Source organism: Ambystoma mexicanum, chromosome 12, assembly GCF_040938575.1.
Source record: "Ambystoma mexicanum isolate Mex_15411 chromosome 12, UKY_AmexF1_1, whole genome shotgun sequence".
Lineage (NCBI taxonomy): Eukaryota > Metazoa > Chordata > Amphibia > Caudata > Ambystomatidae > Ambystoma > Ambystoma mexicanum.
In genome coordinates this window covers 288,938,050-289,082,228 of record NC_090936.1, presented here as the reverse complement: position 1 = coordinate 289,082,228, position 144,179 = coordinate 288,938,050, and positions in this window count along the sequence as shown.

The window sequence follows — 144,179 nt, the reverse complement described above, 5'->3', positions numbered from 1 at the left end:
TATATAGTAACATTTTCGTCACATCTGGTACGCCGAAAAGACTACATTTTGGAATATCCTCGGCTGCGAAGGTCTTTCAGAACAAAATCAGGAGAGTAGTCGATGGCCTCGCCGGAACCACCAACATCAGCAGTGACATCCTAGGGTATGGAACCACGACAGAAGAACACCACTAGTGGCTGGCCGCAGTCCTGCGGCGCCTAGAGGAGGCCAGCCTCACATTACATGCAGATAAATGCGAGTTTAACAAACGTGAACTGAATTTTTTGGAAACGTGTTCAACTCAGGAGGTGTATCGCCCGACCCGGCCAAGGATTCCAATAACAAAGAAGCAAAAGCCCCCACATCAGCATCGGAAGTAAGAAGCTTTCATGGGCATGGCATCTTACTGCGCCAGGTTCATCCCCGACCTAGCCACCATTGCAGCACAACTAAGAGAAATTACCAAGAAAGAGAAACAATGAGAATGGTCGCAACAACACCAACATACTTTCCAACGAATCAAAGACTCGCTATCGAGCACTACCCAGATGGCATTCTTCAATTCTGACCGCACCACAGAACTGCTGGTGGATTCCAGCCCCATGGGGTTGGGAGCAGTGCTCACCCAAGTGAACATAGAAGGCTCTGTGTATCCTGTTGCTTTCCCCAGTCGGGATTTAACCAAAACCGAGCAGAACTATATGGCGATACTATGGGGCTGCTGTCACTTCCGGGTATATCTTATAGGACAACCAGAAAAAGTATTCACGGACCATAAACCACGGATACCTTTTTTCAAGGAATCAGCCCCACACACGCCCAGCGTGGCTGGAAGAGTGGAGACTCCAACTACAGCTGTTCAACATCGATGTATCCTACAGAGCTGGGGTGGACAACCCTGCTGACTACCTGTCTCGCCACCCTGACCCGCCACCAAGAAGAAGATGAACAAGCCGTCGAGATAGTGGAACATGTGTGCCACATGATAGCCTTTGAACGTCCATGAGCACTAATGCTGCAGGAAATAACAGAGGAAACAATGACAGATTGAAACTTGCATGAAACAGAGCATCCAGTCAGGCAATTGGGGGAACTATCTGTCCACGGTGCCACACCGCAAAGCAGCAGCTCAGGAGAAGCTAGAGGCGCTATTTGGAATCTGGCATGAACTAACAGTATCAGAAGAAGAGATCTTACTAAAAGGACACTGAATCGTCCTACCAGAAACATTGGAAGAAAGAGCACTAAAGTTAGCGCACAGTGGCCATCAAGGCATCGTGAAGAACCAGGCCTATCTGAAGTCCAGAATCTGGACGCCAACGATACAGAACCGCATAACAGAACTGGTAGAAATCTGCGCAGCATGCCAGTCATCAAGGAGACTAGCAGGCCCCGAACCCTTAACAAGCGCACCCAGGTGCCAAACAAGGTGGGAGTCGTTGAGTGTGGACTTTTGCACTATCACGGGGGAAGGGTACTTATTTGTTCTAATTGACAAATTCAGTAGATACCCAGAGGTGGAGCATGTCAAGCCCACAGATGCCATTTCAGTCATGATATTCTTCGATTACCAATATCTCAGCCCACCCTTGGATGGACCACCACTGTATCCAATTCACTATTCCGAACAGCCCTTTTACCAAAGTGCTCTCATATGCCCCACCAGCTAAAGTCAGAAGTTCTAAAAAACTAACCAGGGTCAACCTCCTCCCTTTTCTTGACATCCCTGAACTTAAACCATCATTTGACAACAACCCCATTTCTCTTTCCAATGGCTATGCCCACATCCTCATTCAGGCCATTGAGTCCATTGCTCCTTTCGGAAGAAAAAAAGGAAAGAAAATCCATGCACACCAACTCCTAGTTCACGGAAGAGCTATCAGCCCTACACACCAACAAACACCGGGCCCTAGCTAAATGGCAATCCACGCCTAACCAATCCACTCTGACAGAATTTAAAGATATCTCATCAACGCACAAAAAAACTATATTTAAAGCTAAATCGGAATCATTCAACCGCAGAATCTCTACAGCCAATTATAAATCAAAGGAAATATTCTCGATCTTTAAAGATCTCATCACCCCTTCCACCAGTCCTGGCGAAATCACCAAAGATGAAGCTTGGTGCTCCAGCATTTGGGCAGTCCTCATTAACAAAGTCAAGCTTCTCCAAGATAAAATCCAATCACAGCGCAAAGCACTACCCAATCAGCACAGTCTGCCTACGCCCATCCCCCCCACTCCTCCTGATACCCCTCTTTTCTCCTTCAGAGACATCATAGAAACGGACGTTGCAGATCTCCTGCAGCACATCAAACCCTCCACATGTAAAGGGGACATCTGCCCATCGGCCATCATCAAAGAGTGCTCCGACGCACTGACCCCTATTATCACTGCATTCATCAATGCTTCCTTCTCCTCAGGAATAGTACCACAAAGCTTAAAAGAGGCTTGGGTCCGCCCACTCATAAAGAAGCCCTTCCTAGATCCCATGTGCCCAAACAACTACCGACCCATTACCACCATCCCCTTCCTCATCAAAATCCTAGATAAAGCTGCACACAACCAAATCCAACACTACCTTGAATCAAATGCTATCTTAGGCAAAAGACAATCACGCTTCCGCAAAGGCCACGGCATAGAAACCGCCCTCCTAGATTTAAAAACCAAATCACCAAAATATTGGACAAGGGCAAACCTGTCCTCCTGCTTCTCTTAGATCTCTCCGCTGCGTTTGATCTTGTTGATCATGACATCTTGATCTCCCATCTCTTCAACGCAGCCCACTTCTCAATAAAGCCACTTCATGGATAACCTCTTTCCTAGAGGGCAGGGCAATGAAGGTCTACTCTGATCAGGCCAATGCAGCTCCCACCACCATCCACTGTGGAGTGCCCCAGGGTTCATGTACTGCACCTACCCTTTACAACTTATTTACAAAGCCACTTTTTGACATGCTGGATTTGCTCGGCACAGCCTACACAAACTATGCCGACGATACCCAAGTTCTCCCCCCACTCACTGCCTCATACGACCAAGACACAGCAGCACTCCTTCAAATTTACACTACCATCCAAACTTGGATGGCAGCCAATGGTCTCTGCTTAAATGGGGACAAAACCGAGATCATCCTCTTAGGTCCCAAGGAAATACTGCCCAAACTCAACCAGAAATATAACAACTTTGCCATCGTCAACACTAACATACCTGTCTCCACCTCAGTAAAGACCCTTGGAGTCTACCTTGACTCAACCCTCTCAATGTCGTGACAGGCTAGCATCATTACTCTGCCTCTGCCCACACCACCAAACTTATAAATGCCATAAAACCTTTTCTAACCACCCAAAATTGCCTCTCTATCGCCCGTGCCACAATAGGAGCAAAACTTGATTACTGTAATGCTCTCCTTACAGGCACCTCAGTTAAAATCTCAATAGGCTCCAAACAGTACAAAACAACGTGCTCCAAGCAGCACTCTGCATCCCCAAAAGAGACCACATCTCCCAGGCAAGGCGAGCCACCCACTGGCTCCCAGTTAAGGAAAGGGTCAACTTTAAGATCCTCACCCTAACGCACAAATGCATCAATCTCTCTGCCCCATCCCACCTATCAGAAACCATCTCCTGAGACATGTTGACACGCCCAAAAAGAAGTCACCTCGCCAACCAACTCCACGTTCCTTCTTTCAAAAGAGCAAACGCTGGGGGCATTGGTTTTCCTCACATAGCACCCAAACTCTGAATGCCCTACCCAATGCACACAGAGCTGAACCCTCCTCATCCACCTTTCGCAAATCCCTCAAAACCACTCTGTTCAACTAGCTCTTCCTCTCCCCCACACAGCATATCTGGTAACTAAGATGACTGCATCCTATGTAACCTCTTAGTGTGCAATGTAAGCACTGACTGCTAATGATAACCACAATGTAACCACCAAGCATTCTTTATCCTCTGTAACCAGCACGTTTATCTGTAGCAGCGCCAAGATGCCTAAGGGCTGCTGCACGCTTTAAAAATGCTAATAATAAATAAATAATAAATAATAACTGCCCTCGAGAAGGTGTTCGCCACGCATAGAATACCAATAAAATTGAAAAGTGACAATGGGCCAACGTTTACCATTCATGAGCTCAAGCACTTTCTCATCAACCTAAACATCAAACGGAAGATCGCCCCATGCTGGCCGCAGGCAAACATTGATGCAGAACGATTCATGGGATCCCTAAACAAAGTCATAAGGATTGCAAAGGACCACCATCAAGCTTCGCTGTTCCCGGCAGTGTATCGGTTCCTCCGAACACACAGACAAACTCCCCACACATCAACAGGAGTAAACCCAGTTGCACTAATGTTTAGGATGCCTGAACTACGGCTACACTCAAGCTGGGCAAACTCCGAACCAGACATACCGCTAATGGAAGAGAGACGAGAAAGACGAAATGAAAAGGAGAGTCAAGCCCGCCACATGTAACACAGAGAACTACAGACGGGTGACACTGTACTAGTAAAAACCAGAGCACCCTTGAAAAAGATGACACTGGCATACAAATCATGCCCACGGACGGTACAGGACTCCAATCACACTATGGTGACCGTCAACCGAGGACAAGAAGTGGTGATGCGGAGCGTATCCCATTTCTGCAAGGTACCAACAACACTGTGGAGAGAACAACCAAACCCTGAAGCACCAGGCGAAGGTCCCCCAGTGGACCCTGATCTACAACCAAGGACGAGCAACAACGTATCCCACCAAGCAGACACATTGCCACCACTCGACCAAGCAGAAAATCCCATCACTGGCCTCAATGCAACAGGACTACCAGAGAGATCACGCACGAGATACAGACTCCGGGAGAAACCACAACCCCCAACCCAGCTACAAGGATACGTCCTACAAGGGATCTACCACCGGAGCCTCGAGGTGAGAAAAGCCTTGATGGCAGAGGAGAAGCGGAGAAGAACCAGCAAGAGACAATAAAAATGTGGTGTTTTAAATATTCCAAGTTTGGGAGGAATGTGGTGTATAGAGAGTGGCCCTGGTCACGTGACATGAGGGGAGTCCCACGCCATGTGACAGGGCGCAAATGAAGAGGGCTTCACCCGGAAGAGCTAAGCCGAGTACACCTCGATACGTGTCAGACGTGTTTCTGGTATACTCCCTGCCGTGTGTGTGTGAGCGCGTGCCCATACAATCCGACCTCCTTGAGTGCACCGGAGGTCGGATAAACAAATATCGCAGTGGTGACTGTGGGGTTCTTTATCCCTTTGCACTGCCTATCTCGCAACATTGTCAGGTTACAGGCGATTTCTATTGTGATACTTGAAACTTGAATTCCATACCTGTCCCCCTATCCCTAACTCTTTCCATCAATGCTCTGTCACTTACGCAGTGGTGCAGCGAGTGCAGTCCACGCTTTTAGGCACAGTGGCAGTGACAGGAGGGATTGTGGTTAGCTGATGGCATTATTGCATATAGGGAGGTCTGTGTGAAACTTGTGATCCCCCAGACCAGGTTTTGTACTGTCTGTCTGCTGACCTGCCTGGAGCAGCTATCCCCCTTATCCTCTAACCCATTAACCCACTTACCCATTCATCACTGGGGGCACTACGTGGGTATATACCCCAGAACTAACTACCAATTTGCCAAATTTCATCAACGAGCAACAATCAACAAGTAACAAGCAATAAGCAACAAGCTACAAGAAAACTATAACACATCTTTTAATCTTTGAAACATGATTTACACATGCACCAACTAACCTACAAGCCTAAGTCAACCTTGTAACTATTAAACCTATTTAACTAGCTGTATTCTACCTGAAAAACCTAATGAGTTCTCGTATGTCAGTAGCAATGATCAAGATCCAGGATCACCAATTTATTCAGAGGAAGAAACAAACACATATTCCACTCCTCGAAGGAAAGATAAACACCCGCAGAAATCTTCATCAGCCTTGAAACAAAACGACAAATCAAACGGTACTCAACCGAAAATATGCCTCATTAAAAATCTTAATCAAAGGAACGCAAACAAATGGTTGACTAGGTCTCAAGTACTGGCCAAACTTCATTTAATCCCACAATTGTGGGTTATACAGTCTGAAGATTTTTCCTTTTGCAACCTCTGAAAGTACCTAATCCTAATGTTACTGCATTACACTGTGAGGTACAGGATACGATCGAACTAATTTGTGCTCATAAATCTAGTCTAGGGGTTTTGGGGTGGACGTAAATAAAGAAGATGAGGATCCATTAATCCCAAGCACAGATAAGACTAGGAAGATCCGTCAGACCTCAATACCTAACCTCCCTACTGGTAAGAAGATACAGCTGAGCGACATTCAGAACACCCTGAAATGGCTGGCTGACTCACTCCCTATGGTTCTTCAGAAGCAATTCACTTCTTCTCTTTTATCTTGGAACACTCAAGGTTTTACTCATGTTCTTACCTCCCAGGGCTCTCTTCCGCTTATTGATACTCAAGATTTTTTTCTACTCCAGGAGACTTGCCTTCCGTCACCACTCCTTATGGACGGTTACTCTATATACCACTGTCTAGCCAAGAAAGGTCCTAGGGGTCGCCCCTATGGTGGACTACTGATTGGAGTGAAGAATACCATCTCCAGTTCTAGGATAGTCACAACCTATGAGGACTGCATCTGTGCAATCGAAGCTGTAGTAGGGATGGGAGCGGCATCGATAAAAGTGCTTATAATCAATGTTTATAACGCCCCTGGTGCTAAACATCGAGAACTAATCCAAGAAGCACTGCACGATTTAATCGGCAAATGGAGAAGGGACACTTGCTCTAACTTCATTATCTTTGCCGGTGATTTGAACTGCTGCATTGCTGGGGACGGAGGAACCGCTAATAATAATCGCTTACACCAATATAGCAGAATGGAGACCGTAAAAGAGGACATCGAGGGCAAAGGCTGGCGATTATTCTTCAAGTGCTGGGACTTGGAAATGATGAATGGTCGAACCCAGGGTGACAGACCAGGCAAGAGTACCTGGCATCAGGGACTGTACCAGAGTACAATCGATTATATTTATACTAGCACTGAAGTGGCGTCTATGGTCATCGATATGGCTGTTACCCAGAGGCCATAGAGTGATCAAAATCCACTCATTTTGACCATAGATGCTATTCTCCCCACCCTTGAGAACACCTACAGTGGAGAATTAACTGTAAACTTTTCAGCAAATTAATCATCTGGTCTGATAATAATATCCTTAAGGCTCTTAGGGTAACTGGCCAGTGGAACTTAGGTTTTGAAACAAAACTTGGTACCATGTCGCCCGAGGAAATCGAAAACTGGATAGTCAATTTCTCGGGCGAGTATGCTATGTCCAGACGCCCTCTGGCGCTGAAGGAAAAGTCCTCTTGTCCCCCATTTGATAAGATAATTCGCAATGTGAAATGTAAACTTAGGGGAGATATACGGAAACTCAGAACCACTAATCATTCTCTGAATGTAATTGCCCTTAACACCAGAAAATTAAAAAACAAATACCACACTTGGCTAAAATTCTATTTAAAAAATCTCAAATTGCGCAATTGGTGTAAAATAGTGAGTGTACTTTGCTCCAGGAATCCCCGTAACATTTGGGCGATCCTAGGTGGAGCAAAGAATAAAGGGAGAACCATAATGTTGAAACCAATAGGTGCCCTGGAATGGGTTTCCTTCCTTGATAATCGCAACGATAACGATGCTAAATCTGAAGAGACATCTGGTTATATCTCCCTCATACCCTCCCCCTTTACAGTCACTATTAATGACTTACTAAGTAACATCAAGAACCTAAAAGCATCTCATGAACCGGGCCCCAACGGGCTCTCTAGCGCAGTCATAAAGAGTAATGCTTTATTTTGGGCGAACCTAATGAAGATACTGTTTGAAAAAGTTATAGCAGACGGTAGAGTTGCGACCACTTGGCAAAGGGCCATTCTGATACCAGTTTTTAAAAAGGGTAACAGACTAGACCCTTCCAATTACCGACCCCTTTCAATGCTTGATAGTACTGGAAAACTGTTTGCCTCCTTTCTATTAAAAATTCTGCAAGCATGGGTGGAAAAAACAGGGATTCTAGACCACTTTCAGAGTGGCTTTAGGCCAGGTTACTCAACAGCACATAACTTGCTAGTCATGGATTCATTTAGGAACAAGGCATTGCTGCCCAATAATCCACCCCTTTATGCTCTCTATGTCGACTTTAGGGCAGCTTTTGACACAGTCAATAGAGCCTTACTGTGGCACAAACTTAAAAATTGGCCCTGCCCTCCTTCTCTTATCTACTATCTAGAGTTATTACACATAAACACCACGGTACAGCTACGTCTAGATAATGCGGGCAATCTAACATGTCCAGTTATACAGCGAAGCGGTGTTAAACAGGGTTGCATTACTGCTCCCCTGCTTTACAACCTCTTTGTCTCAGACATACCCGAATATCTTCGGGGCATATGGAATTGTCCCCCCAAAGTTGGTAAGACTCTGTGTACGGTCTTGACGTAAGCCGATGACGTTGTGATATTTGATCACACGTTCAGCGGACTTCAGAGATCAGCTGCAAGGTTATGGCAGTATGCAGAGGAGAATGAATTGACCATTAATCAAAATAAAACCAAAGTACTCCTGTATACAGCAGGCAAAGTCGCATGCCCCTCTATGTGTGTAGGTATCCTTGAAATTAATTACACACACTCCTACAAATATCTAGTCGTAGAGTTTGACAATAGGGGGAACTACACACTCTGCAACCAGGCAAGAAAGGTAAAAGCAGCCCAATTTACAGCTTTGATATGTAGGTTCACCCAAGAGCAAAGTGGCTATCTTTATCTTTATGGTTATCTGGGGTGCAAGACAACTTTATGTGCAGTGCTTTATTCCTATGGTCACTTATGGCCTCGAATCATTGATTAACATGAATCTAGACTGGCTCCAGCTTCTGGAGGGGAGATTTTGGAGACGTATTTTAGGCCTTCCCCAATGTATTCCTATGGCAATATTGTGACTAGAATTGGGGCTTCTCTCCCTTAAATCTGCAGTACTGCGCAAGAGAGCAGAGTTATACATCAAGATTAAGAATAATCCAACTAATCCCCTACTGAAATGTGTAAAAGATGACATGGGAGATAGTACACAGTCTAAATTGGAGAAAGATATATTGACGCTTAGTGAGGTAAGCGACTGGTCCCCAGGTTGGGGCCAAGATACCCAAAAGATGTTTTCTCATCTCCAGAAGTCTATCGCGCTTTGGGACTGGTAGGAGAATTACTGGCACTTGACTACTTTGAGAAGTCATACTTTTTTTACTTATGTCCTCTATACTTTTAAGAAGAGCCAATTGTACCTCAATCTCTGTCCCTCCCCTGCGTTGAGACGTTTTATTCTGCTGATGCGCATTAATTGTTTACCCACTTTAGCGAACAGACCCTGGGATGATGCGTCTCGAGAATCTATAAGAAATTGCAGAATATGTGGTATTGTATCTAATCTTGAAACCGCAAGGCATGTGTTAACACAGTGCCCTCAATGACTCATTATTACTCCAAGTATCTTGGAATTTAAGTACATAAAATGGACCATGTGGGATCTAATGAGTTTTGGCACTATTGTATCAACACACTTAACTCTAGGCTCCATTTTGCACTGTATAACATCTGGGTTATTGCTGAAAAACAAATGAGCAGTTCTGACTAGTAGGAGGTATTCTACCTCTTTTTGAACCTAATGATCTGATTTAAGATCAGGTAAACCTGGAATATTTCTTCTCCCTTACATATCTCCTGTTTGGGTGATTTGTTGATCAATGTGTTTTCTCTCTATTGGTCAATGCATCCATGATGTATTTGTATTTATACGAGAAAGGTTGATGAATTGATTATTTGACATCTTATCAATTGATGTATTGATTACTAAGTAAGTAATGTAATTGATATTTTGTTCTTTGCTGAGATTATGTGTTAAATGTGTAAAGTTTTAATTTTTTAAAACTGTATCATATTACTATAAATAAATAAATAAATAATTGGGGGTATGGTTTGCGAAGCAAAGGCCCCCAAGCTGCGAAGCGTCCAAGGTCTCCTATCAAACATAGAACTAGACAAAATGTAGCTCTCCATTTTAAGAGAGTCAAAAAAGATGGGCCCATAATGACTCAAAGGAAGGTCACTCAATATTTTGAAGAACCGCCCATAACTTTGCAGACTCTGCAGACCCTGACCCCTATTTTTTCATCTGTAAAAACTGTCAGCGACCAATACTCTATCAACAATCTGAGGGCCCTTATTGTTGCCAATACTGTGACTGTCAACACCTTAGAACACGGTTCACCATCAATTGACAACAACGGCTCCCTCAATATGTGTGAGAACCTAAGACGGAACTCCATGGGCTGCAACTTGGTAAACTCTGTGCCCGTAATGAATACCAAAGCGTCAAGCCCCAATCCGGCGGCATCAATATCAAATCATGGGCTCCCTTACACTGACGATATCACTGTCGATATGGTGACATTCTCTCCAAGGCTCCCCTCGTTCCAGGAAGATGCGCCAATGTTTGCTTCAATGTCAGCCGCACTTAACTTTATCCTGTGCAAAATTGAGGCATTACTTTTGCTCTGTTCAAACATGGCAGTGGACCAGCAATCACTAAAGCTACTGTTGCCAGGGTGGTTAAAGTTATTTTTGTTAACAGCCAAAGTAGTATTCCTGGGCCATGGGGTGACGTAACTGCTGGTACCTGGAGAACAAGCGGAACCGGGTAAGAAACAGACTACTGTCAGTCTGTTAGTATAAGTTTGCAGAGTCATCCCAGGAGAGCAACAGCCTACTAAACTCGGGTGCCTCAGGGGACTCTCTGTGAGTTGCGGCTGTAACAGAGGAAGATGCGACCGAGGCTATATGTGCCGAGCTCTCAATGGCGGCTGGCCTTCACAGTAGGAGACCAAAGTGACGGAAACGTCTGGCCACCAAAACGAGTAATCCTTGTATGACTAAGCAGCAGACACAGGTGGCATCTCTGTGGTAATGACCAGGATAAGGTTGCCCAATCCCTCTCATTGCAGGTCTTCATGCCCAAGTACATAGCAAGTATTTATCACAATGGAGCAGGGGGACGAATCAGTCAGACAGGTGATCCTCCAAGGTCCGCGACCAAAGCATGCTACCTTGCTTGCAGCAAGTCCTCCAAAAAAATTGGCTTTAATTGGATGTCTTGAAGCGAGAATCAGAGTTTGACCAGGCTTCTAATAGCCGACTGTTGCTTTGCCCATGCCAACCCACTTATGCAAAGGGCCTTCTTGCCAACCCATTGGGACCCAACTTTAACTTACAGCCATATGAGGTGCGATTTACAGCTGTATGGGGTGCTATCTATTGCTGCTTGCAAAACCTACAATGAGTTGCAGGTTAACCTCTCGCTATCCAGGTCAGTGGCACTGAAGGAACTTGAACCAAGATCTGATAGCCCATTTTTCAACCGTACTTCTCTACTGTCCATGTGGGGGTCAATACCCCAGTTATCATCTATGTGTAGCAGTGACATAGCTCGTATCAAACTAGCTAAGTGGAACAGTGCCCATAACTGGGCTTTAATCAAGCTTGTTTCACAAGTGTCTGGTGCACTACTGTCTACATGTTCAGGAATTCTGTATCAGTAGCCAGGAGACTCTCAGCAAGGGACTCCATTTTAGGCTTCTTGGTCCTCAACCTGTGTCATTACCAACTTGTTGGGGAAGAGTACGAGAAAATAGCCAGCAAGTAACATCTAGATATCAACAGATCCCGAAACGGATTCAACCTCAACTGGAAGTATCTGACTGACTCAGCGAAGATCTGTGTATTGAGGCAAGCAAACAAGGGTTCAGGCTGCTTTCGTGGAACATTGCAGGGGTGAAGAGGCACCTAGAAGATTCTATGTGGATTGGTTTTATAGGTGGTGTAAGGAAGGCTCATATCCCTTTAACACAATGTTCATAGGATATTAATTTTCGGGTGACTCTCAGTTCACCCCGGATCCCCCTCAGCCGGGCACAGATCCCTTTTAACACACTTAGGGCCTCATTACGAGTTTGGCGGTAGCCATGGAGGTATTAGCTCCATGGCTGCCGCCAAACCGGGCTCCTTTACCGGGTTCCCAGAATGGGGAATTACCGGGCCATTCCGAGTTCAGAGGGCCCGGTAATTCCTCCCTCTGGGAACCCGGGCCCGGACCTTCCCCATTCCCATCTGAGCCCCCATAGGGCTCAATGGGAACGGGAAAGGGAGCTAACAACGGGCCGATTACGGCCGGCCCGTTGTTAGCTCCCTCTTCCCCTCGCGGGAACCAGTAACGAAGCCTGGTTTTACCAGGCGTCCTTACCGGGTCCCGCAAGGGTACCTTGTAATGAGGCGGAATAGTGTTAACGGGCCCGCCACCATTAGCGGAGCCCGTTAACCCATTCCGCCCCACTTGTAATGAGGCCCTTAGTCTCATAAAGCCTTGGCTCTGGCCAATTTCAATTTACTACACGTATAGAAGGCTTTCGAGTGTGCACAGGGTTTGGCTTCACCCACTGCAGGACCACTTCAATTTCACAATTCCGTTTTATAACATTTGTCACCTTTTAGTTGGATACCTAACAGAGACTTTTTGAATGAGCACCCACGTGATGTCGGACAACTCTGCATACGGTATCATATCTTAGCTTCAAAGTTCTGTCACTCGTCAGCTGCTTTATTTGCATCACTTTCTACATACAAGTCATGCACTGTTCTCTTGAAATTCCTTTATTCAATGTTGCTGCCTGTGACCATGGTTTCCACACAGACCGGTCTGGTACAGGTCTCCCCAACTCACCAGCTGTGCTGACTTCACTGGTGCTGCTTTGTTGTAAGAGCCAAGGACAGTACCACAGTGGCAAACACTTCTCCCCACCTTGACTATCAATGCGGGAGAGCCCTGGGTACCTTCAACACACAATGCAGGACATCTCAGCTTTGATTCCAGGTCTTACGTTTTCTATTCTCGAAGGCTCATGAAATATGCACTCATTCAGTGAAAAGGTCAGGGGCATTTCCCTCCTTGCAATCCTCTTTGGTTTTGCCATCTTCCACCTTGTATTGAACTGCCACCTTGGAACTGATGCTTCCCTGTGTGCTTTGCCTTGCTCAGAGTGTGCTTTCATGCTCCACCTTTTATCCGTGTGGGGAAGTGTGATGGAAGTCAGGTGTGTGTAATGATCAGTAATTGCCTGACCTTACCCTGGTAATGGGACAACATGTATATGGCTCGAGTGTTATTGCGTTTTCTCTCCCTGTGAGCTGTCAGTGAGAAAGTGTTTGTGGTGGGAAAGGGGAACGGGGGTGTTGAGTTCCCAGGTATCCTATTCAGTAGGATGGGGTAAATGTGTTACAGGGAACGGGATACCACGCCTCGTCATCCGGTGTCCCACTTCCACTCCCCAAAGACCCCTCATCTAGGTGATCCTCCCGAATTTGGTCCACCCCCAGGAACTGAATCCCAACGCGATGGTCGTATCCTGCCCACCTGGATGACAGATCCCCAGGGACTAGCGGGTGAGACACCTTCAGGTTTCTCACAGTGGTTATAACATAATTACCTTGCAGGAAATTTGGGCCTCGGACCTTGTTATGTTATGTAGCTATCAGTCCTTTTGTGTCCCGGCCACAAAGGGCCTGAAGGGTAGGCTACGGGGAAACCTACTGGTCTGGATCAAGTCTTTCATGGGTTTGGATGTTAAGATTGTGGATACTCAGTCTCCTGATGCCCTTATGCTTTACATCGAATTCAAAGAGACGTTATGCTTAATTAACATTTACAACAGACCCTCAAGTGTGAATGGAATGGCCTGCATAGAAAGCATTGAAAAGGTGTTAGTTGCCAATGAAGTTCAGGGTTACAACACTCTTTCAAAGGGATGGTGGGTGATTTTTACCTTCAACTGGACAACTGACCTGCTTGAAAGTCTGTGCATTGACCAAGATGAAGCCTGCGATATTCCTGACCTGGTGGCACCTTTACCAATATCAGTGTATCCCTTAGCAGCCCAAACGTCTACCATCCTTTATAAGTTTAAACTAAGAGCTTGCAATGGCAGGTTTGCCACTGATCAACCGGCCAAAAAGGGTAGTACCCTAATTGATTATATATGTATCTCGGCATGGGCACGGACAGGTGAGTTTAGAGTCATTGATAGGCCAGAAAATGACCACCACCCTCTAGCCATCCACATAATCTGTGCTACCACAGGGAATGGATAGAAGGCTGCAAGGCAGAGTCCCCATTGCATGGGGTCCACAGACTCCTTTCGTAGATCGTTGAAATGGGCCATGATATGAAGCAGAGAATGTATTCCTCGATTCTAGCCAACATCGAGGCAATCTGTAACTCAGATAATGGGCCTGCCTCCGTCTTGCTGTGCCTGGTGCCAAATTCAAACACACATCCACCAAGAGTGTGGTATGGTTTCATGGTTTATGTAGACCTGAAAAGTGTATTAAAGACCTAATAGGGATTGACATATCAAAGCATTGTCTCTTGAGATACCGTTATAAAAAATTAATCTGCGCTAAGAAGACCAAACACCTAAAAGAGAAATGGAAGTGCCTCCATAGAGCACACCATCTAAGGGACAATGGGCCTCATTCTGAGTCCGGCGGTAACCCTGCTGGTGCTACCAGTGGGTTGCCACCAGACTATGAATGATTTACCGGCACCTGACTTCCCCGTGCCACCGGGGGAGTACAACCCCAGCAGCCCGGAAAGTCAGGCACTGGTACATTGTAATTCCCGTTGTTAACGGTGCCAGTGCTTCCATGATGGTCTGCCTACCGTGGCCGCTGTGCCCGGCAGGGTCCGACCTGTTGGGCACTGCGGCTCCGGCAGGCAGACCTGTAGTATGACTGTCCAGAAACAACATTGCCGGTAAGCTTACCAGCACCATTGTGTCGGGACCGGCATACTTATAACGAAGCCAATTGTCTTGTTTGACAGTGATCATAAGGGGGACCTTCAAGTGGCTTGCAGCAGTGGTGGGGAAATATGGAGGGCACCCTTTTCGAGATCGGTATGCTGCAGACTCTTCTTTAATCTATCCATCACACACACATAGTAGAACAATCTCTAACAACCCGTGCCTCACCCTTCAGGATGTAGAGGACACGATGACTTTCACAAATATGGCAAGGTGGCAGACCCTGATTTAATGCCATTGGATCTCTACAAGGACAAGGCTGTCATCTAGTCCCCTATATTGTGCCGGTTTATTAATGCAGTACTGCTTTTAGGAAAGATCCCAGACTCATGGTGTAGGGCGGTTATCATCCCGGTATACAAGAAGGGCAGTAGGGACATTCTGGCCATTTTTAGACCAATCTCCTTGCTAGATGTGGCTGGGAAATTGTTTGGAAAAACTATTTTGAAAAAGCTCCAATTATGGGTCGAACATAATAGGGTGATTGTTGTCCATCAGGCAGGTTCCAAAAGGGACGTGCACAATGGATCAGAGTCTCATGCTATCCCTCATCTTTCAAAAATACTCTGCCCTACAGAAAAGCTGTCTGTAGGTATTGTTTGTGGACCTTAGGACATGTGGGATGTTTTTACCCATACATCCGAGCCCTACCTCAAAAACTGTGCAGTACTGACATGGAAAACATCATGACGGCCAGACCTTCCCAGAAAATGTACAGGGAAATGCATGAAGAATAGGCTGCCACTCATTTTTGCCGATGTTATGGGCACAGAAGGGCACTGCCTAAAACCACCATTGGACTACCCACACAGTAGCCTGAAACCATTGGGAATGGCAATGCTGATTGCCAAAAGCAACCTAGAATTGTGGGGAATTCATTTTCTTAAATCCCAAAAATGGGTGCATTACCAGTACTCACCACTATCAGAAAGCCGGCGTTTTAAAACAACACCAGACTTTTTTCTTTTTGTGTAAAACTGAATAAATGAATGAAATAAATGAAGGCAGGCCAAAGAAAGACTTACTGAGAGGTGGATACAATCTAAAGTTATATTCTGAAGTGACTTGAAGGTTTATAACAAGACTGGCTGAGTTGTGGATTTCAGCAGTTTAAGTAAATTTGGACTGAAAGACACTAAAAATCTAAATGTATAAAAGAAATGAGTGACCTACTTTTGAGTGTCACATAGGTTGCAATTGTTTAAATGTCATAGTTTTAAACTTAGAATCAGCATTCTAGCTGCATATGTAAAAATGGTCCATTTTATTTGAATGCAGAAAACTGGGTAACTAAAAGTGACATTAGCTGGGGCCTGACTTAAGGAACTGAATTCTGCCCACCAGCTACCCCCGACAGGAGATGAGACTTGCACAACAGCTGTGTTCCCAGGCCTAGCTGCCCTTTTGCTGCTCCCACCAAAAGGGATATGACACTTCCCTGATTGAATTACCTGGGCTCTGCAGGAAATTGAACAAATCCCTGTCCTGACTCAGGCAAATGTTTTATTATGGGGGCCATAAAAAGTGGCTTCCTCCTGGAAGGAAAGGGGAGGAGCACTGCCTGTGAGAGCAAGCTGGCTTGGCAGAACTGGAAAAACCAGAAATTCAACCTTGTGCTGGGGGGAAACCACACCCCTGTAGCCAGAATATGGTTTTAGAAAAAGATGAATAACTCATAGTACGGACTTGTCATAATTATTTAAATGATACCATAATTCTTGTGATTTTTCTGCCCACATTTTTTTTAAGAGGTTTTTAGAACCGGTGGCATGATCTGGGGGCAAACTAGCAGTTAAGAGGGTATTACTTAAAATGTATGCATGTTAAAAGTCTGATACTTCATCAATTAATGCCTGCATGCCTTGCACACATTTGGGTAAAATTGAGTAAGAATCTGATATTGGTAACCTGACCAAAAAGGGAAATATGTTGCCATTTCTCAATGCAAGCTCCCAGGAAGAGCAGATTTGGACAGGGTATACCTCCTGTGATATGTGATGGGTGCATGTAATTTTAAACAAATGTGCACCTGTGCAAATATGTCTTTTGGGTCAAAATATAGATTGTGTGTAATTTGACAGGGGTGGGTTCTCTGTACCATAAACAGACCTCATCATGATGACAGTTCATTTCATTCCCCCAATCAAGGGGAAGAGGAGGAAGTGGCCAATGGCAAGTGGAGAGGGGTAGGGCCTAGGATGCTGCACACACACCCATTTTCAAAACACATAAAAGCAGACAGACAGGACAGATAGGGACATTCAATTCCATTTGCTGCAACGCGCTCTGCCGGACCATACCACATCCAGAGATCCAGACTTCAAATCCATCAATCTCCAGAATCCAGAGAGAGAGCAGAGCTGACCCAGACCACTGTTAGCAGAACCAGAGAGCTGACCCAGATGACTGTGAAGTGCTGAGACCAGACCAGAGTCCAGTCTAAAACCTGACCAGATCCGTGGCGAGGCCCATTCTAATTCAAGAATATAGTGTGAGTACCTAGCAGAACTGTGCAGAAACAATCTCCTAGTTAAAATAATATAATTCAATCTATTTTAATCTGAGTAGAACTGCCTCCTAACTGTCAACTGTCATTTGCAAAGCTGTCACTTGTCACTTTGAATTTTAACATTCCAAATCCGAAAAACTACCTTTATTTAATCGTTCATAACTCCGTAACCGTTTATGCTAGGAACTTGCAGTAACTTTCCTCTGAAAGCTTATAATCTAAGCTTTCCTACAAACCTAGAACCGCATTCCTACCCCCGATACTTTTGCCGCTATCGCGAAAAACACACTCGCGAATTTACCGTGATTTGCAAATTTCTCTACGTGTGAAAACAGCAGTTTCCTTGCTAAAAATTCGTTTGCCTCTTAAGAACCATCCCTGAATCAGTGCTAGAGTGAGCCTGGACTAATATTAACTAGATACCACTCACCCGGAACCTCTGGAGGGAATTAAAGGCATTTTAGCATATTTTTCACTTCATTGCCAGCACATATAAAAGCATTTTGGGCCTGTGTTTCCAACTTCTGTAGTCTAAGCTTGCTGGGGTGAACTGAATTACATTTGATTGCATTTCTGAGAACTGTGTGCTTTCCTTCCATTTCCTTGCATTGCATAAAGGGGGGAGGGGATTGCCAGAGAAAAGTGATTACATTGTTTTGTTGAAATCATATTGAGTATTTTCTGTATTGCATTTTCATTCAACATTACATCCATCTGAGCTTATATAAAGCATTCTCTACCACCTTATTCTTCTGTTCCTATCCACAAGTGTGCTAGTGCCAGACTATCCATTATTGATTACTGCTCAGATTCAGTGTGATATTCAATTATTAATTTATTATAAAGTGTGATATATATATATATTGTTTAAATTATCAAATAAACCTTTAAACTTGCAAAACAGAACTACTTCTTGGCTCAGTGGGGTCAGGGGGATTCTAAGAGAGGGGTGTTATATAGGGGTAGTCATCCAGAACGCATGAACTGGACATAAAGATATATTAATAAGGGTTTCCATTCAGTATCCCAGACTAGGCATTGACTTAGCTGTAGTGTTGAATTGAATCCTCTTACAAATTGGGGGCTCGGGCCGGACGTTTGGGTTAGATCTATCACTTGTGCAGATTAATACAGTGTGCCAGCTGACCAGATACACATATCCGATCGGATCACCACGCTGTGTTACGCTGTAAAGCACTCCTCAAAGGAACGCTCTAAGAAAAAGCTCTGTTTTGCAAAAATAAAATACTAATTTCTGTAAGTCAGGACAGAGACCAATCTCTAGAATGACGACCTTAGTAGACATGAAAATAGCCAGAGAGCACTTCTTACATGAGTTATTTGTGAGAGGTGAGTGGACTCACCAGGACTGCATGGTCTGGTTGCAGGCCATCACGCAACAGGTCACTGAAACAGGGTCAGATAAATGGAGAGATCAGGGTCCCTTACATGTGGCCCTGAGTGAACTATACATGGCTCCTAAAGCTAAGGATGAACAAGACAAGATGGTTAGGATAGCGGCATACCTGTACCTATATATGGGAGGCATGCAGGATAAATGTACTGAAAGCCAAGATCTGGCGAATAAGCGACAGATGGCGTTAGAGAAGGTCCAATCTGACCTGGTCTCTTCTGAGCAGAGGCTGCAGGGGAGCCAGGAGTCAGAAAATGAGAGTAGACAGCACATCATTAAAATAAAGAAGGATATGGACATCCTGCAACAGGAAAAGGCTGACCAGGATACCAGATTTCTGGCCTTGCAGAAGGAGTACCAAGAAGGTTTGGACTCCCAACTGCAGAGCCAGAAAAAGCTGGAGCAACAGTTAGACTTCAATAGGGTATGTGCTGAGCAGGTAGTCACCCTGCAAAGCCACCTAGATAGGGAGAAGGCAGAGAGCAATAAACTGATTCTGAAAGACCTGGATACCCAGGCAGAGTTTGATCAGGAGCGCCAGAAAGCTGGTGCCTTCCAAAGGCAAATGGACGACCTGGCGGCACAGATGCAGGCTCTTAGTCAGGAAAGGGATACCTTAGGCCAGGACGTCTGCCACTTAAAAAGGAAAATGGAAGAAAATCACCTGGCCCACCAGGGACTGGGTGACCTCCAAAAAGAACACCAGGACTTGCTAGAGCACATCAGGAGGGTGGAGGAGGCTCTGGCAAGACAGGAGCAGGCCAATAGGGACACAGCTCAGGAGGTAACCCTCCTGCAGCAAAGACTGGCCCAGTGCTCCAGGACCAATCAGGAAACGCAGAGAGAGAATGAGGCTCTCTGCCAGCACAATGATAGACTCCAACAACAGGTAGTGATGCAGGAGAGACTGATAGAGTCTAGTAAGGCCTTAACTGAGGAACTGAAGGCGCAGGCTCTTGCATTGCAACAGGGAGCAGGGGCGGATAGAGATGAGGTTCGCTGGGAAAGAGAAACTCCTGAGCATAACCCCAGGAGCCCTAGTACCAGAGGCCTTTATTTCTCTCAGTCCCTGGACTCTGCCACCCCCATGTCCCCTGGCGCACATGAGCACCGGGCCACAGGGATGGCAGATTACTATCCAGCCAGAAGCATGGGGCTCATAGGCCAGTACCTCCCAGGAATGGATGGGCGGGCATCCGGGTATGGGCACTCAAGCACAGTGCAATTTAGTGGGGAACCCCAGGAGAGTAGGCCCATTAAGGGCATCCTGAAAACCTCTGCCCAGTTAGGTCAGTGGGGGGGGTACCCATCAAATCCTGGCAGCAAAGAGGAATCTGAAGACTCCTCTGAACGGTACAGGACACAGGAGACCAGGTCCCCACATTCTGCCAGCCATTCCCAGGCTCGCAGAATCCGGGAAAACCTGGAAGATCAGACAGGAACCTCTGGGAGCAGTGCCTCTGAGTCAGAGGACGAATGGACAAGGGTTACCCGAACCAAAAAGGCCAATAAGGCAAAAAGGGCCTTGATTAAGGACCCATTGAAACAGATTAAGGCAATCAGGAGTGTCATCACGCCTTATCATAAGAACGCCAAGTACTCTGTTTGGGAACACTTAGAGCTCTATGAGCAAATGATGGAGACTTTTCATTTGAAGGACAGCCAAAGCTGTATCCAATATGTAAAGTGGACATTCTCCCCGGAATACTCCAGTTTCTTTGCGGGGCTGGAGGACCAAAATCATTTAAGATGGTCCACCTACAAGGCGGCCTTCTTGAAACATTTTTCTACTCATAGAAATCCTCAAGAGGCTCGCAAGGCAGCCTACAATTTACAATGTGGGGAGGATCAGGCCCCACAAGAATGTGTGCAGGAGTTAAAGCGTGCTTTTGCACAGACCACAAGAAGGGTGCGCACGGATAGCAGAGAATTTATTAATACGTTTTTCCATGCCTTGCCCAAATACATAATGACCCAGCTCGTGAGGGATTTTCACGAGAAAAGATCTTTAGACTGGGTCATTGAACAGGCTACCCGGATCTATGAGGTGCAGAAGCCCATAGAAAATAAAAGCAATACCCAGAAAAATCCCAAAACCAACAGCACCCCTGCTGCTGCCAAGGTGGCAGAGGTAAAGGTCACCCCCGTTTTGGATTTGGAGATAGGGGGGCCTAAAAACCTACCTGCAACTAATAATGCTAGGCCCAGAAGGTCCTCGGGCCAGTCACAGACAAGGAGCCAAGGAGGTAGTCCCACAAATGGGGTCCCTCGCTCTCCTGACTATGTAAGTCCCCGTTACAAGGGTAATCGACCCATCCTGGGTTATGTGTGGACTCCTCCAGCCCAAGGGGGGGGATCCAGCCAAGCACCTAACCCAGGGAACTTCCCTCCCAACTTCCCACATGAGGGCAGAAATTCTCCAAATCCTGGGCAGAACTTTTTCCCCAGGTATTCACCCAATTTCCAGCCCCAAAATCCTCCACCCTTCTTTCCCCAATTCCCTGAGCCCAGACAACCGAATCCGGGAGAGGGGAGGCCAAGGGTGGAGGGGTATCCACATCTTCCCAACCAGGGGTACTACCAAAGAAGGGATAGCTACCCTTCCCGGAATCAGCCCAGGTGAGAAAACAGGGCCCCGTATCAGCCTGAGCGGGTTTCCCAGTTAGAGGGCCAGGTTCAAAACATGGCGCGGGATCTGGGTCACATACTGAGGGCTCAGCAGAACCCTCAGATCGGCATGCCGGCGCAGAGCGCACCCAACTCTGGACCTGGTGCTCCAGAACAATGACAGGGGCAGCACCCCGATAACTCACCGGTTCCCAGGGAGGAGGCACAAAGGGAAGGGGGGTGTAAAGCCTTGGAGGAAGCTTCCTTCCTCACTTGTAAACAGACCCTGGAAACCCAGGAACCGGAAACAAAATCTCTTGCCCCTGAAAGTCTGCCTCCTAAGGAGCAGAGGGGGGGTAGGAGAAACAAAAGACCCAAACAGACACAGTTTGAGGAGGAGGTACAGATCTTCCAATTTGAGGGAGAGGGATCCTCAGAAGATCCTGGGAAAAGGATCTTCTCCTTCAGAGATGGGGGAACTCCTCCCAAAGAAAAATGGGTCCCTAGGGATTCCAATCCAGACTGGGGAGATGTGGAGACTGAGCTACCGCTGCCCACCATCTCATCCCAGAACCAACAGCAAGAAAATCCCCTGGTTCAAACCCATCCTGATGACTGCCTCCAAAAAGGGGGGGGGCGGCCCGGAACCGGAGCCAGGGGAACCCACAATGGCTCTGATCTCCAGTTGCCAATTTTTTCTTTCAGATTCCCAAGGCTCTCCACAGAATTCTGCCCAAATCTCTTCGCTAGCAATGTCCAAAACCAGAAAGTTAGCCCACCAGTTGTCCAAACATGTGCATTATCTGTGCCCCCTTGAGGAGAAGGAGGGAAGATATTATGCCCCGGTACAAGTACAGGGGCAGGGTACAATTTCAGCGCTGGTGGACACGGGATCTCAAGCTACCCTTCTGTCCAGAAGGGCCTTTGATGAACTGAATGCAGGAAGGGGAGGGAATTACCAAATTCCTCTCACCTCACTTCCTGGACAACTCCAGAACTTTGACGGGAAGGAAATTCCCGTCGAGGGGACGGCAGATTTGGACATTAAAATTGGGCAACACAAGTTGAAACACCCGGTCATAGTTGTGACTCCAGAGGGCACCCCTTGTTTACTAGGGAATGACCTCCTGAGGAGATTGCGATCCTAGATTGCGTAAACAAGGTCCTCTGGACCCAGACTAGCCGACCAATACAATTAAAACAGAGTGTCAACCATGTTAGTTTAAACGGCACCTGCCACATGGTTGAACAAAAATCTGACCAAGTAGAATTTCACTTCCAGAATAGCCAAATTCCAGACGTGACAGTAATAGCAGTAGGACAACAGACTGGTGAGGGAGGGTCCTCTCTATTTCTGAAAATCAACCTTCCTTCCAGTCTAAAGTGGTACTCCACGCTGGAAGGAAACACTCTGAAATTCTATACTAATCCACAATCAGAAACTCCCACTCCTATAGTCCAGAAAGATGTGAAATCAGCTCAGAGCCTGGCTGATGTTCAGCAAATTGGAGAGCAGTTGTTCATCCCTGTCCAATTAAATGATGGGAAGGACTCTGTTCTCGCTCGAGTGTGTGTGAACAACGGTAAGAGCTTCATCAGCGAAGCCATGTTTCGCCAACTCCCAAAAGATCCAGCCATTCCCACATTCAAACTGATAGACAAATGGGAAATGGACCTGGAAGCACCTAATTCCAAACATCTCCTGCCAAGCAGGTGTATGCTCAAAATCTCCATTGGCAACAAGAGCATAGTCCACAATTGTTGGGTCGTGCGAGACGTTCCTGCCGCCTTTTACTTAGGCAGTGACATTCTCAATCGCTTTGCCATTAGTTTGGACCTAATAAACTTCAAAGCTTGGTCCCGATTAGCGGATAATCCCATGGGCTTTGATGATCCAGAAAAAGCATTTAGGTCAGCTCAATTGCTACCTTATGCAGTTGAAATTCAGATCAAAGAGGAAGTCACCATCCCAGAAAGGACCCCACAATTCTCCCTGGAAGTGAAAGCTAAAAGAGGACAACATTTGAAAAACCCTGATGCTTACATACATCTAAATGCTTCTCTCCAACAGCAAGGGTTGGGGGTAAACCCAACTCCATTAGTCAACATAGAACATGACACCATTCTAATAGAGGTGGATAACAGCGATTTAAAGAGTATTACTCTAGCCGCAGGCACCATTATTGGAATGGCGGTTGATGACCGACATTTTTCCATCGATTTAGGTAATGAACTGTTAGGACCAATCCCCAAGGACTGTTTTGACAGTGACAGTGATGACAATACAACACCAGACAGGATTTTTACCCGGCATGGGGGGAACTTCCTGGTGTACACTTCTTGCCCCTATGGTAAGGAAGATGTGACTTGTGACTTCAGGAGGGATGAGGTGATTTTCCAAGTCCATGAGGGCTGCCTTTCCCACCTGAAGCCCCCAGTCCAAATCAGCACTCTGACCAGGGACGTCTCCACCCAGCTGGAGGAGGCCGCTGAAATAGCCAAACCAGAAGTCTTTCCAGGCTTCAGGCAGATGGTGGAAGAGAGAGTCAACCTAGCTGATGCCTGTGTGACTCTGGAACAAAAGCAAAAGTTGAAACAAGTTTTCTTGGATTTCCAAGATCTCTTTGCGGTAGACTCATATAACTGTGGTCGCACTGACATCCACACAACAACAATCCCCACGGACCCTGGCATGACTCCTGTGTTTGTGAAGCAATATCGCTTGCCTCTCGCATCAATGGAGTCCCTTACTGAAATAATTAAGAACCTTGAGTCCCGGGGAATAATCCGTCCAGTCCACAGCACCTTCAATAATCCGGTGCTGGGAATATTGAAGCCAAACGGCCAGTGGAGACTCTGCGCCGACCTCAGGGAGCTCAACAAACGGGTCCATACTTCCCGATGGCCTCTTCCCTACATTGACCAAGGGCTGGCCCAGATTCAGGGGTCACAGGTATTCACTGCAATAGACCTGACCAATGGATACAGGACCAATACAAGCTGGCTTTTACCTTTGGGGGCCAGCAGTACACATGGACCCGGACTCCCTTCGGATACCTTAACTCCGGTAATGAGTTCAATATTTTCCTACATAAGGCCATGCCCGACCTGGGTGCGAGCGGTAACCTGGCTTATGTAGATGATGTCCTCATCAAAAGCTGAACTGTTGAGGAACACATAGCGGAGATCCGTTATGTTCTGACACAGTTGAGGGCAGCCGGAGCAAAACTTTCCTTTCAGAAAGCACAGTGGTGTAGAACCCGTGTTAATTTCTTGGGGCATGAGATTACTCCTCAGGGTCTCTGTCCCCAGGAAAAGAAAGTGGAAGCACTTCAGAAATTGAAAGACCCCACAACTCTGCGGGAACTAAGGAGCCTCCTTGGACTGACTAATTACAGCAGAAAGTTCATTGAGGGCTATGCAGAGATCACCAGACCACTGATTCATCTCCTGAAGGGGGGGGTCAAGTGGGAATGGGGTCCAGAACAAGCCGAGGCAGTAAAACAACTCAAAAGAAGCCTCTCACAAGCGCCTTGCCTAGCTTACCCTGTCAGAAACAAGGAGTTCTTCCTGGAGACGGGGTTCTCTAATACGTGCTTGACAGCAGTATTATACCAAAAGCATGACAAGGTCAATAAAGTAATCTCCTATGCGAGCAAAACTTTATCCTCTGTGGAGGAAAAATTCAACGATTGTGAGAAGGCACTCTTGGCAACGGTGTGGGCATTGAAGAATTACCGCCCGTTTATCCAGGGGGAACACATCCTAGTGGAAACTCCACACCAGCCTCTGCAATATCTCCAAAGTGACAGAATCCGGGCCGGAAATGTGAGTAATTCCCGAATTACTTCCTGGATTCTGTCAATGCAAGGCTTTCCTGTGGAGGTCAGATATGGCCAAAACAAGAAGAGTCCCCTCGCGCAAGGTCTGGCTGACTTGCATGATTGTGCCAGAGAAAACTGTCTCGAGGACGAAAGTCTAAAAATCAAGGACAACACGGAGGCATACCTTAATTCCCCACACAAAGTCTTTGAAGAGGACAAGTGTGAGGGAATGCCCACTGTCTATGTGGATGGATGCTCTTACCATGTTGACAACAACGGGGAGAAAGAACTGGTGGCCGGCGTAGGGAATGCATGGGTGAATGAGTCCCCAGGACCCTCCGCTGGATACAAAATTGGTCCCCGAAGTAGTCAGGTGGCAGAATTGATGGCTGTGCATCAGGCCATCCTCACTGCTGTCCAGCATCAACTCCGCGAACTGGTCATAATCACAGATTCGGATTATGTACGGAACGGGTTCGTGGAGCACCTGGTTAATTGGAAAACCAGAGGCATGTTATGTGCTAACAACAAACCCTTGAAACATGGGAAGTTGATCTAAAACATTGATGATCTGGTCACCTCGAATGAGATGACCATCTATTGGAAAAAGATCAAGGGTCATTCCAAAGTAGAGGGACCAGACAAAACTGGAAATGACTTAGCTGATCAGCTGGCCAAAACCGGGGCCATCCAAGGGGATCTAATTGAGATTGAGTCCCTGTTGGGGGAAATCCAGGTCACTGCTATCACTAGGTCCCAGACAAATGCTCACAACGACCTTTCAATTGCACAATGGAGTAAGGAGACCCCTGATGCTAATTTGATTACCGCTCAGAAGGGGGATCCAATAATTGGTAAATTTTACCAGCACCTTGAGGACCCTGAGAACTTTCCCCTGACGGATACCGATTACATTGGGAAAGAGGACCTAAGGGTGTTGATGAAATGTCCAAAAATGTTCCGGATCCAAGACGGTTTGCTGGTAAGGAAATCCAAAGCTGGCCACGATCAGTGGGTGGTTCCTACCTCATTCCAAAGCCTGATGTTAAGTCACGCCCATGATGCGGCCACCGCCGGTCATAGGGGGTTTCACACAACATTGGAAATCTTAAGAGAGGTTGCATACTGGCCACACATGGGGCAGGACCTCGACCAATATTTGAAGGGTTGTCTTGTGTGTGCGCAATTTCAGCCATCATCCCTCACGCACCGTGCGCCTCTCCAAAAGAGGGGGATGACACTGCCATGGTCAGATTTACAAATCGACTTTGTAGGCCCCGTGATTCGCTCTGCTAGGGGGAATAAGTACATGTTGACTGTGACATGCTTGTTTACCAAGTGGGTGGAATGTCTCCCAGCCCCAAATTGCAAGGCAGAAACTGCAGCTGCCCTGATGATTAACCACATCTTTTCCCGTTTTGGTCTACCTCAAAGGATTGAGTCAGACAGGGGTAGCCACTTCACCAGTGAAGTAATGACAAAGATGTGGGAGATACTGGGGGTCAAAAGGAAGTTGCATATTGCTTACCGGCCAGCTTCTTCTGGGGCAGTAGAGAGATATAACCGAACCATCGTGAGCATATTAAAAAAGTTTGTGGCAGATTCAGGGCCAAGTTGGGATATCCGATTACCTCTGGTCCTAATGGCCATCAGATCTACCCCTTCATCTGCAACCAAAATGTCACCATTTGAGTTGATGACTGGGCGCAAGATGGTGCTTCCTCAGCATTTGCTCTACAGGACCCAAGAGCAGACACTGATAAATGCCTCCACAACTCATGAGTATGTGGAGAATTTAAGGAAACACCTTCAACATGCTTTTGCTTATGCTCAGCGGAATCTAGAAAGATCAGCTGATAGCATGAAGACCCACTATGACCTGAAGACTTCCAGGAAGGAATATCAGGTGGGGGACCGGGTCTATCTGTACAATTTCCAAAGGAACCAGGCCAAACAGCGGAACTTTTTGCCTACATGGAAGGGACTCTTTGAGATTATAGACAAAATCTCCCCTGTGGCCTACAAGATCCGCATCCCCAAAGGCGGTTTGGCAGAGGGGGAAGACAAGTGGGTCCACATTAACCAGTTGAAGTATTGCCATCCGAGGCACACTCTGCAACAACTGGAGGAATCCTCTGGAATCCTAGAGGGTACTGTCTCAGATTAATTCAGTTCTAACTTAAAATATCCTACATATCGCCTATGAAATTCTGAGTTTCTCAATGTGGGTGTTTTCGTTTTTGAATGCAAAAAGAAATGTGCATGTCCATATGTTTTGACTATAAATTTATATGCCACCCCACTATATCAATGGTGGGGGAGAAATGTCCATGAATAGGTATTGCCGCTCTTCCTTTGTCGTCCTAGGAGAAAGAAAACCGGGAGACGGGCCAAGGAGGACGATCCGGAGACCGGGAGCAGAGACGCGGGGGGCCTAGGGTACCGCCCAATATTCCCATCAGGACCGGCGAGGAGAACCGATCGATCCGACCGGATGGAGGAAAAGATGCTGAACTGTGCCATCTATTGGAAGAAGATGAGGAAACATCCCCGGTCTTGCGAGTCCCATCAGTGAAACAGAATGGCCATCGCAAGAGGGGGGCTTGTGGGATGTTTTTACCCATACATCCAAGCCCTACCTCAAAAACTGTGCAGTACTGACATGGAAAACATCATGACGGCCAGAGCTTCCCAGAAAATGTACAGGGAAATGCATGAAGAATAGGCTGCCACTCATTTTTGCCGATGTTATGGGCACAGAAGGGCACTGCCTAAAACCACCATTGGACTACCCACACAGTAGCCTGAAACCATTGGGAATGGCAATGCTGATTGCCAAAAGCAACCTAGAATTGTGGGCAATTCATTTTCTTAAATCCCAAAAATGGGTGCATTACCAGTACTCACCACTATCAGAAAGCCGGCGTTTTAAAACAACACCAGACTTTTTTCTTTTTGTGTAAAATTGAATAAATGAATGAAATAAATGAAGGCAGGCCAAAGAAAGACTTACTGAGAGGTGGATACAATCTAAAGTTATATTCTGAAGTGACTTGAAGGTTTATAACAAGACTGGCTGAGTTGTGGATTTCAGCAGTTTAAGTAAATTTGGACTGATAGACACTAAAAATCTAAATGTTTAAAAGAAATGAGTGACCTACTTTTGAGTGTCACATAGGTTGCAATTGTTTAAATGTCATAGTTTTAAACTTAGAATCAGCATTCTAGCTGCATATGTAAAAATGGTCCATTTTATTTGAATGCAGAAAACTGGGTAACTAAAAGTGACATTAGCTGGGGCCTGACTTAAGGAACTGAATTCTGCCCACCAGCTACCCCCGACAGGAGATGAGACTTGCACAACAGCTGTGTTCCCAGGCCTAGCTGCCCTTTTGCTGCTCCCACCAAAAGGGATATGACACTTCCCTGATTGAATTACCTGGGCTCTGCAGGAAATTGAACAAATCCCTGTCCTGACTCAGGCAAATGTTTTATTATGGGGGCCATAAAAAGTGGCTTCCTCCTGGAAGGAAAGGGGAGGAGCACTGCCTGTGAGAGCAAGCTGGCTTGGCAGAACTGGAAAAACCAGAAATTCAACCTTGTGCTGGGGGGAAACCACACCCCTGTAGCCAGAATATGGTTTTAGAAAAAGATGAATAACTCATAGTACGGACTTGTCATAATTATTTAAATGATACCATAATTCTTGTGATTTTTCTGCCCACATTTTAAGAGGTTTTTAGAACCGGTGGCATGATCTGGGGGCAAACTAGCAGTTAAGAGGGTATTACTTAAAATGTATGCATGTTAAAAGTCTGATACTTCATCAATTAATGCCTGCATGCCTTGCACACATTTGGGTAAAATTGAGTAAGAATCTGATATTGGTAACCTGACCAAAAAGTGAAATATGTTGCCATTTCTCAATGCAAGCTCCCAGGAAGAGCAGATTTGGACAGGGTATACCTCCTGTGATATGTGATGGGTGCATGTAATTTTAAACAAATGTGCACCTGTGCAAATATGTCTTTTGGGTCAAAATATAGATTGTGTGTAATTTGACAGGGGTGGGTTCTCTGTACCATAAACAGACCTCATCATGATGACACTTCATTTCATTCCCCCAATCAAGGGGAAGAGGAGGAAGTGGCCAATGGCAAGTGGAGAGGGGTAGGGCCTAGGATGCTGCACACACACCCATTTTCAAAACACATAAAATCAGACAGACAGGACAGATAGGGACATTCAATTCCATTTGCTGCAACGCGCTCTGCCGGACCATACCACATCAGAGATCCAGACTTCAAATCCATCAATCTCCAGAATCCAGAGAGAGAGCAGAGCTGACCCAGACCACTGTTAGCAGAACCAGAGAGCTGACCCAGATGACTGTGAAGTGCTGAGACCAGACCAGAGTCCAGTCTAAAACCTGACCAGATCCGTGGCGAGGCCCATTCTAATTCAAGAATATAGTGTGAGTACCTAGCAGAACTGTGCAGAAACAATCTCCTAGTTAAAATAATATAATTCAATCTATTTTAATCTGAGTAGAACTGCCTCCTAACTGTCAACTGTCATTTGCAAAGCTGTCACTTGTCACTTTGAATTTTAACATTCCAAATCCGAAGAACTACCTTTATTTAATCGTTCATAACTCCGTAACCGTTTGTTCTAGGAACTTGCAGTAACTTTCTTCTGAAAGCTTAGAATCTTAGCTTTCCTACGAACCTAGAACCGCATTCCTACCCCCGATACTTTTGCCGCAATCACGAAAAATGCACTCGCGAATTTACCGCGATTTGCAAATTTCTCTACGTGTGAAAACAGCAGTTTCCTTGCTAAAAATTCGTTTGCCTCTTAAGAACCATCCCTGAATCAGTGCTAGAGTGAGCCGGGACTAATATTAACTAGATACCACTCACCCGGAACCTCTAGAGGGAATTAAAAGCATTTTAGCATATTTTTCACTTCATTGCCAGCACATATAAAAGCATTTTGGGCCTGTGTTTCCAACTTCTGTAGTCTAAGCTTGCTGGGGTGAACTGAATTACATTTGATTGCATTTCTGAGAACTGTGTGCTTTCCTTCCATTTCCTTGCATTGCATAAAGGGGGGAGGGGATTGCCAGAGAAAAGTGATTTCATTGTTTTGTTGAAATCATATTGAGTATTTTCTGTATTGCATTTTCATTCAACATTACATCCATCTGAGCTTATATAAAGCATTCTCTACCACCTTATTCTTCTGTTCCTATCCACAAGTGTGCTAGTGCCAGACTATCCATTATTGATTACTGCTCAGATTCAGTGTGATATTCAATTATTAATTTATTATAAAGCGTGATATATATATATATATATTGTTTAAATTATCAAATAAACCTTTAAACTTGCAAAACAGAACTACTTCTTGGCTCAGTGGGGTGAGGGGGATTCCAAGAGAGGGGTGTTATATAGGGGTAGTCATCCAGAACGCATGAACTGGACATAAAGATATATTAATAAGGGTTTCCATTCAGTATCCCAGACTAGGCATTGACTTAGCTGTAGTGTTGAATTGAATCCTCTTACAGACAGCACTAGATTCTGTACTCAGAGAGCAGCTATGGCAGTTGCTGGTGAAACATAAAGTTCCAGAGCATTTGATTAGTATTATATCATGACTCTATTCAAACACTGTGTCCTGTCTATGCTACAATATGCGGTGTGATCAAACATCATTCTTTGAGGTGGCTCTGGGCGTTATGCAGGGATGCACCTTGGGTGCCCTCTTATTTAACCTCTATATACAGGAGATCATTGACAATATATTAGGGGGCGACAGGACTGCCCTTCGCTGTCTACAAACAAATATCCAGCATTATTCAATGCGGATTACGCTGTCCTAATAGCAACGTCGCCGCAGGGTCTGAAGGAATCATTCAATCTTTCTTAGGAAATCTAGGGAGCTGGGTCTCCGAATTGATGCTGCAAAAACCAAGTCGATGGTCATATTTTCATCTTCATATTCATCTTTCCGTGAAATGCAGAAAGAATGTCTCGCTCCAATTAAAGATTGACAATATTCCAAATGAACAAGTTGACAGCTTTGACTACTGCGTCGTGAGATTTCAGGAAAGCACAGAATGGGCCCATCAGATAAATAGGGCTGCCGTTTCACTGAATAAATTAATCGGGCTATTTTAACCTTTTTCATCAGTCATGGGAGTGGTGAAATTTCACCCGCATTAGAACTTTATCAAAGCCAGGTGGTTTCAGCTGCCCTTTATGGTTCAGAGCTATGGGGGTTTGAGAATGTTAAGTCGATCCTCAGAAGGGCAAATAACTTTTTGAAGAAACTGTTATCATTATCACTTAGTGCTCCGATCACATTAGTTCATTTGCAATACGGCACCCTCCCTCTAAGCACTGTTATTATGTTTCGGCCTGTCTCGCTATGGGACAGAGTCTGATAAAAACCAGCTCTGGGACCATGTTGGGACGCAGTTTTACATATCATTTTCCTGAAGGAGCCAGTGGCCCAAAATGGCTCTCCCATTAAAAAAACATATTATTTAGCTTGAACATAGGTGTGTCTTGGAATGACCCTGGAAGCCTTTGTGCATCAAGCTTGAGCCGATTTAAGCCTCTTATAAAACAGAGAGCAAGGGAACTGCTCCTCCTCGAAGCTTCAAAGCTAATGTTGGGCCCAGATTATCTGGATGAGAGACACATCGAGGGTATTAAAGTCTATCTGCACTCTAACGGGGCTCCAGGTTGCGAGTATTTCTCTCCTGATATTATGGTTGTGAGTATTTCTCTCCTGATATTACAACTGTTTACGGGAATGGTAACGCCTCATTGGTTGTCATGCTTTTTGGAATGGTAATATCTAGCTGTTTGTGATAATTGAGGCCTTGTGTTGTTGCAACAACCCTTTTTAGTCTTTTAGCTAAGTTTTTAAACTGGTTCATCTTAAATGTATGATTTGTATGCATTTTATTCATCTTGTAATGCATTGCAACCTGACAACTGTATGTTGAATAAAGGTTTTGGAAATTGCAAAAAGCCGAAACTATTGTCATTAATATACGCACTTCAAATATGGGCCTTGAAAGTGGGTCTATAATGCTTTTTCAATAAGGATGACATTTGAGGAGGGACACACAGTTGTAATCCTACCCATTCGCAGTCCCAAACCAATGTACTCCCTCTGGGTAATCCCACCCATTCCTGCCCATCTCAGAACTCTTTGATTTTGAGTGAGCTCTACCATGGAGGCAGCCATCTTGTATGACTGCTGTCTAAGATGGCTCACTGGAAACAAGCCGGACATTTTTAAATGGTAAATATACGATGCATCTTCAAAATAAAAATATATTATTGTTTAAAATAGCTAAAGTAGACATGCTCATGTGTGCTTCTCTATCTACCTCTTTGTTATTACGTTAATTGTGCGTCCTATGTTCACCGCATAAAAAAGCCCTTTTGAAATTGGTACAATGCTAAAAAAAATGCATGCACTGCGCAGACTTCTCCCTGAGGTTAAATAGTGATTAATTCGCCATTCTACCTGTTGATTTTAAGAGCATAGGCATGTTACGGTATGGAAATGGTGACCTTCCGTCCTCTCTTCTGACGCCTGGTCGGCTACTCTGCATTATACATTACAGCCAGGGGAGTTGCTAGGTCTGGAAAAGACCCGGGGCTAAGCTGATGTCGGAACTGTTGGGACTCGGGGCTAGCTAGTCTTTTGGCTGTAGCTCCTGAGATTCTATCCGGGGCTACAACCAAAAGATCAGGGGCTATCGCCCCCTTAGCGCCCCCCTAGCAACGCACCTGATTACAGCCACTAAAGAACTGATCAAAGACTCTCCGTAGACACGCTGTAAGAAGCTGCCAGGGGTGCGTGCATCTGACATTTTGTCCTCGCTCGGCATTGTGGCCGCTGAGCCGTGCAGGTTAGCTGCAAGCAGTGGAAGCAGAAATCGAGCACTACTAGAGCTTTTGCCTCCTTTAAATAGAATATGATACTATAGCAGCATTGTGTTTTGCCACTGGACGTCGATGTGTGTGCCAGTGGTCGGTTATTCATGTCTCTGTCCATTAAATAGTACACTTTGAGTACACCTTGTTGTCAGTGCCTTATTCTACAGCATAGAAGACATAACACTAGATTGTATGTGCATTCAGTTTGTAAAAGACATCTCTCTAGAGTGCATATTTATGGTTCACAAAAGGGTGCTGTCGTTATTTGTTTGATTTAGTTAGAGGGGCATTGCTAGGCTCTGTATTTTTGTATGGTTTGGAAGATACTAGAGTTATCGCAAATATATGTACGTGCTTGAAAAAAAGAATCCATTTCTGTCGGGGTGTCAAGGAAATGCAACTGACTTGAGTCTATTGCTGATAAGAGGCTCTTTGCTTTCTCTGATTTGCTGGCGACCCCTCTTGTTACTTTTTGCGTAGAGGGTGATCAAGAGGCAGTGCTCGTAATTGGTGCCTTTCTGTGTGAAGAGTGACTTGGAGTGCTAGTCAGTAGGAGGTTCAGTCCAGGAATTGGTTTGCTCCGATCTTCATTAGATGCATTGCTTATGTATTAATGCCCGGATTCACCTCTCGTTGGTAAAAATGACTAGATCTTAGGGTGACTTTGGTCAGTGGCACGATTTGTGTATTTTCTCTCACAGCAAACCGCACCGCAAACCTCTCTCACAGCAAACCGCACAGACTTCACCACACCGTAACAACAAACAACCACGAAATAAATCACAACAACAGCACGCAAGGACTTGCTTCGATCCTATAGCACACCCAAGCTCAGCGCACAGTGAAAACTGAACTGAAGCTGCCAACAGTACACCTCTCACTTTCCTACACCCTCTTCACCCACTAACCCATGCCCCACCCCCACCTTTTTGCTTACAGATCCGCCTGAGAGCCTGGAGACCAATTCCGTTGGTGACGGTGTGCTATATAAATACCTTTAATATTTAACATTTATTTGTATTATTTACTTTGTATTTCATTTTTAACATGCTGAATGTCCCACTTTGATGCCATCTGTGAGGCGGGCTACAAGTGGGTATGTGGAGCAGACTGGCATCCACCAACAGCCAGGTCTTGGATCTTTTCCTGTATTTGATGTGACTGAATTCTTGGGATCGAGACTAGCAGTGAGGCACACAATTAATGGAGGGAGAATATGTTGCCTCTATTCTGTATCATCAGAGTTTTAAATTCGGAGATATTGGGCCTCATTACACGTTGTGCGGTAAGGGTTTACCAACCCTTACCGCCTTACTACGAGGTCCCTTTGCGGGTCCTCCCTTAACGCCTGGTTTTTCCAGGCGTTAAGGACGGGACCCGCAAAGGGACCTTGGTGCTAATTACGGTACCGCAATTTGCGGTACCATAATTAGCCCCTTCACCATTAACACGGAGCCCTATGGGGCTGACTGGCAATGGTGAAGGGGCAATGGTGGATGGCGGAATTAGCGCCCCCACTCACCTTGGAATATGGCGCTAATTCCGCCATCCACCAAGGCGGACCCGGTAAGGGACTGGCGGCAACCATGGCGCTAATAGCGCCAATGGTTTACCGCACAACGTGTAATGAGGCCCGTTGTGTTTGTGGACGGTCCTTTGATGGCTTAGATGCCACGAACTGAACCCACTTTGTAGAGGAGAGGCCATCAAGAGTGTTAAAGGAGGTGGTGACCTACTCCCTGTGACTTGCTTGCATTCACTCGCAGTTCGCAGCATTATGCATGTGCTGATTACTTGAAGACCCAGGCAGCGGGCTGTTTGCATCCCCAGAAACAATGCAGCAGGGACTTTAAAGTTGCCAGAAACTGAATATTTTGGGCTATTAGGTGGTGCTTGTGCCACCTATAAGCCGGGACAGTGGCATTAGAGTACAGCTGGGAGAAATGGCATATGCGTGGGGGAGATCGGGGGGGGGGGCGACAAAGCTTATAGAAGCTGTTTGGTTATTTGCCCACTCATTGTTTCCCACTCAGTTTCTGCCACTTCCCACCCAAAACACTTCCTTATGGAAAATCTTTGAGCTTGCTTTAATCAAGCCCTGCCATAAAGTGCCTGCCAGTGTTTTTTCAAAGCAGTCTCTGAGTGGTAATAATTTGATTGGAGCAGTAAATAACTGGTGCAATAAACATGTTTTAAGCAGTATGCCTTCAGCCACTCTATTTATAAGCTCTGTGTGTCTTTCACTGAAGTACTGTTAAAAACAGTATTGACAAATCCAATAGTTTTGGATTGTGTATAAGTATTGGGCATTTTCCAGGCACTGCTATTATATGCCAGCTACTAGGAAAATGTTGCACCTGCTACTATCAATGGCCAGTTACCACCACTACGGCAGTGCACGGATGCATACACTAAAGCCCAAACTGTTGGCATTTGAAATGCTTGTTTATTATGTCTAGATCTGGTGTCTGCAAATCATATAGTCTATGTTACAATGCATGAGCCAACATCATCTCATGTTTTTCACACCATGTTTAACCAATGACATATTTTTTGAATGGTGCAGAAACTCCAGACGGAAAAAGGTAAAAGATTACATTTCACCCTATTCAAAAAATAGATGAAATAATTTCCTCCAAACCTATTGTGCACAAAGAAAACACAGAGTAAGCAGCCAATGCAGCATATATTATGAACACATAATCATTAAATTAATATTTAAAACTCATGATTGATACAAGGTCCTAATTCACAAAGCTTTTTTTCAGCCATCGGTGGAATGCATGAAAAAAAGATGTAGTAGATACACAAAGTGAGTCTGATTTTCCCTCACTCCTCCATGTGCATTCGGCTTAATGTGGGCGGGTGTGTTCCTGCAGTACTTTGTGCATCCCATATTCCTGAAAGGATGCACACATGGAGGCAAGGGAAGGGTCAGGGATTGTCCTGCGTGTGAGGTGAATGCATAATGCAAAGGAGGGTCATTTTGGATCCTTCTGTGCATTGCATGCAACGCGGGAAAGCAGCCGCACGAGTCACTGCTATAGCAAATGGAAATATACACCATTGCCAGAGGTAGCAATGCATTGAATTACATGTCATGATTCAACATGACAAGATCTTAAGTGCTAGGCTATTATGCAAGTCTATGCAAAACGAACAGGCATCCTCGCCCTTCGCACTGAAGAGGTTAAGGGTCATCATGCTGAATTGTTATTCTGATACTACTGTGGATACTGGAGCAAATCAATATATTTAATCATGGACTGATGAAACCTGGGTGGGTCAATATATGCAGTGTTTGTGCTGTCCCCTGATCCCTGCATTTCATCTGACCTTTGTGAATAAGGTGGAAAGTGCATTTTCAAGATTCAAGAATATGAAAATGGTCCATCATGTAAGCTTTTCTGAGATGCCAAATACTTTGGTAATCCATCGTGATCGAAATCTTTGGATTTTCAAGGCAAGGTGTATTCAATGGCAAATCGCAAACTTGTATAATACCCAAATAGATATAATACAATATTTACAAAATAACACAACTAACCTTGTGTGTTAAATAAAAAATGATAAATACATAGCAACTTTATTGGGAATATTTTTTCCAATGTTCTGAACATTCATTTTTTATTTATGGTGTTCTTTTACAATAAGTACCCATTAGTTAACAAATACAGCATACAGCAATACAGTTAAAAGTACAAGGGTGGAGGACAAATAAATAAGGGGATTGTGGAATGCACTTTACTGGACGCCACGTGCATTGCACAAGCCCCTTATTTCTCTTTCCTCTTATGAATTCAAAGAAAAATCTCAAGAAAATATGACCAGATTTCATCAACAAATGTCATTTTCTTTTTTCATTAAATCATGTTTCCAATGTGTATTCATGTATACAGCACTAATACAACATAACAGCAGTTGAAGGACATATTCTACATGGTCTCACTCTTTATTTTCCGCCACCATACTGTTTGACTGCCTTGAACATTTGAATGTTTTGATGTCATACAGAGATTGCCTTTTGGCGCTATTTCTTCCAACATCCCCGTGTGTTTCTCCTCTAACTGAGATATCGTCTGCTGACTCGCCCATGTGTGCTCTGCCTTGAGTGAGGCGTGCTCTTCCGTTTGGGAAGATGCTAACCGAGCCCTGCCACTTCTGCTCCTCGGGAAGCATTCATGGCTGTCTGCCCTAATGGAAGTCAAGTGATATATTCCTGGCACCGTTGAAGCCTGTGAGGATTCATTTTCTTGAAAGCCATTGACAAATCGGCGCGGTGCACGATTTTCGCAAGTGAAAGGAATTCCCCATTATTTACTGCTTTTTCTTAATTTAGGAGTAGCATTCAGCCAGGAAAATGTGCCGACTATTGCAAATGTGCCTGCATTCATGAATTGGGTTGAATATATTCACACGCAAGCTTTGATGTGATGAGGTCTGTTTTCTAATCTGTGGAGACGGTATTGGAAATGGCCATCGTAATACTGCACAGGGCTGTCCTTTCACTTCAAGGACTTCTATTTGTATAGTAGGTATAGCAATAACAATTCCAGTCTTACCCTTCATGTACCGAATCATGCTGCCAATACGTTGTTAGGTTAGTATGTTTGGGATGTGTGACCTATTGCGAAACATCACTCATTCGACACCCTTTATGACCAGATTTGAAACTACATAAGAAATAGTACTCAGTTCTGAGCGTTGTAACGGATGATAACAGCCAAATGGAGACCACACGTAATTAAGACCCAATATGCCATGAAGGAGGGGATATTATTTCAATTAACATTCAGTGGCACGAGCGCAAGAGGTGTATATTTACATATACATTTATTGTGTTTTAGAAATAGTAATCGTGTGATAGCAGAATGCCTATTCAGGGTTTATTGATTGCCTTTATTTATTTTGTTTTTAGTTTTGTGATTGGAGAGACATACCGGTCTGATATATGATATGATATTTTATTTGTATCGTGCTCATACACAAGTGTTTCAGGGCGTGACAAGGCAAGGGAGGGGAACAGGGGAGAACAAAACAACAATCTTACTAGGCCGAGTGACATTGAGACCGGGCAAGTGCATGGGAAAGGGAAAGGGGAAACGTGCATGGAAGGGGGAGAGTGGAGTGTGCGGACCAGAGGAGACACTGATAAATAACAATAAATACAAATAAATAGATAATAGAGGCAATAAACAGTGGTATTGCAGCCAGCAAGTGGCAAGTGCTGCGCTTACGGCAGCAGACTGCGTAAATCTGATAAGTGCAGAAAAAGAAGAAAATGCGGGACTGGGGGACTGGATGGGTACAGATACAGTCCCCAGTGCAAGGGGTGGCCAGGAGGCAGTGCAGGAGGGTGGCAGGGTGAGCAGGTCCCTGGGCCCAGGGGACAGAGGGTGGCCAGGTGCACAGAGAGCAGATCAGCATGGGAGAGGTGGAATGAAGGCAGAGGCAAAGAGGAAGTTCTTGAGGTGCTTGCGGAACTGGAGATGGTTTTCCTCAAGTTTTAGAGTGGCAGGGAGGCTATTCCAGAGGGAGGCCCCAGCCGAAGACAGAGATCTACCCCCAGCGTGTTTCTTTGAAAAACGACTGACCCTGAGGGAGTTAGAGGTAGAGAAGCGAAGAGCTAAGGAGGAGAGATATTTGCAGAGGGATAGCTGAAGGTATTTAGGAACCAGGCCCCAGAAAGCCTTGTGGACAATGCAGAGGGTTTTGAATTTAATCCTTGCACCCACTGGGAGCCAATGGAGAGATTTCAGAGCTGGAGCAATACGATCCCAGGTCTTGAGGCCAAGGACATGTCTCGCCGTCTTGTTCTGGATTAGTTGCAGAGGGCAGAAAGTAGAGGCAGGTAGATTTAGAAAGAGGCTGTTACAATAGTCCAACCTAGAGAGATCCAGAGCTTGGGTGACAGGGAGCTTCTAGGGGAAGGAGAGGAAAGACAGAGTACCTCTGAGGAGGTGCAGTTGGAAGTTTGACTTTTTAGAGACCTCAGAGATGTGGGCGGAGAAGGAAAGTGTGGAAGATGACCCCGTGGTTATTAGCCTCGCAGGTTGGGGTAGGAGGAGGGCTAAGGGAGACCGGACAGAGAGTGAGGCGAAAGGATGGCGAAGGTTTGCCGATGAGTAGAATCTCTGTCTTGCTGGCGTTCAGACAAAGATCATTGGCGGCACACCAATCTTGAATGGCAGTTAGGCAATCCAAGATGAGAGAGGGAGAGGAGATGGCCGAGGGCAGCATGAAAATGAGTTGAGTGCCATCAGCGTAGCACTGGAAATTTGAGCAGAAAATGGCAATGCAGTGGGCAAGAGTTGCCAGGTATTGATTGAAAAGTCAGGGCGAGAGGCTAGGCCCCTGGCGAGCACCACAGGTAGAGAGGAAGATAGATGATAGGAAGGACCCGAGGTTCAAGTGTCCACATTCATTATTTAAGTTGATGCCACACCTAAATGAGGGTGTTGCATGAGTCGTTTCTTCGTGAGGAGGAACATGCATTCTTTATTACCCCTGTAGAATGTAGGGAAAGTGAAACAAGAGTGACAGAAAAATGTTGGGTTGAGGTTATAATTTAAGTATTCATGATGATTAAGTGATCTGGTAATCACACATGTACATCTATATCTAGTTAGATAGAGGTTGTTGCACTCTTACATTCATTTAATTTAAAAAAGCCAAGTGGTGTATCTCCTCCAGTATACATATACCCGTACTGTATATGTGGTAGAGGACTCCATTGTTGGAGAACTGAAATCCATTGTGTTAACTGTATTCTGAGTTTGGACACTTTGGGCCTCATCACAAGTTGGGCGGTAGCCTTTAAATCCGGCTGTAACGGTATTTGCTGCAATCCAGCTGGTGCTATTACAATCAGGCGCTATTACAGGTAATAGCGCCAGCTGTAGTAGCGCCAGCTGTAATAGCGCCAACAACCCAACAGGATATCACAGACCTATCACAAGTACAGTATTGGTGTTCCTAGCATCGAAAAACTGAAATAGTGCTGAAAATACCCCTGGCCAAATGCTGGAGGTAAAATAACACATCTGAGAGTAACAAAGCCACAGGTGAAAACAATGCATACAAGATGCCTACATAAATCCGACCCAGGCCCCACACACCCTTGCCAATACTATGTTGCCATTAGGAGCAGGGAGGTGACAGTTCTAAAAGCATAGGTGCAAACAAAGGACACAGAACCACCCAAGCTGCACACACCCTTCCCAACACAATTCTGCATTTAACTTGAAAGTCAAACTTGGGTGTATTTTGCATTTAACTTGAAAGTCAAACTTGTGTGTAATTCTGCATTTAATTTGAAAGTCAAACTTGGGTGTAATTCTGCATTTAACTTTGCCCATTGTTTGTAATCCTGCTAGCCCAGTGACTGTTCCATACCGCTGCACCTGCTTTCTCCTCCCCTGCCTCCTCTCTTCATACTCATGGCGTTGTCTGTTACTCCCATCTTTTCCAACTGCTTCTCTATCAACTATCCTTCCCTTCTCACTAAGTCTGGAAAGAAGAAGTTTAAAAAGGATATCTTGGCCTCCAACCCTGGTCTCCCTATTGCTGATACCTATACCAGCGCCTCTTCCAGACAGACCCTCACCAACATCCTCTTTGTTGTTCCTTCCCCTGATCTATGGACCCCCCCATATGATCTCTGTGCTCTGTCCTGTCTCCTCCTCTCCCATAAATGGTGGCACTCGCTGGGAAATCCTCATGGCTTTTTTTGACTCCTCCAGAGTCATCCTTACCATCTACCTAAATGGCACTGTCATGGTCCAAGGTCCCCAGGCAAATCTCCTCCTCTTCGATAGGCGTTTCCCTCGCCTCATCAACTTCCTGTCTTCTCCGGCTGTTCCCTCCTCTCATTCCTTGGCTACCTTGCCCACTCTTCCCTCCTCTGCCCATCTTCTGGCTACCTCCACAACTCTGCAGGGCGTACCTCTGATTTGTACCCCTCCCGGAAGGTCTTTAAGGCCGGCAACCTTCTTCATCTTGCCACTCGCAACTCTCGCTCTGCTGTCAAACACTCCTCTGACATCTGCCACCTCCTTGAAGAACTTGACCTTGACGTTCTTGGTCTTACAGAGACATGGTTAACGGCCAGCTCTGTCACGAGATTTGACACTCTCCTCCCTGATGGCTACAAGATCCTCTCCGCACCCAGATCCACTCGCCCTGGAGGGGGTGTAGCCTTGATCTTTCCTGAGTGGATTCCTGCCACTATAATTCCCACTCAGATCTACTCCTCTTTCGAATGCCTCGTCTGCAGGCTCTCAATCTCTCCTAGCCACTCTCTTACTGTTGCCACTCTCTACCGGCCCCCTGGTCAAATCACCTCTTTTCTCTCTGAGTGGGCTGACCTCTCCTCCTCTCTCCTGGCCTCAACCACTCAACTCCTCCTCCTTGGTGACCTCAACATTCTCCTTCATTCTCCCTGTCCCTCAAAATTGCTCTTTTGCGACCTCTGCGATTACCTCTCCCTCTCTATCCTCCCTTCTGGCCCAACGCACTCTGCAGGGCACACACTTAATGTCTTGATCTCCTCTAGCCTCCCCCTATCTATCCCTCTCTCCACTCCCCTCTCCTGGAGTGACCACTACCTCCTCTCCTCTCATCTCTCTCTCACTTCCCCCCAAGCCAAGCCTACCCCAACACTGCCATCTACCTTCCGGGACATCCGGCCCATGAAGCGTGTGTCAGTCGATGCTTTTGCTTCCACCTTTTCCCCACCCCCTCTTCCTCTGGCTGACTCACACCCTGACACAGCCCTGTCTTCTCTCTATTCTTCTATTTCTGATACTCTTGATGTTCTTGCCCCTGTCATGGGCATCCGCCTGAAGTCCAAAGCCAAGTGCAATTCCTGGTATGACTCCGACCTAGCTACACTTAAACGTAGGTGTAGGGCGGCTGAGAGAAAATGGAGGGATTCCTGCTCATCCTCTGACAAACTGGTCTGTTGCCTTCTCCAAAGGCAATACCGTCTCTATGTCCGTACCAAGAAGAGAGTCCACATTCAAGCCCATGTCTCTGCGGCATCTAACAGCTCGACCGAACTCTTTAAAATTTGTAAGGACCTGGCCAACCCTGCTGCAGTCTCTACCCCTCCCCTTGCCTCGCAGGCTCTTTGCAATGCCCTGGCCTCATCCTTTATCTAAAAAACCCAGGACATCCTGTCCACACTCTCCTCCACCCTCTCTCCTCTCCCCTCTCCGTCGGTAATCACTGACCCTCCTTCAGCCACCCCCCCACCCTCCTTCTCTTCCTTTCCTCTCTTCTCCCCTGATGAGGTCGCTAGACAAGTCCGATCTATGAAAGCCTCGTCAAACAGGTTCATCCCTGTTCCTCTAAAACTCTCAAGGACCACTTGATACCTTCGCTCCGGCCCTTGCCGACTTCTACAACCACTCCTTTGCCTCAGCATTCTTCCCCTCCCCTCTTAAGCACTCCCTTGTGCATCCTCTCCTCAAGAAACCCACAGCGGATCCCTCTTGTCCGGCCAACTATCGCCCAATTTCCATTACCCCCTTCTTAGGCAAACTCCTTGAAAAGCTGGCCATCTCTCAGCTAAACCTTCATTCTGATTCTGTTGGCTGTCTCCATGACCATCAGTCTGGCTTTAGATCTGGCAGAAGCACAGAAACTGCTCTCCTGAACATCCGTGAAGATCTGCTTTCCAACCTTGACTCTAGCATTCCCTCTGTTCTCATCCTACTTGATCTCTCCTCTGCCTTCGACACGGTCAACCATACTATCCTGCTCAACCGTCTCCGGGATAACTTGGGCATCACCGATCAGGCTCTGGCCTGGCTGACCTCTTTCCTCTCTGATCGACCCTCCAAGGTCCCACTTGGGTCCTTCCTATCATCTGTCTTCCTCTCCACCTGTGGTGTTCCCCAGGGGTCTAACCTCTCGCCCTGGCTTTTCAACCAATACCTTGCAACTCTCGCCCGCTGTATTGCCATTTTCTGCTCAAACTTCCAGTGCTACGCAGACAACACTCAACTCAGTTTCAGGCTGCCCTCGGCCACCTCCTCCACCTCTCTCATCACTGATTGCCTAACTGCCATCCAAGATTGGTGTGCCACCAACAATCTTTGTCTTAATGCGAGCAAGACAGAGATCCTCCTCATTGGCACACCATCACCTTCCTTTCCCCTCACTCTCTGGCCAGCCTCCCTTGTCCTTCCTCCTATCCCTACCTGCGAGGCCAAGAACCTTGGTGTCACCTTTGATTCCACACTCTCCTTCTCTGCCCACATCGCTGATGTATCAAAAAAGTCAAACCTCCTACTGCACCTCCTCAGAGGTATTCTTCCTTTCCTCTCATTCCCCCAGAAACTCTCTGTCTCCCAAGCTCTGGTTCTCTCTAAACTGGACTATTGCAACAGCCTCTTTCTTAATCTACCTGCCTCTACTCTCCGCCCTTTACAACTTATCCAGAACAGGACTGCAAGACTTCTCCTTGGCCTCAAGCCCTGGGATTATATCTCTCCAGCTCTGAAATCTCTCCATTGGCTCCCTGTGGATGCAAGGATTAAATTCAAAACCCTCTGCATTGTCCACAAGGCTTTCTGGGGCCTGGGTCCAACATACCTTCAGCTATCCCTCAGCAAATACCTTCCATCTCGAGCACTCCGCTCCTCTACCTCTAACTCCCTCAGGTTCAGTCGTTTCTCAAAGAAACGAGCTGGGGGTAGATCTCTGTCTTCGGCTGGGGCCTCCCTCTGGAACAGCCTCTCTGCCACTCTAAAACTTGAGGAGAACCATCTCCGGTTCCGGAAGCACCTCAAAACATTCCTCTTTGCTTCTGTCTTCTCTTCCCCTCTCCCCTGTTGATTCTGCTCTCCCTCGGCACCATGCACCTGGCCACCCTCTGTCCTCTGGGCCCAGGTACCTGCTCATCTTGCCACCCTCACGCACTGCCTCCGGGCCACCCCCTGCACTGGGGTCTGTATCTGTACCCATTCAGCCCTCCCCTTTTCTTCCTGCACTTTCAGACCTACACGGCCTGTTGCCATAAACCCAGCACTTGCCACTTGCTGGCTGCACTCCCATTGTTTGTTGCCTTTTTATTTATTATTTTATTATTATTTTTGTTTTTTTTCCTTCTCGCTCCGCACTCTCCTTTTGTTCCCCCTTCCATGCACTTCTCCCCCTTCTCCCTCTACCCTGCACTTGCACTTTCTCAATGTCACTGGGCCTAGTAAGATCGTTGTTTTTGTTCTCCCCTGTTCCCTTTCCCTGCCTGGTCGCGCTCTGAAACACTTGTGTATGAGCGCGATAGAAATAAAATATCAATCAATCAATCAATCAATGTTGCCATAAGGAGTAGGGAGGTGATAGTAATAAAGGTACAGGTGCACGCAAGAGGCCTACAAAAGACACACCCAGGCCCCACACACACTGCCAAACACCATGTTGCCATTTGGAGCTGGGAGACTTGACATAGACCTCTACATGTTTTGCCAGGAGCTACAGAGGCCTAACACCAAGACAAGGGCACAGGGAGCAGAAGGGGGTGGAGGTTGAGGAGGAGAAGGAGGAGGAAAGCAGCCCCAGCAAGGCAGGCCACCATCCCCAGGGTCAGGCCAACACCCTGGCCCTGACTGATGGTCAGTTGGTATCTGAGTACAGGCTGGGCAGGGCTACCATCACCCATTTGCTGGACACAATCCAAGGTGACATTGGTAGCAGGATTCCCATCAGCACCGCTGTGTCCCCACTTGTGAAGCTGGTATCAGTCCTACAATACGTTGGAACGGGCAGCTTCCAGCGCACTGTTTCCATGATGCATGGTATGGCCCAGTCCACATTCAGTGCCGTCCTGGGCCAGGTGCTGGATGCACTGCTCCGCCACGTGAACAAACAGATTGCATTGCCCAACAAACTCAAGGCACAGTTCTATGCCATTGCCCAAGAGCCGAACGTGATTGCAGCCCTAGACTGCACACATGTGGTACTGGTTGCACCCTGGGTTCATGAGGAATCCTACAGTAATCAGAAGCATGTCCATTTATTGAACGTGCAGATGACCTGTATCCCAGACCTGACCATCAGCCACTGCTGTGCTCGCTACCCAGGATCCACCCACAAGCCCATGGTGCTGCACAACAGCACACAGCCAGCCTACATGGAGATGCACAGACCAAACACACATGGATAGTGGGTGAGTACAAACCCTGCCAGAAATTCATGCCAAAGTGCACCAAATGTAGGGGAGCAGACCCCCAGGAGCCTTGCATGCCACCAGGACCCGCAGCCAGCACCATCACAGCACCAGTACCATATACATGTGGCACACAAGGACACCTGCACACAGCCACAATACCGGGCCCTCAAAATGTGATGGGCACACACTTCTTAAAACACCATGAGACTTGGAACCACAACAAGAAGAATGTACCTTGTCTGCGTTGCAGTGCTGCTTTACACCATGGCACACCAGAGTAACTTCCCCCAGGGCACCCCACAGGAATGCAAAGTGATAGGAATGCATTACCCATCCATGAAACCACTGTAGAAGATCAGGATCAAACACAAACATGAACATCCCTGAGAGAGTGACCCATGAATGAACATTTACATGCATGTAATAACAAATAAAATAATTGGTGGCATGTAGCTAAAGCCCCACCATCCACTGAGATAGCCACAACCAAACACAAATCAACACTGGCCCTGAACAGGCAGTCATGGCGGGATCCTCATCCTGACAATATGGATGCACAACTGTGACCATGGGAACCCAGGAGGAGGTGCATGTAGCAAGTGCACTACAAGGGACATGCAGAGCACACCTGTGACACATGAATATGCCATAATCAAAGGACAAGTGGTTACATGAGGGTACCTGTTGAGCATGAGTGTCCCACACAATCCCATACACATAGGTCAGCATCCACTGCTGCGAGTCCAGTAATCCCAAATGCAGGCAAATGTAATCTGCCACCGGATAGCCCACTCAATCACATAGGGTGCATGTACGGGTCAGATGATGCTTGTCCTGAAAGATGATGGATGTATACCAGTCAGCCAATAACCTTGCCTGTCCCCGTTGCACAGAAAGATAACCACAGTGCATATTGTATTTATGCTTATTCGTTGCACACCCAGTGAAGCAACCTAGGCCTCATGTATACATTTCATCCCATGCAGGTGATTCAGGATACCCTCAGCTCACATGACTATGACCCCTGGGGGGAATCCACAAACTCTGGCAGAGCTGACATATAACATTGCCCACAGTCATACTCGCATATGTGTGCAAGGACATATGGTTTGTTGAAGGCACGGTTCCGGTGCCTGGACCGTACTGTAGGGGCACAGATATATACGCCAGAAAATGTTGACAAGATTGTATGCACCTGTGCCATGCTGCACAACATCTGCTGCCGTAGGAATGTGCCACCAGCCCCTGATGCTGACAGGCAACACCAAGGGGATGGAGTGACGATGATGTTGCTAGGGCTAATGCACACAGTGATGGTGTGAAGGAGGGGAGGTTGGCCAGATGGGCCATGATTGAGTATTTGTTCTAATTTGGCAGATGGGCACATGTCACGAAGAGCATTTGTAAAATAAATAACACTTGTACGCAATCATGAATGTCCAAGCTTTCTATCATGTTTGAATGTGATTAAATTAAAGTGGAACTAAGCCCCTCCCCCACCAACTCCCCAGCACACATACCCCCTCCCCCACCAACTCCCCAGCACACATATCCCCCTCTCCCACCAACTCCTCGGCACACATACCCCCTCCCCACCAACTCTCCAGCACACATCCCCCTCCCCCACCAACTCCCCAGCACATATCCCCTGCCCCCACCAACTCCTCAGCACACATCCCGCCCGCCCCCACCAAATCCCCTGTACTCCCCCTCCCCAACACAGTGCATATGGGTCCATGTGCCCACCACCAACTCCCCAGCACACATACCCCCTTCCCAACAACTCCCCAGCACACATACCCCCCTTCTCCCACCAACTCCTCAGCACACATCCCCCCTCCCCCACCAACTCTCCAGCACACATCCCCCTCCCCCACCAACTCCCCAGCACATATCCCCCTGGCCCCACCAACTCCCAAGCACACATCCCACCCTCCCCCACCAACTCCCCTGCACTCCCCCCTCCCCAACACAGTGCATATGGGTCTATGTGCCCACCACCAACTCCTCAGCACACATCCCCCTCCCCTACCAACTCTCCAGCACACATCCCCCCTCCCCCACCAACTCCCCAGCACATATCCCCCTCCCCCACCAACTCCCCAGCACATATCCCCCCTGCTCCCACCAACTCCCCAGCACAATCCCACCCTCCCCCACCAACTCTCCTGCACTCCTCCCTCCCCCAAAACAGTGCATATGGGTCCATGTGCCCAGCCCTCAGGCCAACAGTGCATTGTCCATCTAGAAAGGACATTGTTGCTTTCCACGTGCTCCGCCTTCAGGTGAGCACCGTTGTGAATGCCACAGTGACTGATGCCTGGGTGACCCCTGTAAGGAGCCCCATGTGGGGGTTGTTGAGGTGGATGGCACCGATGCAGCCAACTGCAGCTGCTGGTGGAGGAGATTATTTGCTCACGCATTTGTTCTGCATGCACAGATTGCACCTCGCATAGTTCACTTACTCGCTGGCCAAACCCCATGAGTGCCGCAGTACATCCCTCAACAACTTTACGTGTGCGGGCATTGTTGCATGGCATGGTTTTGGCAGCCCCCCTAGTTGCATTGCTAATGGTCTTGATGTGGTGGTTGTGTTCGCTGGCCATGCCCTCTATCCTCATCTGGCATGCCTCCATCATATCCAGGTGTGCCATGACTGCATTGGCCGGACCTGTTCCTGTGTCCTGTGTGGGGCTGCTGTGCCTGGCAGGTCTACACAGGGTAGTAGAGCTCCTGTGCCTGGCAGGTTTACGCAGTGTAGTGAGGATGCTGTTGCTTGTGGTGCTGGCCTGTCTGGTGGGGCTGCTGTGGATGGAGGGGCTGCCAGCAGGTGACCCATATGAGGATGTGTCCTCATCCGCCACTAGTCAGTGTGCGTGGCGGTGATGTGCACAGACATATGGACTGTGGCTGGGACTCTCAACATGCTCAGGGGTCCCTTTGGGTGTGTCCATTTGCCGCACTGGACTGTGGATTGGTGTTAAGACTGGTACAGCATGATGCTCTTCACAGGATGAGGCACCCTCCTCTGGGGTAGTTGCACATGTGGCAACTTCAAAATCCTGTGAGCCCCCGGTGGCTTGGGATGGGCTTGGTGAGGTGGACCTCATGGCTTGGAGGTGCCGAGGTGGTGATCCCCTGGTAGCTTGGGGCGCCAAGGTGGTGAGCCCCTGGTGGCTTTGGGGCGCTGAGTTGGTGAGCCCCTGGTGTGCTGGGGTGGGTCCTCCACCTTGGCGTAACCTGCCGGGGCCTTTGCGGGGTGGTGGTGCTGGTGGAGTCACATCTGGGCAAACATCGGGATGGGCCTGCTTCCTTGTCATCCGCGTTGCACTCGGATGATGCCTGCCTGTAGGGTACATAGGGTATGGCATGAAGACAGGGCACCTCAAAATATTTTCATGCATTTCAAGGCATACGAGGGTGAAGGGGCGTTGTACAGGACAGTTTCAATCATGTTTGGGCCTCACATGTTTAGTATTCACGATGTTGGTATTACTTGAGCAAACTACATGGGGGGATAGTTCGCAATGGTTGGGATAGCATTTCCATGAATATGACGTAAATGCACAGCTGGCATGCCGCAGTCGCTGAGGGAGGTGGGGGAGTTGGTACTACACAGGCCCACCTGACTTTGCTGTGGCCCCTTCATGGATGTATGTGCCATGGTGTTTGCATGTGTCCATTGGCTGCCCTACTCACAAATCTGGATCCCTGGGGTCGCCTAAGTGCACTGGTACAAGGGTTCAGTTGTGGGGGGCTTTCGTCGATCACACGCACTGCACCCACTCACAGTGCCCAGCTGTCGGACATTCACACTGGGATGAAGGCGTGGCCTATTTACAATGCAATTTGCAAGGGGGGTGACTCACCTCCAGCCTCCTGGGTGCCAGTGCCGCCTCCGCTCCTCCCACTCCCTCAATGGATGACATTTCATTAAGGGTGGTGCACTGCTCCTCCCATGGTGTCAGCTCCGGTGGTGGTGGTGGTGGCCCTCCACCATTCTCCATGGTCTCACTCCTGTGCTGTGCCAGGAGGCCCTGGACATGGACCCGCAGGTCGTTGAATCGCTTGCGGCAGTCCTCTCCATCCCTGGGAACACAGTGCGCCGCAGTGACCTCTGGCTGATGTCTGTTCAGATGTGGTTATGCCGCTGTGAGCCTGTATTTATTTTGTTTGGGAGCCATAAAGCTCATCCTGATGGGAAATTACCTCCTCCACCAGTATTGATAGTTCTGAGTCTGAAAACCTAGGTTTGTGCACCCTGTCCAGGGCAGACTTGCCTCTCATATGCTCCTGCTACATTTATGGTGGTTTGTTTGTTTGGTAGCTTCCAGGGACTTCGATTTTGGGTGGATTGTGATTTCCAAAACGGCTTCCCCTTTGTTTCCCGTTCTGGTGGTGATGCATTTCCCGCGACGCTGTTAGCGCACGCTAGTAGAGCTAGACGCTGGCAGTAACGCAGTGTACAATGATTTTTCGGGTTCTTAGCCACTATTACCACCGAATGCTATTTGTGTTAATGCCTGGTCCATGGGTGCGTGCCCGCAAACACGTGATGGCGCGTTGTTTGTGCCACAACTCACGGCGCTCAGCAGTATATGTGCCCGGATGTTAAGACGGATTTCTGAACTCTGTCCTGGTGGCGCAGAAGTTCAGAAGGCCAACCTAATTACTTGGAACAGGGTAACCTCTGGACAAGCCAGACCAATCAGGGTAGCGATCGCGGCGGTCAAGACTAGGTCTCAAGAGGGGTGAGGGTGACTGAAAGCCCGCAATGAGCACACAAATCAAGGACACTTACAAACTACTCCAAACAGGTGTTATATGAAAAATATATACACATTTATTCCAAGGCCTTTAAAACAATGACCGTAGCGAGAAATCACAATACAACTCTAGTAAACCAACACATACCATACCAATACAATATATATACAAATACAACAAGTCTCAAGCGTTAGATGCACGAAATGTGTAGTCCACCTAAAAGGGAAGGAAAAACAGGCAGTGCGAAATAATGCTTAGACCCAGTCCGCCTTCAGAGGCACCTAACTAAAAGGAAGTCCGAGCCCTACGAAGAGTGAAGCCTTGTGCTCAAAAGTACCTGCACACGCTGGTGCCAATGGGCAAAAGGGGAGTCTCTTCGAGGGAAATCAGGCAGTTCAGTTTAGTGCACAAATGAAGATGAACAGTGTTCTGCGACTCAAGCGCAGCCTCCACTGTGGGCAGAAGCAGAGCGCGAGTACGAAAAGGCGTGCTGTTGTGACACAGCGGGGAAAAGCTATGGGCTCCTGCAGGAGGTAGACCAGTTCCTAGCTATGCTACTCACCGGTCCCCGATGCAAGCAGACCCAGGCTTCTGCGCGTCAGTTTCAGTCGCTGGCAGGTTCAGAAGAGCAGGGGACGTCTCGTCGTCGTGTTGAGTCTGCAGCAGCAGAGTTGAGCAAAAGACATCCCAAACGAAGGAACCCGCACAGTTTGTTACCACAGCAGGGCAACGGAGCGGCCGTGTGTGTATCTGAGCCAAATGTACACTACTCACTTCAGACCTGGGAACGCCAAGTGTACGAAGCGTGTGAGAGTGACAAGGACTCGAAATACTACACAATCTGGCGGCGGTTACAGAGCAAGACTCCTGTGTAGACTAGTCAGTCATCTGGATGGCCCAGAGACGTTTCCGAAGGCTTACTAGCAGGAGATGTTGAAGATGCCGAGAATAGCTGTTCCCGCTATTCCAAGGGTCGAAGTACCAGTACAGGCCTTCTGGTTCGATCAAAGGTGAAAAGGGTTTCACAAGGCGACAGCATTGCAGAGGAGCAGTCCTTCAGCGGGTCACCAGCGATTCCTCGGTTCAGCCTCTTGGTTGCAGGATACTTGGCTCCTGTATTCCTTCGTTCATCAGAACTCAGGAGATCAACATGGTAGTGGTGTTTCCAGCCCCCTCTTATCCACGGTTCCCTTCGCGCCAAAACGGAGGGGACCCAATGAGGGATCCGCTCATCAACACTCACACCATACGTGGACCTATCACGGACCACGGTGGTCCCAGGCATTCACACCACCCTAGACTCTCTGGCACCCAGTGTCATGATGCCTACCACCGGAGCATCAGGCCAGGCCCAGCACCCCCGGAAGCAGGCATCATGCCCTCGGGTAAAAGCCCAGCGGCCCCTTATAGGGACTCTTTGGACTCAGTCCTGGCGCCTTTGGCGCCAGGCTCATGTTGGACATCAGTCCTGGCGCCATAGGCACCAGGCTCATAAAGGGAGGTGTTTTGTGCACTTACCTGATGCAGACCATGCTGCACGCTTCAGGCCTCCCTGAGACCTTAAAGGGACTATTTTTTCATAGGGACTATTTTTTCATAGGGACTATTTTTTCACTCGGGCGTGGCCAGGGAAGGATACATACCTAGTTGGGGAAGGATACATACCTGGGACTTCTTTGGAGGCTATTTAAGCCACGCCCAGACAGCAGCTCATGCTTCGCGTTGTTCTGCTTCCTGCAGCTTAACGCTCACCGTGTCTGCTCCTGCTCCTGGACTACAGCCACGCCCATCTTGAACCTGGAAGACCTGCAAGGAAGGAAGAGAAGAGAAAGGTGAAAACCAAGGATTATTTCAAGCTTCTTACCTGCATCCGGAATCTTCTCGCCAGCATCCCTGAAGGAAGACTTCAATTTAAAAGCATCGCGTTGCTCGCTGCAGCGCCACGCTTCACTCACCTGTCCTGTCCTCGAGACATCTCCCGGCTCCATCGCGGCTGTCAGCATCGGACGCCACATCTCTGCACCTAGGGGAGAGAGGAAGAAACAAAAGGTGAGCAGAAGGACACACAGAAGGAAAGCCTGATTAACAGCCATAATACTTACTGGCTTTTCTTCCACATTTCGGGTCGGCGTCGCCCCGTTGGCAGGTACCGTACCCTGGCCCCTATGGGGAAAGGACTAGAGACATTTCAGAGGAATGATAAGGACATCTAGAGGGATCACCCTCATTACTACTCACCTCGGCAGGTTAACCCCTCGACGCATCGCCTTCATTCTGCACCTGAAATTAAGGACAGATCACAGGTGAGAAAGACAGCATAAAGGGGGCCTCACTTGAACTTTGAACTTTCATACTTACGGCGCATCGCTCAGGAAAGTCAAGTGGATTTTGCCAGCGCCATTATGAAAATCAGTGAAGTAACTGGACGAACGCGTGCCCCTGCACCAGAAGCAGGATGGAGAGTTCAACCTTCCAAACCATAAGGTGAGCTTAAACCGGGTTTGGAGGAATAGAGAGGAACGGAGGGGGGAAGGGGGGAGCTAGCACACCATTCTGCAGACTGTTAATCCCCTTTCTCATCTGCAGAAGGATATTCCTACGGGCCAAGGAAGCACGATATGGAGGTCCTGTCCAATCGGTGTTCCGGGTCCTGCGCATCACGCTAGAAGAGGCCGCAGTAATCCAGACTAGATCAGCGCCCCCGTGGGAACCAGGTGGACGTTACAGAACGCGAAGCCTCCCTACAAATTCCCACCCAGGCGCTATGGAAACTTCTGAGACTGACCAACTGGCCCAACTACTGGGGGAATTAAGGGCCGAGGTACACGCCGCTCGTCAAGAGACTAATGCCGTCAGAAGAGAAGTGATTGTAACAAGGGAAAGGACTGATGACCTGGCTAGACAGCTTTTGCAAGGTCAAGCTGGACAAACTCCTTTACCCGGTTCCGGGGGGCACCCCACTCCTGTGGTTTCCAGTAACCCTGTGCTGATTAATCTACCTGCAAACATGCCGCTGGCCCCACCCGAACGCTTTGCTGGGGACCCCAAACGATTCGCCGTATTCATGAATCAGTGTCGTTTGTACTTCCTATGCAGACCCGGGGCCTTCCCTAATGATCAGACCAAGGTAGCCTTTGTGGTGTCATAACTCAGTGGCTGTGCTGCCGATTGGTCAGTCCCATTGGTAATTCAAGATGACCCGATTCTTCGTGATTTTCAAGGATTTCAAACAAGCATGGAAAGGTTATTTGCTCGACATTCCCAGGGACAGGCTCTGGATGACGAACTTCTATCTCTGCGACAGGGCAATCAACACCTTCTATCCTACATTGCAAACTTCAATAGACTAATTGTGGAAACTGGTTGGCCAGAGGATAAAAGAATCACGTTATTCTATCGAGGTCTACACGGAGAACTTAAAGATGTCCTGGCACAAGTTGTAAATCCGCCCCAAGAATGCACTGAATATATAGACTTAGTGGTCCAGTTGGATCACAGGCTGCAAAACAGAAAAGCAGATCGGTCCAAGTTTGAAACCCGGGTGTGGGCCAAAACCCACGCTAACCCCAAGGGGGCTGATGCCTCGGAGCCTATGCAAATCGGAGGAGTTAAAGGACCCCTAACTCAAAAAGAACGGGAAAGAAGACGACAGATGCAATTATGCCTTTATTGTGGGTCCTCAGGACACTTTCTACGAGATTGCCCGGTTAAGCCGCCCAAGAAGGTGGTAGGAACCGCTGATAAAATCCATGGAAACTCTGTATCGGGAAACGACCACGCCCGGCAAGCGTAGGGGTCCGCTTGCCGAGCTTGAAAACTAACTCTCAGACCTCGCATTTCATTGTGCCAATGGTCCTCATAGATCCGGAACAGCCAAAACGGTTGCATGCTATAAAGGCATACATCGATAGCGGGGCTATAGGAAACTATGTGGATCGAGAATTGGTCTCTAGGAAAAACCTCCCTCTGCATCCTAAAACCAGCAAAGATGTCATCACCACTGTAGATGGAACCGAAATTGCCTCTGCACCGGTAACACATTCCACAGCTGAGGTGACACTTGTAGGTCCGGATGGCCATCGGGAGGCAGTTGTGTTTGATGTGATCAAGGCTCCACAGTTTCAGCTTATTCTCGGAGTGCCTTGGTTAGGGACAAATAATCCTCGAATTGATTAGCGAGCAAAGAGAATAACCTTCCCGGATTGTGCACAAACGTGCTATCCAGAAAATCCAAAGATTAATCTAGCATCAGTAACCTCTGTCCCCGTGCAACTACCTCCAGAGTACCAAGACTTTCAGGACGTCTTCCAAAAGGAACAGGCCAACACTTTACCTCCCCACAGATCGTACGATTGCCAAATCGATCTGGTGCCCGGTGCACAACCCCCTTGTAGCAGGATTTATGCCCTTACTGAACCTGAGAGTCTGCATTTGAGACAATATTTAGATCAATACCTCGCCAATGGTTTCATTCACCCGTCAAAGTCCCCGGCATCTTTGCTTTGTTCTTCGTGCCTAAAAAAGAGGGCGACCTTAGGACTTGTATCAATTACCGCGCATTGAACCAGATAACTGTTAAAAATCGTTACCCTCTGCCTCTGATCCCTGAACTCCTTGACCAGGTGAAGGACGCTTGCGTATACACCAAGTTAGATCTCCGGGGGGCTTATCATGTGGTACGAGTCAAAGAAGGCGACAAATGGAAAACGGCCTTCCGTACAAAATATGGACTATTCGAATACCATGTAAGAGGATTCAATTCAACACTACAGCTAAGTCAATGCCTAGTCTGGGATACTGAATGGAAACCCTTATTGATATATCTTTATGTCCAGTTCATGTGTTCTGGATGACTACCCCTATATAACACCCCTCTCTTGGAATCCCCCTGACCCCACTGAGCCAAGAAGTAGTTCTGTTTTGCAAGTTAAAAGGTTTATTTGAGAATTTAAACAATATATATATATATATCACACTTTATAATAAATTAATAATTGAATATCACACTTAATCTGATATGATAAAGATTAACAACGGAGAATCTGGCACTAGCCCACTTCTTTATAATCACTAAGGAGTTGATATGAAATGGATAAGGTAGCACACTGGTAATTAGGGACAGAAGAATAATGTGGTAGAGAATGCTTTATAGGGTTCAAGGAAATGCAAGGTTGAATGAATGAAATGCAGTATAGAAGATAAACTGATATGGTTTCACAAAAGACAAGGTAATCACTTTCCCTTTGTGGCAATTCACCCCCCCTATACAATGTAAGGAGATGGAAGGAAGAGCACACGGTTCAGGTATACAATCACAATGTAATACAGAGTTCCAGTTTCCCAGCAAGCTTAGAGGAGAATAGATATGAGTTTTACACAAATGTCTGGTGTTGTTTTAAAACGCCGGCTTTCTGATAGTGGTGAGTACTGGTAATGCAACCATTTTTGGGATTTTTCTTGGATTAATGCATTCCAAACAGGAATGGTTCTTACATGGTAGTAAATCCTTGCTTAACATTGTTTTGATGGGGCTCCTTACAGTAAAATGGTTATGTGGAACCCCACAAAAGGGTTGAATCTTTAAAGTGGTCCGGTGAGCCACGATTTCAGCAACTTTTGACATCAATAACAGTGGATTTTGTTAACAAAGATCTTTCTTTACACTGGTGGGTGGCAAGTGAGGTAACCATTTTGGTGTGCGCACAAACTGCGTGGTTCTCCTGGATTCTGGCGCACTTGTGGGCTTTTTGGCCATCTTGGATTTTCTAAGCCCACAGCACCAAATGTTGCAGCATGATAGCTCAAACGTGGGTCAGGACACCCGACAAATCCCCCCACGTGACTGCCCTTTGAATTTGAGTCGATGGGGAGTCGGGTGCACAAGGGTTTTGACCCACGCACTGGTCTGTCCGCATAATCTTCTTCCAATTCTGCAAATGGCACAGTTCAGCATCTCTTCCTCCATCCGGTACTGATCGATCGGTTCTCCTCGCCGGTCCTGATGGGAATATTGGGCGGTACCCTGGGCCCCTTGCGTCTCTGCTCCCGGTCTCCGGATCTTCCTCCTTGGCCAGTCTCAAGGTTTTCTTTCTCCTAGGACGACAAAGGAAGAGCGGCAATACCTATTCATGGACATTTCTCCCCCACCATTGATATAGTGGGGTGGCATATATATTTTAGAACTCAACCGATATGAACATGCACATTTTTTTTTTTTTTTTAGATTAAGAGACAGGAACACAAACTTGAGAAACACAGAATTTGATAGGCTATATGTAGGATCTTTTAGGGTTGGAATTGAATTAATCTGAGACAGTACCCTCTAGGATTCCAGAGGATTCCTCCAGTTGTTGCAGAGTGTGCCTGGGATGGCAACACTTCAACTGGTTAATGTGGAACGACTTGTCTTCCCCCTCTGCCAAACCGCCTTTGGGGATGCGGATCTTGTAGGCCACAGGGGAGATTTTGTCTATAATCTCAAAGGGTCCCTTCCATGTAGGCAAACATTTTCGCTGTTTGGCCTGGTTCCTTTGGAAATTGTATAAATAGACCCGGTCCCCCACCTGATATCCCTTCCTGGAAGTTTTCAGGTCATAGTGGGTCTTCATACTCTCAGCTGATCCTTCTAGATTCCGCTGAGCATAGGCAAAAGCATGCTGAAGGTGTTTCCTTAAATTCTCCACATACTCATGAGTTGTGGAGGCATTTATCAACGTTTGCTCTTGGGTTCTGTAGAGCAAATGCTGAGGAAGCACCATCTTGCGTCCAGTCATCAACTCAAATGGTGACATTTTGGTTGCAGATGAAGGGGTAGATCTGATGGCCATTAGGACCAGAGGTAATCGGATATCCCAACTTGGCCCAGAATCTGCCACAAACTTCTTTAATATGCTCACAATGGTTCGGTTATATCTCTCTACTGCCCCAGAAGAAGCTGGCCGGTAAGCAATATGCAACTTCCTTTTGACCCCCAGTATCTCCCACATCTTTGTCATTACTTCACTGGTGAAGTGGCTACCCCTGTCTGACTCAATCCTTTGAGGTAGACCGAAACGGGAAAAGATGTGGTTAATCATCAGGGCAGCTGCAGTTTCTGCCTTGCAATTTGGGGCTGGGAGACATTCCACCCACTTGGTAAACAAGCATGTAACGGTCAACATGTACTTGTTTCCTCTAGACGAGCGAATCACAGGGCCTACAAAGTCGATTTGCAAATCTGACCATGGCAGTGTCATCCCCCGCTTTTGGAGAGGCGCGCGGTGTGTGAGGGATGTCGGCTGAAATTGCGCACACACAAGACACCCCTTTAAGTATTGGTCAAGGTCCTGCCCCATGTGTGGCCAGTATGCAACCTCTCTTAAGATTTCCAGTGTTGTGTGAAACCCCCTATGACCGGCGGTGGCCGCATCATGGGCGTGACTTAACATCAGGCTTCGGAATGAGGTAGGAACCATCCACTGATCGTGGCCAGCTTTGGATTTCCTTACCAGCAAACCGTCTTGGATTCGGAACATTTTTGGACATTTCATCAACACTCTTAGGTCCTCTTTCCCAATGTAATCGGTATCCGTCAGGGGAAAGTTCTCAGGGTCCTCAAGGTGTTGGAAAAACTTACCAATAATTGGATCCCCCTTCTGAGCTGTAATCAAATCAGCATCAGGGGTCTCCTTACTCCATTGTGCAATTGAAAGATCATTGTGAGCATTTGTCTGTGACCTAGTGATAGCAGTGACCTGGATTTCCCCCAACAGGGACTCAATCTCAATTAGATCCCCTTGGATGGCCCCGGTTTTGGCCAGCTGATCAGCTAAGTCATTTCCAGTTTTGTCTGGTCCCTCTACTTTGGAATGACCCTTGATCTTTTTCCAATAGATGGTCATCTCATTCGAGGTGACCAGATCGTCAATGTTTTGGATCAACTTCCCATGTTTCAAGGGTTGGTTGTTAGCACATAACATGCCTCTGGTTTTCCAATTAACCAGGTGCTCCACAAACCCGTTCCGTACATAATCAGAATCTGTGATTATGACCAGTTCGTGGAGTTGATGTTCGACAGTAGTGAGGATGGCTTGATGCACAGCCATCAATTCTGCCACCTGACTACTTCGGGGACCAATTTTGTATCCAGCGGAGGGTTCTGGAAACTCCTTCACCCATGCATTCCCTACGCCAGCCACCAGTTCTTTCTCCCCGTTGTGGTCAACATGGTAAGAGCACCCATCCACATACACAGTGGGCATTCCCTCACACTTGTCCTCTTCAAAGACTTTGTGTGGGGAATTAAGGTATGCCTCCATGTTGTCCTTGATTTTTAGACTTTCGTCCTCGAGACAGTTTTCTCTGGCACAATCATGCAAGTCAGCCAGACCTTGCGCGAGGGGACTCTTCTTGTTTTGGCCATATCTGACCTCCACAGGAAAGCCTTGCATTGATAGAATCCAGGAAGTAATTCGGGAATTACTCACATTCCCGGCTTGGATTCTGTCACTTTGGAGATATTGCAGAGGCTGGTGTGGAGTCTCCACTATGATGTGTTCCCCATGGATAAACGGGCGGTAATTCTTCAATGCCCACACCGTTGCCAAGAGTGCCTTCTCACAATCGTTGAATTTTTCCTCCACAGAGGATAAAGTTTTGCTCGCATAGGAGATTACTTTATTGACCTTGTCATGCTTTTGGTATAATACTGCCGTCAAGCATGTATTAGAGAACCCCGTCTCCAGGAAGAACTCCTTGTTTCTGACAGGGTAAGCTAGGCAAGGCGCTTGTGAGAGGCTTCTCTTGAGTTGTTTTACCGCCTCGGCTTGTTCTGGACCCCATTCCAACTTGACCACCCCCTTCAGGAGATGAATCAGGGGTCTGGTGATCTCTGCGTAGCCCTCAATGAACTTTCTGCTGTAATTAGTCAGTCCAAGGAGGCTCCTTAGTTCCCGCAGAGTTGTGGGGTCTTTCAGTTTCTGAAGTGCTTCCACTTTCTTTTCCTGGGGACAGAGACCCTGAGGAGTAATCTCATGCCCCAAGAAATTAACACGGGTTCTACACCACTGTGCTTTCTGAAAGGAAAGTTTTGCTCCGGCGGCCCTCAACTGCGTCAGAACATAACGGATCTCCGCTATGTGTTCCTCCACAGATGAACTTTTGATGAGGACATCATCTACATAAGCCAGGTTACCCCTTGCACCCAGGTCGGGCATGGCCTTGTGTAGGAAAATGTTGAATTCATTGCCGGAGTTGAGGTATCCGAAGGGAGTCCGGGTCCATGTGTACTGCTGGCCCCCAAAGGTAAAAGCCAGCTTGTATTGGTCCTCCCTACTGACAGGCACAGTCCAGTATCCATTGGTCAGGTCTATTGCAGTGAATACCTGTGACCCCTGGATCTGGGCCAGCCCTTGGTCAATGTAGGGCAGAGGCCATCGGGAAGTATGGACCCGTTTGTTGAGCTCCCTAAGGTCGGCGCAGAGTCTCCACTGGCCGTTTGGCTTTAATATTCCCAGCACCGGATTATTGAAGGTGCTGTGAACTGGACGGATTATTCCCCGGGACTCAAGGTTCTTAATTATTTCAGTAAGGGACTCCATTGATGCGAGAGGCAAGCGATATTGCTTCACAAACACAGGAGTCATGCCAGGGTCCGTGGGGATTGTTGTTGTGTGGATGTCAGTGCGACCACAGTCATATGAGTCTACCGCAAAGAGATCTTGGAAATCCAAGAAAACTTGTTTCAACTTTTGCTTTTGTTCCAGAGTCACACAGGCATCAGCTAGGTTGACTCTCTCTTCCACCATCTGCCTGAAGCCTGGAAAGACTTCTGGTTTGGCTATCTCAGCGGCCTCCTCCAGCTGGGTGGAGAAGTCCCTGGTCAGAGTGCTGATTTGGACTGGAGGCTTCAGGTGGGAAAGGCAGCCCTCATGGACCTGGAAAATCACCTCATCCCTCCTGAAGTCACAAGTCAAATCTTCCTTACCATAAGGGCAAGAAGTGTACACCAGGAAGTTCCCCCCCTGCCGGGTAAAAATCCTGTCTGGTGTTGTATTGTCATCACTGTCACTGTCAAAGCAGTCCTTGGGGATTGGCCCTAACAGTTCATTACCTAAATCGATGGAAAAATGTCGGTCATCAACCGCCATTCCAATAATGGTGCCTGCGGCTAGAGTAATACTCTTTAAGTCGCTGTTATCCACCTCTATTAGAACGGTGTCATGTTCTATGTTGACTAATGGAGTTGGGTTTACCCCCAACCCTTGCTGTTGGAGAGAAGCGTTTAGATGTATGTAAGCATCAGGGTTTTTCAAATGTTGTCCTCTTTTAGCTTTCACTTCCAGGGAGAATTGTCGGGTGCTTTCTGGGATGGTGACTTCCTCTTTGATCTGAATTTCAACTGCATAAGGTAGCAATTGAGCTGACCTTAATGCTTTTTCTGGATCATCAAAGCCCATGGGATTATCCGCTAATCGGGACCAAGCTTTGAAGTTTATTAGGTCCAAACTAATGGCAAAGCGATTGAGAATGTCACTGCCTAAGTAAAAAGCGGCAGTGACGTCTCGCACGACCCAACAATTGTGGACTATGCTCTTGTTGCCAATGGAGATTTTGAGCAGACACCTGCTTGGCAGGAGATGTTTGGAATTAGGTGCTTCCAGGTCCATTTCCCATTTGTCTATCAGTTTGAATGTGGGAATGGCTGGATCTTTTGGGAGTTGGCGGAACATGGCTTCGCTGATGAAGCTCTTACCATTGTTCACGCACACTCGAGCGAGAACAGAGTCCTTCCCATCATTTAACTGAACAGGGATGAACAACTGCTCTCCAATTTGCTGAATATCAGCCAGGCTCTGAGCTGATTTCACATCTTTCTGGACTATAGGAGTGGGAGTTTCTGATTGTGGATTAGTAAAGAATTTCAGGGTGTTTCCTTCCAGTGTGGAATACCACCTTAAACTGGAAGGAAGGTTGATTTTCAGAAATAGAGAGGACCCCCCATCACCAGTCTGTTGTCCTACTGCTATTACTGTCACGTCTGGAATTTGGTTGTTCTGGAAGTGAAATTCTACTTGGTCAGATTTTTGTTCAACCATGTGGCAGGTGCCGTTTAAACTAACATGGTTGACACTCTCTTTTAATTTTATGGGTCGGCTAGTCTGGGTCCAGAGGACCTTGTTTACGCAATCTATTAGGGGTGACAACCTTCTCAGGAGGTCATTCCCTAGTAAACAAGGGGTGCCCTCTGGAGTCACAACTATGACCGGGTGTTTCAACTTGTGTTGCCCAATTTTAATGTCCAAATCTGCCGTCCCCTCGACGGGAATTTCCTTCCCGTCAAAGTTCTGGAGTTGTCCAGGAAGTGAGGTGAGAGGAATTTGGTAATTCCCTCCCCTTCCTGCATTCAGTTCATCAAAGGCCCTTCTGGACAGAAGGGTAGCTTGAGATCCCGTGTCCACCAGCGCTGAAATCGTACCCTGCCCCTGTACTTGTACCGGGGCATAATATCTTCCCTCCTTCTCCTCAAGGGGGCACAGATAATGCACATTTTTGGACAACTGGTGGGCTAACTTTCTGGTTTTGGACATTGCAAGAGAAGAAATTTGGGCAGAATTCTGTGGAGAGCCTTGGGAATCTGAAAGAAAAAGTTGGCAACTGGAGATCAGAGCCATTGTGGGTTCCCCTGGTTCCGGTTCTGGGCCGCCCCGCCCTTTTTGGAGGCAGTCACCAGGATGGGTTTGAACCAGGGGATTTCGGTATTGTGGGTTCTGGGATGAGATGATGGGCGGCGGTAGCTCAGTCTCCATATCTCCCCAGTCTGAATTGGCATCCATTGGGACCCATTTTTCCTTGGGAGGAGATCCCCCCATCTCTGAAGGAGAAGGTCCTTTCCCCAGGATCCTCTGAGGATCCCTCTCCCTCAAATTGGAAGACCTGTACCTCCTCCACAAAGTGGGTCTGTTTGGGTCCTTTGTTTCTCCTACCCCCCCTCTGCTCCTTGGGAGGCAGGCTTTCAGGGATAGGAGATTTTGTTTCCGGTTCCTGGTTTTCCAGGGGCTTTTTACAAGTTGGGAAGGAAGCTTCCTCCAAGGCTTTACACCCCCCTTCCCCTTGTGCCTCCTCCCTAGGAACCGGTGTGTTATCGGGGTGTGCTGCCCCCGTCATTGTTCTGGAGCACCAGGTCCAGAGTTTGGGGCATTCTGCAGTGGCACGCTCATCTGAGGGTTCTGTTGAGCCCTCAGTATGTGACCCAGATCCCGTGTCATATTTTGGACCTGGCGCTCTAACTGGGAAACCCGCTCAGGCTGATACGGGGCTCTATTTTCTCCCCTGGGCTGATCCCGGGAAGGGTAGCTATCCCTTCTCTGTTAGTACCCCTGGTTGGGAAGATTTTGGTACCCCTCCGCCCTTGGCCTCCCCTCTCCCGGATTAGGTTGTGTGGGCTCAGGGAATTGGGGAAAGAAGGATGGATGATTTGGGGGCTGGAAATTGGGTGGATACCTGGGGAAAAAGTTCTGCCCAGGATTTGGAGAATTTCTGCCCTCCGGTGGGAAGTTAGGAGGGAAGTTCCCTGGGTTAGGTGCTTGGCTGTATCCCCCCCTGGGCTGGAGGAGTCCACACATAACCCAGGATGGGTCGATTTCCCTTGTAACGGGGACTTACATAATCAGGAGAGCGAGGGACCCCATTTGTGGGGCTGCCTCCTTGGCTCCCTGTCTGTGACTGGCCCGAGGACCTTCTGGGCCTAGCATTATTAGGTGCAGGTAGGTTTTTAGGCCCCCCCATCTCCAAATCCAAAACGGGGGCAACCTTTACCTCTGCCACCTTGGCAGCAGCAGGGGTGCTGTTGGTTTTGGGGTTTTTGGGCTGGTTTTTGTTTTCCACCGGTTTCTGCACCTCGTAGATGCGGGTGGCTTGTTCAATGACCCAGTCTAAAGATCTTTTCTCATGAAAATCTCTCACGAGCTGGGTCATTATATATTTGGGCAAGGCATGGAAAAATGTATTGACAAATTCTCTGCTGTCTGTGCGCACCCTTCTGGTGGTCTGCGCAAAGGCACGTTTCAGTTCTTGCACGAATTCTTGTGGGGCCTGATCCTCCCCACATTGCAAATTGTATGCTGCCTTGCGAGCCTCTTGAGGATTTCTGTGAACAGAAAAATGTTTCAAGATGGCCGCCTTATAGGTGGACCATCTTAAATGATTTTGGTCCTCCAGCCCCGCAAAGAAACTGGAGTATTCTGGTGAGAAGGTCCACTTTACATATTGGATACAGCTTTGGCTGTCCTTCAAATGAAAAGTCTCCATCATTTGCTCATAGAGCTCCAAGTGTTCCCAAACAGAGTACTTGGCGTTCTTATGATAAGGCGTGATGACACTCCTGATTGCCTTTATCTGTTTCAATGGGTCCTTAAGCAAGGCCCTTTTTGCCTTATTGGCTTTTTTGGTTCGGGTAACCTTTGTCCATTCATCCTCTGACTCAGAGGCACTGCTCCCAGAGGTTCCCGTCTGTTCTTCCAGGTTTTCCCAGATTCTGCGAGCCTGGGAATGGCTGGCAGAATGTGGGGACCTGGTCTCCTATGTCCTGTACCGCTCAGAGGAGTCTTCAGATCCCTCCTTGCTGCCAGGATTTGATGGGTACCCCCCCCACTGACCTAACTGGGCAGAGGTTTTCAGGATGCCCTTAATGGGCCTAGTCTCCTGGGGTTCCCCACTAAATTGCACTGTGCTTGGGTGCCCATACCCGGATGCCCGCCCATCCATTCCTGGGAGGTACTGGCCTATGAGCCCCATGCTTCTGGCTGGATAGTAATCTGCCATCCCTGTGGCCCGGTGCTCATGTGCGCCAGGGGACAGGGGGGTGGTAGAATCCAGGGACTGAGAGATATAAAGGCCTCTGGTACTAGGGCTCCTGAGGTTATGCTCAGGAGTTTCCCTTTCCCAGCGCACCTGGTCTCTATCCGCCCCTGCTACCTGTTGCAATGCAAGAGCCTGCGCCTTCAGTTCCTCAGTTAAGGCCTTACTAGACTCTATCAGTCTCTCCTGCATCGCTACCTGTTGTTGGAGCCTATCGTTGTGCTGGCAGAGAGCCTCATTCTCTCTCTGCGTTTCCTGATTGGTCCTGGAGCACTGGGCCAGTCTTTGCTGCAGGAGGGTTACCTCCTGAGCTGTGTCCCTATTGGCCTGCTCCTATCTTGCCAGAGCCTCCTCCACCCTCCTGGTGTGCTCTAGCAGGTCCTGGTGTTCTTTTTGGAGGTCACCCAGTCCCTGGTGGGCGAGGTGATTTTCTTCCATTTTTCTTCTTAAGTGGCAGACTTCCTGGCCTAAGGTGTCCCTTTCCTGACCAAGAGCTTGAATTTGTGACGCCAGGTCGTTCATTTGCCTTTGGAAGGCACCGGCTTTCTGGCGCTCCTGATCGAACTCTGCCTGGGTATCCAGGTCTTTCAGGATCAGTTTATTGCTCTCCTCTTTCTCTCTGTCTAGTTGGATTTGCAGGGTGGCTACCTGCTCTGTGCATGCCCTGTTGAAATTGATCTGTTGCTCCAGCTTTTTCTGGCTCTGCAGTAGGGAGTCCAAACTGTCTTGGCGTTCCTTCTGCAAAGCCAGAATTCTGGTATCCTGGTCTGTCTTTTCCTGTTGCAGTATATCCATGTCCTCTTTTATTTTAATGATATACTGCCTACTATCATTTTCTGACTCCTGGCTCCCGTGCAGCCTCTGCTCAGAAGAGACCAGGTCAGATTGGACCTTCTCTAACGCCATCTGTCGCTTATTCGCCAGATCTTGGCTTTCAGTACATTTATCCTGCATGTCTCCCATATATAGGTACAGGTATGCCGCTATCCTAACCATCTTGTCTTGTTCATCCTTAGATTTAGGAGCCATGTATAGTTCACTCAGGGCCACATGTAGGGGACCCTGATCTCCCCATATATCTGACCCTGTTTCAGTGACCTGTTGCGCGATTGCCTGCAACCAGACCGTTTGGTCCTGATGAGTCCACTCACCTCTCACAAATAGCTTATGTAAGAAGTGTTCTCTGGCTATTTTCATATCTACCAAGGTCGTCATTCTAGAGATTGGTCTCTGTCCTGACTTACAGAAGTTTGTATTTTATTTTTGCAAAACAGACCTTTTCCTTAGAGCGTTCCTTTGAGGAGTGCTTTACAGCGTAACACAGTGTGGTGATCCGACCGGATATGTGTATCTGGTCAGCTGGCACGCTGTATTAATCTGCACAAGTGATAGATCTAACCCAAACGTCCGGCTCGAGCCCCCAATTTGTAAGAGGATTCAATTCAACACTACAGCTAAGTCAATGCCTAGTCTGGGATACTGAATGGAAACCCTTATTGATATATCTTTATGTCCAGTTCATGCGTTCTGGATGACTACCCCTATATAACACCCCTCTCTTGGAATCCCCCTGACCCCACTGAGCCAAGAAGTAGTTTTGTTTTGCAAGTTAAAAGGTTTATTTGAGAATTTAAACAATATATATATATATCACACTTTATAATAAATTAATAATTGAATATCACACTTAATCTGATATGATAAAGATTAACAACGGAGAATCTGGCACTAGCCCACTTCTTTATAATCACTAAGGAGTTGACATGAAATGGATAAGGTAGCACACTGGTAAATAGGGACAGAAGAATAATGTGGTAGAGAATGCTTTATAGGGTTCAAGGAAATGCAAGGTTGAATGAATGAAATGCAGTATAGAAGATAAACTGATATGGTTTCACAAAAGACAAGGTAATCACTTTCCCTTTGTGGCAATTCACCCCCCCTATACAATGTAAGGAGATGGAAGGAAGAGCACACGGTTCAGGTATACAATCACAATGTAATACAGAGTTCCAGTTTCCCAGCAAGCTTAGAGGAGAATAGATATGAGTTTTACACAAATGTCTGGTGTTGTTTTAAAACGCCGGCTTTCTGATAGTGGTGAGTACTGGTAATGCAACCATTTTTGGGATTTTTCTTGGATTAATGCATTCCAAACAGGAATGGTTCTTACATGGTAGTAAATCCTTGCTTAACATTGTTTTGATGGGGCTCCTTACAGTAAAATGGTTATGTGGAACCCCACAAAAGGGTTGAATCTTTAAAGTGGTCCGGTGAGCCACGATTTCAGCAACTTTTGACATCAATAACAGTGGATTTTGTTAACAAAGATCTTTCTTTACACTGGTGGGTGGCAAGTGAGGTAACCATTTTGGTGTGCGCACAAACTGCGTGGTTCTCCTGGATTCTGGCGCACTTGTGGGCTTTTTGGCCATCTTGGATTTTCTAAGCCCACAGCACCAAATGTTGCAGCATGATAGCTCAAACGTGGGTCAGGACACCCGACAACCAGGTGATGCCTTTCGGGTTGTGCAACGCGCCTGCTGCCTTCCAATTCTTCATGAATGATGTCCTTCGGGAACTCATCGATGTCTGTGTTATCGTGTATATCGATGACATTCTTGTGTACTCCTCTTCGGAATCTGATCACAGAAAACATGTCAGGGCCGTCCTAGAGAAACTGCGCCAGCACAAACTGTTTGCCAAGCTGGAAAAATGTGTTTTCCATACCACCGAGGTTGAGTTTCTCGGATTCATCCTGACACCTAAAGGGGTCCGAATGGATTCACGGAAAGTGGATGCCATCCTCAAATGGCCATCACCTAGTTCAGTGAAAGGTGTCCAAAGCATGCTTGGTTTTGCCAACTTTTATCGCAGGTTTATCCCAGAGTTTTCACGTGTGGTGCAACCCATCACTGCACTCTTGCGAAAAAATAAACCTTTTGAATGGACCAAGGAAGCCAAACAGGCCAATCAGCAGTTGAAAGCTAAGTTCACGTCCGCACCTATTTTGAAGCACCCGCGTCCTGATCTCCCATATATAGTCGAAACCGACGCGTCCAGCTTAGCCATGGGAGCTGTCCTTTCTCAGAGAGACTCTGAAACCAACCAACTGCACCCCGTAGCATTTTGGTCCAGAAAGTTCTCACCGCCGGAGATAAATTATGCGATTACCGATAAGGAACTATTAGCCATTAAGTCCGCCTTTAAGGCTTGGCGGCATTATCTTCTCGGCGCCCGGCATGCCATCACCGTGATCACTGATCACCGAAATTTACAATATTTAAAAACTGCCAAGGCCCAATCGTCTCGACAGCTCTGATGGGCTTTGTTCTTTGCTGAGTTCGATTTTGTAATCACCTACCGCCCCGGTTCTAAGAATGGTAAGGCGGACGCTCTATCCCGAATTGGAATGGAAGAAATAGACACAAACTCAGAACCTGTGCCGATAATTCCCGAACAAAGAATTTTGGGAATAACCACTTTACAAACCCTTGAAGACATTCAAGCACGAGTAAAACAAGTCCTGGACTCTTCAGCCTTGCAGGATTGGATCAAAAAGGGGTCTACCTTTTCAGTCAAGGATGGCTTACCTTACTTCCAAGGACGCTTATTTTTGCCAGAAAAGGAATTGCAAGAACTGGTTATTTCCCGTCATCATGACACCCTGATGGAAGGACATCCTGGCATTACCAAAACTGAGGAAAAGGTTAGACGACAATTCTGGTGGCCTTCCTGGCGAAAGGATATTAAATCTTTCGTGATGTCCTGTGGAGTTTGTGCCCAAAACAAAGGTCAAAAGACAAGACCCGCCGGTCTTCTTCAGCCTTTAGACATTCCACCAGCACCTTGGCACACCCTGTCACTAGATTTTATCACGGACCTGCCCTCTTGTAATGGTTACAATACTATTCTGGTCGTGGTGGATTTATTTTCCAAAATGGCCCACTTTATTCCGTTGAAAGGATTACCTTCAGCCTTTGTTCTTTCCAAGGAATTCCTCGAGAATATCATCCGTTTGCATGGATTCCCGTCCATACTAGTCTCCGATCGGGGGAAGCCAGTTTATTTCTCATTTTTGGAAAAAGTGTTGTCAGCTGGCACAAATCGACGTAAGACTCTCGACCAGCCACCACCCACAGACCGATGGTCAGACGGAGAGAACGAACCAGACCCTTGAACAATTTCTACGATGTATGTTGCACCAATCGGAGGGTAATTGGAAGGATATTCTGTGGGTGGCTGAATATGCTTATAATAACTCGATACACTCTGGAACGGGTCAAAGCCCCTTTTTTACCCTATATGGACATCACCCTCGTACTTCACACTTGGACTCACCTTCGAGCCTTGAAATGCCCGCAGTGGATCATTTGCATTCTACGATAACTCAAGCCTTCAAGGATGCAACTGCACATTTGCAACATGCGAAAGAGAAATACAAAAAGAATGTGGATCTACATCGAAAGAAGGCGCCTCCGTACCAAATTGGGGATCAAGTATGGTTGGCTACCAAACACTTATCGCTCAAGGGACCTTGAACTTTTAATCCAAGGTATTTAGGCCCTTACTCAATCAAAGCTATAATTAACCCAGTAGCAGTCAAGCTCGATCTACCACCCAACATATGGATTCACCCTGTTTTTCATGTGTCACTTTTGAAACCAGTACAACCAGGAACCAGATTAATAAAGCCACCAGACCCAATCCTGATAGAAGGAGAGCCAGAATTTGAAGTAAAGAACATTTTGGATTCCAAAATCTTAAAATCAAAGCTTTTCTATCTAATTGATTGGAAAGGGTATGGGCCTCAGGAAAGGTCTTGGGAACCCAGTGATCACGTACATGCACCTCGGCTGGTAAAAAGGTTCCATCGGAATTTCCCAAACAAACCGAAACCTCCAGAAGGAACGACCTTGGGAGGGGCCTTGGGGGGGAGTGCTGTCATGATGCCTACCCCCGGAGCATCAGGCCAGGCCCAGCACCCCAGGAAGCAGGCATCATGCCCTCGGGTAAAAGCCCAGCGGCCCCTTATAGGGACTCTTTGGACTCAGTCCTGGCGCCTTTGGCGCCAGGCTCATGTTGGACATCAGTCCTGGCGCCATAGGCACCAGGCTCATAAAGGGAGGTGTTTTGTGCACTTACCTGGTGCAGACCATGCTGCACGCTTCAGGCCTCCCTGAGACCCGAAAGGGACTATTTTTTCATAGGGACTATTTTTTTACTCGGGCGTGGCCAGGGAAGGATACATACCTAGTTGGGGAAGGATACATACCTGGGACTTCTTTGGAGGCTATTTAAGCCACGCCCAGACAGCAGCTCATGCTTCGCGTTGTTCTGCTTCCTGCAGCTTAACGCTCACCGTGTCTGCTCCTGCTCCTGGACTACAGCCACGCCCGTCTTGAACCTGGAAGACCTGCAAGGAAGGAAGAGAAGAGAAAGGTGAACACCAAGGATTATTTCAAGCTTCTTACCTGCATCCGGAATCTTCTCGCCAGCATCCCTGAAGGAAGACTTCAATTTAAAAGCATCGCGTTGCTTGCTGCAGCGCCACGCTTCACTCACCTGTCCTGTCCTCGAGACATCTCCCGGCTCCATCGCGGCTGTCAGCATCGGACGCCACATCTCTGCACCTAGGGGAGAGAGGAAGAAACAAAAGGTGAGCAGAAGGACACACAGAAGGAAAGCCTGATTAACAGCCATAATACTTACCGGCTTTTCTTCCACATTTCGGGTCGGCGCCGCCCCGTTGTCAGGTACCGTACCCCGGCCCCTATGGGGAAAGGACTAGAGACATTTCAGAAGAATGATAAGGACATCTAGAGGGATCACCCTCATTACTACTCACCTCGGCAGGTTAACCCCTCGACGCATCGCCTTCATTCTGCACCTGAAATAAAGGACAGATCACAGGCGAGAAAGACAGCATAAAGGGGGCCTCACTTGAACTTTGAACTTTCATACTTACGGCGCATCGCTCAGGAAAGTCAAGTGGATTTTGCCAGCGCCATTCTGAAAACCAGTGAAGTAACTGGACGAACGCGCGCCCCTGCACCAGAAGCAGGATGGAGAGTTCAACCTTCCAAACCATAAGGTGAGCTTAAACCGGGTTTGGAGGAATAGAGAGGAACGGAGGGGGGAAGGGGGGAGCTAGCACACCATTCTGCAGACTTTTAATCCCCTTTCTCATCTGCAGAAGGATATTCCTACGGGCCAAGGAAGCACGATATGGAGGTCCTGTCCAATCGGTGTTCCGGGTCCTGCGCATCACGCTAGAAGAGACCGCAGTAATCCAGACTAGATCAGCGCCCCCGTGGGAACCAGGTGGACGTTACACCCAGGATGTGTATTGGGACCAGACATCCCAGCCCACATCCTGGAGGCACACACCAGGCATGTAGAAGCCAGCGAAAGCATCCGTGTTTCGCGGGAAAGTACATGCCCAAATAAGGAAGGCCCCGGGTCGGCTCGACCTTGGGAAGGTGAAGGGAGCAAGACGGTCAGCGGACAGGACAAAGGAGCCTCGTGGTCTGGCCATTTTGGGAGCCAGGCCACCATTTTGGGTTAAGCGCGAGAAACGCGCTTAAAACGCCAAAAGGAGCTCAAAACACAAGAAACGATCGCTGCCACCATTCCCGTCCGTGAATCATCTGCACCGATCAGTTACAATCCTAAAAGAGTATCTAGGGCCTGTAGAAGGCTAGAGACCCAAGAGAGCAGTAACTTAGCTTACAGTGCCCTCTTGTGTCATGTTGCACGAAAGCCGCAACATGATAAAAGAAACTACAGAAAACAGCGTTTCCCGGTACTGACTGCCTTAAGGGCATGTCAGTTTCCCCGTAAGAAAGGAGCGAAAGCCCAGAGGAGTGCGCCAGAAGGCTGCACTTCTCTGGCAAAGTCGAGAACAAGGTGAAAAACAACAGCAAAAAGTTTAGGGGTTGCCACATGGAAGGAAAATTACCTACAATTACGAAATCTTTCCTAACACTCGCTCCTCCCAGACTATGGACAGGGGGAACTAATCCACCCCTGGATGAGTCTCTTGTTCAGGTCGGTTAAACATTCTGGACAACCCATCAGCATTGCTATGTTGGACACCTGGCCTATGCTCAATAGTGAAGTCGAAGCCTTGTAGACTTATGGACCACCCAAGCAACTTTGGATTCTCCCCCTTCATGTTCATTAGCCACTTTAAGGGCTTATGGTCAGTTTGCACAGTGAAGTGGGTCCCATAGAGGTAGGGCCTCAGCTTCCTTAGGGCCCACACAACAGAGAAACATTCTTTCTCTACCGTGGACCATCTGAGCTCTCTGTCCTTAAGCTGGCGGCTAATAAAACCAATAGGGTGTTCCTTACCCTTCTCATCTACTTATGATAGTACAGCTCCTATCCCAGTGTCAGAGGCGTCCGTCTGCACGATAAAAGGTCTTTGATAATCAGGGGCCCTGAGGACAGGGGCCTGGCACAAGGAGTCTTTTAAGCCATTGAAGGCCTTCTCACACTCGTCGGTCCAAGTTACCTTCTTGGGTTTCTTCGGAGTGGTGAGGGCAGTCAGAGGGGCAGCTATGGTGCCATAGTCTGCCACGAAGTTTCGGTAATACCCCGTGAGTCCTAAGAAGGCTCTCACTTGGGTTTGTGTAGTGGGGGTAGGCCAGTCTTGTACTGCTTGTACTTTACTGGGAAGAGGCTGTATCCTCCCTCCACCTACTTCATGTCCAAGGTAAACCACTGAGCCTTGTCCAATCTGGCATTTACTAGCCTTTATGGTCAAGTGTGCTTTCTGAAGAGCCTGGAGCACAATCCCGAGGTGTTTCACATGGTCTTCCCAGGTGGCACTGAAAACTGCTATATCGTCCAGATATGCAAGACAGAATTCGTCCAACCCATTCAAAACATGATTCACAAGCCTCTGGAAAGTGGCAGGTGCATTCTTCAACCCGAACGGCATTACCCGGAATTGGTAAAGGCCGTCTGGAGTAGAAAATGCTGTCTTCTCTTTGGCATGTTCTGCTAAAGCTATTTGCTAATAGCCAGCAGTGAGGTCAAACGTGCTGAGGTACTTGGAGGCGCCCAAAGTATCCACCAGCTCATCTGTTCGAGGCAAGGGGTGTGCATCTGTCTTGGTGACAGCATTCAGAGCCCTGTAGTCCACGCAGAACCTCAATTCATAAGTGCCTGCCTTTGGAACCAAAACCACAGGGCTGGACCAACGACTACTAGAGGGTTCAATCACCCCGAGGTCTAACATCTTGTTGACCTCGGTCTTAATATAAGACCGTACTTTGTCTGACATCCTGTATCCCCTACTTTTGGTAGGTACACTGTCTCCTCTGTCTATGTTATGTTTGCACCAAGGTGTCAAACCAGGCGACTGTCAAAACAGGGGGGAAAACTGCCTAAGCAAACTTTTCACCTCAGCCTGTGTCATGATCTCTGCTTCCAAAAGGTCAGGGTTTTCCCAACTCCCTTGGAAGCAGATCCATAACCCAGGTTCCGAGTGCCAACCAGTCCCAATTGGGACCTTTTGGACCCAGTCCTGGCGCCAGTGGCACCAGGCTCATAAATATGCCCAGTCCCAGTGCTGGAAGCGCCGGGCTCATAATGCTTGGGTGGACTTACCTTCAGCAGACCATGCTGCTTACTTGCCTGCCAGTTGAGCCTCTGATCCTCTTCTGTTTGGAACTACTTTTCCTGTTGGGTGGGGCTGGAGCCACTCCCTAGATTCAGAACACTGGAACTCTTCTGGAAGGCAGGAACTCTTTTCTTACCAGGAACTCTTTTCTTACTTAGGCGTGGCTGTGGAAGGAGACACCTAAGCACTACAGGAGGCTATTTAAACCACACCCGGTGGATGAATCTTGCTTTGCGTTATTCTGCAACCTCTGCAGCAGAACGCTCATCGTGTCTTCTGCATCCGGTCCTGGGCCTAAGGAAAAAGGCTTACCATCCTGAATCCAGTCTTCAGCAACACCTATAAAGACAAGAAAGAACAGGTTAGCATTCCGGCATCTGAAAGGCAAAGGCTTACCATCCTGAATCCAGTCTTCAGCAACACCTATAAAGACAAGAAAGAACAGGTTAGCATTCCGGCATCTGAAAGGCAAAGGCTTACCTACTCTTCGTGCGCTCCGGAGGTCTTCACACTGCATTCCGGCATCTGAAAGACAAAAGTTTACCAACTCTTCGCACGCTCCGGAGGCCTTCGGCGCTGCATCCCGCATCTGAAAGACAAAACAAGGTGCGTTTAAAGACATTGGGGAACTTTAATACTCACGTGCCATTACTCCTTTCCACATCTAATCCAGTGGGTATTCCGGCACCCTGCAGCCGCTCCGAACTCGTACCTGCAAAATAAAAAGACAGTTAGAGCGCATAGTGAAGCAGGCAACAAGCGCTTACTTACGTGCTTCCAGGCGCTTCTATTCATCACACGGGCTCCATCTTCAACTCACTTCAGCCCGTCATCCGCCATCGCCGGAACCCTGCAAAACAAGAGACATCATTACTAAAGACTTTAAAGACATTTGAATGACTCGAAACTTACCGTTCGTGCAGTAAACGACGGACAGCACTCCTCTGAAGTCAAGAGGCCTGCGCTACCTATCCAGTGAAGAAACTGGTTACAGCACCCTGCCCCGAGGCAGATGGAGAGCTCGGCATTCACTTACCTAAGGTGAGAGCGTTAACCTTTGGGGGTCTACAGGAGAGGAGAAGAGGAAAGAGATAGGGACACCCCAATAACCCCAGTTCATTAACCCCATATTTTCTATCTGCAGACATCTTACTCTACACGTCAGGCATACAGTGCACAGAGGTCCAGCCCAAAGAGCCAACCGGGTGCTACACATCACCTTTGAAGATACGGTAGTCGCCCAGTCAAGACCGGCGCCTCTGCGAGAATCAGGTGAGCGTTACAGAACGCAAAGCCTACCGCAAAACTCTCGCCCAGGCGCTATGGAAACCTCGGATACTGACCCCCTAGCCTGGTTACTTGGGGAACTAAGGGCAGAAGTGCATGCAGCTCGTCAGGAAACGAATGCTCTAAGAAGGGAACTAATTATTTCCAAGGAGAGAACAGACAATCTTGCTAGACAAGGGCTACAGTCACAAGCCGGACAGAACCCGTTACCCGCATCAGGGGCAAATCTTCCTTCAACATCCTCTATGAATCCAGTGCAGATCAACCTACCTGGGAATGTACCTCTGGCTCCGCCCGAACGATTTTCTGGTGACCCAAAGAGGTTTGCAGTATTTATCAATCAGTGCCGGTTGCACTTCTTATGCCGGCCAGCAGCCTTTCCAACTGATCAAGCAAAAGTAGCTTTTGTACTTTCGTACCTTAGTGGCAATGCGGCAGACTGGTCGATCCCTCTAGTTAATCAAGATGATCCGGTTCTCCATGATTTTCAAGCCTTTCAGCTTAGTATGGAAAAACTGTTCGCAAGACATTCACAGGGGCAGGCCTTGGACAATGAGCTTCTTTCGTTGCGACAGGGTAATCAAGACCTTTTGGCTTATATTGCATCTTTCAATAGACTAATAGTGGAAACTCAATGGCCTGAGGACAAAAGGATTACGCTGTTTTATAGAGGTCTACGTGGAGAGCTCAAAGACGTTTTAGCCCAAGTAGTGAATCCCCCACAAGACTGTTCGGATTATATAGACTTGGTCGTTCAAATAGATAACAGGCTGCAGAACAGGAAGGCCGATCGTTCCAAATTTGATGCTCGAGTATTTTCCAAACCGCCAACTCCTTCCAAAGGAGTAGACTCCGGGGAACACATGCAAATAGGGGGTCTGAAAGGTCCTCTAACACAAAGGGAGCGGGAAAGGAGGAAACAGTTGCAATTATGCCTATATTGCGGAAACTCAGGGCACTTTCTTCGAGACTGTCCGGTGAAACCTGCCAAGAAGGCAGTAGGAGCTGCAGTTACCAAAGTTACAAACTCTGAGCAGGGAAACGACCTCGCCCGACAAGAATAGAGGTCCTCTTGCCGAGCGTGAAAACCAGTTCCGTGACCTCGCATTTCGTGATACCTATGGTCCTCATTAGCCCTGATAATCCGGATCGATTACATGCAATTGAAGCTTACGTCGACAGCGGTGCCATCGGCAATTATGTGGATCATGAAATGGTTTTGAGGATGAATCTAACTCTTTGTCCCAAGGCTGTAAAGGACGTCATTACTACGGTGGATGGTACGGAGATAGCCTCCGGGCCAGTAACGCATACCACTCAAGAGGTGACGCTAGTAAGTCAAGATGGACACCATGAGAAGATCGTGTTCGATGTGATCAAGGCCCCTCAGTTTCAGATTATTCTAGGAATACCTTGGTTAGAGAAACACAATCCTCTGATCGATTGGCAAGCAAGAACGGTCCAGTTTCCAGAATGTGTCTCTACTTGTCACCCTCCACCTGGTGTTGCACTGGCCGCAATTTCTTCAGAGACTCCCCAGTTACCTCCCGAATACCTAGAATACCAAGATGTTTTCCGGAAGGATCAGGCTAACTCTCTACCTCCTCATAGGTCTTATGACTGCCAGATAGACCTGATACCTGGATCTACTCCTCCTTGTAGTAGAATTTATGCCCTCACCGAGCCTGAGAACCTTCACCTTCGACAATACCTGGATCAATACCTGGCAAATGGGTTTATTCGTCCTTCCAAGTCCCCTGCTTCTTCAGCTTTGTTCTTCGTTCCAAAAAAGGAAGGAGACCTTAGAACTTGTATCGATTATCACTCCCTGAACCAGATCACCGTTAAGAATAGATATCCGTTACCTTTGATCCCTGAACTCCTGGACCAAGTCAGAAAAGCATGCATATATACAAAGCTGGATCTTAGAGGAGCTTACCACTTGGTACGAGTAAAAGAGGGCGATGAATGGAAGACGGCCTTCCGCACCAAGTATGGGCTATTTGAATATCAGGTCATGCCCTTCGGACTTTGCAATGCCCCGGCCGCCTTCCAATATTTTATGAACGATGTCCTCAGAGAGCTCATAGACGTGTGTGTTGTTGTTTACATTGACGACATCCTCGTTTATTCTTCATCGGAATCTGAACATCGGAAACACGTGAAAATGGTCCTCGAAAGATTGCGTCAACACAAACTTTTCGCTAAGTTGGAAAAATGTGTTTTCAACGTGACTGAAGTTGAATTCTTGGGATTCATATTATCACCTGGCGGAGTGCGTATGGATTCAAAGAAGGTCGATGCAGTTCTCAAATGGCCATCACCATCCTCCGTAAAAGGTGTGCAAAGCATGTTAGGCTTCGCTAACTTTTACCGCAGGTTTATCCCCGAATTCTCTCGAATAGTCCAGCCCATCACTGCCTTGTTAAAGAAAAACAAACGTTTTGAATGGTCTACCGAGGCGGAACAAGCTTTCCAGGATTTGAAGACTAAATTTATCTCTGCACCAATCTTAAAACACCCTCGCCCCGAACTCCCCTACATCGTGGAAACTGATGCTTCAAGCCTTGCCATGGGGGCAGTTCTATCACAAAAGGACCCGGTAACCAATCAGTTGCATCCCGTGGCATATTGGTCCCGCAAATTCTCGCCTCCTGAAATCAATTACACGATTACTGACAAGGAACTTCTGGCTATCAAGTCTGCCTTTAAGGCTTGGCGGCATTACCTGCTGGGGGCCCGACACACCGTTACTGTGATTACGGATCACCGAAACCTGCAATATTTGAAGACCGCAAAAGCCCAATCCTCTAGACAACTCCGTTGGGCATTATTCTTTGCCGAGTTTGACTTCATAATTACCTATCGACCTGGTACAAAGAACGGTAAAGCCGATGCCCTTTCTCGGATGGGAGTGGAAGAACACTTGGTCAACCCTAAACCTGTACCAATCATTCCCGAACAAAGAATTCTGGGTGTAATCGCCACAGAATCCATAGAGGAAGTTAAGGATAAAGCCAGGCAACTTGTAACTCCAGCAGACATACAGAATTGGAATCTGCAGGGAAAGGACTTTGCAGTAAAGGACAACTTATTGTATTTCCAAGAACGATTATACCTACCCAGCACAGATTTACAGAAAAAAGTAATCTCTTGTTATCACGACTCTTTAATGGAAGGTCATCCCGGTATAGCCAAGACCTCAGAAAAGATCAAGCGCTACTTCTGGTGGCCGTCTTGGAAAAAAGATATCAGAGACTTTATAATGTCCTGTGGAGTATGCGCCCAAAACAAGAGTCAAAAGGAAAGACCAGCAGGCCTCTTACGCCCTATTGACATCCCACCTCGCCCTTGGCATACGCTTTCTATGGACTTCATCACCGATCTACCTCCATGCTCCGGATACAATACGATTCTAGTAATCGTGGACTTATTCTCCAAGATGGCGCATTTCATTCCGCTCAAAGGCTTGCCAACAGCAGCAACTCTGGCCCGAGAATTTCTCGAAAACATCATCCGACTGCACGGTTTTCCTTCGGTTCTAATTTCGGATCGAGGTAGTCAATTTATTTCTCATTTTTGGCGAAGTTGCTGTCGGTCGGCTCAAATTGATGTGAGACTATCGACCAGTCACCACCCTCAGACCGACGGACAAACCGAGAGGACCAATCAAACTCTGGAACAGTATTTACGCTGCATGCTGCAACAAACTGAAAAAACTTGGAAAGATATCCTTTGGATAGCCGAGTATGCCTACAATAACTCTGTCCATTCGGGAACTGGGAAAACCCCGTTTTTTCTTTTGTACGGCAGTCACCCTCGAACCTCGGAGTTGGATCCCCTCCAAGATCTTGAAACACCAGCAGTAGACTACCTGCATTCTACAATCACCCAAGCCTTTAAGGAAGCTGTTTCTCACCTTCAAAGGGCTAAAGAACAATACAAGAAAGGAGCAGATCAACATCGGAAGGAAGCCCCTCACTATCAAGTAGGGGATCAAGTCTGGTTATCCACCAAATATCTATCTCTAAAAGGGCCACGCACATTCAACCCAAGATACCTTGGTCCCTATTCCATCACTACCATAGTAAACCCAGTAGCGGTCAAGTTGGACTTGCCCCCGCACATGAAGATACATCCGGTCTTCCACGTCTCTCTATTAAAACTCGTGCAACCTCAAACCCGACTAACCAAATCTCCAAAACCTATCCGAGTGGATGGAGAACTCGAGTTTGAAGTCAAAAGCATTCTGGACTCCAAGATCTCCAAATCTAAACTATTCTACCTAATTGACTGGAAAGGCTACGGCCCCCAAGAGAGATCCTGGGAACCTGCTGAATATGTCCACGCTCCTCGCCTAATCAAAAGATTTCACCGAACATTTCCTGACAAGCCAAAACCCCCGGAGAAGCCCGGTTTGGGAGGGGCCTTGAGGGGGGGGGTACTGTCATGATCTCTGCTTCCAAAAGGTCAGGATTTTCCCAACTCCCTTGGAAGCAGATCCATAACCCAGGTTCCGAGTGCCAACCAGTCCCAATTGGGACCTTTTGGACCCAGTCCTGGCGCCAGTGGCACCAGGCTCATAAATATGCCCAGTCCCAGCGCTGGAAGCGCCGGGCTCATAATGCTTGGGTGGACTTACCTTCAGCAGACCATGCTGCTTACTTGCCTGCCAGTTGAGCCTCTGATCCTCTTCTGTTTGGAACTACTTTTCCTGTTGGGTGGGGCTGGAGCCACTCCCTAGATTCAGAACACTGGAACTCTTCTGGAAGGCAGGAACTCTTTTCTTACCAGGAACTCTTTTCTTACTTAGGCGTGGCTGTGGAAGGAGACACCTAAGCACTACAGGAGGCTATTTAAACCACACCCGGTGGATGAATCTTGCTTTGCGTTATTCTGCAACCTCTGCAGCAGAACGCTCATCGTGTCTTCTGCATCCGGTCCTGGGCCTAAGGAAAAAGGCTTACCATCCTGAATCCAGTCTTCAGCAACACCTATAAAGACAAGAAAGAACAGGTTAGCATTCCGGCATCTGAAAGCAAAGGCTTACCATCCTGAATCCAGTCTTCAGCAACACCTATAAAGACAAGAAAGAACAGGTTAGCATTCCGGCATCTGAAAGGCAAAGGCTTACCTACTCTTCGTGCGCTCCGGAGGTCTTCACACTGCATTCCGGCATCTGAAAGGCAAAAGTTTACCAACTCTTCGCACGCTCCGGAGGCCTTCGGCGCTGCATCCCGCATCTGAAAGACAAAACAAGGTGCGTTTAAAGACATTGGGGAACTTAATACTCACGTGCCATTACTCCTTTCCACATCTAATCCAGTGGGTATTCCGGCACCCTGCAGCCGCTCCGAACTCGTACCTGCAACATAAAAAGACAGTTAGAGCGCATAGTGAAGCAGGCAACAAGCGCTTACTTACGTGCTTCCAGGCGCTTCTATTCATCACACGGGCTCCATCTTCAACTCACTTCAGCCCGTCATCCGCCATCGCCGGAACCCTGCAAAACAAGAGACATCATTACTAAAGACTTTAAAGACATTTGAATGACTCGAAACTTACCGTTCGTGCAGTAAACGACGGACAGCAGTCCTCTGAAGTCAAGAGGCCTGCGCTACCTATCCAGTGAAGAAACTGGTTACAGCACCCTGCCCCGAGGCAGATGGAGAGCTCGGCATTCACTTACCTAAGGTGAGAGCATTAACCTTTGGGGGTCTACAGGAGAGGAGAAGAGGAAAGAGATAGGGACACCCCAATAACCCCAGTTCATTAACCCCATATTTTCTATCTGCAGACATCTTACTCTACACGTCAGGCATACAGTGCACAGAGGTCCAGCCCAAAGAGCCAACCGGGTGCTACACATCACCTTTGAAGATACGGTAGTCGCCCAGTCAAGACCGGCGCCTCTGCGAGAATCAGGTGAGCGTTACAGCCTGCTGATCAGAAGTCAGGTGAGGGGCCACTCGGACACCGTCAAAGGAGCTATCTGAAGGACCGCTCTGGAACAGGTCGGGGAGAGGTTCAGACTCCTCTTCCTCAATGTCTGAAGCCAGTAGCAGTGCTGCGATTTCGACTCTTGGGACGAAAGCCTTCAGCCTATTCACGTGAAACACTTTTGGAGCCTGTCCAGGCCTTCCAAGGTCCACTAAATAGTTAACCTCACCCAGGGGCTCCACCACTGTGTAAGGGCCTGACCATTTGTCCTGTAAAGCTCGAGGCCTTATGGGATTCATGATCAGGACTTGCTGACCAGGTGTAAAGTTGATGAGGGAAGCTTTCTGGTTGTACCAATGTTTCACCAGCGCTTGGCCTGCCTTCAAATGGTACCCCCACAAATGGCCTGCCTTTATCACTAGCCAAGCCCATCAGAAGCACCATCCGTTTTCTGAGCCCTAGCACATAATCAACTACGTTGGTAGTAACAGGGGGAGTGGGCATCTCTCATCCCTCTTTGACTATGGCTAAGGGTCCCCGTACAGGATGACCGAACAGAAGTTCGAAGGGGCTGAAGCCAACACCCTCCTGTGGTACCTCTCGGTAGGCAAACAGTAAGCATGGTAAAAGAAGATCCCATTTTATTCTCTGAGGTTCTTCCAGAGCCCCAATCATGCTCTTTAACATTCTGTTGAAACGTTCCACCAGACCATTGGTCTGGGGGTGGTATGCAGAAGAGAACTTGTAGGTGACCCCACATTCTTTCCACATAGCCTGCATATACTTCGACATAAAGTTGCTGCCACGATCCGACACAACTTCTTTAGGGAAGCCAACCCTAGTAAATATGCCAAGTAAAGCTTTTGCAACTGACTTGGCAGTTACAGTTTTCAATGGGATGGCCTCAGGATATCTGGTTGCATGGTCGACCAGCACCAGGATAAACCTATTGCCTGAGGATGTTTGCGGGTCAAGGGGACCAACGATGTCGATCCCTACCCTTTCGAATGGTACCCCCACAAATGGGAGTGGTACCAAGGGAGCTTGGATTGTCGAACCAACCTTACCAGATAACTGGCAGGAGGCACAACTCCTGCAGTGACTTTCTACTTGCACCCCCATCTTGGGCCAGTAGAAGTGCATGGATAACCTTTGCTTGGTCCTCTTAATACCAAGGTGACCAGCAAGGGGCACTTCATGCGCCAACTGCAGGAGGATGGGCCTAACAGCAAGGGGAACCACCAACCTCCTATGGTCTCCTTCTGTAGACTCTGTGGGCTCACTATACAGGAGTCCACTTTCCCAATAAATCCTATGCGTCCCAGGAGGTTCACCCTCAAGCTGGGAGCAGGCCTGTTTCCTTAGGCATTCCAGAGATGGGCACTCACGTTGGCCTTTACTGAATTCGTCCCTATCAGGACCTCCTTCAACTAACAAGTCTTTTAGTTCAGGATGGTCGTTGGGGCCAAATACTTCAGGCATCGCCACCTCCTCGTCAGGCCCGGGCGATTGACCAACTTCCTCCACCGCAGTGGTAGGCGAGCTCGGGGGAATATTCTCTTTCCCTCGTCTTGACTTGTTTACTCCTTTCGCCTTGGGTCTCCCCTTCGGCTGGGGCGGCGTATTGGTCTTGGCCAATGCTGCCCGTGCTTGAGACCGTGTGTAGGGTCTTTCGGCAGTGTCTCCTACGAGCCCTAAAGTTCTGAGATCATTACCTAATAAGACCTTTCCTGGGACGTTTCTCTGTATGCTCACTGGAATCCTGACTGCTGTACCATTTAAAGTAAGATTTACAGGTATTACTGGGAACATACGGAGTGGGCCGTCAGCCAACTTAGTGGGCATCAGAGTAGCTCTGGCAACTTCCTCTGAGTCTACCAAGGTAGAATCCACTACAGTTCGACTGCACCCACTATCCCTAAGAGCTGGAGTATCTACTCCATTGATCAGCACACTGTCTTTAAAGTAGTGCTTGGTATTATCTGGAATCCTAGCATAAGCCTCTGCGACTTTAGGCTCCCAGGAACCCAGGGAAACTAAAACTACCTCAGCCTCTATCCCGCTGGGAAATGAGTCTGAGGAGAAGGATGCTCCTGTAATCTCTTCTTCCTCGTAGGAGGAGAAGGCCAGATTAGCGGAGTGGACCCCCAAAGGTCTAACCTTACACCGGGGATCCCCCTTCACGTGGTCAGTTGCTCCACAAGCAAAACAAGATCCATTGGGTGTGTTTACATAGGGAGGCTTATTGTAACCAGAGTTCTGTTTCGGAGGCTGACCTCCACTACCCTGTGAGTTCTCTTGTGTCTTACCCTTATTTTTCTTTTTCTGGCCCTTTTGAGAAGAAGATTTATCAGATTCTCCACCCTCCTTTTCTTTGGACTTTTTCCCTTCCTCCTGCTTACCAGGATGAGTTTTGTCCTTATGGGACACTCGATGTGACACCCATAAGTCTGCTGCAATGGCCAGTTTCTTAGGATCTATCTCCTTCGAATCGGCCAAATGAAGAAGATGCAAAAATGTGTTCCAGCATGACAAGATTTATCATGCATTCGAAGGTAGAAACCTTATAACCTTCGACCCAGCCAGTTAAGTTTTTCAAGGATTCAGTGACATAAGATACCCAAGTACCACCTTCCTTTTTCTTATACTCTCTGAATCGTTTCAAATATTGGGCCGGAGTCTTCCCAAACTTTAAAATGAGAGTTTGCTTCAACATTGCGAAATCAGCTCGCTCAGCCTTCGACATTTCCATAATGGCACTACAGCCAGAATGGGGCAGTCTGCTGAGTAACCAGGCAATCTTATCAGCATTGTCAACTTGCTGAACTTCGCATGCATACTCAAACGCATTCAGCCAGTCCATAATGTCATTCCTTTCCTCATACACACTGAGCAGATCTTTCGGAAACCGTGGATGAGAGGAGGCCCCAGACCCATGTCCAGGACCCTTGGACCCATTTGCAACCTGAAGCTTGGCCAGTTCCAACTGGTGATCCCTGTCTTTCTGTTTTTCTGCCTGTTCGATTTTTAGTTTGGCTATGCTGAATTCAAGCTCCTTCTGCCTAAACCGCAGCTCTTGCTTCTTGAATTCAAGCATAGCCTCCCCATCAGCACTGGCAGAGGAAACATTAGACATCTCATCCTCCCTGTCCTCGTGGTCGCGGTGGATCAGTGCAGCAGCAGAACCGTCGGTTCTACCAGTGAGAGCAGCCCCACCTCCTTCCGCACTGTCCTCAGAAGTTATAGCGTCAAGCTGCGCTTCTTGCCACGCCACGATTCTTTGGATCATATCCAATTTCGTGCCTTGAGAGGAAACACCTCTCTCCGCACACATCTTTTTCAATGTTTCTGATTTGGAAGCATTTAAAGTTAACAAGGTATTTGTTTCCATACTGTTAGATAGGACTATGGCCTTTTTAAAGTTATACTACAACAATTCACTACGTGTCCTGGTAGGAATAACTTGAAATGCCTTAGTTTGTGCGCAACACTGGATACCTTCAGTCGTATCCCACAGCTGTACACCAATTTGTTAAGACGGATTTCTGAACTCTGTCCTGGTGGCGCAGAAGTTCAGAAGGCCAACCTAATCACTTGGAACAGGGTAACCTCTGGACAAGCCAGACCAATCAGGGTAGCGATCGCGGCGGTCAAGACTAGGTCTCAAGAGGGGTGAGGGTGACTGAAAGCCTGCAATGAGCACACAAAGCAAGGACACTTACAAACTACTCCAAACAGGTGTTATATGAAAAATATATACACATTTATTCCAAGGCCTTTAAAACAATGACCGTAGCGAGAAATCACAATACAACTCTAGTAAACCAACACATACCATACCAATACAATATATATACAAATACAACAAGTCTCAAGCGTTAGATGCACGAAATGTGTAGTCCACCTAAAAGGGAAGGAAAAACAGGCAGTGCGAAATAATGCTTAGACCCAGTCCGCCTTCAGAGGCACCTAACTAAAAGGAAGTCCGAGCCCTACGAGGAGTGGAGCCTTGTGCTCAAAAGTACCTGCACACGCTGGTGCCAACGGTCTGACCATTTTGGGAGCCAGGCCACCATTTTGGATTAAGCGCGAGAAACGCGCTTAAAACGCCAAAAGGAGCTCAAAACACAAGAAACGATCGCTGCCACCATTCCCGTCCGTGAATCATCTGCAACGATCAGTTACAATCCTAAAAGAGTATCTAGGGCCTGTAGAAGGCTAGAGACCCAAGAGAGCAGTAACTTAGCTTACAGTGCCCTCTTGTGTCATGTTGCACGAAAGCCGCAACATGATAAAAGAAACTACGGAAAACAGCGTTTCCCGGTACTGACTGTCTTAAGGGCATGTCAGTTTCCCCGTAAGAAAGGAGCGAAAGCCCAGAGGAGTGCGGCAGAAGGCTGCACTTCTCTGGCAAAGTCGAGAACAAGGTGAAAAACAACAGCAAAAAGTTTAGGGGTTGCCACATGGAAGGAAAATTACCTACAATTACGAAATCTTTCCTAACACCGGATACCGCCAAACTCGTGATGAGGCCCTTTGGTTTTGTAACCCTTTCTTGGTATTTTGTAAAATTAAACTTAGGAGGGCATGAGTGGTGAACGGTTCAGTTAAGTGCACACAGAGCATGCTTAATAATACAAGTTTCGCATAATGTACACAATTGCAGTTTTTTACTCATGTCTTAGTCAAATGCTAATTAATGAAAAACCACACGTAAGAAACACACTAAAAAATTCACTAATAATATATATATATATGTATATATATATATATATTCACGTTGATGTGCTCTGCTAAGAGTACTAACACTTCCTTTTTAAACTACAGTGAGAACCAGTGTCAATATACTGCAATTGTAGTAAAGTTATGAGATTCAATCAGGAAAGTAATTAACACTTTGAGAATTAATAGGTTGGACATAAAGGAGTTAGCAAACAACAAGAGGAAAGTGTTTGTAAGACCCCTCTCCAATCCAACCACCTTAGGCGGGACCCAGGGGAGGATACCAGGCCAGAAAACCAAGGTGCATAACTAGACAAGGAAGAGATAGAGCTAGGACACCCATAGAACCCTATGCAGACACAGGGGATAAAACATGTATGTCTACTCAACCCCACACTCTGAGTCCCTCCAGGACCACGTGGAAGTTCCAGAATTCACTGGACCTTTTGGATTGGTGCCTTGCTTTTGTTGGGCAAACCCTATGGGCCGTGGGTGCTAAAGTAACTTCGGGCATCAGGATTTGGTCCAGCTAGATTGGGGTGCAGTTCTCTGATGGATCCGTTCTGGTTACTGGACTGTATACCGAGGACACATTGATTACTGAATTATCACTCGCTCCAACGATGACCTAAGAGGACTACCAGGACACAAAACAGGTGGCAAACAGCAATGGCCATGTGAAGAAAATGGCAGAAGATGACCCTCATGGCGGAAACAAAGAGAGGTCCTGCAAGGCCCCATTTCATAGCAGAGAGCTGCAACTTCATAATTCCTGTTCCGCAAGCTGAGGATCTGCAGAGTCCCAAGGCTTAACTTGGGTTGGCACCCATTGCAGTGAAGTAGGCCTGGGAGATGTCTGGCTAGTCCACAGGGTGTGTCCAGGAATAGTCTGAGAATTTCCAATGGGTGGATCTTCGAGCACAGGATGGGCCTGGTTGTTCCCACTAGTCCAGTGATTGAAGCACTGATAAAGGTCAGAAGGTTTGCAAAGAGGCTGGGCTTTGCTGGCCAACTGACGAAGGCACTGCTAGTGATCTTCCAAAGATGAGTTCTGGGAATTCAGTGGACTGCTCTCCTTCATGGGGATCATGGCTCCAACAATAATCTGAAAGCTGTCTGCAGGAGTCCACTTATTATTCTGAATCTGGGCTGTGGTTGCCTCCAGCCCACCAGTGGTAATGATCTTGCCAATCCTGCACATCCTCTGTCCACTGCATATGCCCAGCAGCAGACACACCTGGCCTAGCCCTCAACATCTGGCCAGACACACAGATGGTCTCTTTGTCTGCAAGAATTGGAGCTACCCCCAGGAAAGCAGTTGCCATATATTGAAAATGTGGTCACTCCAGGGCAGGAAGAAGGTCAAACTGCGAGATGGCCACAGGACAGGTGAAAATCTTGAGTCAGTCATTTTATAGTATATGGTTCTCTATATGGCACCAAGTGGTAAAATGCAAAATTGCATGAGTCTATAAAAAAGAAAACACAATGAAAGTATCTGCTGTCACCAGCCCACTGTGAACACATGATGTAAGTTGCCAGACAGGTACCAAAAACAAAAATTATCGAGACACAAATTGTCTCTACCACACTTCATACAGGTGTTTTGTGGGGGGCAAAATAAACAAAGAATTTTACTATAGACCCTTGCACTTATGGCCATAGAAACTGGTAAGTGCCCCCAAAACAGATGAGTTTAGCAAGGTAAGTGAAGCAAAAAGGCTTTAGTTACCTCCAAATGTCAGGAAAGGTTCAAAACAATAGCAAAAAATATCATAAAAGAAAACTCTTTCCTTTGTACTATGCTGTACTATGCCAAGTGCAGTCATTGATTGAAATAAGAAAAATCATACACTTCTGTATATTAATGCCACAGCTCAAATATTGAGTGTTACGTGACAGGAGAGATACAATCCCTCATCCTTCCTGGGAGGAGAGAATTAAAGATTGCTACATCTACTGTGCACTAGTTTATGTTCATTAGACCTCTTCCAGCTGCACAATATGTCCATGAGGAATCATTCTGCCGCAGAGTAAAGCAATTGGAATTCCTACACCACTACAGTGTCCGTCAGTGATACTGTGATCAAAGACAGCACACTTACACAGCTAGTAGGCAAAATGAGTTTGTAAAAAAAAAGCCTAATAAACTTTATTATGTTTAAGGATATAGATGTATTGTCCGCAGTTACTGCCCCAGAGATCATGATCCTTGTTTTCTGTGTTCATCAATATTATTTTGTCATTAACTATCAGTCAATGCATTACTCTGCTCGGAATGCCTGCCCATCAGCTATTGTGTCATAGAATACTTGACTGTATATTTGTGGGGCAACAAATGCCTGACTGGTAATTACTGTACTACAGGATGACTGTCTTTTGGTTGCTGTGCCACGGAATTCTGGAGTATCAAATTCTGTGTTTCAAATCACTTACTTGGTTTGAGTATTTTTGTTCATTGGATTTTGTATCACAGGAATATTCTCATCACTTGCTCTACATTAAGGCCCATCCATGAGTTACAGTGCTATAGATTTAAAATACAAGAGTGAGTGTCCACTAGTTAACTGGGCCACAGAACAGCTACCACGCAATTACATTAGAGATTGTGATCCAGTAATGTATGCTTTATAGCATAATACATGACTCAATCTGAGAATACGTAACACATTATATGGAGGGCTACAGAATTCCTGCCTGCTGTGCTTCCTTCTTCATAGCTACATCTTCCGATCCCGGTTCTGCTATCGCCAATTTGTGGGATATTTTCAGCCCAGGAAAATATACAAAGGCCAGGTTAAGCCTCTAATGCGAAATACATTCTTCTCATGGAAAGGGACACTTGCAGAATGAAAAGCCAGCCTCAAACTTAACATAACCAAGGTGCCTATTGAATGCTGAGTGTGTGTGTTCTGCAGTTGAAACAAGGAGTATGCTGAAAAGTAGAATCAGATTGCAGAAAGGATTTGAAAATGCACATTGTGAATGACAAAATGAACAGCATCATTTTACTTTCAGTTTCCCCCATTAAAAAGAATGCTGTGTTACAGAAGAAATACACCGATTCAAAAGGGTCTTGCATGTGCATTTCGCAGATGGAAATAAAGACATGGAGATAAGTGTTCTCTTGCCAAAAAGAACACATTATGAGAAGGGCATTGAACAGTGATGGCGAGATGCAATTTATTAAAATAAATAAAAGGCTTCACTTGAAAAATACATGCCACAGATTGAAAATGCTATTTTCTTTCATCAATATTAGTGGCTGTTGCTAGAGGCAGGACAATAGGCTTCGATTCCTGAGAAAGGGCCTCATTACGGCTTTGGCTGCCTCCAAAACCGGGTCCGGTTTCCCTGAATGGGGAATTACCGGCCCATTCTGAGTTTGGAGGGCCTGGTAATTCCTCACTCAGGGAACCCGGGCCCGGACCTTCCCCATTCCCATTCGAGCCCCCATATGGCTCAATGGGAATGGCTGCAGGGAGCTAACAACGGGCCGATTACGACCTTTACCAGGCGTCCTTACCGGGTCCCTCGAGGGGACCTCGTAATCAGGCGGAATGGGTTTAACAGGTCCGCATCCATTAGTGGCACCCGTTAACTCATTCTGCCAAGATTGTATTGAGGCCCAAAGAGTCAGTTGCTGGGCAGAACAGTCAGGCAGTGATCAGGAAACTTTATGAAACCTAGTCTCTTGGAGAAGCCATAAATTGACCATTAGCCATGGAAGAAGAAATGCTAATGAGCTTATTGCAGGCAAAGTCAACATTGGGAGAGCAGAGAGGCCTGGATAGATGTTTCAGGTGAAATGAAACCGAGAAGACCAAGGAATTCAGGATAAAAGCCTAAAAATATTGAAGGACTTGCCTAACATCATCTCAGTGAAACACTGAAGGAAGGTGGACGAATTTAACCTTGCCAAGTTAGCTGCCTAAATATTGTCTGAGTGAAACTATTGAAAGCTGATTGGAGATGCAACCTTGCATGAGAGACAGCAATTGAGAAAGACAAAAAGAGCTGGGATTTTTACAAGGAGAGAAGGAACAGAAGGATGCATGCTGGTGGATTTTTTTGACTGAAATCCCTGACCAGATCTCTGTGCTTCTCCAAGAGACGGTCCTGAAACACTGGTGTTTTTTCCTGAGTGCCAAAAACAGAGAGATCCAATATAAGCAGCGTAATCCAGATGAAACTCAATGTGTGGGGGATCTGCTTGCCTTAATATTTTCCCCTTACTAGTGGGTGGGGGCAAAATGTGTAGACCCTTAGAATATTTTCCTGATATTAATTTAATAAACTCCCATACAGATTGATGGAGGGGGAGCCCGTGGGAGTTCAAAACCTCTGTCCTCTTTCCTAATGGGAAGTTAAGTTAGAGGGATTTCAAGTAATTGGTTATATCTATTTTTCCTGTCAACCCCAGACTTATCTAAAGAAAAGGGGTGTCTTTGTCCAAAAACAAAATTCCTTACTGTCACCACTCCCCAGACCTTGCCTTTAAACAGATGGGTGCTGAATATATCTGAAGCCTGGGTTTTTGGTGCAGTACAACGTCCTTTCATCACGGGATGTTTTTTATGTGGTTTTTTACTGCAAATGTTTTAATGAAAAAACCCATACATTTTTTTAGGGGGGTTAGAAAATTATATATATGGGGTGTGGGTGTTTAGGAATACATAACAAATTAAAGGGATTAGGGGGTTTGAGGGGAACCTCCCTTAAAGAATTACCCCCCTTAAAGAATTAAAAAAAATGTGATGGGGTTTTCCGGTAAAAAAATTGCGGTAAAAAAACCTGCGAAAAAACATCCCGCAATGAAATGACATAGAACCATTGGTGTTGGGTTGAGAAGTGCTGGGTTAAATGAAACCGAGAGTGATTTCTAATTGAAAAATGCACACTCTCTCCTGAGAATGGGTAAGTGACCCTGATAGAAAGAAGATTTTGTATTGCTTTGGGGTGAAGAAGGAAGAACGGTTCTATCAATCAAAAGTGTTCTCAAAAGACTGTGTGATTTCAAAGCTGCTAGCATTTTTAATTTCTCTGGGAAAGTAAAATATGCAAGGTGTTGCATCTGTAAATTGCTCTTGAACACAGCATAAGGGGCTGTGTTTTTAAATCTAAACCTTATCAAGCAATATTCTTGTTCTCGTAATGTGCTATGGTAGTATTTCATTTTGACATAAAAGGGATTCATGGGACAAGAGGGTGCATTTCTCACTCTCACATGGGGGTCACTATATAAGAAGCAAAGAGGAAAAAAAAAGGTGCAAAACGAAGACACAAATAGGGTTATGTATTCTTTTAACACACTGGGAGATTTGAAACATTTTTTGAAGGTGGGGTGAGAGATTGGAGGGGAACGTTTCTGCTGCATAACCTTCCCATTTTACACCAGCATAAGCTTTTCATGCTGATGTAAAACACATGTCTGCCTCTGGAATCAGCCTGCATTTAGCACCGGCTAAAAAAGACACAGATTTCTTAGGAATCCATTTCAAATGCTGTTTGTAGAGTGAATTTTCAGGCAGGATTTACCTGCCAAAGGAAGGAGAGTTAAAGGAAACAGTAAATGCTATTTCACATGTTTTTACATATATATATATATATATATATATATTTTTCTTTTTTTTTTTCTTTTTAGCATTTGTAATGAAATTGGAAAACTGCCTGCAGGGGACCCAACAGCCTATACATTAATACTAATTATGTGCAGTTTGCTTAATGCAATTAGAAGTTTGCGCAAAATGAGCTCCCGTCCGTCTCACTGTGATGTGATCAGAAAGAAAACCACACATGTGCCATAAATATGCCTTGTGTGGACATGGTTTTGTGCTACATCATTGAACAAAGTTAGCAGAGAAAAGTGTGAAGTAATTTAAAGGTTGCACTCTAAGATTAATATTTATTTGAAAGCCAATTTGGAAGAACAAAGGGAAATCAAAAGCATTGGGCACTGAAGTGCTGAGACAATGCAGTCACCTGCATAGCTGAAAGGACTTCTAATAGTTTTACATGGCTGTTCTCCTTCTTCTCTGTTGCTGGTGTAGGAAGACGCTCAATATAGAACCTGAGGTACTGTAGACTTTGTAAGAACCCAACGATTTAAAATACCTGGTTGTCAAATGTGTGGAATTGGCCCAAATGACGTGGCTAAATCTTAATGCGTGTTTACTGATGTACAATTTGTTTCTTCATCTGACATTTGGAACCGTATGCTGGCAGGAACAGACGTCTCTTTAATATTAGCCGTTATTAGATGTTTAATGTAAATGTTCCCTAATGCAGCTAACATTTCCAAACATTTCAAAATTCTATTCTGATTTTTTTTAGTGTGTGTTACATATATGCCTTTTATAAGTTGCTAGATAAGTCTCTTACTGTATATGTTATTTATTGTTTTCTGCTTTGTATATGAATATATTATTGTAAGGTTTGCTTGACAAGCCAAATCCCATTAAAAAAAGCACATGAGGCCGTTCAGAGAAGGTACAGACAAGGATTGGTGGACAGTATGCTCACAGAAAGCAAAAACTATTATTTACATAATTTTAATATAAAATAACTCCCCATAGTGCATGGGAAGGGTTACTGGAAGAGTATGAGCTATTATATCTGCTAACAGCAATTACTCATGAAACAAATGTCCTTGTGTTGCTTTTTACAATCCAAAAACTGAAGACACCATTTGGCTACGGTTTCGCCAAGGACTGTAGTACAGATACGGAAGAGTGTTCAGGGATAGGGGAATCTCACCAAATCCATAAGGAATACCTGGACGATTAAGGGGAAACGGAGGGGAAGAGTGGAGGGGGGGGCAGAGGTTGATTAAAGACAGATGTCCGAACAGATAAGCAGTGTCAAAAGTGGCACATGATTTGTTTTTTTCTATAATTAAGGTGCTGACGCCCCTGTGCAGGTTGTTTGCTTTTGGCCTATAGTACTAAAGAGCTAATCTCTTATGCAGCAGCGAGAGGGGCCTTTGTGGTGCGCGGCTTTATCATCTCCCTGCGTGGCATGAATTCAGAGGCGTTGCACGAGCTCAGGCGCCTAGTTTAGAGAGTAGATAGCTCCTTACCAACAATATGTTTCCCATCAAACTTGAAGCCCTGACCCCCATTTGCCTGATTAACACCTTAGTGCACTGAAACACTTTCCCTGCAGACCTCAAGTTAGGCCTTATCTCACCACTTTAAAAAAATAAGAAAAGTCCTTAGATCCTATTGTCGTGAGTAAATTCTTCATATTACCTGTATTCCTTCCCAGGAAAATGTATTGAGATTATTTGTAGCCGTCCAGCAACAAACCCATGTCAATCTTTATCAGTTACCCCATCCTTTTGAATGTGATATTCGACACAGCCATTTCACATACAGAGACAGCTACTCTACAGGTGGTGGAAGACCTTTGTGTGACCAATGGGGCTGCTGTTCCCTGGTCTTGTTGGATCTCATTACAGCTTTGATACTGTGTCTCATGGACCTTCTTACTATCTTAGTAGTCTTCGTGAAAACTAGGAGACTAAACATGAACACTCGCTGCATTCAGTTGCGTTCCTCTAGGTCTTCCCTGCTCCATGTGGGCAGTTGGGTGCTGAAGGAGTCCATCCTGTTTTCCATGCCCTTGTTCTGCAAGGTACAACACGACTTCTGTTTTGGCCACATGAGCTTTATTAGACTGACTGGTCATTGTCTGCCTTCTTGTGACACACTGGCCCTTTATAGTCTCCAGCTTTGCTTTTGCCTGCCTATTGTTGATCCATTCTGTCTGTAATATGTATCAGTGTGCCACCAGCACTTCACGCTATTCCCAAAATGTATCAGTCAGTTTCAATTCAAATACATAGGGCCTCATGGCGAGGCGGGCGGAATGGGTTTTTAACGGCGCCTGTTCCGTCCTATTACAAGGTTCCATCGTGGACCCGCTCTGGACATTGTCAGGGGTTTTGACCCGTGTTCGAGTTATTATGCTGCAATATTTGAGGCTGTGGGCTCAGAAGATCCAAGATGGCCGAAAAAGCCCACATTGCGCCAGAATCCAGGAAAACCGTGCAGTTTTGGCGCACACCAAAATGGTCGCCTAACCTGCCACCCACCAGTGCGAGCGTGGTGGGCCAGAAGCGCCATGAGTGAAACGTGGTGCCAAAGGAAAAACAGCAGTGCCTGTTAGCTCAAAAAGCACTTTGAAATCACCTTTGTTTCTCTGAAATGCAAGCTAAAAATGCCTATTTTAAACATTGCAAGATATTCAAAAATCTCACTGAACACCAGCAGACATTTGGCAGAATGAGGTCTTGTGTGCATACAAAATCTGGGAAAAGAAAAAGCCTAAAATAATGTTCATAATGAAACTGGCTGAGCTGTGGATGTCAGCAGCTTAAGTTAAATTGGACTGAAAGCCACTACAATGTAAATGTTTAAAATAAATGAGTGACCTACTGTTGAGTGTCACATAGTTTGCAACTGTTAAATGTCACAGTTTTGAACTTAGAATCAGCATTCTAGCCGCATGTGTAAAAATTGTAAGTTTGATTTGAATGAAGAAAAACTGGGAACAAAGTGACATTTAGCTGAAGCCTGGCTTAAAGAGATTGGATTCTGCCCGGAAACTACCCCCGACAGGAGTTGAAACTTGCTCAGCCACTGCATTCCCAGGCCTGGCTGCCTTCTGCTGCCCCACCAAAAGGAGATGACACCTCTCTGATTGAATCAGGGGAGGAGCACCTGGGGACTGCAGGAAACTGAACAATGAGCCTTCCTTGGCTCAGGCAAATAGTAATTCAGGGGGGTTGTAAATGGCTTCCTCTTGAGAGAAACTGGGAGGGGCAGTGCCTCTGTGAGCAACTTGAGTTGGAGGAAGTGGACAAACCAGAAATTCCACCATGTGCTTTGGGAAACCACACCCCTCTGGGCCAGAGCATGATTTTAAAAAGATGGATAATTCATAGTACGGACTTGTCAAAATTATATAATTAATATCATTATTCTTGTGATTTTTCTGTGCACATTTTAAGAGGTATTAGGACTCTGTGGTATGTTCTGGGGGATAGTAGCAGAAAATAGGTTGTTACTCCAAATGTATGTATGTTAAAAATCTGACACCTTATCATCTGATACCCACATTCCTTATGCACATTTGTGTAAAATCTGGAAAAGTTTAGAGGTTGTTATCTGGATGAAAAGAGCAAAATTCTGTCATAAGTGGACACGACATCTTACAAAGACAGGGATCAGATGGCTTGGTGCTACAGAAAATATGTTAACTGGACATATAATATTAGAAAAATGGTACATAGATAAATATGTATTTGGATCAAGAATAGATTTGTGTGCAAATTGACCAGGGGTGGATCCTCTGACCCATAAACTACCTCATCACGATGACACTCCATTTCCTTCCCCCAATCAAGGGAGAGAGGAGAGCTTGGCCAATGATAAGTTGTGGGGGGCAGGCTTAGTTATGCCCACACACACACCCACTTGCAGAACACATAAATAGAGACTGCTTGGACAGGCAGGAGATTCAGTTTCCACTTTCTTGCAGAGCATTTTGACGGACGACTTCACATCCAGATTCCAGACTTTACATCCAGAGATCCAGAACGTAGACTCCAGATAGACTACAGAACTTAAAGCAAAGGCCTAACCCACAAGCTGAGAACTCTTCTCAGCAGGCCTTCAGAATCCAGCAATCCAACCAAACTATTCTACAGCTGTTGGATTATTTGCCAAGAACTTTTGCCAGAACCGGTAGCAGACCCAGAAAGCAGTGCTGTATCCAGAGAGACCAGACCAGATCGCTGTGAGCAGAACCAGAGATCCAGACAAGACCAGCAGAGCAGAGCTGACCCAGATAGCTGTGACTTCAGAACCAACCATCCGGTGTCCAGTCCCAACCTGACTAGACCCTGACGGCCTATTTCAAATTCATAGTGTGAGTACTCAGCCAGAACTGTGCAAAACCAATCTCTTAGTTTAAAATAATCTAATTCAAACTATTCTAACCTATCAGAACTGCATCATAGAATCGTGTGTACCTTCTCCGATTTTAAACCTGTAAAAGTGTCATTTTGCCATTTTGAATCATTATTTCATTTCTGAAAAACTACCTTCATAAAATCGTCCGTATCTTTTGAACCGCCCAAGGAGCAGAGAGGAGGTCGGAGAAACAAAGGACCCAAACAGACCCATTTTGTGCAGGAGGTACAAGTCTTCCAATTTGAGGGAGAGGGATCCCAAGAGGATCCCATGGAAAGGATCTTCTCCTTCAGAGATGGGGGAACTCCTCCCAAGGAAACATGGGTCCCAAGGGATTCCAATCCAGACAGGGTTGATGTGGGGGTTGAGCTGTCGCCGCCCATCATTCTATCCCAGAACCAACAATACCGAAAACCCCTGGTTCAAACCCATCCTGGTGACTGCCTCCAAAAAGGGGGGGCGGCCCAGAACCGGAACCAGGGGAGCCCAAAACCGCATCCATAGACTGGGTAGATGTGGGGATTGAGCTGTTGCCGCCCATCATCCTATCCCAGAACCAACAATACCAAAATCCCCTGGTCCAAACCCATCCCGGTGACTGCCTCCAAAAAGGGGGGGGCAGCCCAGAACCGAAAGCAGGGGAACCCAAAACCATATCCAGTTGCCAATGCTTTCTTTCAGATTCCCGAGACTCTCCACAGAATTTTGCCCAAATCTCTTCTCTCTCAATGTCCAAAACCAGAAAATTAGCCCACCAGTTGTCCAAAAATGTGCATTATCTGTGCCCCCTTACAGAGAAGGAGGGAAGATACTATGCTCCAGTTCAAGTACAGGGGCAGGGTACAATTTTGGCACTGGTGGACACTGGATCCCAAGCTACCCTTCTGTCCAAAAGGGCCTTTGATAAACTAAATGCAGGAAGGGGGGAGAATTACCGAATTCCTCTCACCTCTCTTCCTGCACAACTTCAGAACTTTGACGGGAAGGAAATTCCTGTCGAGGGGACTGCATATTTGGACATCAAAATTGGGCGACACAAGGTGAAACACCCGGTCATAGTAGTGACTCCAGAGGTCACCCTTTGTTTACTAGGGAATGACCGCCTGAGAAGGTTGTGACCCCTAATAGATTGCGTAAACAAGGTCCTCTGGACCCAGACTAGCCGACCAATAAAATTAAAACAGAGTGTCAACCATGTTAGTTTAAACGGCACCTGCCACATGGTTGAACAGAAATCTGACCAAGTAGAATTCAACTTCCAGAACAACCAAATTCCAGACGTGACAGTAATAGCAGTAGGACAACAGACTGGTGATGGGGGGTCTTCTCTATTTCTGAAAATCAACCTTCCTTCCAGTTTAAGGTGGTATTCCACACTAGAAGGAAACACTCTGAAGTTCTTTAATAATCCACAATCAGACATTCCCACTCCGATAGTCCGGAAAGATGTGAAATCAGCTCAGAGCCTGGCTGATGTTTAGGAAATTGGAGAGCAGTTGTTCATCCCTGTTCAGTTAAATGAAGGGAAGGACTCTGTTCTTGCCCGAGTGTGTGTGAACAACGGTAAGAGCTTCATCAGCGAAGCCATGTTCCGCCAACTCCCAAAAGATCCAGCCATTCCCACATTCAAAGTGATAGACAAATGGGAAATGGATCTGGAAACCCCCAATTCGAAACATCTCCTGCTAAGCAGGTGTATGCTCAAAATCTCCATTGGCAACAAGAGCATAGTCTATAATTGTTGGGTCGTGCGAGACGTCACTGCCGCCTTTTACTTAGGCAGTGACATTCTCAGTCGCTTTGCCATGAGTTTGGACCTAGTAAACTTCAAAGCTTGGTCCCGATTAGCGGATAATCCCATGGGCTTTGATGATCCAGAAAAAGCATTTAGGTCAGCTCAATTGCTACCTTATGCAGTTGAAATTCAGGTTAAAGAGGAAGTCATCATCCCAGAAAGGAACCAACAATTCTCCCTGGGAGTGAAAGCTAAAAGAGGACAAAAATTGAAAAACCCTGATGCTTATATTCATCTAAATGCTTCTCTCCAACAGCAAGGGTTGGGGGTAAACCAACACCATTAGTCAACATAGAACATGACACCATTCCAATAGAGGTGGATAACAGTGACTTAAAGAGTATTACTCTAGCCGCGGGCACCATTATTGGAATGGCGGTTGATGACCGACATTTCTCCATTGATTTAGGAAATGAACTGTTAGGACCAATCCCCAAGGACTGTTTTGACAGTGACAGTGATGACAATACAACACCAGACAGGATCTTTACCCGGGATGGGGGGAACTCCTGGTGTATACTTGTTGCTCTTATGGTAAGGAAGATGTGACTTGTGACTTCAGGAGGGATGAGGTGATTTTCCAGGTCCATGAGGGCTGCCTTTCCACCTGAAGCCTCCAGTCCAAATCAGCACTCTGACCAGGGACTTCTCCACCCAGCTGGAGGAGGCTGCTGAGATAGCAAAACCAGAAGTCTTTCCAGGCTTCAGGCAGATGGTGGAAGAGAGAGTCAACCTAGCTGATGCCTGCGTGACTCTGGAACAGAAGCAAAAGTTGAAACAAGTTTTCTTGGATTTCCAAGATCTCTTTGCGGTAGACTCATATGACTGTGGTCGCACCGACATCCACACAACAACAATTCCCACGGACCCTGGCATGACTCCAGTATTTGTGAAGCAATATCGCTTTTCTCTCGCATCAATGGAGTCCCTTACTGAAATAATTAAGAACATTGAGTCCCGGGGAATAATCCGTCCAGTACACAGCACCTTCAATAATCCGGTGCTGGGAATATTGAAGCTAAACGGCCAGTGGAGACTCTGCGCTGACCTTAGGGAGCTCAACAAACGGGTCCATACTTCCCGATGGCCTCTTCCCGACATTGACCAAGGGCTGGCCCAGATTCAGGGGTCACAGGTATTCACTGCAATAGACCTGACCAATGGATACTGGACTGTGCCTGTCAGTAGGGAGGACCAATACAAGATGGCTTTTACCTTCGGGGGCCAGCAGTACACATGGACCCGGACTCCCTTAGAATACCTCAACTCCGGAAATTAATTCAACATTTTCCTACACAAGGCCATGCCCGACCTGGGTGCGAGGGGTAACCTGGCTTATGTAGATGATGTCCTCATCAAAAGTACAACTGTGGAGGAACACATAGCGGAAATCCGTTATGTTCTGACCAAGCTGAGGGCCGCTTTCAGAAAGCACAGTGGTGTAGAACCCGTGTTAATTTTGTGGGGCATAAGATTACTCCTCAGGGTCTCAATCCTCGGGAAAAGAAAGTGGAAGCACTTCAGAAACTGAAAGATCCCACAACTCTGTGGGGAACTAAGGAGCCTCCGTGGACTGACTAATTACAGCAGGAAGTTCATTGTGGGCTACGCAGAGATCACCAGACCCCTGATTCATCTCTTGAAGGGGGGGTCAAGTGGGAATGGGGTCCAGAACAAGCCGAGGCAGTAAGACAGCTCAAAAGAAGCCTCTCACAAGCGCCTTGCCTAGCTTACCCTGTCAGAAACAAGGAGTTTTTCCTGGAGACTGGGTTCTCTAATACGTACTTGACGGCAGTATTATACCAAAAGCATGACAAGGTCAATAAAGTAATCTCCTATGCGAGCAAAACTTTATCCTATGTGGAGGAAAAATTCAACGATTGTGAGAAGGCACTCCTGGCAACGGTGTGGGCATTGAAGAATTACCGCCCGTTCATCCAGGGGGACCACATCATAGTGGAGACTCCACACCAGCCTCTGCAATATCTCCAAAGTGACAGAATCCGGGCCGGAAATGTGAGTTATCCCCGAATTACTTCCTGGATCCTGTTAATGCAAGGCTTTCCTGTGGAGGTCAGATATGGCCAAAACAAGAAGAGTCCCCTCGCGCAAGTTCTGGCTGACTTGCATGATTGTGCCAGAGAAAACTGTCTCGAGGACGAAAGTCTAAAAATCAAGGACAACATGGAGACATACCTTAATTCCCCACACAAAGTCTTTGAAGAAGACAAGTGTGAGGGAATGCCCACTGCCTATGTGGATGTATGCTCTTACCATGTTGACAACAACGGGGAAAAAGAACTGGTGGCCGGCGTAGGGAATGCATGGGTGAATGAGTCCCCAGAACCCTCCGCTGGATACAAAATTGGTCCCCGAAGTAGTCAGGTGACAGAATTGATGGCTGTGCATCAGGCCATCCTCACTGCTGTCCAACATCAACTCCACGAACTGGTCATAATCACAGATTCAGATTATGTACGGAACGGGTTTGTGGAGCACCTGGTTAACTGGAAAACCAGAGGCATGTTATGTGCTAATAACAAACCCTTGAAACATGGGAAGTTAATCCAAAATATTGATGATCTGGTCACCTCGAATGGGATGACCATCTACTGGAAGAAGATCAAGGGTCATTCCAAAGTAGCGGAACCAGACAAAACTGGAAATGACTTAGCTAATCAGCTGTCCAAAACCGGGGCCATCCAAGGGGATCTAATAGAAATAGAGTCCCTGTTGGAGGAAATCCAGGTCATGGCTATCACTAGGTCCCAGACAAATGCTCACAATGATCTTTCAACTGCACAATGGAGTAAGGAGACCCCGGATGCTGATTTGATTATGGCTCAAAAGGGGAATCCAATACTTGGTAAGTTTTACCAACACATTGAGGACCCTGAGAACTTTCCCCTGACGGATACGGACTAAATTGGGGAAGAAGACCTTAGAGTGTTGATGAAATGTCCAAAAATGTTCCGAATCCAAGACGGTTTGTTGGTAAGGAAATCCCAAGCTGGCCATGATCAGTGGGTGGTTCCTACCTCATTCTGAAGCCTGATGTTAAGTCATGCCCATGATGCGGCCACCGCCGGTCATAGGGGGTTTCATACAACACTTGAAATCTTAAGAGAGGTTGCATACTGGCCACACATGGGACAGGACCTCAACCAATACTTGAAGGGGTGACTTGTGTGTGCACAATTTCAGCCAACATCCCTCACACACCGGGCGCCTCTCCAAAAGAGGGAAATGACACTGCCATGGTCAGATTTGCAAATCGACTTCATAGGCCCCGTGATTCGCTCCTCTAGGGGAAACAAGTACATGTTGACAGTCACATGCTTGTTTACCAAGTGGGTGGAATGTCTCCCGGCCCCAAACTGCAAGGCAGAAACAGCAGCTGCCCTGAGGATCAACCACATCTTTTTGCATTTTGGGCTACCCCAAAGGATTGAGTCAGACAGAGGTAGCCATTTTACCAGTGAATTAATGACTAAGATATGGGAGATACTGGGGGTTAAAAGGAAGCTACATATTGCTTACCGGCCAGCCTCTTCTGGTGCAGTTGAGAGATACAACAGAACCATAGTGAGCATCTTAAAGACGTTTGTGGCAGCTTCTGGGCCAAGTTGGGATATACGATTACCTCTGGTCCTAATGGCCATCAGATCTACCCCTTCATCTGCAACCAAAATGTCACCATTTGAGCTGATGACTGGACACAAGATGGTGCTTCCCCAGCATTTGCTCTACAGAACTCAAGAGCAAACGTTGACAAATGCCTACACAACTCATGAGTATGTGGAGAATGTAAGGAAACACCTCCAACATGCTTTTGCCTATGCTCAGCGAAATCTAGAAAGATCAGCTGATAGCATGAAGACCCATTACGATTTGAAAACGTCCAGGAAAGTATATAATGTGAGAGACCGGGTCTATCTATACAATTTCCAAAGAAACCAGGCCAAACAGTGAAAATGTTTGCCTACATGCAAGGGCCCTTTTGAAATTATAGACAAGATCTCCCCAGTTGCCTACAAGATCCGCATCCCCAAAGGTAGTGTGGCAGAAGGGGAAGACAAGTGGGTCCATATAAATTAGTTAAAGTGTTGCCATCCCAGGCACACTCTGCAGCAACTGGAGGAGTCCTCTGCAATACCAGAGGGGCCGCTCCAGAGTAATTCAGTTCCAACCCTAAAACATCCCAATTATAGTCTCTAAAATATTATGATTCTTGAACGAAAATGTCTTATAATTATATCTTGTTTTTTTTTAAAATAAGAATGTAAATGTCTATTGATTTATAAAATGTATATGCTGCCCCACTATATCAATAGTGGGGGAGAAATGTCTACGAATAGGTATTGCCGCTTTGCTTTGTCATCCTAGGAGAGATTAAACCATGGAGACTGACCAGGGAAAACGACCTGGGGACCGAGAGCAAAGATCCGAGGGGTCCGGGGTACCGCCCAATACTCTCATCAGGACTGGCGAGGAGAACCGATCGATCCACCCTGATGGAGGAAAAGATGCTGAACTTTGTCATCTGCGGAATCGGAAGAAGATGATGCGGACATCCCAGCGCATGGATCAAAACATCCTTTGCAGCCGACTCCCCCTCGACTCGAAATCAAAGCGCAGTCGGGCGGGGGGCTTGTCAGGGGTTTTGACCCATGTTCGAGTTATTATGCTGCATCATTTGGGGCTGTGGGCTCAGTAGAATCCAAGACGGTTTGTTGGTAAGGAAATACCAAGCTGGCCATGATCAGTGGGTGGTTCCTACCTCATTCCGAAGCCTGTTGTTAAGTCACGCCCATGATGCGGTCACCGCCGGTCATAGGGGGTTTCATACAACACTTGAAATCTTAAGAGAGGTTGCATACTGGCCACACATGGGACAGGACCTTAACCAATACTTGAAGGGGTATCTTGTGTGTGCACAATTTCAGCCAACATCCCTCACACAACGGGCGCCTCTCCAAAAAAGGGGGATGACACTGCCATGGTCAGATTTGCAAATCGACTTCATAGGCCCAGTGATTCGTTCCTCTAGGGGAAACAAGTACATGTTGACAGTCACATGCTTGTTTACCAAGTGGGTGGAATGTCTCCCGGCCCCAAACTGCAAGGCAGAAAGAGCAGCTGCCCTGATGATCAACCACATCTTTTCGCGTTTTGGGCTACCCCAAAGGATTGAGTCAGACAGAGGTAGCCATTTTACCAGCGAAGTAATGACTAAGATGTGGGAGATACTGGGGTTAAAAGGAAGCTACATATTGCTTACCGGCCAGCCTCTTCTGGTGCAGTGGAGAGATACAACAGAACCATAGTGAGCATCTTAAAGAAGTTTGTGGCAGATTCTGGGCCAAGTTGGGATATCCGATTACCTCTGGTCCTAATGGCCATCAGATCTACCCCTTCATCTGCAACCAAAATGTCACCATTTGAGCTGATGACTGGACACAATTTGGTGCTTCCCCAGCATTTTCTCTACAGAACCTAAGAGCAAACGTTGATAAATGCCTCCACAACTCATGAGTATGTGGAGAATTTAAGGAAACACCTCCAACATGCTTTTGCCTATGCTCAGCGAAATCTAGAAAGATCAGCTGATAGCATGAAGACCCATTACGATTTCAAAACTTCCAGGAAAGTATATAATGTGGGAGACCGGGTCTATCTATACAATTTCCAAAGAAACCAGGCCAAACAGTGAAAATGTTTGCCTACATGCAAGGGCCCTTTTGAAATTATAGACAAGATCTCCCCAGTTGCCTACAAGATCCGCATCCCCAAAGATAGTGTGGCAGAAGGGGAAGACAAGTGGGTCCATATAAATTAGTTAAAGTGTTGCCATCCCAGGCACACTCTGCAGCAACTGGAGGAGTCCTCTGCAATACCAGAGGGGCCGCTCCAGAGTAATTCAGTTCCAACCCTAAAACATCCCAATTATAGTCTCTAAAATATTATGATTCTTGAACGAAAATGTCTTATAATTATATCTTGTTTTTTTTTTAAATAAGAATGTAAATGTCTATTGATTTATAAAATGTATATGCTGCCCCACTATATCAATAGTGGGGGAGAAATGTCTACGAATAGGTATTGCCGCTTTGCTTTGTCATCCTAGGAGAGATTAAACCATGGAGACTGACCAGGGAAGACGACCTGGGGACCGAGAGCAAAGATCCGAGGGGTCCGGGGTACCGCCCAATACTCTCATCAGGACTGGCGAGGAGAACCGATCGATCCACCCTGATGGAGGAAAAGATGCTGAACTTTGTCATCTGCGGAATCGGAAGAAGATGATGCGGACATCCCAGCGCATGGATCAAAACATCCTTTGCAGCCGACTCCCCCTCGACTCGAAATCAAAGCGCAGTCGGGCGGGGGGCTTGTCAGGGGTTTTGACCCATGTTCGAGTTATTATGCTGCATCATTTGGGGCTGTGGGCTCAGTAGAATCCAAGACGGTTTGTTGGTAAGGAAATACCAAGCTGGCCATGATCAGTGGGTGGTTCCTACCTCATTCCGAAGCCTGTTGTTAAGTCACGCCCATGATGCGGTCACCGCCGGTCATAGGGGGTTTCATACAACACTTGAAATCTTAAGAGAGGTTGCATACTGGCCACACATGGGACAGGACCTTAACCAATACTTGAAGGGGTATCTTGTGTGTGCACAATTTCAGCCAACATCCCTCACACAACGGGCGCCTCTCCAAAAAAGGGGAATGACACTGCCATGGTCAGATTTGCAAATCGACTTCATAGGCCCAGTGATTCGTTCCTCTAGGGGAAACAAGTACATGTTGACAGTCACATGCTTGTTTACCAAGTGGGTGGAATGTCTCCCGGCCCCAAACTGCAAGGCAGAAAGAGCAGCTGCCCTGATGATCAACCACATCTTTTCGCGTTTTGGGCTACCCCAAAGGATTGAGTCAGACAGAGGTAGCCATTTTACCAGCGAAGTAATGACTAAGATGTGGGAGATACCGGGGTTAAAAGGAAGCTACATATTGCTTACCGGCCAGCCTCTTCTGGTGCAGTGGAGAGATACAACAGAACCATAGTGAGCATCTTAAAGAAGTTTGTGGCAGATTCTGGGCCAAGTTGGGATATCCGATTACCTCTGGTCCTAATGGCCATCAGATCTACCCCTTCATCTGCAACCAAAATGTCACCATTTGAGCTGATGACTGGACACAATTTGGTGCTTCCCCAGCATTTTCTCTACAGAACCTAAGAGCAAACGTTGATAAATGCCTCCACAACTCATGAGTATGTGGAGAATTTAAGGAAACACCTCCAACATGCTTTTGCCTATGCTCAGCGAAATCTAGAAAGATCAGCTGATAGCATGAAGACCCATTACGATTTCAAAACTTCCAGGAAAGTATATAATGTGGGAGACCGGGTCTATCTATACAATTTCCAAAGAAACCAGGCCAAACAGCGAAAATGTTTGCCTACATGGAAGGGACCTTTTGAAATTATAGACAAGATCTCCCCAGTTGCCTACAAGATACGCATCCCCAAAGGTTGTGTGGCAGAAGGGGAGGACAAGTGGGTCCATATAAATCAGTTAAAGTGTTGCCATCCCATGCAGCAACAGGAGGAGTCCTCTGCAATACCAGAGGGGGCCGCTCCAGAGTAATTCAGTTCCAACCCTAAAACATCCCACTTATAGTCTCTAAAATATTATGATTCTTGAAGGAAAATGTCTTATAATTATATCTTGTTTTTTTTTAAATAAGAATGTAAATGTCTATTGATTTATAAAATGTATATGCCGCCCACTATATCAATAGTGGGGGAGAAATGTATACGAATAGGTATTGCCGCTTTGCTTTGTCATCCTAGGAGAGATTAAACCATGGAGACTGACCAGGGAAGATGACCTGGGGACCGAGAGCAAAGATCCGAGGGGTCCGGGGTACCGCCCAATACTCTCATCAGGACCGGCGAGGAGAACCGATCGATCCAAACTGATGGAGGAAAAGATGCTGAACTTTGTCATCTGCGGAATCGGAAGAAGATGAAGCGGACATCCCAGCGCATGGATCAAAACATCCTTTGCAGCCGACTCCCCCTCGACTCGAAATCAAAGCGCAGTCGGGTGGGGGGCTTGTCAGGGGTTTTGACCCGTGTTCGAGTTATTATGCTGCAACATTTGGGGCTGTGGGCTCAGAAGAATCCAAGGCGGTTTGTTGGTAAGGAAATCCCAAGCTGGCCATGATCAGTGGGTGGTTCCTACCTCATCACGAAGCCTGTTGTGAAGTCACGACCATGATGCAGCCACGGCCGGTCATAGGGGGTTTCATACAACACTTGAAATCTTAAGAGAGGTTGCATACTGGCCACACATGGGGCAGGACCTCAACCAATACTTGAAGGGGTGTCTTGTGTGTGCACAATTTCAGCCAACATCCCTCACACACCGGGCGCCTCTCCAAAAGAGGGGGATGACACTGCCATGGTCAGATTTGCAAATCGACTTCATAGGCCCTGTGATTCGCTCCTCTAGGGGAAACAAGTACATGTTGATAGTCACATGCTTGTTTACCAAGTGGGTGGAATGTCTCCCGGCCCCAAACTGCAAGGCAGAAACAGCAGCTGCCCTGATGATCAACCACATCTTTTCGCGTTTTGGGCTACCCCAAAGGATTGAGTCAGACAGAGGTAGCCATTTTACCAGTGAAGTAATGACTAAGATGTGGGAGATACTGGGGGTTAAAAGGAAGCTACATATTGCTTACCGGCCAGCCTCTTCTGGTGCAGTGGAGAGATACAACAGAACCATAGTGAGCATCTTAAAGAAGTTTGTGGCAGCTTCTGGGCCAAGTTGGGATATACGAATACCTCTGGTCCTAATGGCCATCAGATCTACCCCTTCATCTGCAACCAAAATGTCAGCATTTGAGCTGATTACTGGACGCAAGATGGTGCTTCCCCAGCATTTGCTCTACAGAACTCAAGAGCAAACATCGACAAATGCCTCCACAACTCATGAGTTTGTGGAGAATTTAAGGAAACACCTCCAACATGCTTTTGCCTATGCTCAGCGACATCTAGAAAGATCAGCTGATAGCATGAAGACCCATTATGATTTGAAAACTTCTAGGAAAGTATATAATGTGAGAGACCGGGTCTATCTAAACAATTTCCAAAGAAACCAGGCCAAACAGCGAAAATGTTTGCCTACATGGAAGGGACTTTTTGAAATTATAGACAAGATCTCCCCAGTTGCCTACAAGATGCGCATCCCCAAAGGTAGTGTGGCAGAAGGGGAAGACAAGTGGGTCCATATAAATCAGTTAAAGTGTTGCCATCCCAGGCACACTCTGCAGCAACTGGAGGAGTCCTCTGCAATACCAGAGGGGCCGCTCCAGAGTAATTCAGTTCCAACCCTAAAACATGCCAATTATAGTCTCTAAAATATTATGAATCTTGAACGAAAATGTCTTATAATTATATCTTGTTTTTTTAAAAAATAAGAATGTAAATGTCTATTGATTTATAAAATGTATATGCCGCCCCACTATATCAATAGTGGGGGAGAAATGTTTACGAATAGGTATTGCCGCTTTGCTTTGTCATCCTAGGAGAGATTAAACCATGGAGACTGACCAGGGAAGATGACCTGGAGACCGAGAGCAAAGATCCGAGGGGTACGGGGTACCGCCCAATACTCTCATCAGGACCGGCGAGGAGAACCGATCGATCCACCCTGATGGAGGAAAAGATGCTGAACTTTGTCATCTGCGGAATCGGAAGAAGATGATGCGGACATCCCAGCGCATGGATCAAAACATCCTTTGCAGCGGACTCCCCCTCGACTCGAAATCAAAGCGCAGTCGGGCGGGGGGCTTGTCAGGGGTTTTGACCCGTGTTCGAGTTATTATGCTGCAACATTTGGGGCGGTGGGCTCAGAAGAATCCAAGACGGTTTGTTGGTAAGGAAATCCCAAGCTGGCCATGATCAGTGGGTGGTTCCTACCTCATCACGAAGCCTGTTGTTAAGTCACGACCATGATGCGGCCACCGCCGGTCATAGGGGGTTTCATACAACACTTGAAATCTTAAGAGAGGTTGCATACTGGCCACCCATGAGGCAGGACCTCAACCAATACTTGAAGGGGTGTCTTGTGTGTGCACAATTTCAGCCAACATCCCTCACACACCGGGTGCCTCTCCAAAAGAGGGGGATGACACTGCCATGGTCAGATTTGCAAATCGACTTCATAGGCCCCGTGATTCGCTCCTCTAGGGGAAACAAGTACATGTTGATAGTCACATGCTTGTTTACCAAGTGGGTGGAATGTCTCCCGGCCCCAAACTGCAAGGCAGAAACAGCAGCTGCCCTGATGATCAACCACATCTTTTCGCATTTTGGGCTACCCCAAAGGATTGAGTCAGACAGAGGTAGCCATTTTACCAGTGAAGTAATGACTAAGATGTGGGAGATACTGGGGGTTAAAAGGAAGCTACATATTGCTTACCGGCCAGCCTCTTCTGGTGCAGTGGAGAGATACAACAGAACCATAGTGAGCATCTTAAAGAAGTTTGTGGCAGCTTCTGGGCCAAGTTGGGATATACGATTACCTCTGGTCCTAATGGCCATCAGATCTACCCCTTCATCTGCAACCAAAATGTCACCATTTGAGCTGATGACTGGACGCAAGATGGTGCTTCCCCATCATTTGCTCTACAGAACTCAAGAGCAAACATCGACAAACGCCTCCACAACTCATGAGTTTGTGGAGAATTTAAGGAAACACCTCCAACATGCTTTTGCCTATGCTCAGCGAAATCTAGAAAGATCAGCTGATAGCATGAAGACCCATTACGATTTGAAAACTTCCAGGAAAGTATATAATGTGAGAGACCGGGTCTATCTAAACAATTTCCAAAGAAACCAGGCCAAACAGCGAAAATGTTTGCCTACATGGAAGGGACTTTTTGAAATTATAGACAAGATCTCCCCAGTTGCCTACAAGATGCGCATCCCCAAAGGTAGTGTGGCAGAAGGGGAAGACAAGTGGGTCCATATAAATCAGTTAAAGTGTTGCCATCCCAGGCACAATCTGCAGCAACTGGAGGAGTCCTCTGCAATACCAGAGGGGCCGCTCCAGAGTAATTCAGTTCCAACCCTAAAACATGCCAATTATAGTCTCTAAAATATTATGATTCTTGAACGAAAATGTCTTATAATTATATATTGTTTTTTTTAAAAATAAGAATGTAAATGTCTATTGATTTTTAAAATGTATATGCCGCCCCACTATATCAATAGTGGGGGAGAAATGTCTACGAATAGGTATTGCCGCTTTGCTTTGTCATCCTAGGAGAGATTAAACCATGGAGACTGACCAGGGAAGACGACCTGGGGACCGAGAGCAAAGATCCGAGGGGTCCGGGGTACTGCCCAATACTCTCATCAGGACCGGCGAGGAGAACCGATCGATCCACCCTGATGGAGGAAAAGATGCTGAACTTTGTCATCTGCGGAATCGGAAAAAGATGATGCGGACATCCCAGCGCATGGATCAAAACATCCTTTGCAGCCGACTCCCCCTAGACTCGAAATCAAAGCGCAGTCGGGCGGGGGGCCTTTCAGGGGTTTTGACCCGTGTTCGAGTTATTATGCTGCAACATTTGGGGCTGTGGGCTCAGAAGAATCCAAGACGGTTTGTTGGTAAGGAAATCCCAAGCTGGCCTTGATCAGTGGGTGGTTCCTACCTCATTCCGAAGCCTGTTGTTAAGTCACGCCCATGATGCGGTCACTGCCGGTCATAGGGGGTCTAATACAACACTTGAAATCTTAAGAGAGGTTGCATACTGGCCACACATGGGACAGGACCTTAACCAATACTTGAAGGGGTGTCTTGTGTGTGCACAATTTCAGCCAACATCCCTCACACACCGGGCGCCTCTCCAAAAGAGGGGAATGACACTGCCATGGTCAGATTTGCAAATCGACTTCATAGGCCCCGTGATTCGTTCCTCTAGGGGAAACAAGTACATGTTGACAGTCACATGCTTGTTTACCAAGTGGGTGGAATGTCTCCCGGCCCCAAACTGCAAGGCAGAAACAGCAGCTGCCCTGATGATCAACCACATCTTTTCGCGTTTTGGGCTACCCCAAAGGATTGAGTCAGACAGAGGTAGCCATTTTACCAGCGAAGTAATGACTAAGATGTGGGAGATACTGGGGGTTAAAAGGAAGCTACATATTGCTTACCGGCCAGCCTCTTCTGGTGCAGTGGAGAGATACAACAGAACCATAGTGAGCATTTTAAAGAAGTTTGTGGCAGATTCTGGGCCAAGTTGGGATATCCGATTACCTCTGGTCCTAATGGCCATCAGATCTACCCCTTCATCTGCAACCAAAATGTCACCATTTGAGCTGATGAATGGACAGAATTTGGTGCTTCCCCAGCATTTTCTCTACAGAACCTAAGAGCAAACGTTGATAAATGCCTCCACAACTCATGAGTATGTGGAGAATTTAAGGAAACACCTCCAACATGCTTTTGCCTATGCTCAGGGAAATCTAGAAAGATCAGCTGATAGCATGATGACCCATTACGATTTGAAAACTTCCAGGAAAGTATATAATGTGGGAGACCGGGTCTATCTATACAATTTCCAAAGAAACCAGGCCAAACAGCGAAAATGTTTGCCTACATGGAAGGGACCTTTTGAAATTATAGACAAGATCTCCCCAGTTACCTACAAGATCCGCATCCCCAAAGGTAGTGTGGCAGAAGGGGAAGACAAGTGGGTCCATATAGATCAGTTAAAGTGTTGCCAACCCAGGCACACTCTGCAGCAACAGGAGGAGTCCTCTGCAATACCAGAGGGGGCCGCTCCAGAGTAATTCAGTTCCAACCCTAAAACATCCCACTTATAGTCTCTAAAATATTATGATTCTTGAACGAAAATGTCTTATAATTATATCTTGTTTTTTTAAAAATAAGAATGTAAATGTCTATTGATTTATAAAATGTATATGCCGCCTCACTATATCAATAGTGGGGGAGAAATGTCTATAAATAGGTATTGCCGCTTTGCTTTGTCATCCTAGGAGAGATTAAACCATGGAGACTGACCAGGGAAGACGACCTGGGGACCGAGAGCAAAGATCTGAGGGGTACGGGGTACCGCCCAATACTCTCATCAGGACCGGCGAGGAGAACCGATCAATCCAAACTGATGGAGGAAAAGATGCTGAACTTTGTCATCTGGGGAATCGGAGCAAGATGATGCAGACATCCCAGCGCATGGATCAAAACATCCTTTGCAGCCGACTCCCCCTCGACTCGAAATCAAAGCGCAGTCGGGTGGGGGGCTTGTCAGGGGTTTTGACCCGTGTTCGAGTTATTATGCTGCAACATTTGGGGCTGTGGGCTCAGAAGAATCCAAGACAGTTTGTTGGTAAGGAAATCCCAAGCTGGCCATGATCAGTGGGTGGTTCCTACCTCATTCCGAAGCCTGTTGTTAAGTCATGCCCATGATGCGGCCAGCGCCGGTCACAGGGGGTTTCATACAACACTTGAAATCTTAAGAGAGGTTGCATACTGGCCACACATGGGGCAGGACCTCAACCAATACTTGAAGGGTTGTCTTGTGTGTGCACAATTTCAGCCAACATCCCTCACACACCGGGCGCCTCTCCAAAAGAGGGGGATGACACTGCCATGGTCAGATTTGCAAATCGACTTCATAGGCCCCGTGATTCGCTCCTCTAGGGGAAACAAGTACATGTTGACGGTCACATGCTTGTTTACCAAGTGGGTGGAATGTCTCCCGGCCCCAAACTGCAAGGCAGAAACAGCAGCTGTACTGATGATCAACCACATCTTTTCGCATTTTAGTCTACCCCAAAGGATTGAGTCAGACAGAGGTAGCCATTTTACCAGCAAAGTAATGACTAAGATGTGGGAGATACTGGGGGTTAAAAGGAAGCTACATATTGCTTACCGGCCAGCCTCTTCTGGTGCAGTGGAGAGATACAACAGAACCATAGTGAGCATCTTAAAGAAGTTTGTGGCAGATTCTGGGCCAAGTTGGGATATCCGATTACCTCTGGTCCTAATGTCCATCAGATCTACCCCTTCATCTGCAACCAAAATGTCACCATTTGAGCTGATGACTGGACGCAAGATGGTGCTTCCCCAGCATTTGCTCTACAGAACCCAAGAGCAAACGTTGATAAATGCCTCCACAACTCATGAGTATGTGGAGAATTTAAGGAAACACCTCCAACATGCTTTTGCCTATGCTCAGCGAAATCTAGAAAGATCAGTTGATAGCATGAAGACCCATTACGATTTGAAAACTTCCAGGAAAGTATATAATGTGGGAGACCGGGTCTATCTATACAATTTCCAAAGAAACCAGGCCAAACAGCGAAAATGTTCGCCTACATGGAAGGGACCTTTTGAAATTATAGACAAGATCTCCCCAGTTGCCTACAAGACCCGCATCCCCAAAGCTAGTGTGGCAGAAGGGGAAGACAAGTGGGTCCATATAAATCAGTTAAAGTGTTGCCATCCCAGGCACACTCTGCAGCAACTGGAGGAGTCCTCTGCAATACCAGAGGGGCAGCTCCAGAGTAATTCAGCTCCAACCCTAAAACATCCCACTTATAGTCTCTAAAATATTATGATTCTTGAATGAAAATGTCTTATAACTATATCTTGTTTTTTTAAAATAAGAACGTAAATGGCTATTGATTTATAAAATGTATATGCCGCCCCACTATATCAATAGTGGGGGAGAAATGTCAACAAATAGGTATTGCCGCTTTGCTTTGTCATCCTAGGAGAGATTAAACCATGGAGACTGACCAGGGAAGATGACCTGGAGACCGAGAGCAAAGATCCGAGGGGTCCGGGGTACCGCCCAATACTCTCATCAGGACCGGCGAGGAGAACCGATCGATCCACCCTGATGGAGGAAAAGATGCTGAACTTTGTCATCTGCAGAATCGGAGGAAGATGATGCGGACATCCCAGCGCAAGGATCAAAACATCCTTTGCAGCCGACTCCCCTTCGACTCGAAATCAAAGCGCAGTTGGGCGGGGGGCTTGTCAGGGGTTTTGACCCGTGTTTGAGTTATTATGCTGCAACATTTGGGGCTGTGGGCTCAGAAGAATCCAAGACGGTTTGTTGGTAAGGAAATCCCAAGCTGGCCATGATCAGTGGGTGGTTCCTACCTCATTCCGAAGCCTGTTGTTAAGTCACGCCCATGATGCGGCCACCGCCGGTCACCGGGGGTTTCATACAACACTTGAAATCTTAAGAGAGGTTGCATACTGGCCACACATGGGGCAGGACCTCAACCAATACTTGAAGGGTTGTCTTGTGTGTGCACAATTTCAGCCAACATCCCTCACACACTGGGCGCCTCTCCAAAAGAGGGGGATACCACTGCCATGGTCAGATTTGCAAATCGACTTTGTAGGCCCCGTGATTCGCTCCTCTAGGGGAAACAAGTACATGTTGACGGTCACATGCTTGTTTACCAAGTGGGTGGAATGTCTCCCGGCCCCAAACTGCAAGGAGGAAAGAGCAGCTGTCCTGATGATCAACCACATCTTTCGCATTTTGGTCTAGCCCAAAGGATTGAGTCAGACATAGGTAGCCATTTTACCAGCGAAGTAATGACTAAGATGTGGGAGATACTGGGGGTTAAAAGGAAGCTACATATTGCTTACCGGCCAGCCTCTTCTGGTGCAGTGGAGAGATACAACAGAACCATAGTGAGCATCTTAAAGAAGTTTGTGGCAGATTCTGGGCCAAGTTGGGATATCTGATTACCTCTGGTCCTAATGTCCATCAGATCTACCCCTTCATCTGCAACCAAAATGTCACCATTTGAGCTGATGACTGGACGCAATATGGTGCTTCCCCAGCATTTGCTCTACAGAACCCAAGAGCAAACGTTGATAAATGCCTCCACAACTCATGAGTATGTGGAGAATTTAAGGAAACACCTCCAACATGTTTTTGCCTATGCTCAGCGAAATCTAGAAAGATCAGTTGATAGCATGAAGATCCATTACGATTTGAAAACTTCCAGGAAAGTATATAATGTGGGAGACCGGGTCTATCTATACAATTTCCAAAGAAACCAGGCCAAACAGCGAAAATGTTTGCCTACATAGAAGGGACCTTTTGAAATTATAGACAAGATCTCCCCAGTTGCCTACAAGACCCGCATCCCCAAAGCTAGTGTGGCAGAAGGGGAAGACAAGTGGGTCCATATAAATCAGTTAAAGTGTTGCCATCCCAGGCACACTCTGCAGCAACTGGAGGAGTCCTCTGCAATACCAGACGGGCAGCTCCAGAGTAATTCAGCTCCAACCCTAAAACATCCCACTTATAGTCTCTAAAATATTATGATTCTTGAATGAAAATGTCTTATAACTATATCTTGTTTTTTTTAAATAAGAACGTAAATGGCTATTGATTTATAAAATGTATATGCCGCCCCACTATATCAATAGTGGGGGAGAAATGTCAACAAATAGGTATTGCCGCTTTGCTTTGTCATCCTAGGAGAGATTAAACCATGGAGACTGACCAGGGAAGACGACCTGGAGACCGAGAGCAAAGATCCGAGGGGTACGGGGTACCGCCCAATACTCTCATCAGGACCGGCGAGGAGAACCGATCGATCCACCCTGATGGAGGAAAAGAAGCTGAACTTTGTCATCTGCGGAATCGGAGGAAGATGATGCGGACATCCCAGCGCACGGATCAAAACATCCTTTGCATCTGACTCTCCTTCGACTCGAAATCAAAGTGCTGTCGGGCAGGGGGCTTGTCAGGGGTTTTGACCCGTCTTCGAGTTATTATGCTGCAACATTTGGGGCTGTGGGCTCAGAAGAATCCAAGACGGTTTGTTGGTAAGGAAATCCCAAGCTGGCCATGATCAGTGGGTGGTTCCTACCTCATTCCGAAGCCTGTTGTTAAGTCACGCCCATGATGCGGCCACCGCCGGTCACAGGGGGTTTCATACAACACTTGAAATCTTAAGAGAGGTTGCATACTGGCCACACATGGGGCAGGACCTCAACCAATACTTGAAGGGTTGTCTTGTGTGTGCAAAATTTCAGCCAACATCGCTCACACACGGGGCGCCTCTCCAAAAGAGGGGGATGACACTGCCATGGTCAGATTTGCAAATCGACTTCGTAGGCCCCGTGATTCGCTCCTCTAGGGGAAACAAGTACATGTTGACGGTCACATGCTTGTTTACCAAGTGGGTGGAATGTCTCCCGGCCCCAAACTGCAAGGAGGAAACAGCAGCTGTCCTGATGATCAACCACATCTTTTCGCATTTTGGTCTAGCCCAAAGGATTGAGTCAGACAGAGGTAGCCATTTTACCAGCGAAGTAATGACTAAGATGTGGGAGATACTGGGGGTTAAAAGGAAGCTACATATTGCCTACCGGCCAGCCTCTTCTGGTGTAGTAGAGAGATACAATAGAACCATAGTGAGCATCTTAAAGACGTTTGTGGGAGATTCTGGTCCAAGTTGGGATATCCGATTACCTCTGGTCCTAATCGCCATCAGATCTACCCCTTCATCTGCAACCAAAATGTCACCATTTGAGCCGATGACTGGACGCAAGATGGTGCTTCCCCAGCATTTGCTCTACAGAACCCAAGAGCAAGCATTGATAAATGCCTCCACAACTCATGAGTATGTGGAGAATTTAAGGAAACACCTCCAACATGCTTTTGCCTATGCTCAGCGAAATCTAGAAAGATCAGCTGATAGCCTGAAGACCCATTACTATTTGAAAACCTCCAGGAAAGTATATAATATAGGAGACCAGGTCTATCTATACAATTTCCAAAGAAACCCGGCCAAAGAGCAAAAAATGTTGCCTACATGGAAGGGACCTTTTGAAATTATAGACAAGATCCCCCCAGTTGCCTACAAGACCCGCATCCCCAAAGCTAGTGTGGCAGAAGGGGAAGACAAGTGGGTCCATATAAATCAGTTAAAGTGTTGCCATCCCAGGCACACTCTGCAGCAACTGGAGGAGTCCTCTGCAATACCAGAGGGGGCCGCTCCAGAGTAATTCAGTTCCAACCCTAAAATATCCCTCTTATAGTCTCTAAAATATTATGATTCTTTTTTTTTTTTAATAAAACATTTTTATTAGGTATTTATAGCATAAACAAAACAACCAAAAACAAAGGAAAAAAGGCAACTGCAGCAGTTGGGATCATCTCGACCAGACATACATTAGCATTAGATCATGTATCACCATTCACGTATAGCTCGACCTTGACCCATTTGGCATGTGTAGAGAGATACATCACCCGTGTCCATTTACTTTAGGGCCCTCCCTCCTCCCAGGCCCCCCCATATTTTGGAAGCTTTTCTGGGGCAGCCTCTTGCATTATGAATTCGTCGGTCAATCATAGCACATGTGTCCATGTCCAGTACCCATTGCTCCAGCGTCGGAGTCTCGGGGACACCCCATTTTTGTGCAATGTTACCCTTCATCGGGGCGGTTGCCGTGTTCAATAGTAGTTCTTCCCACTTGTTGAAATCACCCTCTCTCGGTGTACCCAGGATTAACACTTTCGGGTCCAGTTCTATCGTGCAAGAGAGTACCCTGGCCAGTTCCCGGCAGCAAGCCTCCCAGAAGGTTTGGATGCGGGGGCATGCCCACAGTATGTGAAAGAAGGTCCCTTCCTCTTCCCCGCATCTAAGACAGTTCGGATTTGTAGCTCTATTCCAGCCAAACAGAGCGGTTCTAGGGTAGTACACCCTGTGAAGGATTTTCAGCTGCACCAGTCTGAGTCTAGAGGAGATGGCCACCTCCCGTGGGTGCATTAGTGCTCGAGTCCAGTCCTCAGTATCGATATCCCCTACATCACTTTCCCATTTGGCCTTTAAACTGGTCAGTTCAGTAGTGGCAAAAGATGTGATGGCGTTGTAAAGGATGGATGTGCATTTGGTGGGGATGTAATCCGGAAATATATTTCGTTCTATGGGCGTATAATCCGGGACATTGTCATTCATCGGTATGTGGATTCGCAGGGCATGGGACATTTGCATGTGGTGGTACCTCTCGGTGTCTGGGAGTTGAAATGTATGATGCAGTTCCTCAAACGGGGCCAGATTCCCGTCTTTTAGTGCATCCCCCACTCTAAGAATCCCGGCCCTCACCCAGCATGGCCATGGCCGAAATCGCGCAAACTCCCGCAGGTTGGCGTTTTGCCATAGGGGTTGTGCCGCCGTTATTTTGTGTGCCTTCGTTGTTGGCGGGCAAATGTGTGTACATTCCTCCAAATGGTGGTGATGTGTGCCTTCGTTGTTGGCGGGCAAGTTTTCGGGGGGGCTTGATACAGTAAGTGTATTGGATCAGTAAGTGTACAAGGTCCCCATGTCTGCTCTAATATGGGGTAGTTCCCGATCTCCGTGCAGTAGGTCATTGACCACCCCTAACTGTGAGGCCGAGTAATAGGTCTGAAGACGGGGTACTCCCATCCCACCCTCCCAGACCGACCTCTAAAGTGTGGCTAGGGCTATGCGCGGCTGCCCTCCCCCCATAGAAGCTCTCTGAGAAGGGTCTCCACCCGATCGAATTCAGATTTTGGGATCTGCAATGGGGCGTTTTGAAGGATGTAGAGGAATCGCGGGAGGGCCATCATTTTAAAAAGTGCAGCTCTGCCCATGAGAGTCAGGGGGAGAAGTTTCCAATGATGGACGTCATTGGAGAAGCGGTCAGTGATTGGTTGGAGATTGTGTACGGCATAATTGGTAAGGTTTGTTGTTATCCAGATCCCAAGATATCAGAAGCCAGATTGCTCCGTGCGGTATGGGCATTCCCGAGGGTTAGTCTTTCCCCCCCCTTCACCTGGAAGAAAACGGATTTCTTCCAGTTGATCCTTAGGCCACTGAATTCCCCATATCGAACGAGCATCTGAGTCACAATGGGGCAGGTCTAGGCGGGTTCTCCCAGGTATACCAGGAGGTCATCCGCATACAGGGAGACTCGGTCTTCGTTTCCCTCCGGCCATCTAAATCCCGTCCAGGATGCACTCTGGCGGAGCCATATGGCCAGCGGCTCAATCGCGAGGGAGAAGGGGGAGAAGGGGCACCCCTGTCGCGTGCCTCTGCCCAAGTGGAAGGTTCGGGAGGTCCACCCGTTCACCCTGACCTCCGCCTGGATGTTTGTGTACAGTAGCTTCACCCACCCCAGGAACCCTTCACCAAACCCCATGCGTTCCATGATCTCCCAGAGGCTGTCCCAACGGACCGAGTCGAAGGCCTTCTCAAAGTCGATTGCCAGAAGGGCAATCGAGCTGTCAATGATTGGAGCCCGTTCTAGTGCTAGGTGGAGCCTACGCAAATTCATTCGGGTTGACTTGTGTGGCATAAAGCCACACTGGTCCGGGTGTATCAAAGTGTCAGCCACCGGTTGTAGCCTATTGGCTAGAAGCCTAGCGAGGACCTTGGCTTCGCCATTGATCAATGAGATTGGCCTGTAGGAGGCACAACAATCCTGGGGCTTTTCAGGTTTAGGGATGACCACTATAGTCACCTTGCACAGGTCTGGTGGGAGGGCACCTTGTTCTCGAGCGCCCAATAGCATTTTATGGAGGGAAGGGGCTACGTTATCCCCGCCCAGCTTCTGCCAGGTTTTGACTGGAAACCCATTAGGGCCGGGAGTTTTCCCTGTCTGCAATTGTGCTAGTGCCTCGACTATTTCGGTCTCCGAAAGATCAGAGTCCAGGTTTGCCCTCTGTTCTGCTGACAAAGTTGGGAGTGGTATGTCGTCCAGAAGGGATGGGTCCAGTGTCGAGGTTGGGGCCTGGTATAGTGCCTCAAAGAATTGGGCAAAAGCCTCTGCTATCTCTGCATCCGACTGGCACCTCACCCCCTGCGGGGTGACGATCTCCCGGACACAGCGTTGTCCCTCATCTCTTCTCTCCAACCAAGCCAGCATTCTGCCTGCCTTGTCCCCGTGCTCGTAAATTCTTGCTCTAGAGTCCCAGTGGGCTTGTTTAGCATTGTCTAATAATACGTTCCGGAGGCGCTCAGTGGCTCGTTTGAGGGACAGTTGGGTCTGGGGGGATGGGTCAAGGATATGTTCATTCTCCCTTTGGGTCAGTTCTCCCTCCACCTGCGTTATGTCCTGGAGTCTCTCTTTCCGTTTATTCGCTACCCAGGAGATTAGCGTGCCTCGTAGGACCGCCTTGTAGGCTTCCCAAACCACTACTGGATCCTGTTCTCCATTGTCGTTAAGCTCGAAGTACTCGGTGGAGACTTCAGCCAGATGGTCCACTAACTCGGGGAAGCCCAGGTAGTAATTGTTTAGTCTCCACGTTCTGGGGGGAGACGCTTTCTGTATGCGGATTTCTACCAGTAGGGGTGAGTGGTCCGAGACGCCTCGGGGGAGTAGGTCAGCCGAGAGCGCCCTAAAAAGGTCCATGTGCGGGAGGAAGAGATAGTCGATCCTAGAGAGGGAGTCGTGTGCTCCGGAGTGAAAGGAGTACCCTCTGGTATCCGGGTGCAGCTCTCGCCATAGGTCACAGAGACCCAAGGCAGACGCGAAGTTAAACAGCCTCGTGGGAGTATCCGGATTACGTTGTCTAAGATGGGTGCGGTCGGTGGTGTTGCACATGACGTCGTTGAAATCACCCCCCCGAAACCATTTATGTGGTTGATGTTTGCCTATTAGGACAGTCAATTCATCCAGCAGCTCCTGTCCCAATCCGGGAGGGGAGTATATTGAAACAAACGCGACCCTTTTGCTCCATAGCGTTCCCAGGATTAACACGTAGCGACCCTGAGGGTCCTGTTCCAGGCCTTGGAGAACAAAGGGAATGCGCTTATGTATAAGAATGAGAGTGTCCCTAGAACCCGTTGTGTATCCCGCATGGTAGGCAGTCCTATAATTAGTGCGTTGGAAGAGGGAACAGTTTGATCCCGCTAGGTGCGTTTCTGATAGTAGGGCCACATCGGGGGAGTGTCTGCTGAGTACCTGCTTAATCAGGCGCCTCTTTATCGCAGATCCCATCCCATTTACATTCCATGTGAGCACCTTGAGGGATTTAAGGCGTTCATTCTGGGTTGAGTGGGATTGAGTGGGTGCCATCTAACAATCTGGTTAAAGGGTTGAGCGGGTGTGCTGCGGGAAGGGTGTCCCCGACTGTGATGATGTGGTGTAGTGTATGCCGTAGGTGGTGATAATCCTGCTGTCTGGACGGATTGCTGCTTTGTCTTGCCTTGAACCATAACCACCCTCGAAGCATGCAAGGGTGTACTACTCCCGGAGTAACAAGAAACTTTTCCCAACTTTCCTTTCCCTCCTCCACCCCATACTCCACCCCAATACGAAGTACCTGTAGCCCTAACATCGCTGACACTCAACAGAAATAGAGCGTCAGCTTAACAAACCCTTGATCAACCTAATCCAAGGAAGTTGGGGGGGTGCCGTAACTTTTCCCCAAGTGGGATGGCGGTTTGCCTCCGCAAGCCGCGTAATGTGAGGCATAAGCGCCATGCTCCAGTTTCTGTAGCATCACTCTACACATTTTGCATGTTCAGTTCCGCTTCTGCCCGTGGGATCTGGTTATTCGTCGGGGGGCAACCGGTGTCAGTCCCCCTCCTCCGGCCGGTTCGGTGAGGATGGTTGGTCCGGTATCGGACGTTAATCCGCTGGTGGTCTAGGATTTCTGCCCCTGCTGGTTCGTGGGTGCCGTCCAGTCCCCCTCGATATGCTGCTCCGCCCATCGCCAGGCTTCCTTAGGATCGGTAAAATGGACCGTTGTGCCATTATGATAAATTTTAAGTTGGGCAGGAAAGAGTAGGCCGTATTTGACTCCTAGCACTTGGAGTTGTTTTTTGAGCTTTTCGAAGGATTGCCTCGCCTTCTGCACGTCTCTCGTGTAGTCCGGGAAAAAGGCTATCTTGGAGCTATTGTAGGTGATAGTGCCTTTGGTTCGTGCAAGGTGGAGCAGTGTGTCGCGGTCGCGGTAGTTTAGCAGCTTTGCTATCACCGTTCGTGGGGAGCGCTGGGACTGGTCTGCCCGTGGGTATTCGATGTGCCCTCTCTATAGAAAAGAATTTGGAAAAGGATTGCTGGTCGAACAGGTCCATCAGCAACTGCTCCAGGAAAAGCTCCATACAAGGACCCTCGGCTTTCTCGGGAATGCCGAGGATTCGAATGTTATTGCGCCTGGATCGACCCTCTCCCTCCTCCACTCTAGCCTCTAGGATCTTGAGTTTGGTACTCCTTGGAGTTGTTGTTGCACAGCGTGTAGCCCATCCTCCGTGTTGGAGATTCGCTGTTCCGCTTCTCTGGTTCGTGCGGATAGCTTCTGGAGGTCGTGTCGGAGGAGGGATACATCCAGGCTTATTCCATCCATCTTCTGCTCCATTGATGAGCGGGAGTCCGCAATAGCCGCCATGACGTCCTTCAAGGAGAGCGCAGGCTCAGGGTCGATCTCTTCTGAAGGTGACGGTTGGAGTTCGCTGGATTGTGATGGGGGATCGTATATTGCTCGATCCTGATTTGCCCAGTGGGCCTCCTGGTTTTGTCCTTCCCCATATTTGTCGCAGGGCCCTGCGGGCGTGTTTCTAGGTCCCGAGCCTTGTCCGGTTGTTCGAGGGGTAGACTTCCCAGGTTTATTGCCCAGCTCGTTATGCCGTAGATGGCCCTGTGACCCTGCCAGGGAGCCGCTTCGTTCCGTGGTGGAGGGGAGGGAGAGGGGGAACCCCAGGCCCTGGTATCAAATTTGTATGCACGGCCGTGTTGGACTGGCCGCTCCGCTTGCAGGTGCCGTTGGTCCGCACTGGTGGGTTAGCGGACTTGGCCAGGTGGTTCCTTTGGTACCCCACTCCAGGGGCCGAGTGTCAGCTTGAGTGAGGCCAGGGGGGGTTCCTGGTGTTGAGTTCTGTCCCCAGTGATTCGCCCCGCACAGCGGTAGGTCACCCCACCGTCTGCTGCATAGATCAGTGGCGGTAGTTCAGCCTGGAGGGAGGTGTTCCCTGCTATGTCCTCGCTCTCCCCCGTTGCCAGCATCCACCCAGTGACAATGCGGTTACCTTGTGTGGGGGTCAGGCGGTTAGGAGCTGCCAGTAGTTTGTTGACTGGCGGTCGGTGTGTCCACGGGTGGGCTGTGCCTCAGCCTCATGTGGGCCCAGCAGCCGAGGGCTGGAGTAGGCTGGGCGCTCGTAGCCTGGGGCGGGGAAAGCCCAGCTCTGTGTGCGGCGCCACGGGATGGAGGAGCGGCTGGGGCGGGCTTGGGAAAATTTTAGCACTCACCGGTGGGAACAGAATCCGCCGCTCATGGACCGATGCGGCGGTGGATGGCCGGGTCTCTCCCTTCCCGTTCTCTCCCGGATGGGCACCCTGGGTCTACGACTCCTCCGGTCCGGGACACCGCCGGGCACGCCTCTGCTCGCCTCCCTCGGCGAAGGGCGCTCAGGTCTCCACCACCGGCGTGGGTCGGCCAGGTGCTCACTCGCCTCCGATGCCTCGGCGCCTCCTGCCAGGGTCGGGCTGAAGATGTCGGGCCGCTCCGATTGCAGTTAGTTCGCGCCCAGGACCACGGCGGCCATCTTGAGTGCCTGATGCTTTGTTCGGCACGATCGTCAGATGCTTCTAATTCCGCTGTCCAGGCGCGGGACGGGCCAATTCTGAACACAAATGTGCCCGAGGTCATCGTGCACCGGTAGGTGTACTCTGGAAGTCAGTAGGTGCTGGTATGCAGGCGTTTGATTCAGGATGTTAGCCGCGGCCGCGGGAGCTCGCGAGGCACACGTCTACTGCATCTCGCAGTTGGCCACGCCCCCAATATTATGATTCTTGAACGAAAATGTCTTATAATTATATCTTGTTTTTTTTAAAATAAGAAAGTAAATGTCTATTGATTTATAAAATGTATATGCCGCCCCACTATATCAATAGTGGGGGAGAAATGTCTACGAATAGGTATTGCCGCTTTGCTTTGTCATCCTAGGAGAGATGAAACCATGGAGACTGACCACGGAAGACGACCTGGGGACCGAGAGCAAAGATCTGAGGGGCCCGGTGTACCGCCCAATACTCTCATCAGGACGGGCGAGGAGAACCGATCGATCCATCCTGATGGAGGAAAAGATGCTGAACTTTGTCATCTGCGGAATCAGAAGAAGATGATGCAGACATCCCAGCGCGTGGATCAAAACATCCTTTGCACCAGACTCCCCCTCGACTCAAAATCAAAGCAGAGTCGGGCGGGGGGCTTGTCAGGGGTTTTGACCCGTGTTCGAGTTATTATGCTGCAACATTTGGGGCTGTGGGCTCAGAAGAATCCAAGATGGTTTGTTGGTAAGGAAATCCCAAGCTGGCCATGATCAGTGGGTGGTTCCTACCTCATTCCGAAGCCTGATGTTAAGTGACGCCCATGATGCGGCCACCGCCGGTCATAGGGGGTTTCATATAACACTTGAAATCTTAAGAGAGGTTGCACACTGGCCACACATGGGGCAGGACCTCAACCAATACTTGAAGGGGTGCCTTGTGTGTGCACAATTTCAGCCAACATCCCTCACACACCGGGCACCTCTCCAAAAGAGGGGGATGACACTGTCATCGTCAGATTTTCAAATCGACTTCATAGGCCCCGTGATTCGCTCCTCTAGGGGAAACAAGTACATGTTGACGGTCACATGCTTGTTTACCAAGTGGGTGGAATGTCTCCCGGCCCCAAACTGCAAGGCAGAAACAGCAGCTGCCCTGATGATCAACCACATCTTTTCACGTTTTGGTCTACCCCAAAGGATTGAGTCAGACAGAGGTAGCCATTTTACCAGCAAAGTAATGACTACGATGTGGGAGATACTGGGGGTTAAAAGGAAGCTACATATTGATTACCTGTCAGCCTCTTCTGGTGCAGTGGAGAGATACAACGGAACCATAGTGAGCATATTAAAGAAGTTTGTGGCAGATTCTGGGCCAAGATGGGATATCCGATTACCTCTGGTCCTAATGTGCCATCAGATCTACCCCTTCATCTGCAACCAAAATGTCACCATTTGAGCTGATGACTGGACGCAAGATGGGGCTTCCCCAGCATTTGCTCTACAGAACCCAAGAGAAAACGTTGATAAATGCCTCCACAACTCATGAGTATGTGGAGAATTTAAGGAAACACCTCCAACATGCTTTTGCCTATGCTCAGCGAAATCTAGAAAGATCAGCTGATAGCATGAAGACCCATTACGATTTGAAAACTTCCAGGAAAGTGTATAATGTGGGAGACCGGGTCTATCTATACAATTTCCAAAGAAACCAGGCCAAACAGCGAAAATGTTTGCCTACATGGAAGGGACCTTTTGAAATTATAGTCAAGATCTCCCCAGTTGCCTACAAGATCCGCATCCCCAAAGGTAGTGTGGCAGAAGGGGAAGACAAGTGGGTCCATATAAATCAGTTAAAGTGTTGCCATCCCAGACACACTCTGCAGCAACTGGAGGAGTCCTCTGCAATACCAGAGGGGGCCGCTCCAGAGTAATTCATTTCCAACCCTAAAATATCCCACTTATAGTCTCTAAAATATTACGATTCTTGAACGAAAATGTCTTATAATTATATCTTGTTTTTTTTTAAAATAAGAATGTAAATGTCTATTGATTTATAAAATGTATATGCCGACCCACTATATCAATAGTGGGGGAGAAATGTCTACGAATAGGTATTGCCGCTTTGCTTTGTTATCCTAGGAGAGATTAAACCAGGGAGACTGACCAGGGAAGATGACCTGGGGACAGAGAGCAAAGATCTGAGGGGCCCGGGGTACCGCCCAATACTCTCATCAGGACCGGCGAGGAGAACCGATCGATCCACCCTGATGGAGGAAAAGATGCTGAACTTTATCATCTGCGGAATCGGAAGAAGATGATGAGGATATCCCAGCGCATGGATCAAAACATCCTTTGCAGCCGACTCCCCCTCGACTCAAAATCAAAGCGCAGTCGGGCAGGGGGCTTGTCAGGGTTTTGACCCGTGTTTGAGTTATTATGCTGCAACATTTGGGGCTGTGGGCTCAGAAGAATCCAAGACGGTTTGTTGGTAAGGAAATCCCAAGCTGGCCATGATCAGTGGGTGGTTCCTACCTCATTCCGAAGCCTGATGTTAAGTGACGCCCATGATGCGGCCACCGCCGGTCATAGGGGGTTTCATACAACACTTGAAATCTTAAGAGAGGTTCCATACTGGCCACACATGGGGCAGGACCTCAACCAATACTTGAAGGGTTGTCTTGTGTGTGCACAATTTCAGCCAACATCCCTCACACACCGGGCGCCTTTCCAAAAGAGGGGGATGATACTGCCATGGTCAGATTTGCAAATCGACTTCGTAGGCTCCATGATTCGCTCCTCTAGGGGTAACAAGTACATGTTGATGGTCACATACTTGTTTACCAAGTGGGTGGAATGTCTCCCGGCCCCAAACTGCAAGGCAGAAACAGCAGCTGCCCTGATAATCAACCACATTTTTTCAAGTTTTGGTCTACCCCAAAGAATTGAGTCAGACAGAGGTAGACATTTTACCAGCGAAGTAATGACTAAGATGTGGGAGATACTGGGGGTTAAAAGGAAACTACATATTGCTTAATGGCCAGCCTCTTCTGGTGCAGTGGAGAGATACAACAGAACCATAGTGAGCATCTTAAAGAAGTTTGTGGCAGATTCTGGGCCAAGATGGGATATCCGATTACCTCTGGTCCTAATGTGCCATCAGATCTACCCCTTCATCTGCAACCAAAATGTCACCATTTGAGCTGATGACTGGACGCAAGATGGGGCTTCCCCAGCATTTGCTCTACAGAACCCAAGAGAAAACGTTGATAAATGCCTCCACAACTCATGAGTATGTGGAGAATTTAAGGAAACACCTCCAACATGCTTTTGCCTATGCTCAGCGAAATCTAGAAAGATCAGCTGATAGCATGAAGACCCATTACGATTTGAAAACTTCCAGGAAAGTGTATAATGTGGGAGACCGGGTCTATCTATACAATTTCCAAAGAAACCAGGCCAAACAGCGAAAATGTTTGCCTACATGGAAGGGACCTTTTGAAATTATAGTCAAGATCTCCCCAGTTGCCTACAAGATCCGCATCCCCAAAGGTAGTGTGGCAGAAGGGGAAGACAAGTGGGTCCATATAAATCAGTTAAAGTGTTGCCATCCCAGACACACTCTGCAGCAACTGGAGGAGTCCTCTGCAATACCAGAGGGGGCCGCTCCAGAGTAATTCATTTCCAACCCTAAAATATCCCACTTATAGTCTCTAAAATATTACGATTCTTGAACGAAAATGTCTTATAATTATATCTTGTTTTTTTTTAAAATAAGAATGTAAATGTCTATTGATTTATAAAATGTATATGCCGACCCACTATATCAATAGTGGGGGAGAAATGTCTACGAATAGGTATTGCCGCTTTGCTTTGTTATCCTAGGAGAGATTAAACCAGGGAGACTGACCAGGGAAGACGACCTGGGGACAGAGAGCAAAGATCTGAGGGGCCCGGGGTACCGCCCAATACTCTCATCAGGACCGGCGAGGAGAACCGATCGATCCACCCTGATGGAGGAAAAGATGCTGAACTTTATCATCTGCGGAATCGGAAGAAGATGATGAGGATATCCCAGCGCATGGATCAAAACATCCTTTGCAGCCGACTCCCCCTCGACTCAAAATCAAAGCGCAGTCGGGCAGGGGGCTTGTCAGGGTTTTGACCCGTGTTTGAGTTATTATGCTGCAACATTTGGGGCTGTGGGCTCAGAAGAATCCAAGACGGTTTGTTGGTAAGGAAATCCCAAGCTGGCCATGATCAGTGGGTGGTTCCTACCTCATTCCGAAGCCTGATGTTAAGTGACGCCCATGATGCGGCCACCGCCGGTCATAGGGGGTTTCATACAACACTTGAAATCTTAAGAGAGGTTCCATACTGGCCACACATGGGGCAGGACCTCAACCAATACTTGAAGGGTTGTCTTGTGTGTGCACAATTTCAGCCAACATCCCTCACACACCGGGCGCCTTTCCAAAAGAGGGGGATGATACTGCCATGGTCAGATTTGCAAATCGACTTCGTAGGCTCCATGATTCGCTCCTCTAGGGGTAACAAGTACATGTTGATGGTCACATACTTGTTTACCAAGTGGGTGGAATGTCTCCCGGCCCCAAACTGCAAGGCAGAAACAGCAGCTGCCCTGATAATCAATCACATTTTTTCAAGTTTTGGTCTACCCCAAAGAATTGAGTCAGACAGAGGTAGACATTTTACCAGCGAAGTAATGACTAAGATGTGGGAGATACTGGGGGTTAAAAGGAAACTACATATTGCTTAATGGCCAGCCTCTTCTGGTGCAGTGGAGAGATACAACAGAACCATAGTGAGCATCTTAAAGAAGTTTGTGGCAGATTCTGGGCCAAGTTGGGATATCTGATTACCTCTGGTCCTAATGGCCATCAGATCTACCCCTTCATCTGCAACCAAAATGTCACCATTTGAGCTGATGACTGGATGCAAGATGGTGCTTACCCAGCATTTGCTCTACAGAACCCAAGAGCAAACGTTGATAAATGCCTCCACAACTCATGAGTATGTGGAGAATTTAAGGAAACACCTACAACATGCTTTTGCCTATGCTCAGCGAAATCTAGAAAGATCAGCTGATAGCATGAAGACCCATTACAATTTGAAAACTTCCAGGAAAGTATACAATGTAGGAGACCGGGTCTATCTATACAATTTCCAAAGAAACCAGGCCAAACAGCGAAAATGTTTGCCTACATGGAAGGGACCTTTTGAAATTATAGACAAGATCTCCCCAGTTGCCTACAAGATCCGCATCCCCAAAGGTAGTGTGGCAGAAGGGGAAGACAAGTGGGTCCATATAAATCAGTTAAAGTGTTGAGTTCCCAGGCACACTCTGCAGCAACTGGAGGATTCCTCTGCAATACCAGAGGGGGCCGCTCCAGATTAATTCAGTTCCAACCCTAAAATATCCCTCTTATAGTCTCTAAAATATTATGATTCTTGAACAAAAATGTCTTATAATTATATCTTGTTTTTTTTTTAAATAAGAAAGTAAATGTCTATTGATTTATAAAAGGTATATGCCACCCCACTATATCAATAGTGGGGGGGAAATGTCTACGAATAGGTATTGCCGCTTTGCTTTGTCATCCTAGGAGAGATGAAACCATGGAGACTGACCACGGAAGACGACCTGGGGACCGAGAGCAAAGATCTGAGGGGCCCGGTGTACCGCCCAATACTCTCATCAGGACGGGCGAGGAGAACCGATCGATCCATCCAGATGGAGGAAAAGATGCTGAACTTTGTCATCTGCGGAATCAGAAGAAGATGATGCAGACATCCCAGCGCGTGGATCAAAACATCCTTTGCACCAGACTCCCCCTCGACTCAAAATCAAAGCGGTGTCGGGCGGGGGGGCTTGTCAGGGGTTTTGACCTGTGTTCGAGTTATTATGCTGCAACATTTGGGGCTGTGGGCTCAGAAGAATCCAAGATGGTTTGTTGGTAAGGAAATCTCAAGCTGGCCATGATCAGTGGGTGGTTCCTACCTCATTCCGAAGCCTGATGTTAAGTGACGCCCATGATGCGGCCACCGCCGGTCATAGGGGGTTTCATACAACACTTGAAATCTTAAGAGAGGTTGCATACTGGCCACACATGGGGCAGGACCTCAACCAATACTTGAAGGGGTGTCTTGTGTGTGCACAATTTCAGCCAACATCCCTCACACACCGGGCACCTCTCCAAAAGAGGGGGATGACACTGTCATCGTCAGATTTGCAAATCGACTTCATAGGCCCCGTGATTCGCTCCTCTAGGGGAAACAAGTACATGTTGACGGTCACATGCTTGTTTACCAAGTGGGTGGAATGTCTCCCGGCCCCAAACTGCAAGGCAGAAACAGCAGCTGCCCTGATGATCAACCACATCTTTTCGCGTTTTGGTCTACCCCAAAGGATTGAGTCAGACAGAGGTAGCCATTTTACCAGCGAAGTAATGACTACGATGTGGGAGATACTGGGGGTTAAAAGGAAGCTACATATTGCTTACCTGTCAGCCTCTTCTGGTGCAGTGGAGAGATACAACGGAACCATAGTGAGCATCTTAAAGAAGTTTGTGGCAGATTCTGGGCCAAGATGGGATATCCGATTACCTCTGGTCCTAATGGCCATCAGATCTACCCCTTCATCTGCAACCAAAATGTCACCATTTGAGCTGATGACTGGACGCAAGATGGTGCTTCCCCAGCATTTGCTCTACAGAACCCAAGAGCAAACGTTGATAAATGCCTCCACAACTCATGAGTATGTGGAGAATTTAAGGAAACACCTCCAACATGCTTTTGCCTATGCTCAGCGAAATCTAGAAAGATCAGCTGATAGCATGAAGACCAATTACGATTTGAAAACTTCCAGGAAAGTATATAATGTGGGAGACCGGGTCTATCTATACAATTTCCAAAGAAACCAGGCAAAACAGCGAAAATGTTTGCCTACATGGAAGGGACCTTTTGAAATTATAGACAAGATCTCCCCAGTTGCCTGCAAGATCCGCATCCCCAAAGGTAGTGTGGCAGAAGGGGAAGACAATTGGGTCCATATAAATCAGTTAAAGTGTTGCCATCCCAGACACACTCTGCAGCAACTGGAGGAGTCCTCTGCAATACCAGAGGGGGCCGCTCCAGAGTAATTCATTTCCAACCCTAAAATATCCCACTTATAGTCTCTAAAATATTACGATTCTTGAACGAAAATGTCTTATAATTATATCTTGTTTTTTTAAAATAAGAATGTAAATATCTATTGATTTATAAAATGTATATGCCGACCCACTATATCAATAGTGGGGGAGAAATGTCTACGAATAGGTATTGCCGCTTTGCTTTGTTATCCTAGGAGAGATTAAACCAGGGAGACTGACCAGGGAAGACGACCTGGGGACAGAGAGCAAAGATCTGAGGGGCCCGGGGTACCGCCCAATACTCTCATCAGGACCGGCGAGGAGAACCGATCGATCCACCCTGATGGAGGAAAAGATGCTGAACTTTATCATCTGCGGAATCGGAAGAAGATGATGAGGATATCCCAGCGCATGGATCAAAACATCCTTTGCAGCCGACTCCCCCTCGACTCAAAATCAAAGCGCAGTCGGGCGGGGGGCCTTTCAGGGGTTTTGACCCATGTTCGAGTTATTATGCTGCAACATTTGGGGCTGTGGGCTCAGAAGAATCCAAGACGGTTTGTTGGTAAGGAAATCCCAAGCTGGCCTTGATCAGTGGGTGGTTCCTACCTCATTCCGAAGCGTGTTGTTAAGTCACGCCCATGATGCGGTCACTGCCGGTCATAGGGGGTTTCATACAACACTTGAAATCTTAAGAGAGGTTGCATACTGGCCACACATGGGGCAGGACCTCAACCAATACTTGAAGGGTTGTCTTGTGTGTGCACAATTTCAGCCAACATCCCTCACACACCGGGCGCCTTTCCAAAAGAGGGGGATGATACTGCCATGGTCAGATTTGCAAATCGACTTCATAGGCCCCATGATTCGCTCCTCTAGGGGTAACAAGTACATGTTGATGGTCACATACTTGTTTACCAAGTGGGTGGAATGTCTCCCGGCCCCAAACTGCAAGGCAGAAACAGCAGCTGCCCTGATAATCAACCACATTTTTTCACGTTTTGGTCTACCCCAAAGGATTGAGTCAGACAGAGGTAGCCATTTTACCAGCGAAGTAATGACTAAGATGTGGGAGATACTGGGGGTTAAAAGGAAACTACATATTGCTTAATGGCCAGCCTCTTCTGGTGCAGTGGAGAGATACAACAGAACCATAGTGAGCATCTTAAAGAAGTTTGTGGCAGATTCTGGGCCAAGTTGGGATATCTGATTACCTCTGGTCCTAATGGCCATCAGATCTACCCCTTCATCTGCAACCAAAATGTCACCATTTGAGCTGATGACTGGATGCAAGATGGTGCTTACCCAGCATTTGCTCTACAGAACCCAAGAGCAAACGTTGATAAATGCCTCCACAACTCATGAGTATGTGGAGAATTTAAGGAAACACCTACAACATGCTTTTGCCTATGCTCAGCGAAATCTAGAAAGATCAGCTGATAGCATGAAGACCCATTACAATTTGAAAACTTCCAGGAAAGTATACAATGTAGGAGACCGGGTCTATCTATACAATTTCCAAAGAAACCAGGCCAAACAGCGAAAATGTTTGCCTACATGGAAGGGACCTTTTGAAATTATAGACAAGATCTCCCCAGTTGCCTACAAGATCCGCATCCCCAAAGGTAGTGTGGCAGAAGGGGAAGACAAGTGGGTCCATATAAATCAGTTAAAGTGTTGAGTTCCCAGGCACACTCTGCAGCAACTGGAGGATTCCTCTGCAATACCAGAGGGGGCCGCTCCAGATTAATTCAGTTCCAACCCTAAAATATCCCTCTTAGAGTCTCTAAAATATTATGATTCTTGAACAAAAATGTCTTATAATTATATCTTGTTTTTTTTTTAAATAAGAAAGTAAATGTCTATTGATTTATAAAATGTATATGCCACCCCACTATATCAATAGTGGGGGGGAAATGTCTACGAATAGGCATTGCCGCTTTGCTTTGTCATCCTAGGAGAGATGAAACCATGGAGACTGACCACGGAAGAGCAAAGATCTGAGGGGCCCGGGGTACCGCCCAATACTCTCAACAGGACCGGCGAGGAGAACCGATCGATCCATCCTGATGGAGGAAAAGATGCTGAACTTTGTCATCTGTGGAATCGGAAGAAGATGATGAGGACTTCCCAGCGCATGGATCAAAACATCCTTTGCACCCGACTCCCCCTCGACTCGAAATCAAAGCACAGTCGGGCGGGGGGGCTTGTCAGGGGTTTTGACCCGTGTTCGAGTTATTATGCTGCAACATTTGGGGCTGTGGGCTCAGAAGATCCAAGATGGCCGAAAAAGCACACATTGCGCCAGAATCCAGGAAAACTGTGCAGTTTTTGCGCACACCAAAATGGTTGCCTAACCTGCCACCCACCAGTGCGTGCGTGGTGGGCCAGATGCGCCATGAGTGAAACGTGGTGCCAAAGGAAAAACAGTAGTGCCTGTTAGCTCAAAAATGCTTTGAAATCACCTTTGTTTCTCTGAAATGCAAGCTAAAAATGTCTATTTTCAACATTGCGAGATATTCAAAAATCTCACTGAACACCAGCAGACATTTGGCAGAATGAAGTCTTATGTGCATACAAAATCTGGGAAAAGAAAGAGCCTAAATAATGTTCACAATGAAACTGGCTGAGCTGTGGATGTCAGCAGCTTAAGTTAAATTGGACTGAAAGCCACTAAAATCTAGATGTTTAAAATAAATGAGTGACCTACTGTTGAGTGTCACATAGTTTGCAACTGTTAGTTTGATTTGAATGAAGAAAAACTGGGAACAAAAGTGACATTTAGCTGAAGCCTGGCTTAAAGAGATTTAATTCTGCCCAGAAACTACCCTTCGACAGAAGTTGAAACTTGCTCAGCCACTGCATTCCCAGGCCTGGCTGCCTTCTGCTGCCCCACCAAAAGGAGATGACACCTCTCTGATTAAATCAGGGGAGGAGCACCTGGGGACTGCAGGAAACTGAACAATGAGCCTTCCTTGGCTCAGGCAAATGGTAATTCAGGGGGGTCGTAAATGGCTTCCTCTTGGGAGAAACTGGTAGGGGCAGTGCCTCTGTGAGCAACTTCAGTTGGAGGAAGTGGACAAACCAGAAATTTCACCATGTGCTTTGGGAAACCACACCCCTCTGGGCCAGAGCATAATTTTAAAAAGATGGATAATTCATAGTACGGACTTGTCAAAATTATATAATTAATATCATTATTCTTGTGATTTTTCTGTGCACATTTTAAGAGGTATTAGGACTCTGTGGTATGTTTTGGGGAATAGTAGCGAAAAATAGGTTGTTACTCCGAATGTATGTATGTTAAAAATCTGACACCTTATCATCTGACACCCATATTCCTTGGGCACATTTGTGTAAAATCTGGAAAAGTTTAGAGGTCGTTATATGGATGAAAAGGGCAGAATTCTGTCATAAGTGGACACAACATCTTACAAAGACAGGGATTGGATGGTTTGGTGCTACAGAAAATATGTTAACTGGACATATAATATTAGAAAAATGGTACATAGATAAATATGTATTTGGATCAAGAATAGATTTGTGTGCAAATTGACCAGGGGTGGATCATCTGACCCATAAACTACCTCATCACGATGACACTCCATTTCCTTCCCCCAATCAAGGGAGAGAGGAGAGCTTGGCCAATGATAAGTTGTGAGGGGCAGTCTTAGTTATGCCCACGCACACACCCACTTGCAGACACATAAAAAGAGACTGCTTGGACAGGCAGGAGTTTCACTTTCCACTTTCTTGCGGAGCATTTTGACAGACGACTTCACATCCAGATTCCAGACTTTACATCCAGAGATCCAGAACTTAGCCTCCAGATAGACTACAGAACTTAAAGCAAAGTCCTAACCCACAAGCTGAGAACTCTTCTCAGCAGGCCTTCAGAATCCAGCAATCCATCAAACTATTCTACAGCCGGGCGAGCTGTTGGATTCTTTGCCAAGAACTTTTGCCAGAACCGGTAGCAGACCCAGAAAGCAGTGCTGCATCCAGAGAGAACAGACCAGATCTCTGTGAGCAGAACCAGCAGAGCAGAGCTGACCCAGATAGCTGTGACTTCAGAACCAACCGCCCGGAGTCCAGTCCCAACGTGACCAGATACTGACGGCCTATTTCAAATTCATAGTGCGAGTACTCAGCCGGAACTGTGTAAAACCAATCTCTTAGTTTAAAATAATCTAATTCAAACTATTTTAACCTATCAGAACTGCATCATAGAATTGTGTGTCCCTTCTCCGATTTTAAACCTGTAAAAGTGTCATTTTGCCATTTTGAATCATTATTTCATTTCTGAAAAACTATCTTCATAAAATCGTCCATATATTTTGAACCGCGTGTCCTAGGAACGAAATCTAATCGCGATCGACGCACTCGGAAAAAAGTGCCGCAAATTGACAGTTTGCTTAATTTCAACCACGCGTAGAAATATCTGGCTTTTGCTTCCATTACTGAATCCCGTTTTCAACCTGATAACCGTCCCTGAATCATTGGTAGGGCTGACCTAAACTGATTTAAAGTGTCTCTCACTCACCCTGAACTTCTAGAGGGAATTAAAAGCATTTTCAGCATATTTTTCACTTCATTGCCACCACATTTAAAAGGATCTTGCCTGCTTTCAAATCATACCTGTTTTCCTCTAATCTCGCTGGGGGGAACTGGCAATTTGTATTGCATTTTGTATTCCTGAGAATTGTGTGCTCTCCGTCCATCTCCTTATCTTGCATAAGGGGGAGGGAATTGTCAAAGAAAAAGTGATCATATTATCTTTTGTTGAAAGCATATCAAGTTTATTCTGTGCTGCAATTTTTTCCTCATTGTTTTCCTTGAAAGCATAAAAGTATTTTCTGCTACCTTATCCTTCCTATACTAACTCCTCATTGATTGTAAAGAAGTGTGCTAGTGTCAGATTATCTATTGTTGATCAACATTATATTAATAAGTGTGCTATCAATTATTAATTTATTCATAAAAGTGTGATATATATATATTGTTGATTTTTTCCAATAAATCTTTTAAATTGCAAAACAAACCTACTTCTTGGCTCAGTGAGGTCCGGGGGGTTCAAAGAGAGGGGCGTTATATAAGGGTTTATCATCCAGAGTATAATTTGTCATAAAAATATATAAATAAGGGCTTATTATTATTATTATTATTATTATTATTATTATTCCCTTGGGCGTCCCAGACGAGGTACTGACTTTGCGGGTCCCGCGAGCGGACCAGGGAGCTAACAACAGGCCTGTCATTAATGGGCCCGTTGTTAGCTCCCCCCCATTCCCATTGAGCCCTATGGGGGCCCGAATGGGAATGGGGAAGGTCCAGGTTCCCTGAATGGGGAAATACTGGGCCCTCCAAAGTCAGAATGGCTTGGTATTTCCCCATTCAGGGACCACGGACCTGGACCCGAGTTTGGAGGCAGCTATGCCCTCATTAAGAGCATGGCTACCTCCAAACTCGTAATGAGGCCCATAGTGTTATTGCTGAATCTATAGATAACACAATTCAAAGTTTTTTTCATCCATAGGTTTAATTCGCTGTGATTCACATTTAAACAGCCAGCACGTGTTTTGACAGAATCTTCTTTTTTGAGGCTAGGCTCTTGGTTCCACGCAATCGTATATTGAGGGATGAATCAAATCCTCATGTAGTATTAATAAAGCTCCTGGTCTTATGTCTCAAATGTTTGTAATTTTTGGAATTCAAATGGTCCCTGGCTCAGTGGCCAGTGGTGTCCTGTGTGGGATCACCTATGGGGTCTGCATGCCGTCTGTAATATGTCCTGCCTTTTCTTAACACACAGGCCCTCCCATTAGCAAGGAATCCTCAGAGTTCCAGCGATTCCTGCCTGTCCTGACCTGCATTATGCTTCCCAAACCGCTGCCAAGACACAAACAGAGCTTTGGCAATTCACTTCTATCCTGACCTGCAGTGTGGACCCCATACCACTACCAAGACATCCAAAAAGCTCTGGTGATTCACCTCTTCCCTGACCTGCAATATGCAGTCCTAACCCACTAACAAGACACCCACAGAGCTCCAGCAATTCACTTCAATCCTGACCTGCAATCTGAACCCCCCAAGACACCCAAAAAGCTCTGGTGATTCACCTCTTCCCTGACCTGCAATATGCAGTCCTAAGCCACCAACAAGACAGTCACAGAGCTCCAGCAATTCACTTCAATCCTGACCTGCAATGTGAACCCCGAAGACACCCAAAAAGCTCTGGTGATTCACCTCTTCCCTGACTTGCAATATGCAGTCCTAAGCCACCAACTGTCGAGCCAGTTACAGCCCGGATGCACCCACGCAGATGGCAGCAGCGCTTGTTCCAGCTTTGTTCATGAACCCAACGCAGGTAGGCTGCATATTCTAGCAGGCCTCCCCCGGACTGCACCACACAGTGCACGCATTCTGCCTCTGCCCCAGAGCACTCTTTTTACAGATGCCCTTTCATTTTCTACAGATGCACTATGTAATGTAGGCACCTCCGGTGCCATATCGGGCCTGACGACCAGTCTCCCAGACACACGGATCCACCCCCGGTCCAGCCGCACAGCAGTCCTCCTCAGGCCGGGCCTTTAACTAGAGGTATTCCACATCATGTATACCGTTAGATATATCTCTGACTTGCACCAAACCATAGATACAGCAGTATCTTTAAATTTGTCTCTCTCCCCTCTCTTTTTGATGGTATGCGATTGCTGCAGCCCCCCCCAGCGGACACTACAGTGGACTACAGCCACTATCCTGTATGCCACAACCACTATCCTGTATGCTACACACCCAGATACTGGATCCCAACCAACACGGTCCAGTCTAAGGTTGGCCCACATCATTCCCCTTCCCAGCCCGGACAAACCCAAGGTCAGTTGTTTTAATCCCCTACAAACCGGAATACACATCCACATGTGTATTCATGTGGTTTTCTTTTAACTGTTGACTCAATACCACTTGCCGTGGATGCATTCTCCCGAGCATGTCCTTTATCTAAAACAAGTAAAAAAATGTTTTCTTCTCTCCTCTTACCCATTATTTTAGGCAACTTCAATCCTTTTGGCCCAGAAGAAGGCTGTTAATTCCCAAGCCGAAACGTCACTGCAGCAGGCCTCTGCCTGCCTTCAGTCAAACATCAGGAATTTTTCATTTCCCGACGTAGACCAAGGATTGGCCCTCACTCCACTAATGTGCAAGATTTCACTACAAAATAACAGAACTTGGCTTTACCAACTAAACTGCAAAAAGCCAGACTCTGTACTCTCCAAATAATGCCACACTTGAGATGTGTGCTCCTTTTCACCTGACCACAATGTTTTGTATACAGCTACCTAATGGCGCTCACAGAACACAATGTACTGAACTTTTTGATATCATTTTCTCTTTGGTATAATTGTACTATATTTTACTGCTATAAACATTGATTGAATTAGAGAATACTCTAGCTCTGTTAGCAGACCACAGTAGTCGCACAATTGTGTATATATACTTTTGAAGTTTCCGGTTCAAACATTAAGAACCAATTATTTATTTTTCCAGACAGATTCATGTAAAGGAAATATCCATCTAGCTAAATGCAAATGTTGTCTGCATTCCTGAATCCAGAATCTATGTTTTGCTTTGAATAAGGACAATCCTAGTGTTCAACATTGCCCACTTTCCTTGATCCACACACTATGGCAATGAGTTGCACAATGAGTTTTTCTTGCCTAATGATGTTTATGTGATTTTCATTTATACTACATGTAAATAAACACATGTCCCCTGATTTGAAAGGGTGTACAACAATTGATATGATTTAATCTATTCTGCTGTTCCCTAGAAAATGCGAGTCCATGCCTTAGTTCTTGCAAGTTGTGAACAGGGTGATTACTTCTAACACCACTACAGTTCCCTTTAAATAAAACATTCTTAAATCTGAGAATTGTTTAAATTTGATCGGCGGTAACCACCCCCCTTGTTATACAATCCTAAGCCACCAACAAGACACCCACAGAGCTCCAGCAATTCACTTCAATCCTGACCTGCAATGTGAACCCCCAAGACACCCGAAAAGCTCTGGTGATTCACCTCTTCCCTGACCTCCAATCTGCAGTCCTAAGCCAACAACAAGACACCCACAGAGCTCCAGAAATTCGTCTATCCTAAAGTGTATGAGGCCCTCCATTTAGTGAGGCTCCATGGAAATGCATGAGGGCACCCTGCCAGGAATGATTTATGTTCCTTTAAAGTATCTGAAGCAACCTGCTTAAATTAGTGAGTCTCCTAGAAAATACAAGGGGCCAATCAGGTAACAACAAGTGAGTCTGCAAAGCCTTATTTGTGCTTCTTGGGATATGAAGTCCCAAGTTAGATGAACTATTCTTACATTACATGCATGTGATTATTATTATGTATGCAAATTGAACCAGACCCTGCAAGACAAGGTCTGGCACAATATGCATACATTATAACACTATCATATCCCGTACTTTTAATTGCTAAATCAGTAAAATGATGATGGCCCTGCTTTACCAATCAAAGCAATTAAAAAGGATCCTGCATGTGTGATCCTCATCTATGGGACTAAAAGCAAGGTCTGTGGATCAGGTGAAAGGTAGTCTGAATTGTGTAGTCCAGAGATGATCCCGAGTGGCACATTTTCAATGACTGTAAAGGGATTGATGTGCCTGCCTAGTAAACCAGAAAATAAGAAGTCACAGTAGTCAATAGGCCATAACTCTGGTAATTGATGGAGATATCTCTAAATTATAGGAGACATTTCTGCAAGCGCTTTCAGTCATGTGAAACGCGTATTGGAACGTGATTTTGATGGCTACGCTGAAAAACAGATTTACATTTTCAAAAATTATCTATTTTCGTTTTTTGGGAATATCAGTCGCAGAGAATAGCCATTTGCTGTTAAAAAAGGGCAGGACGCTCACGCGTGTTTAGTCATGGCAGCAGGTGCACGCATTATATTTTGAACGTTATTTTCCTATTTTTAATGTATAATAAGATTTTGCTCCATCTAGGTTTAACCAGGTCATGCTTACTATCAACAAGTTACTTTACGACCACTTTACCAGGACAGGATTGAAGCCAAAGTACCACACCTTTTATAGTGACACACTTTTGCATGTGTACTTTCGCATGTGTTGAAACATGCAGCGTTTAATCGATGGTAACTGCAACTGATGATTATGCCTCTCATTTTGAAGCCATTTATGCCCAGAGAACCGATACTTACGTTGGATGGCTCCACAGGGTTTCTGAAAAAGTACATTTAAGTACTAAATTGGCATCTGGTTTTGAATTTCTGTAATCGATGAGGTTTTCAGCCTTGTTAACCTGAGGCCATCTTTGGGAAAAAAAGAAAAAAAAGAACAAGAAAATGGCCGCCGGGAAAGCTAAAACGGAGTCCGTTTTCCCTTTCCATGGCGGCCATCGGCAGCGGACGCGCTGGGAACTGAAGTGTTCCCAGCGCGTCTGTTCCCGAAAGAAGACGGTTAGTGGACTTGGGAGGGAGGAAGGGGGAAAAAAAGAAAGAAATAGAAAAAAAAAGCCTTACCTGAGTTCCCGGCGAGGAGCGAAGGCAGCCTCTCAGCCGTGAGGAGGCTCGGAGCCGGGATGGCCCTGCTTTGAGCCTCCTCATTGGCTGAGAGGCTGCCACGCCCCCCGCCAGGGACAATGGCAGTGGAATTCCGACCGAGGGATTCCCGGACGGTTAATGCCTCGACGAGGGCCAATCGGAATGGTTCTTTCATTCTGATTGCACCCTCGCCGGCTACTAATGGAGAATACAGTCTTCCATAGCATATGGGAAATGTATCAAACTGCATATCTTGGTGACTTTTTCCAAAATTCGATGAAAATTGCCATCTCCCATCAAGCTTATCAATCAAAACAATCGAGAATACCATGTCCTATAGGATTGCTGAATGATATGTGGGTCCAGCATTTCCTATGCACTCAGCCCTTACAATCTGTTTATGGCCTCAGGTGTGTACGAACATGGTGAACAAATGCTTGAACCCTTCCAGGCAACTCTGAAAGAGACCTGAAAATGGCTTTACAAATCTTTAAGATCCTGTTGCTGGGGATCAGGTAAACCCTTTTGTATAAAGGTGGATGCCTGGTTAGTTTTCTGGACTCCAAGAAAGGATAAAGGTAACAACTGGTCCCAGGAATTCATATATTCTACTGCCAGCTTCCTTAATAGGTTCTTAAGGTTTTGAATACATCTCTCCACTAATCAATATGCCTGGGGCTGGCATGGGGAGGTGCATAACATTTTAATGAGGAGCAGTTCCTTAATTTCACACATGACCTTTGACATAAAGCTCAGCCCTAGGTCGGTGAAAACCTCCCTGTGTAGCCCAACCAATTTCAAATTGGGTACTAAATGTTTGAAAGTTTGTGAGAGATATTTGCTTGAGTGGAATATCTTCAGAGTACCGGATCATGTAGTCGACTATGAATATATTATAGAATGTTTTGCTCTTGAGAGTCTAGGAGTCACATTATAGATATGCCAATATGAGGGATTCACATTTTGATAATGAGCAGACCTTGTAAAGGGGCCATGGGAATTACTGCCTGGGCGTTTTTCTGGCCGATGAGACAGCATGCAGGGTATTCTCCTCGATAGTAGTAAATAGTTGACCAAAATAGTTGTGATGGTAGATGGCCCAGGATCTTGGCCTCCCCCAAAGGCCCAGCCGTGAGGTGTGAATGAGCGAATGCCAAAACTGCACATTGAAACAGCTAGGGCACCAATGAACGGAACTTCATCTTTTCATCCCCTTTTGTGTTGTTCTCGGCCCTGTCACGTAAGCACTGCCTCTGCAACAAATAGGGACCTTGCTTGACCTTTCTTCCAGTTTCACAGATAGGACTAGGTAGTGGCGACGTTGCTATACACTTGTAAGTTTCCACTCTCCTCCGCCTCGACTAACTACCGCAGAGCTCAGCCTCGTACACAGCAGCTAGTCTAGCCTGTGGCTTGCACAATTGCAGAAGTGGTCTAAATGTTCCATCTCCATGATTAAAGGCGAAGTTTGTGGTGGTTTCACTATGCCTCAAAAGTGTACTTTCCGTTCTTGAAAGTTGTTGGTCCCAAGAGCACGAGGTGACACATCTGACACCCAAGCAGTCATAATAGTCGACAAGCTCTAAGATCTTTGCCAACAGCTATTTTACCTCTGGGCTTCTTCCTTTTCTTAGAGAAAATCATGGTTTTGGTCATATCTGTATTACTGATCAAGGCCACATCTTTACAGAAACCTTCAAAGACCTCCATTTGACTTTTCAAACCCGCTGCAGTTTGTGAAATTAAAATCGCATCATCAGCAAACATAAAAACCAGGATTTTTCCACCAGGTAAAATGGGGGTATCTGTGGGCATCTGTGGGTTTGTTCAAAAGTCTCTCAATGAAACCACTGATGAATAATAGGGTGGGTGCGAGAACACACCCTTGGCGAACACCCTTTTGCACCTGTATGGGATGCGTGATTTCCACCCCTAAACCCCATCTAATTACTGCCTCATTCTTACCATACAGCAATATAATAGCCAACAGCTACTCACCACCAATGCTCCCTGCGTTGAGTATTTCCCATAGCTTATTGTGGGGAACCGTATCGAAGCAGTGCATAAGTCTACAAAATTTTCATAGATACCTGACTTCCTTAATTCAACATATTTTTCAAGCATTAATTTTAATCTGAAACACTGCTCCACCGGACTAACACCATCCATAAAGTCAGCTTGCCGATGATCTACGAGCTTCCTCGAAGCAATCCATGATTTAAGGTGACCCAATGTAAGTTTTGAAAACAATTTGCCTGCAGAGACAAGCAAAATATTGGGCCTGTAATTGCCCGGGAGTTCACGCTGACCTTTTTTGTAAATGGGAATGATCTCCGCATTTGACCAAGATGGTGGTGCCACATTCTCCCTAGTAACCGCATTAAATAGTCTCATTAGGTACGGGGCCCAGATCTCTATTTCATGTTTATACATGTTTCCTGGAATCCTATACAAGCCCGGTGCCTTATTCGCTTTCTGGGAGAGAATGGCCTCTCTGACATCCTTAAGGGTGAACACAAGAGAAGGCAATAGCAGAGAATCCACGTAATAAGGCAGGAGCAGAAACTCATCTCTGGTTGCTGTATATAATTTGTCAAAATGGTCAGCCCAAACCACAGGGCTAATATTACCATGGATAGTATTCCCAGACGATACCTGGCATGCAGTAACAACTTCCCAGAATCTGCGCACATCCTTACTTTTGGCGGCGGTGATCAGGTCTTCCAATTTAGCAGCTTCGTAGTCTCTCTTCTTGGAGTATAATAATTTCTTATATGCGATTATTGCTTTATGGAGGTCCGTCCTATTCATCGCACTGGCGTTATTAACTGCAGACACTAATACCCTCTTAGACTCTCGGCATTGGCTTGATCGTATTTTCTCTGATTGCCTTGCCTGGCCCTGTTACAGAATCATTAGTGATAGCAACAACCTGCCCAAAAGAGTCCACGATTTTTCTATCTGTCCAAAAGATTTACATACAAGATCGGAAGAATACGATCCTGATCTAATTTGGCCCATTTGACCACTTTCCTTGCTTTTCCCCATATGTCGATGGGAAAAGCTTTGTCGGAGCTTCCATCCTTGACAGATACCGGCTCCATGTCAGCCAAAGAGAGCACCAAAGGTCTGTGGTCACTCGCAGTTCTGGGTAGCACTGCATAGTTTAACACCATACTCCAGGCCTCAATGTTGACCATGGCATAATCAATATGAGATGTACAGTCCCTAGCCACATAGGTGGGTTGTGCAGGAATAATACCCAAGCATCGCCTATTGCAAGCTTTCAAAATTAGGCTCAGCCAGGTACGAGTAGTATCTAATGTGTATCTATTCTGGCTTTTGGGGAAGTTGGTGGCCAGATCGAGGATATCTCAGATTTGGTCCTCAGCCTCACTAAGGCAAACCAGCTCATGCAATGGTCCGAATTGCAGGTTTAGGTCCCCAACCACTATAATTGACGGTGTAATACTGTGAGTCAACCCCCACAATTTAATTTGGGTAGCAACAAGAGAAACAATATCAAGCCCATCTCCCAGTGATAGTCTATTATATAAATTGAAGAGCAATAAGATACCCCTCACACCACTCTTAACTTCCATTTGTTGGAGGTCCGGGGAACTGCACTCGATCCCATGGGCACGCTTAATGAGTGCCGTGTCAATCCAAGTCACCAGCCCTCCACTTGGTTGGCACCCCCTTCCCTTTGGTGCAAACTGTTCAAAAGATGAATAGCCCTGCAGATCACAAGATGTTAGGGCCCAAGTCTCCTGAAACAAAATATAGTGGTGCAACCTAATAAAGTTTCTCCAATCATTATCAGCAAAGTTCTTCCTTAGCCCTGTAATATTCCAAGATATAATTTGTATTTCCTTCACAGGAGGGGTTGCTCCACTCTCTAGTTGTACATTGCCCCCTTTAGGCCTTTGGGGGGAGACCCCAAAACATCATTCAACATCCTCCAGCCCTAAGGATCCCTCAGGGACTTGAGGTAACACACTGTTAGAGTTTGGGGCCTGAATGGGCTTTACCAGTATATCCATGTCCTTGGGGGGTGGGAGGGCAATTATCTAATTCCACACCAAAAAGGCCCTCAGAAAGGTGTGTACTCTTAAACTTGTTTTTAAAATGATCTTTAGAGCCATTTAAGACGTTGGGGATACGGGATGCAGTCATCAATGTCCTCCCTTATGATGGAACAACAACATCGCCGGGATGTTATCCAGTGGATGACTTTGTTTAATAGCTATCCTTAGGTTCTCTTACCCCCTTGCCCAAGATGGGGACATTGGTCACCATGAGAGTCTCTGCAAATGTGGAAATGGGAAATAACTCTACAACGTCAAGCCTCAACGCTATCTCACTCTCAGGCCAGAGAATCTCTTCGCTGGTTGGATACAACCCCAATCTGGGATTCCCTTATTGGAACAGTATAGGCCTACATGTGGGAAAATGTCTTGCTTGGTGTAAGTTAATAATATTGTTTACTCTATCAATCAATGCCCCTTGACCCAAGGGTTTTGAATCTGCATAATTCCCCAAGCTGGAGGTTATGCTATATTTACTAGTACTCTCTCCAATTGGTACGCAGGCTGGAAGTGCTACTCCTGTCAAGCTTTCCATCAAATCTGTCTCTGTCCGGATGCCAATTGAGGTGTATTTAACTCTGCACAGGTGGTCCCCGCTATTTAGGACAAGACCCTTTAGAGAATGAACTTCTGCAAGTACCTAGCTTAGCAGGGTCAGCCATTCATTCATGGCAGAGTTTTCTTTAGATCTATTTTCCACCCTGCTAGGATCATGCGCACTTACCAGGGACTTTCCTGAACCAGAACTAATCTCCTTAGAGCTTGATTGTGGAGGGTCACCACCCTGGGTTAAATCTGTAGGGGTGGTACTAAGCACATCGTATCTTGACGAGATTGGGACATTAAATTGCAGGATATAGTAACTCTTGGTTAGATTAGGTTGCTCACTAGCCAGGATGGTTACAGGCCCATATGTTTCTACGCGAATAGAATATTTCGTACCTCCCCCACCTGATCTGCGCATTTCAAAGGGATCATAAAAAATGGTTCAGTCTACGGAGCGGAATCTAGAGGGTGCACTCCCTCATTACTGGGCAAGGAATCGGTCTACCATTTGGATCATTCGTGCTAGGCATGGGTGAACAAACAGTAACAGTAGACATCCTGACATCCTTACTGGGTGGAGAGTGCAAGTCTGTTAACCCCAAGCCATCCACCTCGTTGCTAATAACACAGTTAGGTGTATTTGTATTGGGCACTTGCCTTTTAGGCAGGACTGTTGCCTTAGCCGAACATATGGGGCCTGATTCACAGAAGCATTTTATAATGGCACAATCCCATTGAAAAACACTCTGTGAATCTGGCCCATGGTCTCCGGAGGTGGAAAAAATGAACAAAGTAGCTCCTCTGTTTCCCCAGTCAAAAGATCAGCATCCTCTGTAAGCTTATTAATGGTACCAGTTTTCTTTTTAGCTTTCATAGGTTTGGATGCTATGGGGGTTGCAGTTGCTTTTCTTTTAGCCATTCTATAGGAAGGAACTACCTTGCAACCAGTGCTACCCAATGCCTTGGAGTAAGAACTTCCAGATATTAACTACTAGAATATGTGCAATATGCTATATTCAGTGCACTGGATACTAAGCGCTGTACTAAAGAGGCAGTGCGAGAGAATATACAAATATTAATTAACCATATAAAAAGAGCTGTCACAATTGAAGAAAGTAATATAAATAAGAGTAAAATATGATGACAAAAATAAAATACTCGTAAAGAGTATGGTGCTACAAAATATTAAGACTCTTAGTGGGCTCTAAATATGCCTCATTATGCCCTGACCATCTCCCAGATTAAAAGAGTATTTTGAGTTTGGCTTCTAAAGTATGCCAGGATTACTAAAGAATTACAAATGAAAAGGATGAAATGATAATGTAATTTGAAGCCTAATCATACAGTGCTTTATTTCTTTGAAGTTATTTGTCTATTAATAAGCAGGCACCCCCAAACTATTGGTACGTTATTTTATTGGGTCCTATACAGCACAGTAACTCTGTGTTAGGTCTTGCAAGCTTGGAGTATGGGGGAGTTTCTTGGGAAGAGGGAGGAGACAAAGTTTCTGTTGCTAAAATATTGGTGCAAGGTACATTGGAAACATTCTGCTCTTCCCCAGGTGCATATGTCTTCATATGTGCAGCATGTGTTGATGTGTGTGATTCCAGGGTGAGATGTCAGGGTGATCGAGATACTTCAAGCCGAATGGCGCCAGAAGGTGTCATCCCAGCCTTCTTGACTGTAACTCTGGGAGTTGGTTGGTGTTCAGTGAGGTCATTAAATGGATGGCAATGTCCTCCCTTTAAATTGGTGGCTTGGGCCTCAGCTATGGTATCCTGAATCACCTCACGTT